The 115,265-nt window shown below is 40.7% G+C and overlaps 1 protein-coding gene across 1 annotated transcript; it reads right to left on the bottom strand.

The window, feature by feature from the left end:
* Window positions 1-38,607: 38,607 nt before the first annotated feature.
* Window positions 38,608-114,871, bottom strand: PTN (pleiotrophin). The gene is made up of 5 exons (XM_066183834.1): window positions 114,616-114,871; window positions 63,034-63,143; window positions 61,363-61,536; window positions 60,195-60,356; window positions 38,608-45,310 (listed from the first exon to the last, which is right to left on the bottom strand). The coding sequence occupies exons 2-5, from the start codon at window positions 63,140-63,142 to the stop codon at window positions 45,258-45,260; spliced, it is 498 nt and encodes a 165-aa protein (XP_066039931.1). The 5' UTR covers window position 63,143; window positions 114,616-114,871; the 3' UTR covers window positions 38,608-45,257.
* Between the last annotated feature and the right edge of the window lie 394 nt (window positions 114,872-115,265).

Below are 115,265 nucleotides of genomic sequence, written 5' to 3'. Positions count from 1 at the left end.
TTTTTTAATGACTATCCGACTTGTGCTGTTTATTTCAATACTTGTTCCAGCCTCCTAATATAGAGCAACTTTCCCAGAAAAATGTTAGGAAGCAGTGAAGTGACTATCCCAGGTAACATGGGTGTACTGAGGAATCTCTTTTGTTTGGTGTGTACTTTATGAAATTGTAACCACAATTTCCTCTCTATACAGTGCAGCTTTTCAAGAATGTGCACAAGTAGTCTTATAGGGTTACACTTAACGCATGCAAATTTGTCTGTGGAGTTCTGCTTTTCAGTGTAGAATCATACTGGCTCAGTTGGTCAAAGCATGGTGCTAACAACTCCAAGGTTGCGGGTTTGATCCCTGGATGGGCCATTCCCGGCAGAGCTGGACTTGAGGAACCTTGTGGGTCCCTTTCAATGCAGAATATTCTGTGATTCTGTTATACGGTAGAACATCTGTAATTTGTCAGCTTGGAGGACTCCTCTAAGCAGTGTCTCCTTTTCCTATTTTCCCCTGGATGCATAGAAGAATTATTCACACCATAGTTTTTTCCCGAGAAGAAAACTCCATCACTCAAGCGAGAAATCCCTGAACAATGTACTGTGCTGTTGACTCCTAAATTATCCCTCTATTTCAGAAGACAATAACTTTCAGTGTTGGGGTTTTTTGTTTGTTTTGGGGTTTTTTTTTGGGGGGGGAGGGGTTGGGGGGTTTTTTTTGTTTGTTTGTTTTTGTTTTGTTTTGTTTTTTGAATGTAGACACACAATTTTTTTTTCTTGGAAATGCAGCGTTCTGCAAAGTTCATTTTTGCCAGCTAGCAACAAGCTGTGTATTCTCCTCTGCCTTTTGCTCATCTCCCCATAGCCAATAGACTTTCAGGCCCAACAGAGCCCAGCCAGAAGAAGCAGGGTATATCCCTGCATGGAAAAGCATACTATGAGTAAACAAGACAGTGTTTTCAATATACAAGGGGTTGTGATTACAGGTTAATCCTGGAAATCCCAATCTCTACTGGTAAAACTGTTAAACTTTTCACTTAAACATATTCCTGGGTAATTTTGGAGATCAAATTTTAAAGTGCTGATGTTTGGGAGGGTTTTTTTTATAAATCCCATAATTAAAGTATTTCTATTCAAGCCTCCTCAACACACTTACCCTTTAAGTGTAATGAAAGCTCAATCTCTTGGTTTTACAAGTTTCTTAATACATGCAAATAAAATTCACAGGGAAAACAGACAGCTTTTACGAAAGCAATATTTAAGGGAGAGAGCTGACATACCCATAAAATTATATTTCCACAGGAAGATTCCCACTAAATCTAATAGTTTCTTTTAAAAGGGGTAATATGTTCTTGGTCTCACAACCCACTGCACATGCAAAAAGAAAACACAGAAAGCTGTACCTCCCCTGAGGTGGTGGTCAAAGGGAAGGACTTTGATAAAATGCCTGTAAAAGACACCTAGACAGCTTGTTTCTAAGAGGAGTGGCTCTCTACCACCCGTTTCACAACCCCAGCCCTGTACCCCCAGGCCCAGCAGCCAGGGGCCATGGGCTGAGGCTGCTGCTACACAGGCACAACATCATTTCACACTAGGAAAACAATCGGCGTCACAGCAGATTAGCATAAACCCCTTTTCTTTCCCAGAGTGCGGAATTTCTCGATTACCATAAACTGTAACCTCATTAAAATATCACAAGGAAAATAATATTTCTGACATTCACAGGGCTTTTGGTTTTTTAATTCACTCATCCTCACCAGGAGCAGTTATGGGGAGCGTGGGAGGACAACTCCTCTTAACCAGAAGCAGCCTTCAAGGGCAAACAGCTCTGATCCAGGCTCCTGAGGAAGGGGGAAGAGACAATCCCCCAAGGAAGAAAATCTTCAAAGGCTAGCATCAAAACTAATCAGGGAAAAAGCAAAGTATGTGTACCACTCAAGTTTAACATCCCTTTCCCCCTCGATTTTCAGCTCCTAAAACAGATGAAAATGTAAAATGAGAATTTTTTTCCCCTTTTTTTTTTTTACTGAGGTACTCCTTTTGGACTCCTTTACAAACAAACCCCAAAACTAGTATTGGCCATGCTGCAGAAAAGGAACAGTGTGTGAGTCAGGCTGGATACAAAACGTGGGTAAAATCCTGGCAACATTGTGAAGGGTGAGGTGGCAGCAGAGCAGTGGAAACCCTCAAATGCAGCCCCCAGCTTAGCAGTTTGCAGTGGTTATGATGTCTGTGGAGAGCAGCACTTCAGCTCAGCTGAACCAATGAACCCCTGTTTACTTCAGACAGCTTGTTCCAAGCTTTCACAGAAAACAGGTGGTGGCTCAGGGAGAAATGTGATGGATTTAAAGTAGGGACACAAGTACAGGTCTCACTCCATTTAAAGTAATGCCTGGCTGCTCTTTCTAAGCACTACATAAATTATTGGGCAGACTGAGCGAAGGAGGGGGTGGAATCCAGCCTTGAGGTAGTTCATTCCCTCCAGCAATGCTCTTCTGATCAGTAAAATATGTGGGACTAGATTAATATCAAACATTTTAGAAATACATTTTTAGAAAATACCTTGTTTTCATTCTGCATTGGATTAAAGGCCAGTACTCTGTGAGAAACTCAGTAAACTCAGACAGATTGAGCTCAAAGATGTTCAGGTCCCTGCTGCTCTGGAATTTGCTTCATCCCAGGCACAAGCACCCCACAGCAAGCCATAATGTCAGTCTCCATGGGGTTATCCATTTGGCAGTGCTGCACATTCCTTACACACGCAGTAATTAAGTTTTGAGCAAAAAAGAACATGAACCAGACAGGTTCCGTTTCTCCCACATGTTGACATTAGCTGAGAACCAAGAGAGTTCAAGTAACCCACCCCAAGCAACTGTAAGAGATAAAAAGGATTTTGATTTGAAACTGCAATGCAATGACTAAATAAGTAAATAGTATCTCATACATATCCTGTCTCACGGAGATATAAAGGGTATGCAGCCAACAATTACACTGAAAAGTGCATGTGATATGAAAGATTATACAAAGTGAATGTAAAGATTATTTCTAAAGAATTTAATTTACTAAGGCAGAAACCTTACCCAAGCAACTTAAATTCTTGAGCTAGAGCCACATAGGTATTTTTAAGGTATTAAAAGATGAGAATCTGTTCTTCTGCAGAATGAGCACAGGTCAAACAGAAGGACAGCATGGTGGTCTTTCATTTATTTTTATAATTTGCATAAACTTATATCAATACATACCTTATTTAAGGTGGTAAAAGATCAGAGTACTCTTTTATCTTAATTGAAGCAAGTTATAAAATTTTGATCCGCTGCGTTTTGAACAGACTAAACTCTTCTGACTTTTGTCCATAAAGTCTCAGTTGTCTGACTTCCTAATGTAATAAATTACTCTGGCATAAGTGGCCCCTATTGTTTTCCATTTATGCAAAACTATTATTACCATTTTTATCTTCCATCCATTATGATTTCCACATACTATTTCCTACACCATCGTGTAGAAGGTCTTACACTTGGACCTACCAAAAGGCTTAATATTGATTGATGGCTTTACTAATGAACACATTCTCTTTGGCAAATCTTCAGTATCCTGCAAGAAAAAAAAAAAAAGGGGGGGGGGGGGGCGGGGAGGGAAATTACTCTGTTCTGGAAGTTTATTTATTCCTATGTATTAACAAATCATTATTTTAATATTCTCTATTCTGCTTTAGTGGGACTTAGAATTTTTAAGTAAAATAAAACCACAGAAAGAAATAGCATAAGCTTTTTAAAACAACTTGCTAACTTAGTGAATGCTTCTAATCAACAGCTATGACATTTCACTTGGAAGTACTAAGTATCCAAACCACACCCCCTCTAGGATCCCTTGAGGCTTTTATTGTCCTAAGTTTACACAATCAAAGAACAGAACTGTGTGCCCCCAAGTTATCTAAAAACTGTTTCAGGGACAACATGTGATTTTGCTCTTCATGCAGAGTGCTTCGCTGCATTAATTGTGAATGGAAAATTAGTCATATTCAAATTCCAAATAGCCCACAGGCCTTTCTTTGGTGGCTGGCTTTTCTTTGGTCCCTTTCACTAAGCAATCATGAAACTTTTAGAAGCTCAGTTTTGCATAAGTCAGCTCTTTATTGATTAATGAACTGATAGTGAATCACCAAGGTACATATGTTACCTCCCTGGAAAAAAACATGCATTTACGCTTACATTGTCGTGGCTGAGACTCCCAGTTAATTCAGCATAAGGACAGAGAATGCTTCAACTCCCAGTTTCCTCCAGCACACTGAACAAGGACTCACATCCTGGAAAAACAGGAGTTGTTTACCTCTGTTTTAGACTGAACTTGTCCCTCAGTCTGTATTAGGTAGATGTAATTCCTGTCATGTATTAAAAAGGACTTTCTGCATCCTTTTTGAACTGCTTTAAACAAATTCTTCTTCAAGACAGAAACATTAAGCCCAAAAAAGACACATTTTACTGGCAGGGGTACATGGACTGTGGGTCTTGCCCTACACTGGGGCACCACAAAGGACTCCTGCCTGCTAACCCCTGTGGATAGCTCAGCTTCACACAGCTGCCTCCTCACACCACAAGTGGGATAGGGAAAAAATTGGAGGAGTAAAAATGAGAAAGCTTGTTGGCTGAGATAAGGACAGCTCACTTGGTAAAGCAAAAGATGCACACATAAGCAAAGCAAATTAAGGACTTCATCTGCTGCTTCCCCTGTACAGGCAGGTGTTTAGCCACGTCCAGGAAAGCAGGGCTCCTTCACACCTGAGTAGCTAGGGAAGACAAACACCATCACCCCAAACACCCAATCCCCATTTCTTCTCCCAGCTTTAATTTCTGAACACAACATCATATGGCATGGAATATTCACCCATGGTCAGCTGTCCCCAGTGTGATCCTTCCCACCTTCTTGTGCCTCCTCACTTGGGCAGTGTGAGAAGCAGAAAAGGTCTTTGCTTCTGTCCCTACATTCTCAACTCTGTTCTGATCACAAAACCCCAACAGCAATATAGAAGCTACTGTAAAAAAAAAAAAAAATTCTATATTTTTTCAAGCTTACTAGCTGAAATGGAATGTAGAGGCATTCAAACTTGGATTCAATGGTTTAATTTTATGTTGTGGATCTCAGGCATGGTGCCTGATTCTGACTTGCCTTACATTTTCTCTGAGGGAAACTGATAAATTGAGATTATAAACAGGAACTGTTTTCCATTGGGAACACAGGCATGTCATAGCACTGTGAGCAGATGGCTTTCTGAAGCCAAACACCATGTAGATGTGAGCTGCTCAGGCTGCCCTGAACAATTCCTCCATCTCAGACATCCCCATTTTCTGCCCTAGTACAAGACAGAGACTGACAAAAAGGGCTCGATGGGGCTGCTTATGCTGCAGCTCATCTACTGTGTCAACACTGAGGCTGATTTAGACAATAATTCCATCCCAGGTTTTAATGAGAAAGATTGAAACCACCACCACCTTCTTCCCTGCCTTTCTTTTTTCCTTTACTGGTGATACGAGGGAGAAATCAAATACTGTTCTTTGCATGCAGTCAGTCACTGATTAAACGCAGTCACCTCCCTCTATGTATGTCCACAGTCTTTTAATACATTTACAAAGTGTCACACAAAACAAATATTAGCCCTAGGCAACAGAGGAAAGGAAAATAAAGTTTAGCAAAATAAATGCACATATACTCATGGGTCTCAAAGACTTCTCCTAGCTTATTACAAGATCCAACAAAATCTAATGAAACTTCAAGAGGATTTTAGAAAACAATCATCATGCTGTTACTCTGTGGATAGTCTCAAAAGTATGAAGCTAACAGAGAGGGCACTCGAAAAGAAAATAAAACATCTCTTTCAAATTGAGTGTGCTAAATGTCACAAAGCCAATAGGAGTATCATATTTCCACTAAATGCAGGAAGGATGGGAAACGCGTTTTTCCTGGTAAACAACCCTGGTGCTAAAGCAAGTGAGATAATTGCAGGTACATTGTCTTGGGGATGGCACATACCACGGGAGAAATGAAAGACATTCAAACGTCCCAGCTCATTCACACCTTCCTTCTATATTCCTGGAGATTACAGGAACCTACTGGAAAAGGGTTCTCTAAGCTCTTCCTTACTTCCTCTCTCTCCTTGGGATATTGCCAAGTCCACACAATGCTATAATCCCCTTTTAAATCCTCTCTAAATGTTAGCAAGTTGCCCCTAATAACACTGACATGGTAAGTCTGGCATTTGACTAATTGCTCATCCCTGTGTGGATATTAAGTTCTGAAGGTGAGAAATTATTAAGATTTTATACATTTATGGTTACAGTGAAACAGGAAAACCTTTGCTGGCTCTTACATATTGTGGGAGCACGTCTACATGTGCCCATATATTGTGTATGTGTACCCATACATGGACAGAGGCTGATCCCTGGGTGAGGGTTTGAGTGTGGGTCTCTTTTTGGGGCTTACATTTCCAGCAGGTTGTCTGGTAGCATCTGGTAATTTATGAATCTTTATTTATTGTGCACTAAAACTTTCCTTCAAAGGCTCCCATGGCCGTGTCTGGGTTGCTGCCCATAGGAATGCTGCAAGGGAAAGGCAGAGCTTGTTTCTAGTGTCAATTTATCTGCAATATAACTGCTTTCACTGTCCCACCAGAGGAATAAATCTGGAACTTGTTGTTATTATACAGGTTATTATAAAATAGGTCAGTGACACTTTGACAAATGAACTGTATTCATTCTTGCCTTGCACTAGAGTTGTGGGGAACTTCAACTTCCTTGAGATATGCAGGAAATAACAAGGTAGAATTATTTAAATATTATCAGATAAAAACATACAGCGTGGCTGAAATCGATCTTCACCTTCAGAGTCTCCTTGCATGACATTTAAATTAACTCAATTCCCCATCAATTTAGACAAGAATTTTTCTGAATGCAGAATCTTAGGATCAGTGGGTACCACTCCATCAGGCATCTTTGTTACATTCTTTCCTCACCAGTGCTGCTGTGTAGCTGTTTCAGGAGGGGATTTCCGAAGACAGAGGGACAGCCATCATGTAGGATGTTGTGTCACATCCCTCTAACTCTGTCACGTGCACTCTCAGTGTAATGACATGCCCTGAAACTTGTAAGAGATCACAGTTGGGGAGTACAGTAATTGTGCCAAGTATAATTAAGAGAGTTTATGAAATCAGAAATTTGAAGTCATTGCAGAGATTAATTCAAATTAGAAGAGTTCTAATAAAAGCTAGACTGATTTCGATGATAGATAGCTAGATTTCTCTCTCTCTCTCTCTGACAGTTTCTTGTTTTATTTTTTGACTCCCATAGTTAAAATTTAGTCCATATAATTGCAAAAGATGTTTGTTCAACAGACTCATAAAAATACTATTTTGAATTTTTTGGTAATTCAAGTTATTCACTTTTTGGGGGAGAAAGAGTTGTAGGTGGGTGAGGAAAAAAAAGCATGTATATGTGTGGCCACTAATTTTTGAATGCAGCACTTCAAAGATAGAAACACTGACTGTGAATTTTTGTTTTGTCCACAGCATTGAAAATTTGAAAAACAAACAAAACGGAACTTCTGCGATCATTTATGGAAAAAGCAAGTTTTCTATTTCCCTAAGAAAGGCCATCTAGGGGGGCAAAAACAATGTAATGTGAATATGTCAGGCTTTCTTTCCACTAAAGGAGACAGTATATAAACCAGCATAACCATCAGTTTAGTCATTGCATTTTTTCACTTTGAGATTTCAGAACCTTGCCAGTACTTACTTTTCCACAGGGTTCATCCTCAAGCTCTTGCTGAATACGCATAAATAAATTCCTACCATATATACTCACCTTAAACCGCAACAGTTTAATTGCTCTGGTAGTAAGAGACTATAAATCAACATTAACAAAGAAGTTATGCCTTCATTGCAAACATTCCTCCAACAAAAGTACTACAAGAATGCAAGAGTAGTAGCCCAGGCAAATTTTGAGGTGTAGGAAAGAACAAAGGAATTTCGTGGACCAATTTCATCTCCAGCATTGAAAGCCAAATTTTAGACCATCCTGGGTGCACTTAGCAGTAACTTAAAAGCCAGAAACTTCTCTACAGTCTACATAAACATTCATATATCAGCAAAAGTGTGGAGTTGGGATTGCCCAGTGCAGAGCCAAGAGTTGGACTCAATGCTCCTTGTGGGTCCTTTCCAACTCACACTGATTCTATGAAAAGGGCTGTGTGCCTCTTTGCTCACAGACAGGGCAGAGAAAAGGTGATTACAGGATAATGACTGTTCTCCTCAAACTGTGGCATGTGAGGGAGGAGAATCAACAACAAGGATTTTTCACTATTTCAATTTGCTGCTGGTGTCAGAAACAGAATTTCAAGCTGCTGCACTTCCCTTCCTAGCCCTTGTTCTGCTTCCTTCAGCAGTTGCTTTATCTGGAGAACAGAGAAACAAACGCTTACCCTGAAAAGCTGGAAAGCAGCAAAAAGTATTCTCTCATGCTTTAAACGTGTGTGCTGCCGTTGTTTGTGGCTGTCACTGCCAGATGGAGCTGCCAAGGCTTCCAGCACTGTGAGCATCCTGAGGCATTAATCACACAATATCACAACTATCAGACTGGGATAGCCCTGCCTACAGATTTCTGCCTCTCTCATCCACTCCTCTAACTTGCATCTGAACATCTGCATGAAGAAATGAAGACTAACTTTGTATGCTTTTCCCCCACAAATTGGTAATTATAACTTGGGTTTGCTGCACACTGGGGGAAAAAAAGTTAAAGCCGGTCATCAATAAAAATTCTTCAACAAAAATAAACAGCTGATTCTTCTGTAAGCAGTGCCTCACAGACACCTCCATAAATAATCCCAGAGTGCCACAGTGACAGTCTTGCCTGGCCAACAGTACAACACAGATCACACAATTTTCAGGACTGAATTATGTCTGTTTGGACAAGCATGTCCTCTGTGGAAGAATGATAATTTTTAATGCCACAGTTTTCAAGACTGAAGAATCCATCACAATTCAGTAGAAATTCCTCCATGCCTAACTACATTCATGGTTTTAAATGTGCTTCACATTTTAGGAATTGTCTTTCAGAAATGCCATTTAAAATGTTCAGGTTACTAGATGGCTTCAAGTCCAGAAGAAAATCAAATATCCTCTTTGAAGAACAGAACTTATTGTTTTTTAGAAAATTCTTTATTTATTATTTTGGGTTTTTCAGTATTTCAGTAATACAACTCTCAAACTGGCAGATCTGTCTCACCGTCAATGTGTTTGATGTGTATTATGCAGGCACATAGGGCTTTTGTTTTCTTTTAGTCTTTGCACCACTTGGAACTGCAAACAACATATTGTGTGCTGGCTAGCACTCCCCTGAAGGAACCTGGGGTGATGGGAATGTTTACCTCACCAGACAGGCTTCCTGAAAAAGCTACTTCTTCTTCTTGCTGTAAGGCACCTACCCTTGTTTGACCCTGCATTTGATGTCAAGATAACATCTTGCTAAGGATGACAGAAGCTCAGTGTAATTTTTCTTCTCTAGAAGCTCAGATGCAGTCAAAGGAGGAGATGGCTTCAGAGAAGGCAAGATCCAATTTAATTCTAAATATCTATAAGATTACTGTGAGATAAATTGGTTTATGACCTATGATTTAAAAAGAGCTAAGATTTCAGTTTCTGTTGTGGCCCTTGATCCTGCTGTCTGGCACAGACACACACTTGTGGGGTCCTTATGTATATGATAAGTCAACGAAACAACACAATAGCAGACCTGTCCATCCATTTCTTAAGTATATTGCTATATCTTACGTCACATACTCTGTACAAGTATACTTAATGCAGTCAATATCAATAATTTTGACTGAAAATAGCAGTCAACAACTACTGCATACAGGTTTTTTTCAGATTTAAAAAAAGACAATTTTTGTCATGTTTTATTTTCCATACTAAGGAAAAAATCCCACTTTTTTACAATTGCAAGTTATTTTTCTTTGAATTGAATGCTTATGTCTTTCAAAGCCCTTTTAAAGGGAAGTTTTGGCATGTCAAAAAATGTGAAAAATGAAGTTTTTGTAAAAATTTAAAATAAATAAAATATAGCCCCCCCTGTGGCAACACTAAACAGCTTTGGCAAATCAATTGCACTAAAAAAGGCTTACCTCTGCCAATGTCTTTTAGTATTAAGAACCTGACCCATGACAGTGATTCCAACCCAAGGGTACTGACAATAAATTACTTCAAAAAGATAAGAGAACTAACTAATGGTTGGTGAGCTTTGGTTCAGCAAAGGATCTTTGAGAAAGTGAGAAAGTGTCTCCAGCTCAAGAGAAACTGAGTGCTGAGATTTTTTGCCTGGGGAACCCAGGAGGTTAATGTCATAGGATCCAGAGCAATTCAATTAATTTAAGCAAAATGACAACTCAGGCTTCTCTAAAATTTTGCCCTTCTCAGCACAAGGGCTGCAGACAAGATGCACTCACTGTGTTCTTCTTCACAGAAGAAAAAATATTTTTATCTCTAATACAAAGAACTAATAATTGTTTGGAAACCTTTCAGATAGGAGTTAGGAACATTTGCAAGTAGAATTCAGTGTAAATCAGACTGATGGTATTCCTCTGCCACCTCCCACTCTCATTGACAGGTGCTGTTAGTGACAATGAAATCATCCAGCAGATGTTGTATTGCTTTAAACCCTCAGAGCTACAATGCTATACCATGTACTTACAACATTTTAACATCACTGACATAATTTTCATAGCTCTTCATGGCACAGTGCACATCCACATGCCCACAAATAAACTTATCACAGGTTTATTTGCCCTCTGTTGTCTTTTATGTAAAGTGAGTGAAAATGGAAATGGAAGAGTGGTGGCTACAGGTGACTACAAATAGCCCCAATTAAGTCCAAAACTTGTGCACTAGAAGAATTCACCAAGGATCACATTAAAGGCATGGTTCTAACAGAAAATACTATATATTCTTGACATTATTTCCAAGTAGAATTAATAACATCTGAAGATGCTACCTGTGCTGAAACCCAGCATTGCTCAAATCATGTCTTGTTGTCTGAACCATCCTCTTAAACACTCCCATAGTCCTTAGGTATAATGTCAAAGCTCCTTGTACAGGTGGATATCGCCAGAAGATCACCCTTGGAGAAAAAACTCCTCCAAAGGATAAAATAGTCACCGTAGGACTCAAGACCCAAGTGTTATTTCACCTCTTAAGAGACTGATTCTTTTATTGTTTTCTTTTGTATTTTTCTTCCCTAAATAAGTTCTTTGCTTTTCATCATATCTCTTGCTACTATGAAATTTCCTTCCTTCCTTCCTTCCTTCCTTCCTTCCTCCCTTCCTCCCTTCCTCCCTTCCTCCCTTCCTCCCTCCCTTCCTCCCTTCCTCCCTTCCTCCCTTCCTCCCTTCCTCCCTTCCTCCCTTCCTCCCTTCCTCCCTTCCCTTCCCTTCCCTTCCCTTCCCTTCCCTTCCCTTCCCTTCCCTTCCCTTCCCTTCCCTTCCCTTCCCTTCCCTTCCCTTCCCTTCCCTTCCCTTCCCTTCCCTTCCCTTCCCTTCCCTTCCCTTCCCTTCCCTTCCCTTCCCTTCCCTTCCCTTCCCTTCCCTATCATAGCCACATTTGGTATTGATTCAGTCTGGAGGATTTTATGGTAATGTAGAACAAGGATACAATTTTGAAGGTATAAAAGGTTTATCACTGTGCTCTGTGGGCCACAAGCTGCTAAAAGGCACAAAAGCCTGAGGGTGGGGCAGCTTACATGGCACAAAAGACAATTCATAAAAAATTATATCCTGTTTCTGAGGATGAACTCATTTAGCTTGGCTGGCTGTGAGTTTAAAAATAATTATAAATAAAAAATAAACTGACATACTGTACAGCCAAAACAGAAATTAAGTAGGGAACAAAACAGCACCATATTGCCTGCAATTCCAACACTTTCTGAATTGAGATTACTTTTTTCAAACAAACACCTTTTTTATTTCCCGTTTTGGAAGTGAAATCAGTTCTCTTTGTCTGAATTTTCTTGTCTTCCCTCATTACTTTTTGCTACTATTGCACAGCATGGAAATGCATTGCTATCAGATAGCCAGCACAAAACTGGCCTGAAGAGCCTGAGCCAAGAGGCAGACGAGGCATTTCCCTGTCCTGGGAGTGCTGTGCTGGAGACAGGTATGCAGACAGGAGGAACCAGAACTGCTGACTGATCAGGGGAATGGGTACAGCTGGGACACCCAGGCAGAGCTGCTGACAGCAAGGGAGTATGGCTAGAAGGTCTTTCTGACTGGCAAAAAAAGTGAACCAGTCTATGGGCCTGCATCAGCTCTTGGTCCAACTCTGTTTTTTTCCCATGTCAGTCTCTTTTTCATTGCAAAGGATTTATCTTCCTTTCTAAATAGACTAAATCAAAACCTGAAAGAGAGGTTATGATCTTAAAGTAACCTCTCCTGTATTTCCTGTAAACAAGATTTAGTAAAACCAAAAATAGTTATGAAAGCAAATCAAGCCGCTACTAAAAATCTGTATGTATGGTTGCATGAATAAATATTATTTATATTGATTTGGCCAAAGTCCATATTAGTGCTTCTAAATTGTCAAAAGCCACTTCATAAATTCTCTGTTGAACTTCCCTCAAGCTCCCAGAAGAAGGGCTCCTTCAATAATACCATGTTCACAGTATTCCTGCTACATTCATTCCTCCTTTTTTTTTCTGTAAATATCCTGTAAAAGCTAACATCAACAAGGTAAAACTGGGAAAGAGGATCCATACCTATAAATTTAATTAGGAGTGGTTAGTTTCACAGGCATGATCATACCCTAACACCGAGTTCTTACATTTAACCTCAAGTTCAATTAACTGGCCTTTCTTCTTCTGGTACACACAGAAAATGTATTCTGACATATTTACTGTACAAGTAACTCCATCACTGAGACTGGCTCCTCTTAGACCACACCTGTTAGTGTTAGTAGGAGTACCACAGCTGTAATTTATTGCTAGTACAAATGAGTGAGCCCACAGATTTACTCCCTGGAGGAGTATTTGTTTCCCTACTGTTGCCTTTGGAGATGGCAAAGGGTTGGTGTGGGATATTTCCTTGAACCTTCCAATCTGACCCTGCAAAGTCATATTTGAAGTGGGGATTACTTTCCTATTCCAGCTGGATAAGACACCACAGTTGTCAGACCAGCAATTTAGACATTTCAGGTCACCATGAAGAAGAACATACAACAAACCTCATTAAAGCCTTAGTGCCTCCTTCTGAAATGCTGATACCTCAGAGATCAAAGACCCTACCAGGGTATGGTCTCATGGTTTCAAAGCAGTAGGATTTCCAGTTTGGAAAGCTCCTATTTTTCCACAATCAATTGCTGCATGCATTTATTTTGTCCCTGCAGTGATGTAAGCCCTTCTGTATTTGCCAGACTCTATTTGTCAACTCTGGCTTCTATTAGCTATGGAAAGGTTGCTATCACTGATCCTACTAATAACAGCAACTTGCCAGGCCTCGCTTGCTTAATGGACTTGCAAAATGCACACAGTTACTGATTTCCTTCATTTGCTGTCAAAACTGAGGTCAAAAATAACCTCAAGAGACCCCAAACTTGACCTTTTCAAACTTCTATGCTTGTCAAATTTTACTGCAGAAGATGAATTATCAATGCAAGCAGTGGGAGAGCAATAGCTCGATGTGTTGAAGGCCTCGCACTGATTTAGATAAAGGGATGTTTGCATGCCAGCACAAATCAGAATCAGAAAAGACGTTGATCTCTCAGTGGTGATCACAACAGACCTGCCAGCTTCTGTCCAAAATGGACCTTTTACTATTAGCATTTCCCTGAATTCATCCTTCACTTTCCTTGTGTAAGAGCAATGAGGCACACAATAAAGTAATGCTATCTGTATTGCCTCCCACTCTTCTACTATAAGTTTTGCTCTTAAAAGACTCTTACAGGCTCTATTCATTGTGGGAAAGAATTGAGAATTGTGCAGGAAACCTATTTCCCCTCAGGGAAGGAGTGGGACATAATTTCATTCCTTAACATTATAAATTACGGGGGTTTTTTTCCTGGGTTGTTTGTTTGTTTGTTTGAAAGGTTAGAAAATGCTGTGGAGATTAATAACATCACTGTTATTAATTATAACCCACCAAAATACATATTTCTACAATAAGTATCCTCAGTGGGAGATTATTCTGCTGGAGAAGAGAAATTACTTCGGAAATAGCCATGCCTGGGTCAACAGGCAGAAAGCAATTAGAGCTTTTCCCCAGCATGTAAGAAACAGGCAATAGTATAATCAACTCATTGTACTTTTTGAAATAAACCAGTAAGATAATGCACAGAAAACATAATTGTGATTATTTGTGTTAAACTAGAGTCAGATCCTGGGAAACAAAATGATAGCAAAGAAATACAGCAAGTCTGAGGTAGGTACAAAGAACGTGACATCAGCAGCAGATTAGACAGCTAGACTGACAGACCACTTGTAAATAATGATGTAAATGTCCTTACCATAGCATTTGAAAATATCTCATCTTTTGATCCCACCCTCAGGTGTTACATATTCTTTTTACTCTTGGCATGTACATGCATGAGGGAAGTGACACAGATATTTTATAAACAGTCTACCCACATGGTCCATTTGATACAAGCACACTTGCAGTAGAAATAGGATATAATTTCCAAAAAGAGTTACATTTTGGACCTAAAAAAAAGTTCATAGATACCCATAAGGAGAGGCTGTAGGGTGATGGGAATCTTTTCAGAGTTCACAGACAGTCTGAAATCCATAATGCATCTTTTCATTGTATATTCATTGATCTAGAAAAATAGTGTATGTAAATCAAGGTATTATTCCACCAGTTTTTGCTGGCAGGCCAGCGTTACCTGCCCTGGAAAGACAGAATGTGAGTACATGCTTTAATCCAGAAAACGTGTCAGTCAAAGCAGAATTCCTTTCCTTACCACAACCATTTTATCCCCATGCTCAAGCAGAAAGGAAAAAAATAAGGGAAAAAATAAAGGAAGTAAACACAATATGACTCCGTTTGCAGCCACTGCAGTTTCATCTCGGGGTATCCTTCATATGTTTTGACATTTAATTATGTTTCGAGGGTTTTCATGGTAATTTTTAAAATAATAGTACAATTAAATTAAAGTGTATAGTTGTACCGACTGATCTATGCTTTTTCTGTACTTTATATTTCCTGCAAAGTTTTCAGGCCACAACAAAAATGCATTTTTTTGTCACTAGTGGAAATAAGTGACGTTAAATATTGTATGGAACAGGAGACCAGTGATTTTCAATTAACATTAAATAGGAAACTGTTTAATACCAATTGTTATTAAATGGGCAAATTAGCATTAAATTAAGGCTAATAGCACAGGCAAAGTTTTCCATTAAGCAAGTCAATATTAAGTGCATTTAATCTTTTACAGTATCCAGTATTCCATTTCCTCAGATGAGAGATGTTTCTTGATAAATAGGCATTTATCCAGTTTATGCCCCTTCAACTACCAACTTCATCTGATCTCTATCATGAAAATTCAGTGGATAAGGCATTCTTGCAAATTTTGCTGTGCATTAATTCTATGACTCCTGCCAACTAATTGTTCTGCTTTTGAACTTCTTTGAGCTTCATCTCACCCATACCATTAACAATTTTTTGCTGTACCAAAGGATGAAATCATCATGTTTGCTGCTTCTCCAGTTTAGATGAGGGCAAACTGCTGATATTAAAGAAACAGTACAGCACATGGAAGACACAAATGCAGAAAAATGATTGAGATTTTTAAAAAAATTCCCAGAACATACTCTTCATTATACGAGCTGGTAGCTTCTAAGATTCAGGAATCATTTTTTAAAGTGAGCAGTGTGTGAATCAAAAAGATGGCCATGTCAGGATATTTATTTACTTTCTACTGGCTGAATATTAAATAGATGTTGAGTTGCCCAGTGGGAAGGTACATACCGTGAGTTTTACTCAAACAGAAAACCTAGGAGAAATATATGTGTTGGACCATATCTGAAACCTACATGTTTAGAAAGAGATGAGAGACTACCAGACAAGTCTGACCTCTGAGATTCTGAAGCTCCTCTGAAAACTTCTTTGCTGGGTATGTTAGGATACAGCTTGAAATCTGAATTATTCATAACCAAAGAAGCCATGAATTTTTTTTTTAATTATTTTTTATTTTTTTGGTCACTAGATGGGCCTGAAATCATAGAGTGAAGAAGACCTCTTGGAAATCTGACTCCCATCTCCTGTTGTCACAGAGTTCATATTCTTAAACTCCTTTAACAACTTTATCAAACTAACTTGAAAGTTAGCATGGTAGTCTCACAAAAGAAGCAGCTGTGTCTGGCTTCTTGAGTTAGAAATTCAAATATCTTCCCAGAAGGTGACCAGAGACATAGGTAGTGTATTAATGAAATCAAAGTATGAATATACTTACATTTTAAAAGAAAGTTTTCCTCTTTCTCACCTAAAGATGGGGTGTTCCATAGCCTAAAATGTATTTTTCAGTGAATTTTTGAAAGCCTCAGCCTGAATGTTCTCACATGGATGAGCTGGTTTACCTGCAATAAGAAGCAAGTCATGCCATTTAAATGTATAAATATTTAGTCTTGCTGAATTGTCTCTGGAGAGAAAACAGAACAGCATTATAGAGGAATTTTGTGCAAAACAATTTGCCGTGTGTGAAGTGGCAGCATGTTAGAAAACTGGTGCGACAGTTCGATGGGTTTCCATGGAAACTGCCAGACTTGAATGCATGGGTGCACACCCAAGCTTGCCAGGTGCCCGCTATTGGTTCAGAGGAAGGAAAAATTACATTTCCATGATAGTCATAGATTAGCTGAGCAAGTCTCTTTCCAAAGTGATGTACTTGCAAAAATAGATAAGCGCACACCAAACTAAAATTTGTTTGTGCTTTATGCAGCAAACTGTGTAATTTGATCTCCCTTTGAAAATGGCCAGATTTCAGTTTCTGTCCATTGAGTATTTCACCCAAGAGGCTGTGGTCTTCTGCTGCTAGGTAATTTTATGGAAAAAAAAATAAAATAATAACCCAGCAGGTAGGATGAAGAAACTAAAATTGAAGTGGAAGAATTATTCCCTCAAAGAGAACCACACAAGCATTTTTGACACCAGTGAGATATGTAATAGAATAAACCAAAAGTAGGGCTTATTTGATAATCCTTTACATTCACTGCACTTGTCTGCTGGGCTATTTGTAAAAATGTGAACATAACTAGGCCGTCAGCTACTGCAAATCACTATTGCTTTGATGAAATGAGTGTAATACTGAAAGCTTCTTTAAATTGGAGATACAAATGAGTATTCTTCAATGGGCAGATCTGGATAAGGACCAGGGAAAAGGCTGAATTCTACCTGGTGCCTCCTCTGCGCTTTCTCATTTTAAGTCCTTCTGGCTTTTTCATTTACTCTCCGAGCACAACTTTTGACTTTGCAATGCAAATACCAGAATGTCACTGTCACACCAAGCGAGAAAGGTGATGAACAGTTCAGAACATAATGGCAAGGGGGCTTAGACCTCTGAAAAATTTTGTGGGAACATACTTTGGAATCTAACAGGTATAAAGCCTTTCAGATGCTTCTTAAAAAAGATTAATGGTATCTGAACAAAATCTCACAGAAGTCAATTCGTCAGTTTCAGTTGACAAGAAATTTACTTTTATGTACTCAGGGGGTATATAAAGGCAATAGTCAGGGAGGGAAAAAATGGGCTGTATAGAAGACGTGTAAGAGGAATTATAGAGATCTTGAAGTATCTGGCCTAAGTCCAAAGAACACAGTGCAAGGGTAAAAACTCAGCTGTTTTGCTGTTTTGCCTAGATCCATGAGTTCCTTGCACAGTTGGAAGTGAAAACCTTGCCAGTACAAAAGATTCTTCTAGTACTCAGAGTTTCTGAGAAAACGAACTTTTCAACAGACTGCATTCAGGTATTGTGCTCTGGGAAACAGCTCTTATGTGTCTATGCACATGGAGGATGTAATTACATCCCTGGAGCTTGCTTCTCTGGAGTCTACACCCAGGGCACTTACAAAAGGCAACAAAGACAACTCTGTAACTTACTGAGGGCAAAGAAACCTAACAACTCCTTGGGCTTATTCCTACACAAGCCAGAACAGCCTAGTAAGTCACCAAGATGTCCATCAAGGCATCACTGAACAAAAGCTAAGGACTTTTATGAATGGTCCCTCTGAACTCTGTCATTGCCCAGAAGCGTTACTCTTACACAGCTCTTAGATAATGAGATCAGATTTTGGATCACTGTAACTATCAATTAAAGCCTCACCTATAACAAGTCCAACAATTTGGAACAATTTTTTAATGGATGATTAGGCATATACATAAAATGGCTTTGTACTGTCCTCAGCTACAGTGAAGACTATTCTTCAGTCACTTAGATTATTCATTACACTCAAATTCAGATGTCTGAAGTACTACCTGTATGGATTTACCTGTGGTTCAGATGCCTGTAGTCCCAACATGGTCACTGGAGGTCTATGGCGTGTCCATTTGTCCACACACTGCTGTTTCAGTTATCCTGTGGTATCTTTCCCAACTTTTATTTATATGCTGAAGAGCACCGGGTTCCTTTGTGTCTTGTGTCATACCTGCCAGCGCAAAGAAAATACTTCAGGTGCCTTAAAAGAATTTCTGCTGGTTAGATATTTGTAAAAAAACTAAATAAAACACCAATTTTCCTCTGGTTAGGATGGGTACTCATGCGCCCAACTCACACAAAGATCTCTATTTCATATTCCTAGTGCAGGTGTCTACAATCTAGAGCTGAATATCATCCTCACTTCAAGCCTATTTTTCTAAACCATTCTTAATCCTTATGGGTCTTTATCCTTGGCCACACCCCAAATGGTATCTCCAGCATCAAGTATTCATGTCAATAGTAAGCAATTGTTTAAAGAAAAAATGTATTCCACACCATAGTCTCCTAATTTTATATGCATATGACTTTATGCTAATTCAATGATTCCTGTGTAAAATGACAAGGACCATCAAGATTAACTGCAATACTCAATGGAAGCCTCTGCCCAAACATTTTTTTTTTAATCCTTATTTGCTGCTTAAAGCACAATTTCTTTTCAGAACCCATGGGTCTTTCATAAAGAAGTGGGTTACCGTAAAGAAGTGGGTAGCTGCATCTGCTTTAAATGTTGATCTCAGCCTCTCTGAAAGGTCCAGCTAGGAGTCCTTCAGAGGGGTTGCCGCTGAGACACACAGCTCCTGCTGCTGACGGGCCACTTTATGTTTTGGGAGTAGAGGAGACACAAATGAGTGTTATCACCACCCAGAGAACAGCTGGCAGAGGTACAGAGCAGCCTGTGAGCCTCAAATGTTGTCCAGTGGGCTGAAAACAGGACAATGTAACAGCTTCAGAAAAGGCACGACCAAGTGTTCAGTACACAAGTCCACTATAGCACGTTGTACTTTTCCATTCTTTCATTTGACTAAATCACAGCTTCAGGATAAAATGATGTGACAAAAAGAACCTTGTAGAAATGTATTTAGTATAATGGCTGAATGAGCTGACTCTAGGAGAATCTTGCATGTTCAAGAAATTTTTTTCTGGCTTTTCTTGACACTAATTCTGTCTCTGGCTTCCTATAATACATAAATGATATGGAAATTAAAGCATGAGTGAAGATCAAACAAAAAAGTCACAGTACTTGAATGCTGCTATTCCTACTTTCCTGGATGAAGTAATTGGTATTAAATAATGCCAACTCACTTACCCTAAACAAATGTCAATGTTGAAAACTAAAGACACTATGCTGGACAACAAGATGTTGGCTAAAGGATTTGCAGGACATTTTTCCATTAATAAGACATATAAATTTTCCATATTTAGAAGACAAAGTTCAAATCAGGAAGCCTCAAAGTAAGATATTTCTGAAAGGAAGCAAATATACAAGCTGTCAGTGGCACCCATAAATTCCCTTTTGATTACATGCTTGTAATGTTTACATTGTTCTTATCTCTCAACTGCTAAGAAGACTTTGACAAGTAGAAGACTCATTAACTTACCTGCTCTTAGCTGCAAATGACATCCTGCAACCCTTTAAAACTTATCAGAAAGCAGTGGTCACATAGCCTCAGCTTGAGTATAGCAAGGGCTTGTTCTGCACTGGGTATAATCATTCTCACTGTGAAACAAGAGTATCATAAAAGTACATGAAAATAAAAATTATAGAAGCAAGTAGAGAAACATGAAACAATTCTGGGAGAGTACATTGAACTGGGCAGTGGGCATCTGAGTTTCAAGATGTTTAAACTCATATAGCAAGCATTCTTACAAATGCACATATCCAAATACTGCAGTCAAATGAGAATGTCATTCCCTCAAGTTTTGCACAGGGTTACTCAGAAAAGATCCTTAGAAAAGCTTTCCACAGGTCTGGAACACGCTTTGAATTTAGGTTCTACACTTTTCACTCATACTGAAACAAGATACTGTGAAAAAATAACTTTGGCCGTGTGACAGCAAATTAATGAGTCCTATGAATAATGCATCAACCAAAGTGGTAACATCCTTGGCTTTAGTGGAACAAGACAGGAATCTGGTGAAAAGCTAAAGCACGTCATGGACTACTTGCAAGCTGTCTTTACTTTTTAAAATGGTCCTCAGCTGTTTTGGGTATATTTCACAAGGAACAGCAAACACTCCCAGCTGAAATAGTTATCACTTCTGCAGATGTTGGGGTATTTTCCTTCTGGGAAGAACTGGACTCCTAAGGTAGGAGCAGCTTGCTTTTCGTGGAAGTATCACTTAGAATGCAGATATGCTATTTTGTGAACCAGTAACCTGAATTAGGGACACAGATGTGCTCAACATAAAATGTACATTCAGTTTGACCTAATTCTTCAGAGTCAGCCACAGCTGAGGTACCTCAGGAGAAGAACAACCACCGCACCAGGAGCCAGCTAAGGACTTGCAAATCCTCTGATCCATTATAGAATTATGCACATAGTTTTGGAGTTTAACCAAGCAACACAAAGACGCAATGGTTTAAAACAATGTTTATACTTACATGTTGTCATATCCTACAAGTCTTCCAGAACTGGAGCAAAACCCAGTAAAAAAAGTTGCCCCATCAGGGACTCATTTGCTCTGGTGCAGCTTTGTAACACGGATAATATGAGCTGCGAAAATAGATTTCCCATTGCACATGAAGACACAGCTGACTTCTCAGTAACACTTCATAACTGTAGGGTGTTCAATTAAAGCTCAACTGCAACAGAATTCTTTTAGATTGGCTCGCTGTATCCCTCAAATTCGTACAAGCATTGGAGTGCTGGCTGGAAGAGGTCTCTGGATGCCTCTGGTCCTGTCCCACATAGGAGGCAGGGCTGTTGCCAGCACTAGATCAGATCAGCTGTTGCTTTGCCTGGCTGAGTCCCAGGAACTGCCAAGGGCAGAGAGTCCCTGACCACTCTGGGTAACCTGTCCCAGTGCTGCACCAGCCCCACAGTGAAGAAGTTTTTCCTAATGTTCAACCTGAACCTGCCAAGCTGCAATATGTGACTTTTGTCCCTATTTATACCACTTGCTACTGTTGAGAAGACTTTGTCTCAGGCAAATTTCTTTGCCTTGGAACTTTGCTGTTCAGCATGTTAAGCGTTCCCTCAGTTTAGCATCATCTGCGAATTTGCTAAGGGTATGTTCTGTCCCCAGAGTTGAGAAATTAATGTTAATATGAGCTACAGGAATTAGTACTGATTGGATGTTATTCTGTGGTTCTCCCATAGCTCGTGTGAGAAAAATGAAACATCCCAGTCAGGACTTCTAGTCCTCAAGGAACATCCAAGTATGGAATGCCAGAGTCCCCAAAGCAGAAACATCTGCTGAAGAGTTCTTGCTTGTTGCAGCGCATGTACTCAAGATGAGTACAAAATGAAGACAGAAAAAGACATGCTCAAAAAAAAATTAGTGACAGCAGAACACTAAACTGGCTAATAAAGTGTGGATGAGAACCAGCAGAGTGGACAGTATTTGCCATTTTCATTTGTCTGTATCAATTTTATTTATCCTTCCCAATGCACAACATACCTTTCGGCGCCTCAGAAGTAGAAACTGAAAGCAAAAGTTTGCAGCATCTACTATTCTAGCCATAGGTTTCTACATGCATTTAAGGAATCAGTTTTTCACTACCAGGAAAATGCCAGTGAGTGACAGCTGATGATATCCTATTAGAGAAAGTGTAGATTTCTAGGGACCAAGCTCAGTCTGCACTCAGATGAAAACCTGATTCATTCTTCTTTCCTCCTCTAGTAAAGGTATCAGGCAGGCTAATTTCACTTAGGTCAGAGGATTTTATTTGATTAGATTAGAAGATATCTCCATTGTGCTTGACCCTACCTTTCACATAATTTTCCTGATGACGAGAAAGCTTCAGCATGCAGTATCACATCATATCTTTGTTGCAGTTTGGTCATGGCAAGGGAAAGAAATATTTGAGCTCCACAAGAGGGCAGTTCCTTTCGATAAAACTGCAAACTTACATGTCTCCAGAAACAAACTCATGCATTTTTTCTCCTGAAAGAGGGTATTCAAATTTAAAAAGCAGATCCTTCCAACCTGAATGAAAACTTGGTAAGTGACCAGGACTTTTTTCAGGGAACATGTTGGTCCTAACAGAGTAAGCCTCTCCTGTGCCAAAGTCCATCAGAAGACACACTTGCATGGCTTTACCAAGTGGCTACCATGCATCCTTAAACAACCCCTGTAACTTGAAAATCAGTTTTCCTCACACTACATGTTAGCCTCTGACACTGCAGGACCACTGAGGAAGGACTGACTGTCTGTTCCTCTGGTGACACATGTCTCCCTGGGTCCATCAACATCCACTCTGCACTTGCATGCTCAGAGCAGTGGCATAATCAGCCCTCATAATCACACTAATAAACAGTTAGTCCACATAAGTGGAATAGCTACAGCCCTTGAGATTGTTTTTCTATTCAAAGAATCTGATGCATGCAGAAAAAACAGTTCACTCTGCTGTTAATCAAGATTATTTAGGCTCACACATACTATTTTATAAATCACCTGACTGGAGACAAACCTGAAATACCTTTTGTGAAACATCTCCTCTCTAGCTATATTAAAAGCCTCAGTGAGCACCTGAAGAGAGAAGAAGCATTAAGTGATCCAGTAATTTAGCCTCTTATGCTAAAATTTGGCCTTCATTATAAAGCCTTGACTACCCTTTAGCCCTACACATCCTCCATCGCACAGAGAACTACAAAAGCATTTTACCACAAAGAGCAAACCCAACAAGAAGGATCTCGCCTCAGGATGATGTTTCTCCTTGAAATTGAGTCAAGGAGAACCTGAGAAATTCTCCTTTGGCACCAGGAATGCACTGATATTTACTTTCCCTGCATATGGTATTTTCACTCATTTTTCCCCTCTCATCCCACCGTGTGGTGCTAAGCTGTGCAATCCTTCCTTGCAGTGAAGAGCATTTACTCAGGTGGGAATTACACACACAAGTGAGAACTCACTACCAAAAGTAGCTGTGGCAAAGGATTGGTTTAAATTTGTTGTCACTCTAGGCTCAGATGGAAGAGCGGGGCACCTTGTGGACTCCAGCTGAAGTGCAGAGGGAAGTCACCTACCTCCTCTAGGCCTGTGCCTCACCAGCTGCTGTCAGAGCAGGCTTTCTGTGTTTGATTTGGCCTTTGCCATCAATTTGTACAAATTATTCCTGAGCTAATATATTAACTCACAGGTCCATTTCCTTGCAGGTGTGTGCTCAGCAGAGATTGGTCTATAAAAGCTGCCATCAGTTATTGCCAAATCAGAAATGAGAAATTTTATTAGTGAGAATTGTGGTTCTTTTTTTCAACCAGCTATGAATCAATGCTCTACTGCTTGTTTATTGAGTTAGAGAATATTGGCAAAATGATACCATTATGCCCAAGGAATATTCTTCTTTTTTTTTTTTTTTTATAATGACACTGCATGTACTGTCATTTTGTAACCTCACTTCCTCTGGATTAAGACAACCTGCACTGTGGGGCATTTCACAATTTAAGAACTAAAGTGATGAGAGTGTCTCCATACAGTGGCCAGGCAGAAGGGAGAAATGCCCCTTGCTCTGAGAAGCTGCTGCAAGAACTGTTTCTTCCACAATTTCTGCCCTGCCACCAGCAGCACCAGGAGCCCTGAGCTCCTGGCAAAAGCAAACCAGAGCTCAGGAGCTGAGAGCAAGCTTAAAGGATGTAGGAGAAAGGGAAGGTAGTGCTCATCCAGACACTAACTGGGGGAGAAGGAACTGTAGCTGATGAAGAGCCATAACAAATTCTCCTGGTGGCTGCTCGTCTAGTGACATGAAGGCTGGATAAATGTTTGCCAGCAAACTGCAAAAAAATCTCAGGAGCAAGATGTCTCCTGAATGATTTCCTGATCCTGAGTAGGAAATCTGGTATAACTTAGGAGAAAGAGGAGTTCCTACAGCAGCTTCTGTTTAAGAAATAGAGCTTGACAGCTACTGAAAAGGAGCTTGGCTCCTATCTGCCATCTAGAAAGGTACTAACTGAGAAAAAAGATAAAAGAAGTGAAATTTTTCCAGCTGTAAACTCAATTGCTGATCCAGATAGTGGCAGAAGAAAGTCCCAGTATAATCACAGTGCATTTGTATCCCTGGGTGTTCTGATGATTAAATGCTACTCATTACTTGCTTCCTATGGCAAAATAAAAGATGTCACAACCAAAGAGGCAAATAAGCTGAAAATTTGCTGTTACAAAAGCAGATTGCTTTCTGCAGATCTCTCATCTTGTCTCTGCTCCCCACCTTGGTTGCATAACCCATAAAACACTATCTTTCATCCTAAATATGCCAACAGTTGTAATTGCACCTGGCAGGGAGCTGGAGACCTGCACAAGAAAGTAACAAATCTGGAATGCCTCTACAAATCTCTTCAGTTGAGAATTACCTAAGTTATATGAAAAACTACAAGTAAGAAGCCACTGTCCTGATCCAGTGCTTTCCTGATGCAATGAATGTCTGAATAACATCCCTGGTGTAAAGAGGTCCAGTTCTGCTGCTGAGCACTGACCAACAAAACTTTCCTGCTATCAGGGGTTTGAAACTTGCATGGCAAAAGAGAGAAGCTCCCTTTCCTTCGCACACCCTGCAATGGGAGTTTTTAGACTCAGTAAAATATTTTTAGCTTAGGAATAGAGCAGTCTCTTGTAGCGCCTGTTTACCAGGCAGACGATGCAGAGGAGCAGGCCAACTGGAGCCATGGTATTAATAGTGGTGAAGAAAAGAACATTATCATGTCTAATACAGTTATGGACAGATGGCCTGCTTGTAGCACAGTAATCCTTCAATCCAGTTTCAGTCAGTAAAATAAGCCCACTGCCTCAAAATAAAACACTCCAAATAACGACTCAAGGACCTCCTGCTTCCTTTCCAGGGGCAAGTCTCATTACAAAAATAAGTTTTCACTTTTTTGACTCTTTAAATCAGCAGCTTTTTTTACATCGAAGTATGCAACTTACCATCATATTTTTCTATGCCTACACTGCTTTCCTGTCGAATGTGACTCCCTCTGCTCCATTTTAGCAGCTTACCCTGCCTCAGTTGCAAGGTGTCTGTGAGAGTCCCTGCAGAATGCAGCAGCTTTCAGCAAAACTCTTACAGGAACAATTCCCCTGCTCCCTCCCACCATCCTTCCCCCCAGTGTCTGGGAAATCTCAGCAGTTAGGAGTTGTCAGGCTGCACTACAGTTTTGCATAGCTCAGTTTGAAAGAAGCCAGACCGGCATAAAAAAGGAAAAATTTTACCAGGTACTCTCTTTTTTGACAAGTTGATGGTTTCATATGGGAATGATAAGAACACAATGATTTTTTTTTTTTTTAAGAAAGGAAGCAATAATTAGAGAGAATGTATGGGGGGAGGTAATCACATGGCAGCTGAGAAGCAGTGAATCACTGCTGGCATGTGTCATGACAGCATCTTTGGACTGTGCTAAAATGCCTTGCATTAAAAAGCTCCATGTATCCCCGAATTGCGTGGTGATGGGTTAGGCACACTGGACATTCTGAGACAGGGTTGAAGGCAGCTTGAATGTTTTTGGCCCACTTTTAAATTTCATTGGCTTCCTAGCAAGTGCATTCACACTGCACAGTTTTAAATATGACCTTGGGAGGGCAAAATGTAAGGCACACTGTGGCAGGGTGCCCTCCCAAACTGTCACAGCTCCAACTTCCTCCATGCATTCAAATCCAAAAAACCAGACCCTGAATTCCCTGCCTTCCCTGCTCCATCTCTACAATGATTAATAATAGCAGAAATTTCTGTGCTGTCTTCTTTTTTATCACTCACAGACTTTTATTTAGATTGTTGCTAATAGCTGTGACTGCTGTTTCTCCAACATCTTAGAAATCTTTGCAGCATCAAAAAAAATTCACATTGTTTTTTCTATGCCGACTGCCAAATCCCTTTATTACTGCTTTTTTTGGCTGCTACTGCACTGTAATTCAGTGACCTACTGTTCAGTGCATGCTCACACCTGCATGGACTATAACATCTCTCAGGTAGCCTCTAAGCCGTGTAGTTCAGGTATCAGCAGCAGCCTCACTATTATAAACAGAGTAAATTAATCCATGCAATACTGTAGCTGAAGAACTGCATGATTCCTTGGCCAGTCTATGAGATACTATGATTAAAATTGTCTCAGCTATCCATATGATATTTTCAAAGTACAAAACAAATATAATCCTGGCTTACTGGGGAGAACCACACATATGTACTCCCTCCTTCCCATGTACCTTGTTTAGAAATAAAACAAAAATTCAGTCCGATGTTAGAGCTGAAAAGCTAAAAACCACTAAATTAGAAACAGAAGACACTCATCCCTCAGCAAACTGTGTCCATCTATAAGGAAAAATAAAGATTTCATGTAATGAAAACTCTATGAGACTGAACTCTGCACAAGAGTAGTTCATTTTCCTCCTTGCACCATTTCCTGGCGTGCTTGGTATTCATGGCTGGTGTTAGGATTATAATTCCAGCCTCTTCATTTTGTGACTACCATTTCTTTAAATCCTCATCTGTGAGGCTGCACACAACTTCACCTCAGCAAGCTCCTCTGCTTAAAAGCACGACCCTTGCCCGCTGCCACTCACAGCAGCAGAGTGACGGCAGCGGGGATGAAAAGCAACGGCCACACAAGAGGGATCAGCCCAGCCCTGTCAGGCTGCCATGCTCAGCCAGGATGCTGCTAACAGGGCTCTGACAGAGCTGGCTGCAGCTGGGGCTAGAAGGCCGTTCTGTCACCTGATAAAGCAAGTGGATGTGCTGCATGTCCTTGTAATCTGTGGTGCTGGATTCCCCATCTTTCATGACTCAATCAATTTTTGTTGCAGAGAATGGGGAATGGAGAACAGGAGGGAAAAGCCTGGATAAAAAGCTCTTTCATTCTTCTCTATGGACAGTCTGGTTTGGTTTATTTTATCTTGACTGTAGGAAAGGATAAATTAGCCTGATTTAGGACTTGTGTAAATGTTAGGAGAAAAGGCTTTGTTTGCTCTTCCCTTCATGATTGAAATCTACAAGCCATTAAAATCAGCTGTCAATTTTAGAAATGCTCTTGACTGTGCATTTTAGATCCAGCTGCACCTAACAGTTGTCACTGTTCAAAAAGCCAGGCATCAACAATAGACTGGCCAAAGAAGGGTATAAGACTAACACTAAGCAGCAAATAAAATACTGCTGATGTAACAGCACCCACACCACCCCTTTTCTTCCCTCTTCTCTTTTTTTGTTCCACCTGGACTCAGGCTCACTCCTGTTCCCTTCCTGGTAGCACTGAGCATCCCCTCCTTCCTAAGAGATTCCCAGTTCCTCTCCCTGTTGAAAACTCTGAGCCTCACTTTTAGTTGTCACTGTGTGCTCTTTCCCAGCAAGTGGGACACAGACCTGCTTCATGCACAGCATGTTTGCTTGATTATGGATGCTGCAACCTCTATTTCTGCCCCTGTATAAAAATTACAGGAACAAAGCATTGGATAAAGAAATTAGAATAATTCCACTGATAGAATGTTTCTGGAGCATCACTTTGATCCCAGAACATTTGGTATTTAACTAAGGCAGGTTTTTCTGGAGTCAGTTTGTGCAGATGTAAACCATTCCTCTATCCTCGAGCAGTTATTGCACAAATACTTTTTCTCAGTAACAGTTCTTTCAGTCACCCCACACTACCATGAAATAGAAAAAAAAGAAGAAAATTCACCACATGAGGGAACTATGGTCAGACCATTCCTCAAGGAAGTTGGATTAATGAAGAGGCCCTGCTCCAGCTTCTTTTTGATTTGCTGCCCTTTGGAGAGAACTTCCAAATCAGAAAGTGTTTTCTGGATGGCTTTCACTGCCTTGCTGCCAGGCTAGTAAGTGATTCTACCACCTCATTACCTAATCCGTTCCCAAATTAAATATGGACTGGATTCAACAGGCACATATACAGGAAGGGGTAAAGTAGACAAGTGTAATGGAAGTGTAATTGGTTTTAATGTGATGTAATGTCACTAAATGTTCTGCATTAATTAGTGTCCCAGGGCAATCTGTCTGGTCTCCAACCTAACTGCTCGTAGACGATGGAGCTGAGGGAGAAATACATACAGAAAAGCTTTTTTGTTATTCCCCTGGTATAAATGACAAATCAAATTACATTGGGATGGAAAAAGGACACTAAATAAAGAAACATGCCTAGGATGATAGTGTGGGGCTTTTTTGCATAGTCCATAAGATAGATTTGCCCTCATTTGCCTTGGTTTTATTGGCTCAATACAATGACTTGCAGCCCTGTTGTTCCCCTAATACACTCTCTCAATCTTCACTTGATTTTCCAGTAAAGATGGGAAAGGATTTTACTGTAACGGTTGCAAAAATGGGATGTAAGTCACCACTTTACCTGATGGCAAGTACAGCAGGAAATTCCTGAGGGTGGCCAAGCAGAAGAACTCAGCCACAAGTGCTGCCAGATTAGGGAAGGACCAGAAAGGGTAAAAGCAACTATGAAGTTGTCCCAGCTAAAAGTTGCCCTGAGCAGTGACCCTGCAAAGCACTGCACCATGTGGCAGGGACCCTTTGGAAAATCAGTATAAAGGTCTGGTGCCTGCACAACAGGCACAGTCTGTCTGGCACCAAAACATCTTCTCTAGTCCACCGAGTAAATGATCTTTTCTAGCCTTTTTCTTCTGTGGAGGAGAAGATGGCTGTGCTAGGAGGGCTGGTCAGCCCTTGGGCTTCCTGCTGGATGCCTGGGAAATCACAGCAGACTGTCTTGTTGTCACTGTGTTTGCAAAAGGAGGCCATCTCAAGCAGCAGAGACTGGAAATGTGTTTTCATTTAATTTCATTTCAAACATTTTCACATTTGGTTTGCTACAGCACTAAGAGGGGATGAATTCAGAGTTCACTCTGTCTTGAAAATCGCATGACAATGTAAAGAATGGGAGTAATGAAAAGAAAATCGGTAATGATGTATTTAAGATGGAAATAAGTGAAGACCAGATTATTTCATGAGTTCACTTGTGTCATAGGCCAACTGTATAATTTTTAGCTATAACTGAAGAGAAAAGCTCCAAGATATTGCTAGCCCCCTGAATTGCCTGGATTTTCTCTTTTTCCTGGAAAGCTTATGTTCTCTTCAGCAATGTATGGACACAGTAGTACAATTTTATTGTCTGCTCATGGGGTCACAGGACATACCAACCTGTCAGCAATGGCTGGTTTGTATTCAGAGTACACGCCAGCACCTTATAAACAGGTTCAAATTGCAACTACCCTACAGGAAAATAAAAATAGATAAGCACATTCCCTTGGCAGAAAGACAACCTTCCCATTTATGTTTCAGAGTATGAAAAATAATTACCTGTGCAGGGTTGTTCACCTCTTACTGAAATTTCTCAGCTTCAAATAAGGAATTTTGTAACTGTTGAAAATGAGGGCATGATGGTTCAATTCCTCTGATTGTCAGGCTTCCATGTAGTTCAGCAGGAATTTCGCCAAAAGCAAAAAGACATGGAGTCTCAGATAAAACCAAAAACTCTCATTAAATCAAGTGTAAAATGTCTTCCACTAATAGTAATTCAGATTATAAGTGGGTTCCCTCTGAATGCACAGATGCCCTTTTTCTGTTAGCTCTCTGGAAAGAACCCAGCAGTGCGGTTTGCTGACAAAAAAAAAAAAAAAAAAAAAAAAAAAAGTCAGAATAAATAGCTCATCTATGTCAATTTTTGAATCTGAAAATGTTAATTTCTGCCAGCAAGGCAATTCTAACAGTTTCACTGACTCACTTAGGGACAGAGGCTTAGTTCATGCCACACTGCAAGTGCATAGCTGAAAAGCCACCAAGAAGTCACACAACAAATCCCTGCAGGAAAATATTTGCAATTAATTTCCAGTAATGAAAGCACCAATGTAGAACTTCATGTAGGAGCTGTTCAGGAACAACAGACTTACAGAAGAGTGGGACCAAAATAAAAATGCGTGAGCATGTTTTAAATGGGCAAAGAATTATTTTCTCGTTCAAAAAATATTAGTGAATATAGGATAAATATGACAGCTTAAAAGCACTAATATAGGACTGATACATGACATTTCAGGCTTTCCTCAATTCTGTGACGAGGCTCCAGAGTAGAGGAGGGCAGAAGACACGAAAGGATGGCAGTAACCCCCACCTTCACGGTATGCAGCTGCAGGACACACTGCCAGGGCCCCTGGGAATGCCTCTGAGTTCTGGTCCCTTGGGGCTCTCTGTTCTCTTTGCTCTCCTTGAGCTCTGTTTCACTGTGCTCACTGACACTAGATTGCTGTAGCAGAGAAACAGAAGGAAATGTTTTTTCATAAATGTTGCAGTATGAGACTCAATGTCTTCCAGTTAAAAATTGGAGACTACAAAAAACACGAGGGCAAACAACTAGGTGGGTTGTGAAGTCCAGCAAGCTCTGTGTGCTGCCTCTACACAGCCAAAAGGTTTTGTGGTCTCATCCCTTTCTCTTTTCTCGGTTATCGTCCCATGACACTTTTGGTTTATCTGCTATTTTTTGCCTTGTTTTGCCTGTGGGGCTGATACTGTGAGGCAGTTTTAGAGGTCAAATATCATCCCAGCCTTAGGAGTTGTCAATACAGACAGTGACCAGTGGCATCAGGGGAAAGAACAAATTCAGAGCGAGGAAGGCAACCTCTTAACTCCTAATTAATGTGTACCGCCAACTTAACAGTCAGCTCTTGGAGATTTCTTAAATTACAGACAGCAACTTTGTGTTTATCAGTCCAGAAAGTTTTGGGCTATTTTTCCTATTAATTTGTCCAATCACTATTTCAACCTGTTTAGATTTTTAATTATGATAGCAACCCGAATAGAAACAGTTCCACAACTAAAGTGTACTGAGTTTTTAACAGACAACCCACAAAATGCACTTATAAACCATGTAAAAATATAGTTAGATATAGGCTATATATTGAAATCTATATATGTGTATTAAAAAAGTATGACTGGAATAAACATTTTGTAAAACAGTCATCTCCAATACATTCTTTACCTGGGACAGACAGAAAATGAACCGTGCAGGGCATCGTTAACACAAACAGTGGATAAAGAAATAAAGCAGGCTGAAAACATCAACTGTGTTTCTCTTCACCATCCCACCTCATTTCTTTACAGCCCACTCTTGGCGAAAAATGGAGACAAAAGCTGTTCCAAATGCTGCTTGTAAACATAATGCCTCTTGGAGAGCATCCTGCCCCTGGGATGGTGTGGTTGGGTAAAGAATATTCAGGATTAGGTCAAACCCAGGCATTTCCAGAGGACCAAGAGGGAAGATATCTGAAGCAGGGCTCAGGGCTCTTCCAGGCCAGCTTTTTTGAAGAGCAGCTACTGATTGCTCTTCATTCACTATGTTTTCTTTCAGTTGCAGAGGAAAAAAAAAAAAAAAAAAAAAGGTCAAGATTTCCTCCTAAATATATTCAACATTCAAGCAATTAAAAAAGGAGTATGGAAGGTTCTAATTAAAATAATTCACACATAGAAAACTGACGAGTGGAGAAAAGCCTGTAGCTCCATCTCATCACTGTTAAATATGTTTTTTGGAGCCAGCTCTTCTGATGAGGTGAAGATTAGAAAGCAAATAGCTTGAAGAGGCATAATGTGGTTTGAGAGAGCAGAGAGCCTAAGCAGAGGCCTCTCACCAGAGAGGTGGGCTGAACTCCCTTAGCTCTTGGCAAGATATGAGCATGGCATATTCACATCTTGCTGGGTGTTTGCAGCCTTGAACAATACTAAGCAAGTGAGTTTATTTCAGCTTCTCATTCCAAGCCAAAATGGTACCTGCAATCCATTCTCCTGCCCTTTGAAATCTCTCAATGTTGAGGTGTTGGCTGTTTTGAGCCATAGTCTGCCTGATTTCATGAGGGATGTTTTGCAAGCCTACCTGGCAGACTCTGAAAACGAACTTCTCTTTCCCTGGCAAGAGGCCAGGGTGTGCACTGCAAGCACTAGATACATGTAGGAAGAAAACTTACTCTGTCATCTCTCCAACCTGCCAGGCAAAACCTCCTCCAAACCATAAACAAAGCTTAAAAGTTCAGTTTACTTGTGGCTCATATTCTTTGCACACTTCACTGTGAACCTGTTACCTTTCTTATCCTGTGTTAATTCATCATGTCCCATTTTGTCCTTTCCTCACATAGTTCAAACTGACTTTCTGGTGTAGATAGTGGCTGTCTCCTTTTTGTCACTGGGGTAGAATGACTGAAAATGACCCATCACATCCATGGATTGTTCAGCTCTGTTCCTACAGCATGGCTGAGGTTCAGTGTCAAAGACTGGGTTTTTTTGGTTTTTGGGGGTTTTGTTGTTGGTGGTATTTTTGTTTGTTTTGGTTTGGTTTTTTGTGAATAGAAAGTTGTGACTTGTAGGAATGTCAGCTTAGTACTTCCTAAATTACATGCTGGTTGGCAATACAAAAATTCAGATTCTTATACACACAGTTGTTTATTTTTCCATGGATATGTACAGTGTCTCCAAATGTCCAAAGGCAGCTTCTTTTATTTTAAAATCATTCCAACTTGACCTATCACTATCTGCCTGTGTAAAAAGTCACCCCCTCTCTTTTTTATAAACCTACTATAAGCATTAAAAGCATAAGGCAAATTCAGCACCCCAACCCTTCTTCCCTAACTCATGGATGTGACATTTCTAGATTAAATGGTTGGATTTGACGATATAAAAGGTCTTTTCTAACCCCAGTGATTCTCTGGTTCTCTGTGCTTAATTCTGTTTTTCCAAAGCTCTCTGACACTGGCTGACCCCCTGGATCAATAGCACGGCCAGCCAGCTGCAGCCCCAGGCCTGCTCTCTTTGGCGTTCACACCTCCCAGCTGGCACTGGCACAGAGAGCTAAATATGCGATTTTGTCCTGGCTGGGGCTCCCACACGCCAGGCATTTGGCTGAGAGCCCCTCTCGGTGCAGCTGCTGATATGGGAGCAGGGGGAAGAGCATCGGGCTGGTGACAGCTCACCCACCTCAAACTGAGAGCAAGTGAGGAACTGAGGTGTGTGCAAAAGAGGACCCTGTGGGTGCTAGGATAATTTGGTTTAATTTTATGTAGCCCCTTTCAACTGAAGAGTTTAAAACGTGTCCAGATGAGTTTTTCACAGAGAAAAGCAGTTAAGGTACCAGTTTGAGGTCTCTCAGGAGATGGTGATTGCCTTGTGGGATGAAGCCCTAAATCTGTCAGCGGGAAAAGTGAGATGAGGAGTGGTCCTGCCGAGCTATTCCCAAACCATCCCCATTCTCACTCCACGGCCCCTTCCTGTGCTCGCTTGTTTCCAGGAATTACTGGCCTGCTGTTGAGAAATGCGGCTTCGCCCTGGTTCCCAGCAGGGCCATGAAAGGAGCGGGGGCATCCGCGTCCAGCCGGCATTCACCCGGGGACAGGAGCTTCCCCTCACACCTGCTGCGTGCCACAAAGGGGCGAGCTCGGCGGGGGGCACAGGCACGGCCTCCCTCCCGTCCCTCAGCTGGGGCAAAGTGAACAAAAGCGTGGACTTTGTCTCCCTTCTCCTCAATACCAACGTCAGGGCCGAGAAGGCAGTGAGCTCTCCACTGTCACCTCTCTCCCACTCTCCGGTTCCTCTCAGCTGTGCTGTGTGGGCAGTCCTCCCATCTGGCAGGGCAGCTTCGCACTGGGACTTCAGATAAATCCACTCACTGCCAAAATGCATGGCTGTAGTCCGCTTGCCTTTTACATATTTGAGTCCCTGTATTCAGAGCTGTTGAGACACTTCAGTTTTTAAATTCCTAAACAATTTTGAAGCATGGTCCTCCAGTTTAACAGCTTGCAACCTTATTGGAAGGGCAAACTACCAAGCAAAACTCCAGTCAGCCTCATGCGCTTCATTTCCCTAAGCTCCCTCAGCATCTAGCAAGGAAAGAGGCCCTTTCTGACATCTTTCAGATTTGCTAAATTAGCCCTCTAGTCTGAATCACCTTCTGAATGGACTTGTCATGCTCCATTGACTACAGAGGGAGCTTAAGGACAGCCTCTGAGATTAACCTCCGACCCCACACATGGGGGTGGTGGATGCCTAGCACTGACAAACTGCATGAAAGCCTCTGAATCAAAGGTGTTAACTGAGAGTGTATCACCAAACTACAGCATAAATCACAATAATGGCTGTTACATCGTTGTTGTAATTCCTGCTAACAACAGCAAGTAAAGTATATTTCTGGACTTAAGATTACACTGTTTTTCATCTCACTTGATGAAGTCTCTAGAGACCTGTAGCATAAATGCTACAAAGTGGCTGCCTTTCCAATTGCCTCTTTCTTACTCTGTTGTACCAGTTTATTGCGACCCTTATGTGAAAAGGTTGCAGGGGTACCATGCGCTGAAAGAAAATTGACTGGCCTTTTTTCTTTGCATGTGAGCAGAGAGCAGTAGCCTATTTAGGGAGCTTTCCTGATAAGACAGCAAGTAGCAGTTGTGATAACCCAGGCCCAGTTCAAATTCAGCTACTTACAAAACAGTCGTTATCTGAGGGAGTGAATGTTTTGTCTCTGAGACACTCAGTTATACAGGCAGGGGTGTGATGGACCCCGTCACAAAGGAGGACAGCGGCAAAGAGAACAAACAAGGCACTTCATTCCCAGCTAAGGATAAATGGAGACCTGGTCTTGACACCCCTTTTGGCACTGGAAAGTGTCCCGTTGAGTCAGTAGGATTACATGCACAGCATTCATATAAATTGTTACAGGACTGAGATATTACATATTTTAGGATCTATGTGCATTATATCATGAGTCTCAACATATTTTTCCATGCTGAAAATGGGCCAGTTAGAATTTGGAATATACCCAAAATCAGGTCCTGAATTCAACATAAATCTTTTTTAGTATATCCTGTCAGATAAACTAAATATATGTGTGTGTATATATATATGTATGACCTACATATTTTTATATGTCAGATATACTTGGCTTACCTTGCGGCCAGTTTCAGCAACCACTCAGGCAAACCTATATTTGGGGCAGGATTCTTCAGTGCTGCAGTCTGTGTCCTTTTTGTGTCTTTTTCCAAGGCGTGTACCCAGTTTTTGTTGACCTTTACGTCAAGGGATTCTATTCCCACTTTCAAAATCACTTCTCCCCAGAATTTCTACCCATATCTTCTAGCCCCACAGAAGTTTTAAGACTATTTACAACAGTGACTCCATGTAATTGCAGACATCATGGACATGTTTCTTATCTGGTTATCTCTTAAACCCCAAATTTCAGGTCAGCAGTGTGAGTGCTAAGCCCAAGGAGAAAGTGGAAGCAAGAAAGAAATTAAAAGAAAGGAAGGGGAAAATGACAATAGGGATAATATTTCCTTGTGTTACGTACATCTCTTTGGCTACTACCTCCGCCATAAATGCTTTGAGGAGAAATTGGAAGCTGGTTCACCCTTCCAGCTGGAGATTCCTGTTGCATCAAGCACATCCCCAGGCAGCCATTTTATCCTACTGAGCCCCACTGCACACCCTGGAGCAGCACTTGACCAAGGTTGAACACCTAGATCCCATGAGCATCTCTAGTGAAATGCTATGAGCAATAAAAATTTAAAAAATCAATGTAATAAAAAAAAGCTTTCAGCCAGAAAGCCCCCACATAATTATGTAGGTGCAGAATACTTTTATTAGGAACAGTAAGGTTTTTAAATTGTATATTGGGGGGGAGGGGGGGGGGAACCCCTGTATCTCAAAATGCAAGAGTATGCAAGTTAATTATCATTATGGAAAGATCTTTGCTTTTCCCCCATTGCCAAGATAAAACACTTTTTTCTTACTCTGCCTCCAGAAATTTCAGGAATAAACACCAGGAATAAAAACTCCTAAACAGCTGTTAATTAATTGAACACAATCTTTTAAAGACAGATTTTTATGGTGTGTTTTGGTCTTGCAAGTCTTTATGTACTGAACAGAACAGAAAAATTATTACTCACCTTTTCAGATACAAGATTTCATCTTTTGCTCCTGCAGTAGAAATGGTGTAAAGCAGCAAATGAAAAGTATTAACTAACAAAGCAGAGACTGAATAAACACAAACAAAAAAAACCATTCTTTGCCAATGGAGACAATAATTGCAATGATGATTGTGTAGCAACACAGCCTTCTGTAACTCAGGGCACCGAGTAAGTATGGAGATGTTTTTCTGTAAAAGATACTCTCTGTGTGTATGTATATTTATATTTAACGGCAAATCTCATTTGACCACAAATTTAAAAACCTTTCTTCAGAAATGCTCCCTGTGAAGATTTTATAACAGAATTTAATACAAGATTACGGGGTTTTTTCTTCCATTTGGGTTTTGCTGGAGACAATTAGTACCGGCTAACTAAGGAAAACAGTGAGAATCTCATGTAGGTCACTTTCAATATCACCATAAAAGATAATAATGAACAAAAGCCTGGATTCCTACTTGGTGAGAAGGTTTCATCCTGAACATGAAGAGTTAATTTTGCAAATTATCTGTTCTCAGTGAAAATCAGGTGTTGCTGCATCATCTACAAGGCAAGGGATGAAGTGAGTGTGTCTCTGTGTCTGTGCAAGGGCGACTATCACACATTTGCGTATTAATTACAAGTCTGCCCTGTGCAAGGCCAGAAGGATGATGAAGTGCAAAAAGGCTTTGCCTTCAGCTGTAGTAGTGCACCAGATGAGCTCTGAGGTCTTAAAGTTCTTAATGTGGCTTTGTACTGCTAATAGATACTTGCCTACAGACACCTAATCCCACTCACCTCTGGTGGTTCTTCTTCCATCCAGACCCACCTAAATAAACCATCATTCCCAAAAGTTTGGAGCACAAAGTGGTAGCAGAACTTGGGTGTCTTCTGCATGAAGTCCTCTCCATTCTTCTATTCCATATGTAACAAACAAAAAAGAGGCCATGTAATGACAGAGATGGCCTTCTAAGACCCTGTTCCAGGAAAGCAACTCAGCCAAAAGGAATGGGTGTAAAAGCTCTGTTCCATGTTTATAGCTCTTGTCAGCATCTGAGGACAGAGGTGGGAAGGACATGAGAAATCCAGAAACGTGTCTCTTGCATGTTGGCTTAGGGAAGCTAACCATGACTTGACACACTACCCAAGCGGCTCACATTTACTGACAGGATCAGAAATCTCACATGGAAGTACCAGAGCATCTTAAAACACTCTCACTACTCCATAAGCTAAAAATGCTTTAATATGCTAAGCAGCATATTAAAAAGGAATTAACATTTTTCTTTTGTAATTAAACAATAGTGAGTACTTGGTCTCCTTTCCAAGGATAGGATTTAGGTTTCTGAGTCCATTAGTGATTTGAAGAATGTACTGTCAGTTTTCAAACATTTCAACACTTAATTTTCTTCCAAACAATTTTAGAAGCCTGTATCAATCTCTTTGTCTTGTAAAAAATGTGAAGCATCTCCCTCTTTTGTCAGTGACTGATGGAATGGCTTTCATGGAGTAATTAATTAATTATTCTAAGATTTTAACTAATAACTGGAAACAGAAGGGAAAAAAAACCCAGATAAATTGGAATGTTTTTCTTCTTTGTTCTACTCTTGAGTCTTAATCACCTCTCACCAAACACACACACATTAAAGTCACTGTTAAACAGCTGAGCATGACAGCGCTGGGAATAAGGCTCTACTACTGCTTACCTGATACCGTAATTTTTTTAAAAAATCAAACTCTTCATCTCTAATCCATCATTGTGTCAATATTACACAGGTTGAAATAACTGCATACTGAAACAAGCTGCTTAAAAGAACTGTAAAGTGCCAGGAAATTGTGACAGACAGGCTTTAGTGTACACAAACCAAAGAAATGTTTTCTGCTAGAATCACTTTCTGGCAGACTTCTTCCTATAGACTAAAACTTTTTCTGGATTTACAAATCTGTTTGTGTGACAAGCAACACCTACAGCCCATGAATATTAGTACAATGAGGAGCTACCATTAAGTACTGAGAATTAATATAAAACTCCAGAAACAGTTCCCACAACCAAATGAGGACACCAGATGTCTGTGTATTAGTTTATTTAATTCTTTATCGCGACTAAGAGCAGGTAAATTATGCTGATACAATTGGTAAACATATACATTCACTAGAGCCCCCCACAATCCCACAGAGCTAAGGGAAACATTAAGGGATGTTACAGGATTAATGCTTTTGTTCTACAATATGGATATATGGCTTTCATACAAGTTTTAAAAAATTGAAAAGGTAACACACTGCTAGCTTACAAAATCAATATACAAACTGGAAAACAAAAAAAGAAAAGGAACAGGAACAGAAAGTTACCCATAGGAAGATATCATATAGCACTGGTTTAATAGATATATACAGAATTAGAAATCCACTGAACATGATACTCAGGCTTTGTAATTTTGACTTTCATTCCTCCTTTCAGTCCAGTTCAACTCAACTCAAACTACAAGAATTGATATGGTTTCTCTCTTATTTTTCCATCTTATCTTACCCATTTTCCTCACTTTTTATTGGCAGAGAAAAGACTTTTCCTGACTGTGTTTCTATGTTCACACCTAACTGAAGCAGTTCATCCACTTTGAAGCTTTGAAGAAAGCCCTTGTGTGTAGTTGGTGTGACAGAAGAGAACATCACTGTGATAGCAAGTCCTTTTGCCATTTCATTGGCATGTGTTTTGCATTTCCCTTGGACACAGCTATCCTTAAACTGAAGTGCTGGCAAGTGGGAAGAAATCTAGCTCTTCATCCTACTAGTGTATCCTCACTTAAATAACAGCACAGTACAAAAAGCTCTTTAATTTCAAGCACAGCCTGAAAACGTGGCAGCACTGGGCGTGATTCACAATTAGAGTTAGGCATGCACCTTTCTAGAGTTTTGCTCCCCCAAGTATGAATGTGTATATATACATATATTTATGCAGTATGCATGTGTGTGTATTTAGAGAGCTTCTGTATCTGATGCTGACATCTGCATGAGGTGGATTCTAGCTCCAAGCTGCAGCCTGTCTCTGCTTCAGGCCACCTCAGCAACCACAACACACTCTGGACTAGCACAGCCATTTCCTTCAGCTGTAAAAGTCTAGATGAACTACATAATTGTAATATGGGGAGTGCAATGAATGATCTAATGAGAAAAGTTAAATAATGTCTTGTTGCCAGGTAGATTAGAGTGAGAGAGTTCAATCAGTGAAATTAATTGAATTTTGCTGTGGATGAGACAGCCCTGAAGGGACTACCCATTTTCCTAGCTTTCCATCGCTGGATTCAGGGTTAAAGGTTTTGTACAGTCTTTAACTTTCAATGACCTCTGAAATGGGAATACTTGTGAGCCTCTGTTTTTATCTCATCAATAAATCCACTCATTAGACACATTTTCAGTTTTGTTCCAGGTTTTGTTTCTTATCATGTTTTTGGTTTTTTTTAAGAAAGGAGTCAAATCTGTAGGTACAAGTTTTTTCATACACAGCTCACTCACAGCCAAGTGATTTAAAGGCTAGGAGATACTTACAGAGTTCTTAAGCCATCTGGGACTCCAAGACATTCCATATTTAAAAGGCAAACTACAGAAAGGACAAAAGGATTGTACAACCTCAGCAATGAGATAATAATAGTTGATATAGTTGAATTCTCATGTTTTCCTGGATTTTTCCTCAGTTCAGAGTGATGAGGCCACAAGACAGACAGCCATTTGTGAAGAGTAGCAGAAGGGGGCCATTAAGAAAATTATTAGATTTCAGCATTGCTTAGTTTTGGTCCAAAAGCAAAGTTTGATGCTGCTATGAACAAGACTACCTATATCTTCTCCAAATGCAAACATGCATGGGGGGAAGAAGATCTCTCCATGCTCTACACCTGCTCAAGCAAGTCTTTCACTATCCCTGAAGCTCCATGTACCATGACAATTTGATGGTAAAAGAGGACAGTGATAAAGGATCCAGCTTCTGGCCACTATTTATCTAGTTAAGGTTTTTTTCTGTTTTCTTGACTTTTTTTTTTTGTTTGAATGCAGATGCTCCTGCATCAATGTCTCTAATTTTTGAGATGATCATTTGATCTTTTCTGTCCCCTGGGAAGCTTTGACAAGGTCCAGTTATGAGGAAAGTTTTACCAGGAATCCACCGTCCCAGCGAATCCAGGGACTTCCCTTGCTCGTTATACTTTCTTGTTCACTGTCATACAATAATTAACAAGTTGCTACTGTGTCTTTTAATTTCAGAAGGACCCAGCTGGAGGAAATTGATGGTACAGGCTTCCTGGGGCTGTGTTGCAACAGTCCAGGAAGAAATGGAGAATATAAACTCAAGGATGAGGAAAGATCAGCAACATCCACAGCAGTTTAACTGAGAAGTAGAGTGCCTTAGCAGAATTGACAGAAAACTTACAAATGCTATCAAAATTATGGATAAGTGTGGCAGGGCAGGCAAGAGGTATAATCTGTCTCTGCAAAGGAGGGAACTCAGTCTCAACTTCAGAGAAGTGCTGTCCTAGAGAATTAAAATGGATTGAATACAAGATACCTTACCCCCAACTGACATACTGCTTCCTCTTCTTAGTAGGATTTGGGAGACATGAGAGTCTGCTGCGTCAACATCAAAATGGTGTACAGCTCACCAATATATTGCTTTTGAAAAGTGGCGAGTTTACATTGTTAATGTACTGCAGTTCCTAGACAGAAGGAAAACCAGGTTGTTGTCCCACCCTTAACATTGACATTAGCCTATATACTATTGTCTCCTTTTGACTTTCCCTCCACTTGAACATTTTCTTTTGAGACTGGACTGGGACTTTGCTTCTCTGTAATACTTTACATTTGATTAGTTTTCATTAAGGCACAAATCAGGGAAAGCATGAAAACAAATGTGCCAAGCAGTAGTTCTGCCTTCCACACATAAGGAGCATTCAATAGAAATTTGTATTACATGCTCCTGATTTCCTATCTGTCTCTTCTTGACCAACTCTCCAAAGCTGCCTGTTTAAACATTTTATAGTTGTTATTTTTCATTTCTTCTCACTTTTCTCCTTTGAAAAATAGTTCAGCCCAAAATGTCATTATGGAATTAGAAGATTAAAATCAGTAAATTACAATTTAGTATCTACCTGCATGTACAACAAACATTTTCCCTTCCTGGAGCCTTGCCCAGAAGTTTTGCTGCATGTAAGAGACTGTTAAATAGGCCAGGCTGACAAGCAATGACTCTCATTCACTATGGGCATTTCTGTCAGAAGTCATGTCAGAAAATGTCCCAATCCTCAAATACTTTTTAAAATCAAGATATAGACAGGCCTAACTGAAAGAAGCATTGCCTCAGCTAAGTTAGAGATAGGGAAGGGACATATGCCCAAATATATTCAGGTTTGAACTCACTGGAATCCAGAGTCTGGATACAGGTTCATCCTCAGCTGATGTTCAGAAATTCACCCGTCTCTTTTCTAAGAGATTTGAGTGCTCAGAAAAAAGGCTGTCATTTCAGGGATTTTTATCACCACCCCTTACTCCATTGCAGCTGTAGCAAATGAAGATGTAAACCACTCCTCGAGAGGGACATTCATGAAACAAATTCTGTCCGTTATACTAAGTAAGCAACACATCTATGCTAAGTCATTTTTCATTGTAATAGGATAGCACCAAGAGGGTAAACACGTTTTTCATCTGAAGTAGCTGCTCCCACAGCCCTGTCAGACAAGCTTGCCCTCCCAAAGCAGGGAGGGTAGAAGATAAGAAAGCAAATAAGGAGAAGTTTCAGAATGACTGAAGTAGAAACCGATCAAGATGGGTGGGAAGACGTTTTGTTCAGAATCTTGCCTTTTGTTTTCTTAATAATGTCACTAGTGAGACAAGGGCTCCTTTTAGGTACCAGGAGCCTTCTTTTAGGGCTGACCCGACTGACCTATTCAATCTTCCTCTGCATTCTGACATAAATTACTTTATCACCTCCTGCGTAGCTAGACTTTCCATTGAATGTTTTCTTCCAGCTTATTGGAAATTTTCTTCATTTTAAGTTTATAAACTATTACTCCAATTGCTGTCGACAATGAGATGCCAGTATAGATTCGAACATAAGTGGCTGAGTCATACATAAAAAAGGTCCCCCAATTTCACACCCTTTGCTGAATTTTGTTCTGGTCCTAACACGATATTTTTTGTTTTGTTTCCTTATTTTCTGTAAACTCTCTCCATGAAGGCCCTATGCCACCACAGGAACTTGACTGGCTTCCTTCAAAAATTATTAAGAATGTTCCTTTAAGAAGCCAGATGGGCAGTTAAATGAAATGACCATAAGGTGTCAGAGGAAACACAGGGGACTTTATTGTCTTTATACTCGCGGAGGTGAAAATAAGAAGTCACATCTAAGGCTTGCTAAAGTACAATCAAACTGTTGGTCTCAACATCATTCCCAATTCCTGACAGCTCCCTATGAAACATGGACTAGATTAACCAGTGTGAGACAATGGTGCAACAGTGTTTATACTCAAAGCTGAGCCACTTTAAGCGAACTGATGCAGCATTTAGACAGACAAACCTTTGGTGAGTGAAAAAAAGTTTCCTTCTCCCTTTGCTTTCAACCAGACCTACCAAACCATTAGTTTAAGTCTGAGGCACAAGCACAGGTAGACCTGATTAGACCATGAAAAACCAAATAGCACCCAGAACCACCTAAATATGAGCCTTTATGATTTTAGATTTGGTCATTGCACATCCACCATGTGTGGGGGACATTTTTAACTATACCACGGACTCAGGTATGTCTAACAGCATAGTCAAAATAACAAGGACATCAACACAGACTGCAAAACACACCCAAGGGGTCTGGGAAATAATTGTGAGGCTAGTCTACCTTAAGCTATGTGCAGCCTTGGCTAGCAGGCTTCAGGAGTGTTTGGGAACAGAAGGACTTGCCTCACTGTGAGTCCAGATCAGCCATACCCTCCACGTGAGAAAAAAGAGGGCATGCTCGACAAGTGTTAGAATTTGTTTTGCATAGAAAAAGGGATTGATGAAAAAAGAGACTCTCTGCTTGTCTACAAGCTAATCCCAAGAGAGAAATGTGATTTACTCAGCTGAACACAGCCTGCTGAAGATTCACTGAAGTCAGTGCGTACCATGCAGGAGTATGAGAGAGACTATTCCTCTTGATCAGCAGGCAAGCCTGCAGCCTACACAATTGGCAAAGCTTATTTCTTGTTGTTGAATTTTAAGATTTAGAATTCTAAAGCAATGATTTTTAACGTAATTTGGGCACTGAAATCCCTTATGTTTCCTCTAAAAATTTTGGCCTGCTTGTTGTCAGCTTGTTAAACAGCCCTTTACCTTGAGACAGACCAACCATTTGTCAGATCATTTTTCTACTTTGTGACTTCTCTCAGGATTCAGAATCATTTAAATTAGGTAAAACTGAGGAAACTGAAAAACAGCTGGTCATAATTTTTCTTTTTTTTCCCCCGCAGATTATATTAAAAAAAATCACAACTCATTTTATGTTGACTGAGCTTTTTCCAAGATCTTTTTGCTTATATAAAAATGGAAGAAAGCAAAAGATACTAGTTTTATATTTCCCTTCTGTTTTACTAAAAGATAAACCAAAAATAATTTCATTCCTATTTGTTTCAGGTCCCACAAATTGTCTCTTTTTTGGTCAAAGATATGAACTACTTCTGGTGGGTTCCAAACAGATGTCTCCTTTTATTTTCCACCAGAAATACTTTTTTTTAACCAGCTATAAATAAGATCAACAGGAATATTGCTACTGATACAAAGGGGAGTTGGGTGAGGCAGAATCACAACAATGTTAACTAGATCTTTCCTAGGGGAGGAATTCCTTCCAGGGAAGGATTTTCCCCCTTCTGTCAAAATGAACAAATAAAATAAAGCGTTTTTCAGCTTTTATAGGTGAAATGGAGGACACTACCATCTACCAACACTGATATTCTGAAAAGTGGAAGGTTTTGTCATCATTCCACTTTGAAAAATCATTCTTAGAAAATCATGAAAAATTAGGACTCTCTTATGTCCAATTGTTGAAAGATTTTAGATTTACTGCCAGCATTCAAAATATGGTTGAGGAAAGGAGTGTTGCTGGCTCTTACCTGTAGATGGTGACATTTTGGAATGAACATTAAGCACACATCCAAGAAAATCCCATATTTGTAAATACCCAACAAAATGCCCCCATCCTTATCTTAAACAAACAGTTTCACACAGTTATGCAGATGTAATCAAATATTAAGAAACAGGCCTCAATTTTTCAGATATAAGGTCCCAATCTTAAATATAAATGCATCCAGCCAGAGTGCTATGTTCACACAGGGTACCACTGGCTTCAGCAGAGCTCCACACAGGCTCAGATTCTGCTTGCATGGACTAATTACTAGCTTGAGGCCTATGGCAAGACTTAAGAAATAAAAAATTTAAAACCTCTACATTGTTCAATATACAACAGGCATAATTTTCTAAATGAGTTTGGAGTCCTTTATTACAGGCCTCTAAAAATTGTTGTTAGGGTTATACATTAAAAATACTAAAGTAATAAAAAAAAAAAAGGATTTTTTTTTTGTGTTTGTTTTTTTCCTTCTATGGTACCATTAAGCTATAAATAATTTTAGGATAAAATGCCTAGGTATAAATGAAACTGTTAACTGATCATGTTTGCTGATGTCCCTTTCTCACGTTGCCCAAGTTGACTCCATTAATCCAGCATCTTCTCTTGTTTCTTGCCTTCCTTTTTCTTCTTCTTGGATTCTGTCAAGATAACAATAAAAAATTAGTGTCTAGCAGGCACTGCAATAAATTTCATTTAACACCCATGGAAGTTCCCCCCTTTTTTTCTTTCCTCTCCATGCACATACAAATTGTTTCCTCATTTTAAACACAGAAAAGGAAAAGAGGAGGAAAAGGAGAAAAACAACAGGAAAGGCCGAGGCAGTAGAGAAGATGGAGAGGGAGTTGCATGTTCAGTTCAGAACCCTCCCTATCTGAGGGGCTGACCCTGTTTGGCATGCAAAGCATTGTCTCAGGAACTTGCTTGGAAAATAAGAAAACAGCAGGCATCTCCTGGAGAAACCGGGTCACAACTCAGTGGAGAGCTGGAAGAAAGCATAGCACACACTACCCACACATATACCCTTCCCCTGCTTCCTTTCTGTCTCATTGTTAGTCTTCTTTGGCTTTCTCTGAATGTTAGCAGCTCCAAAACATGGGGAGAAAGCTCTCTTGTTTCTGCAGCTCCTGCACTGCCAACCCTCCCCTGTTCCCCTGGGACAGACACCTATGTGCACTCGGGAAGCAATAGGAGCTTGGCCTGGGGTCATGGGAGCACGGCCTGTCCAGCCAGCTGAGACTGATGGAATGAGCAAAGGACTAAGGAGCACCTGCTTCTCTAATTAATTTGGGGTAGAAAAGGGAATGATGGGAAGGCACAAGTGAAAATTCATGTACTGTACTACCTCCTGCAGCAACTTTCGCTGTACTATAGGGCAGTGTGGTATTCAACAGGTAAAGGAAACTCTCAGAGGGACTTCCGAAATTAAAACAAATTAAGAGGATTAGGTACTCTTGTGTCACGTGTCACCTTGTAATGGGGAAAATATCAGCTCTCACGGGAAACATGAATAAATCCTTATTGATACCAGCACAAAACAGCACAACAGGTACCACAGAGAGGTGGAAACAGCTTCTGCAGAACATCTTTCCTGGAACCAAAACAGCAAGCAAGCAGACCCAGGTTTGCTTTAACCCGGATTTCATTAACGAAACCAAGCAAAACTGTCATAGAATCATAGAATACGCGGAGTTAGAAAAATCCAGAACGATCACTGAGTTAAACTCCTGACCCTGCAGAGAACCACCCAAAAAAATCACACCATGTTGCCTGAGAGGGCTGTCCAAGCACTTCTTGAACTCTGCCAATCTAGTTGCCATGAATACCACCTCTGGTTAAACAACTATCACCTTGAATGAGAAGACAAGAACTCAAGGTGGGACTGTTATTTGTTCCTCTGACTCATTTATATAACACAGCCAGTCACAGAATCACCAGCTGTGGCAAAACCAGCTTATTTCTATTAAAGCCAAGGCAACTACACCAACATCTTCCAGGTATGGATAGGGCCAGGTACCTCCAGCAGAAGGCAAACTTAAGGCTATCATATTTCTCTGATTTTTTTTTCCTCTTTCCTAGTGTTTCAAACCAACATTTTTTCTTCACCTGTTATAACAAGACAAAAATTGTTTCCAATAGTCCTTTAATCAAAGCAAAATAAAATACTTGTTTAGTTATATAATCTCCTGTAAAATCTCCTTCCCTTAAAAACTTTGCTTAACTTTCAAAGGGATAATAATTTAAAAGAAGAAGTAATTTTGTTCATTTGAAAAATAATTTTCCCCCCTGCCTTTGCACGTGTCTGTGTGTGTGCTTGCATGCGTGTCTGAATGTCTCTAGTCTGGAGCTATTCACGAAATCTGACACTATTTCATAACCTGTCATATGAAAAAGTAATCTTCCATTGAGTTTCTATCTAATTTGTTTTCAGTTACAGCTTTTTCAGCCCCTGCACATTTCCTGTATCCTCCTCCACCTCTTTCACCCACATCCTCCACTTCCTGTAATTTTGCCCCTCTGTAAGACTGACCCTCCTGGATTCTGTATTGATTGCACTCTCCTTCTTACTTTTTATTCCCCACACAACACCACTTTCTCTGAACAAAACAGTGGCATTTTATCAATCAGACCAGCACCGGAATCTGCAAAATTTATTTAGACCTAGCACAATCAACAGGGCACTATGCAGACTTGAACCAGATTTACTAAGAGCAAAGGAGACATAAAAATGCGGGCAGACTGCTAACAGGACTCTGCTGAAGAGTTTGTGCAGCTTATGGTAGGAATGAGGTCAGCACCAGGAGAAGACTTTGGTCTGGAATCATGTGAATGTACCAGGTCCCCATCCTCACTTGACTTGAGGTACCAGACAATCCACTGCTTATCCATTTGCACTTAATGTCTGTGGGTCCACATCTCTTCCTTTCTCAATTCTTCCCCTTTGTCTACCTTGTGGCAATTTGCACATCATCCAAACTGCCAAACCCATCTACCTACAAAGACAAGTGACTCTGCTTTTGGTCTCAGCAGAGTAAAACTGTCATGTGCCTCCCTCATCAAAAGTTCTCACACCACCACAGCTTCATCTTTCAGACAGGTAACCTGGATTGATGCACAGCATATTTGTTCTATAAAATTACATGCATACACACAATTGTGGGAGCATTAAAAAAAAGGGAAAATAAAAAGGAAACTGCCCAAATATTTCCCAGCCCTTAGGCTCTTTTGAAATTCCTACCACAGACACAAATACCCACGGGTTGACACATGAAAATGTTCATATGCTTATGGACAAGTCTGTTCACAGCTACACTCCACCTGTTTTGATTATGCTCAGGATACAGACTATGATATGTCCATGGCTAACAATGTATAAAGTTGCTTTAAGATGCAATTTGCTTATATTTTTTTTTTCATTTATCAGCCTGCTCTTTGCATTTGTGTCATTCGGGCTTTTATTGGCCTCACCACTGTTCACCCTATGCTACGATTTCCACTTTTCCACTTCCACATGCTATTGGGTCAGCTCACAAAGCCACCCTGGGAACCACATCACCCTGATCACCCTGCCAGTACTACCCTCCCCAGAGTAACCAAGCATGACTGGAAGGGTCACCACGGTCAAAAGGCTGATGAGTTCAGAGTACAATGCCAACTGTCTGCCAGCTCATCAGTCCCATACTCCAGCATCAGCAGTAGCCATTTGCCAGTTAAGTGAGGGAAAGGTCCCCTAGGTACACTACGTCCAACAGTCCCCTTAATTTTCCTGTTCCATACATGAAAATGATCAAAATTCAATTCAGGTTAGCACAGATTGGATGCTAACACCTTTAGTTCAGCCATTTCCTACCAGGCATCTTAATGTGGTCCCATCAGAAATTATAGTGACCCACTAAGCAGAGCCCACTGAGACAGCCTTTATGCTGGGGAAGCCACTAAGCTGATTCCATGTCTCACTGAGGCAGAGGGAAGCAGAAAAAGCTTCCCAGTGAGCAGGGACTACCCTGAGCAGAACCCTGCTGTTTGCAGGAGCTTTGGGCCTACAGCAGCCTCCTTTACCCCACCCACCCCGCTGAGCACAGCATTTACATAGGCAGAGCCACAGAGCTGTGCACCAGCTGTCCTTTGCCTCCAGGGAATGTATTTGCTACAGACAAGTGCTACCAAAAATATAGAGACACTCTATGGTAAAACCACTTAATCAGATGAAACTCAGGTTCATACCAGCCCACACAGAATTTGAATCTGAATCTACTCACTGCCCTATTTGCTTTCAAGTTAGGCGGCCCAGTTGTGCCAGACACCAGTTGGAGGTATCTTTACGAGCTATCTGTGGTAGAATTCAGGGTCCAGAGAGGCAGGAGCAAAGCAAAAGGCAGAATGATAATCCTGGATTTCAGAAGAGCAGACTTTGGTCAATTCAGGGACCTGCTCAGCCAGGCTAAGTATCCTGGACCAGGGCACACACAAAGAGCAAATTCCAAATGCCTGGCAGTCCCTGCAGTGTACAACAACCAAGCATCACACAGCCACTTTTCTCCCCCCTGGAACCAATGCACTTCCAGCAAGATAAAAAACAAACGGCCCTGCAGGAGCAAACTGTGTCAATGCACTGGATTATCTAATCCATCATCAGCAGAATAACCCTATGAATTGTCGCAAGATTTAGAATTATTCACAGGATTAAAAACTGGTCATGGATTAGCACTGGACCCACTTTGACAGGCCCAAGATGACCAGTAACAAAAATTCCAGTTGGGGTCTTAGTGAGTAAACAAGTTAATTTGATTAGCAAAACTTTTTCTATGCAATTTGGAATTGCAGCCATCCTCTTTAAACAGTCATCTTTATTCCAGAATCTCATTCTTACTATGCAAGCAGCAAATGAAAGTAATTCAGTTGAACAGAAGCCACACACCATTTGAAGCCACTCTTAATGTATAAGGCACAAAAGGAGGTAATTACATTTTAATGGAAATCAAGCTTTGTAAGCCAAGGTTTGCAGGCCTCTATTTTCATTTGTTGAAAAGAAGGTAACAATTCACACATGGTGCTGCCGAACTCCTGTGTATAAAAGTCAAGCAGTGTCCCCAAAAGCAATATAAATAATTCAAAATAGCAAAAGCTGTGCTGATGGAAGGTTAAGAGTAAAAAAATCCACATCAGATGTTCAGGATACTATTTTCCCAGGGTCTACCACTCAGTCTTACAGAGGCGTGTTTTAGAAAGGCCTCTCAATCAGAGCAAATTTTCTGAAGCACCAGGCTGCTATGGTGGAAAAGGGCAATGGTAAAATGGGGTGCAGGGAGCTTCTGAATTTTGGGAATGAAATCCCAGTCCCTTTGGAATGGAGAAGTCTTAACTTTGGTATAATCAAGGATTTTATAATTTGGCAAAAAAACCCCAAAAAACCTCACCTTAAAGAGATTCACACTCCTGTCCAGGAACAGAAACTGTACTATTTTGTGATTTCCATGACTGTAAAAAAAAATACCTGGATTTCTGAAAACTCTTTAAACATTATATTTCTTTTTCCTGTAGAGGAAGAGAACTTTTCATGGCTATCTAAATCCTTTTCTTCCTTTTTTCCTATACTATATACAGCATTTATGTATTCCAAATGGTTTAAGAAGGAAAAACTATACTATGATAGCAACTTTGCTCCTAATAAATTCTTCTGAAAAGCCTCTTGAGAAACACAGTTCTGGATGGGGGGAAAAAAGGCAATAATCCACCAGCTGAACAGCAGCAGAAGGCACCTCCCCAACCAATCAATGACCCTGATGTAACTTTTACTTCATTAATAGATTACACTTGATTACATCCCTTATATTTTAGCCTATGCTCCTTACCAGCTTTCTCTAGTCATCTGTGTTCCTCAATTTCTTCACACTTGTGCTCACTCCTCTCCATCAGGTTTTGTTCTGCTTCTTACTTTGCTAAAGTTTTGCTTTGGATGGACTTTAATTTGTTCCCAGTTGAACACAAGACTGACTTGATTTAGACCTACAGGCTGCAACTGCCTCATTTAGGTCAGAAAGTCATGCTGCAAAGTTAGGAATGGGGAATAGCCATATTCATGCTTGTAACAAACATTTAACATATCTGACAAAGGAATGGAACCAAGTCACCACTTACAGAAAATGCGTCAATAATTTTTCTTTCTCATTGAAATTGCAGGAAGAAATAAATGTAGAGGAAAAATAATCCAATTTGTTCTAAAATGAGCCACAAAACTCTGAAATTATCTTAAACAGTCAGAAGCCATTTCTTGAACCTGACATACTGATGTAAGACCTTTAAACCCTTCCCTTTAACATCTCAACTTAAACTAGTCAGGAATTACAGGAAGCTTTTATGTAAGAGGTAATTTGCTGAAACCAAGGATTTTCATCAGAAAGGTTTCCCTGTGATGATTTTCTTCCTTCCAATATTTGGGAGAAAAAGTTTCAAAAGTGCCTATGCACACAGGCACTCAAAAGACCACAAAGACATATGCAATTTCTGACTTTGCTAGATGGCCTAATAGCCCAAAGGCAAATAACATGAAAGTTCCACCTCATTTTCTTTACATCTATGTGAGCCCTTAAGATGTTAGATCTTATAAGAAAGTATTCAGAAGATTGCAGTGGAAAAACTTTTCAAGCCAAGGCCATTCTGTAACTGGATTCTGCTAAAGGAGTCTGGCTGACACTCTCAGAAGTAATTCACTTTGCTCCTCCAGTTGGCTTCTCATCTGCCTCGGGTACATTTGCACTGCTGCTTCTCTAGGGTAGGGACTTTCTCACCGTTCTTCTTCATGTTCTGTGCTCAGCACAAGAGGAACACAGTCCCAGCTGGCTCCTCAGCCCCCTCTCTGTCTATGCTGTACACAAGGTCCCTCTTAATGCCAGCAAGACAGGTGCAGGCACAGACTGATACATTCAGGGTTTACTTGCTGTATTCACATGCCTGCAGGAGACTGCTGGAAACAGAAAGCTTTAATAATCCATTGAGAATTTAGTATATACCTATACAGCAAAAGGTTCACACAAGTCAAATTGATATCTGTATTATATGTAAGTTTGCATATATATACATATACATATATATACATATACATATATATACATATATATATATATACACATATATAGATAATGTTATTTAGCAGAAAGTTATTTGTGGTATAATGTGAATAGAGAACCTATTTTATTCAGTTAGCTCTTGAAAACCAGGCACATGCCCTTCTCAGCTGTGCTTTCTGCATCTGTCCCAGAGGAGCTCTACCCTTAGGGCACAGGACATGGGGTTGGCTTTGATTAGGGCTCCCCACTCTGCAGAGACACCTGCAAAAGGTTTGCAGTAAGCACAGATAGAAGGAAAGGTAGAGATATGGCAATGTGGAAAATGAGATGGAGGGATAAAGAAGGGGGGAAAAAAAAGAAAGCTTGAAAAGAAAGGAAGTGAAGAAATAGAAAAGGAAAAGGACAGAACAGAAGGAACAGGGCTTTCTCTCTGTATCACTGTTGGGAACAGTTATGAGGGTAAGCATTTGATGATGGCATACCTTTTATCACAGCAAATCCCATAGCTTAAGGCATTTTCATGGCTCAAGGGCACTAACTAATGCCAAGGAGGCTGGGCTGCTCTTACAAGCCAGGAAAGTGAGGCAATGAGCACATAACAGAATTGACACACACAAGGCTATTTAAGCTTTCACCCACAAAGGTCTGCATTAAACCCTAAAAAAAAAAACTCCTGCAGGTACAATAGTGTTAAATGAGAATTTGTCAAATCCAGTTCTTCATCTTTTGGGGCAGCACAGAAAAAGAAAAAATAATCTTAAATACAAACCAGGGGTTCAGAAAGACATGGAAGCTTAGGTTTCCATGTTTACGTTTCCAAAACACATCCCAGTGTTTTTCTTTTCAAAAACACCCATAAAAGCTGCAGAACAACTAAAAATTGAAAAATATTTAGTTGAAAAAGTATTCCTTCTCTCCCTCTCCTACACGAATTTCCTTCTCCCTGGAATTAGGGTTGTGTCAATCAGATTGATATTATGCTATGATCTGGCAAGGCATTCAAATTCTTCATCCAAACAGTTAAACTTTTCAAAGGTACAAAAGCAGTCTCAGGGGAAACTACAGTGCAGAGCCTCCAAGAAACATAAGGAAATAGAAGGAGAAAAGCAACCATTAAAAGACATCCAAACTTTATTAGTTATGGGCTGAACTGGCAGCTTATAAGCAGCTTGAGGCGGATCCGCACTGTAAAGCACCATTGTGTTTTGTTTTTCTTATATAGCTTATTCTCATTCCCATTGAAATTGAGAAACATCATATTTCCTCCTACCATGGCAGCAATGAGCCAAATGACAGTCATGTCTCAGAGCCTGAAGTTTCCAGTGAGTTTTATTTCACCTTGAAACACAAGCCTTGTCCTCAGACTAGCACTGGGCACTGGGAAACACAACCAAGCATTTAGTGCCCAGTCTCACCCCTCTGGACCACTGTTTCTTCTTTTGGTTTTCACATTTCCCAGGGCCATAAGGCATAAATTATTCATGGCAAAACTGCTTCTCACAATGTTTATGCAGTGCTTAGTACAATGGCACCCTTTTTCAGCTGGGGCCGCTGGGCACTCATGCAATACAAATAATCATGATGATAGCAACAATAATAACAGCCAGCTATGCTTTTCCCACTGGGCACACACTTCCAGTGTCCTGTCCCACAGAGCTCAGATCACTGCATTTCACGACAGGTTCCCAGCTAGTGCCAGGGCCCATTCTTCAATAAACCTACCTCATCCTTTAGAACAAGAGAAAAACCTCCCAATTTTGCCTTTCAGATTTTTCTTTAACTATCACAGCTTTTTCCTAATATGAGAAAATCCGTCATTTTTATAACTAATTAGTTTGAGCAGATTCTATTATTCTGCCTCCTGTAACACTAATTATTACACAAGCTGCATGCCTGCACAACTAATGAGTTACATTAAAGCTGGGGAATTCTAAAACCTACAGAGGGAGATACAGATGACTGCAAAGCCAAAAGAGGAGACACCAGCATCTTTCAAACAAAAGAAAATCACAGCACTAACAAGTCATTTCCTCTCACTCCATGTCCCCTCCAGCTGCTTTGTGCTGTTGCACAAAGGCAAATTTGAGGGAGGGCACCCCAGAAAAAGCAACTTGTCCAACATGCAAAATGAAGTGGTCCAATTTCATCGGTACAGCACCCAGTTTGTCTGAGGAAATAACATCTCAGGAGAGCAAGTCACTCATACACCACTGTCAGCTCCTTGGAACAACCAGCAGTTTGCCAAAGCTGGTCAGTCTGTTCTGGCAGAACACTGCAAGTAAGACGTTCTCCCTACGGGAAGGAATCTGCCACTGGAGTGCTCAAAAACCACAGGTTGCCTTCTGTTCCTGCCACCACAGTAAAGACAGGGATACAGCTGCTCTTCAACACAAGTCCATCTCTATGATTTGACAAGAAGCTTCCTAAGGAGATCGAAGATAAAACTGTGTTTAACACTGATAGGAGTCCACTGAGATTACCACGTAAAACCAAAAACCCTGATTAAAGACTGCAGTTCAGACACTCACCTTGAAGTCAATTGTCACGTTCTGATAATTTTATTTGCGTGATAAAAGAGAGCAGCAGCTCCTGATAATTTTATTTGCATGATAAAAGGGAGCAGCAGCTACTAGCTATATGCCTGGACCTGCCACTGATACTTAGTCAATCTGGGATATCATTTAGCCCTTCTGACTTTCAGTTACTACTTTTCTTTTAATTAGACTTCTTGAGCTCCAAGGAGTGATAGCAGGATTAGCTAATTTCTGTCTGTAAAGATATACAGATAAAAGAAACAAGGAAGGGCAGATTATTTATACTTCACTCAGCTCTGAAGTAAAACTCTTCAAATTAAATGAAATGATTAAAAATACAGAGTGCAGTCATTTTCTCCATGCAGTAGTATGCACACCTTGCCAAACACAGGGAACTGTACCGACACCTTGCTATGCTCTCAAATGCTAAACCTGGATCTAAATTATACAGAAGAGATTATGGCCATTAGTAACTCAGTTAGGTCTTGTCTTTACATGGGAAATCTTTCCAAACACTTCATGTTGGAGGATGTGATCTTTGGTTGGCACCCCAATTACTAAAGACAACAGTGGTGTGAGCAGTGTTTATGTTTGCCAACCTCAGCACATATTTTTCTTGTGTGGCAAGGACTGAGCTGAGCCATGACAAAGTAACTCTTAGATGTGATATACTGTAAATTGATAAAGAGTTGGGATGGGAGATTTATTAAAAAGAACTAAATGCAGCCAGGTGAAAAAGTTATCAGAAAGGAGCATAATTCAAAAAAATGAAGGGTACATCGCAAAAAAGGCAGGGAAACTGCTCATTCTATTTAATTCTATCTTAATCAGAAGAATAAATATCTGAAAGTACAACAGTTATGGAGAGAGAAAGAATGAGAGCGATGGAAAGAGTGTGAGAGGAAATAAAGACCATCAGGCAAGCCAGCTCAATGAAAATAAATTCCTCCTCTCTTAGCAGTTAAAGCAAAATGTTTCCTGAATCCTGACAATACTCCATTCTTCTGCTTTCTGGCTGGCTGGAACCTGAACAAGCATCAATCAAGTTTGGGTGGGTGTGAAACAGGCCAGATGGAGGATGTCAGAAGCGTTTTGTGCTCCTCAGCGCAAGTCGGCCATTAGAGAAGCCACTCAACAAGTGCCCGAGCCTGTCACATCTGTCAGGACAGTTTAGGGAGACCTTCAACATCACCAGCCTTGCAGACACTGATTAGAATATGCAATTGTGTGTGCTAGAGGAGAGGTGCCTGCCTTTACTGGAATTTTGTGATAAAAATTATCCTTTCATCCTTTCCAGACTTCGTGACAGCCTTTCTCATGACCTCATTTGTGTACTAAATACACCACAAACCATGGTGCCTGGGACATCACTGTCACATTGCTGAAAATCTCTCTGTCTAAATGCACAGTATTCAAGAAGGACATTTTTCATCCTGTGTTACCTACACTTTAAACCAGCAGCCCAGGATCAAGCTACTGTCTTCCAGTTTGAGAACATGTGAGCAAGGTTATAGAGAAAAGAGCTTGTCAGGAAGCCAGGTAAAAATTAAAATTCCTGGTTCATCCTCTGCTCTCATCCTTAAATATACTTGTAATCCATAAGACAGCTGCCCAGAAGCAAAAAGTACTGACAAAGATCAGTTGCTAAGAAGAAAATATTTAAATTTTTAGTTTTCAAAATAATGGAGAGTGATTTAAAAAGGTTTTAGGCTTTTCTATGAATGCTAACTAACTATAAAAAAAATTCATAAGAACACTTAGGTTACCAGTTTATGAAGAAGGCATTGATTCCCAAAGTTTATGTGTATCTCCTGCTATAACTTAGCATAAGTTTTGTCAGAGATCATAGAAGTCCTGGAAAACCAAACTATATTTTATCAACAAATCTGTAAAGTTATAAACCCTGTGATTTTTTTGCAGATGTGATTTTCCTTTCTGTTAAGAACAGATCCAACTCCTATGAATAGCAGTCATTTTTGAAATCATTAAGTGAAAGGAGGGAGACTCATCCTATCAGCGAAGCTGCCGTATGCTGATGGGCTGGAAAGGTGGATAACCAACAGTAGAGCAGCATCTACACTTAAGATCCAACAATTGGCATTTTTCTCAAAGAACAGAGAAGGTGAGGAGGAACTTCAGACATCATATCCCATGAAGAAAATGTGTCAGGTGAAATTTGATGCACAGTGATCAGGCCTAGAAAAGATAACCTGTCTTATCCGCACAATTTCTGGGGTTCTTAAATAATCACAATAATTTTTTTTTTAATTAGGGAGAATTTTGAAGGTCTCAGATACTCCCCATGCAAGCAAAGATCAAAATTAAAATTATATTTAGCTAGTTTAGTGGGTCTAATGAACAATAAAGTAGTATTACAATGATACTTTCTTCTTTCAACACAGATCTGTAGAGAACATGCTTGGAATACTGTTTACAATCCAGTCTCTACATAATAAGAACTCTTTTGCAATAATAAAAGTAATTTAGGTAAGTACAGTAGTGAGTCATCTTATTGTGGATAAATTCTTAGACAAAGAAATACTTAAGTCAAAAGCATTAAAAGATGGCAAGTGACAAAAAATAAAAGAAGATATGGAGAAGCTAAATAGGGGTATTTACTGACTTCATTTACAGTATGAAATCAAAAGGAAAACTGATATAATGGAAAGGTTACAAATACAATCTAATAGAATAAAAATTTCACCTCACTGGAAGGGGATTAGTCAGGAAAATTATGAAAACAACACTTTTTTTCTGTATATACCAGTATTTTTCAGCGCGATATTCTCAGTCAGTTCACGTCTGCCTTTGGTACTCTCAGCTTGTTGCTGTCAGACATGTTCATCGGTACACCTCTTGAAGCAAAGACCAGTCAGAAAGGCAACCATTCACAGTAAAACAGATTCCTGAATTGCTATGCCCCTGACTGACTGCTCTGCTGCCAAGCACCCAAATGCCAGAAAGCCCCTGCCCTGCCCGGACAGCAACGCTACTAGGAATGGACGGCCCTTGATCAGCATGCACAGAATGAGTTGGATATCAGTACAGACCTTTCACACTTCAGAAAATAACCCGCTGCTTTCAAATACTCTATCATGGGGTTTTTCTGTTACAGTCTTGAGGCACTGATGCAAAGTTAGGGATGAAAAAGGACCTAACATATAACTGTAGACCATTTGAAGTGCTCAGGCCATAATCCAGTTCTTCGTGTTTCCAAAGAAGGAAATTCATTAAGATTCTAGCTACAGATTGAATGCAGTTTAAATCTTTTCCTTTATCTTAGTTGTGGGTCTGGACTTATCTCCAACCTGCAATTTCCTTCACCTCAGGGAGAAAACAAATACTCTCATTCCAGCCAATGTGCCAGCACTCCGATTTTTAAGTCAGAAATAAAGTTCAGTGGGGCAAAACTTTTCATACAGTACTAATCTGCTCAACCTAATTTCTTCCTCTACTTCCTCCTCCTGGTGCCAACACACTGCCCAGTGTAGCCCCCGTGTAGTTATACCCACAGATCTGCAATATGGACTTAGCTCTGAGCCCAGGCAGGCTGTGTGTGCGTGACTCCCATGCCTGCTGCTCCTACTAATGCCAACAGCAGATGAGTGAGCAGGTGGCATGCAGGAAGATGCCATGAGATTTCCAACGCAGATCAGGAGAGCAGAACTGCCCACAGTAATTATGATTAAAAACCTACATTTGTACCTATTTCTCTTTTTGCATTCCTTCAAATCAAATAAAGTCAGGTCTCGTAATTAAGTCAAACCCCATAACTGGTTGCTGCAGTCAGTCCCAATCCAATTTTCAGTCTCAGCTATAACTCACTCCTAGCCTCTAGAATCAGTTAAAGTTGACTCCAATCCAGCAATTTCTCAAGCTCTGCCTTTAAAACTATAACTTGAAAATGAGCCTGTACCATTCAAGAGCACTGCTCTCACAAAACAATGCTGCATCAATGCTCTGCTTTGTCCCCCTCTCCCCCTGTTCTGACAGCCACTGACAGACTGTAGATCTATGAATAAGTGGAAGCAGGACAAGGCAGAGGCTCCAGGGGCACAGGCCTTCTGGCAGCACAATAGGAAGCCTCATTCAGTAAACTCCCAAAGGCTACTTAGGCATGGAAACTTAGTGGAAAGAAAAAGAACACAACAAAAACCCACACCCAAAGAAACCCCATCAAAGCAACCCAAACCCCAAAAACATGAAAAAAAAGTCCTGCCCCCCAAACTGCTAAACAATAAAATCACACGTCTCAAAGCCCTTTCTGCATTCCCATCTCATCACTTCAATCCCTAAATGATGTTTATTGTCACCAGCTCAACCAACTCAGGTGGTCTCTGAACATCGAGTTTGTGAGAGTTGGCCAAGCTGAAGCAACTATATACCTAAGGCCATGGGAAACCCCTTTCTAGCTGTGGTGAGTAGTAAAGATTCATGGGAGTACGCATGTTAATGAAGTTGTTCCATATAAGGTTATGCTTTTATGATTGGTCAGTTATGTTGTACAAATATGGTTATGTTCCCAGTTCGAGTTTCTGATTAGACCCTTACCCTCAGACCTACCCTATCTATTGTCATGTTCCAGGTCCTCAGTTGGTTACCCGCCACAGAGTTCTCCTGGATACTATGCACGGTTTTGGGGCACCATCCCTATTTTCTTTCATCTGTTTAATTAAAGTGTTCTTTTTCTAGTGCCATCCATCATTCCCACTCCTAAATATTTTCTCGCCACCCTCTGCCCTGAAGTCAGGGGACCTAAAGGTTCGACACAGTTACCCTCACTGCGACACTAGCTTTAACTTCACTGCTCCACCGCCTGTCACTGTCTGCACAGGTTCTAGACTCATCTGATAACTGCGTGGATAGTGTGCAAGGAAAACCAGTACATGGATGGATGGATGGATGCATACACACAAAGTGCCTGCAACTTCTCTGGTTGCTCAAGCAGAGCAGGCTACCTGCAGGTACTCCTCTGATCAATGGTGCACCTCAGCCCACAATTTGAATACTGCTTGTCCCACGTGCACTTGTCACACCTAATAACATTTATTTGTATTGTTATCCAAGTATTCAGAGCCTGGAATGTGTCAAACCCTGCTGTTTTTAAGTAAACAAATGTCAGGGTAGCATAGCTTTTATAATCTACTTAAAACACATTATTTTTGTATCTCAAACAAGATCTCACAGTTTTAGCTCCCACTATAAATCATTCTATACACATAACACCTGCTCCTCCAACAAAAGAGTAGATTAAAAGGCTTAAATGATTAAAAAGAAAATAAGTTTTTCTAAGGGCCACCTTATGCAGGGTATATGTCTTTCTGTGTACCAGGAATTATACTGTCAGTCACACTTAAATAAGACATACACATTCTGTACTGTTCTTCCTGATATGTTTGAATAAAGAATAAACAGCCCCAAGGGTGCACAATATTTTCATATTTCAGTGTGCAGTGAGAAGAATATCCTTTCAATGTTACTTGTCCAGAAGGAAAGCAGTCCTTTTTTCAACTAGCCATTATTCAACACCAAACAAAACCTATATAAAAAATCCCTTTATGAAGAGACGTTTTTTCATGTTGTTATTATTATTATTATTTTGTTCCCATCAACAAATGAGTTATGAAAAGTATCCTTAATCTGGAAGTCTAGTTCTGTAAGCAAACTAGTAACAGTACAGGTGGTCTAAAGTTAAAATTGGAGCTCTGATCTCCAGTTTACTTTTCAAGTGTGAGACAGCCTTGACTATCCAGCTCAGGAATATTCCCTGCCTGAGCACTGACAGACAGGAGCAGTGCAGAGCTGAGTAAAGGCCATGAAAGTGCAATATTCTGTACAGATGAGCTCCCACTGAAGTATGCAGGACATCACAAACCCAGTGATTTAAATGAACTAACATGCAGCTTTCAGCAAATGGAATTTACCTTGAGGTTTGGGTTTGGTAAGCTTCCCACAGGGCTTTGAGATTGTGACAGTCTTCTGGCAGTCAGCGTTATGAAGGGCTCTCTTTAGGTTCCCAGTCCGAGTCTTCAAGGCCGTGTTCAGGTCACATTCTCCCCAGGCCTGGAACTGGTATTTGCACTCCGCTGCAGAAAGGAAGAAAAAAATGAAAAGGGCAAAATTTAAAACACAATGACTGAGTGCGAAAACAAAAATGTTGTGAGTCTAATAGGATATCACAGGCAGTTGGTGCTTACAGACAACAAGGTGTGCAACTAAAGAAAAGAATCCCAAGAAAACTTCAAAGATAATTTTCAGTGGTAATTGCAATCCCCCCCGCCCACTCCCCAAATGCTTTAAAATTTAATCCTCTTGCTTTTTCATGGATATTGCATCTTTTGGCACATCAAGAGAAATACATTCAGCTATGAATATGAACAGAAAAAACAAAACAAAACAAAACAAAACAAAACAAAACACCACCAGTTTGAAATGGCATTTACATTCTATATTGTTGTTTCTCCATTTGTGTGATGCCAGAGGTTACCAAATAAAGCTTGAATGGCTTCTAGAAGGTTTGTGGACCCATAAACTTCTCAAATCTGAAACTGCTGCACTGATTGTGCTGGTAAGGTCACAATAACTTCAAAATCATGCAAACTGTTTACCAGAAAAAAAGCCAGTTTTGCAAGAGTGATCAAATTTGAGTTTTGGACAGACTGTTACACATGAACCTTCTGAACTAAATGATAAAAATGAAATACACTGGTCTTCACTCACTCCTTTCACTGCACACACAGGTATCCTGCCCCCTATGCTCCACATCACACAGTGTAAGGCCTGTGATAGCCATCACAGAGGTTCACAGCTGTGACCTTTCACTACTGCCCTAAACAGGGCTGAACAACACTGAGAGCAGATTTCAGCATGCAAGAAGGCAGAGTTTATAATAACTAGGTTATAGGGACTCTCTGCAGGGGAGCTCTGAGGAAGCTGTCGTCTGACTCCCTGCATGTTCTACCACTGATGAACCTGAAATACAGGACTAAAGCCTTCACCAAGACAACTGCACAACTAAGCAGAAAATACAGGCTTCCTGCTCCACACTCAAATTAAAAACCAAAGTAAATCCCTTGAGAGAGTGATGCTGACCTCCAAATTGTTTCTTCCAGTTGCAGGGAATCTTACACTTCTGCGTCTTGGTGGTTTGTTTGCACTCAGCTCCAGTGCGAGTGCCCTCACGGGTCCCCAGGCCACAGTCACCACTGGTGGGCACGCAGACACTCCACTGCCATTCTCCACAGTCAGACTTCTTTGCCTTTTTCTCTGGATGAAGACAAGGAAGACAGCAAGAGATGTGGTCAGTACCCAGAGCCTACGGAGAAGTTGCCTAAACCTAACCAAAGTCACAGCACCTGGAAGGGTGAGTAAGGAAGACATTTGTAACACAATTGCCTAAAAGCAAAAGGTCTGACATCCTCTTCACAATTCTGCAGAGACAGGTCAGCCCCTTTGAGTCCAAAGCAGGATAATCATTCAAGTCCAGTCCCACTGCCATGTTCACTAGTCCATTTAGATATTCTCAAGTAGATTCTCATCTTCAGAAATCCAAAAACCCACAGGGTACACTGACCAAAACATGCAGGAGGGCTCTCACTCAGAAAGGACACTCCTCTGTCTCCAGTAGCTGGTGGCATGCGAATATCCTCAGTTCCAGCTGAAGCACTATACACTAAACAATGAGGACTGCATGTGCTGACATTGCGTATCAGAGGACTTGAGCACCTCCAGGAAGCAGCTGTGGGATGGAAACTTTTGACTTGCTTTACCATGTCACATTTTACATCAGAATATGAATAAAATTTCAAACGCAAAGGAGCTACAGGAAGAAGTGTATTCTAAGTGCTGTTAATTCAGGTGGGTTTGTTGCTCAGGGAAAATGCAAGGATCATGATTTTATTTAGATCCTTAAACCCAAGACTTATGAGAAAAGACAGCAATGTTATCAAACCCAAGGATTCACAAAAATAATTACTTAGGCCCCTAAAACATCACAAGTAAATACAAGTAAAATACAAGTAAATATACTGATAAAAAATTATTTTTCTTCTAGGTCTTGCATGTTTATGCTAGCATTGTCTCATATTTCCACAAAGCCAAAATGGTTAAAAAGTTTCTTTTTTTTTACTGGGAGCAACAATTCTGACAGACTCACAGTTCATACTATCAGGTGTATAGAAAATAATAAGACCTTAAGAAAAACACCAAAAAATACATTCCTTAAAAAATGTCAAAACTGAGTTTGACCGATATGAATTTTCCACCCCAGGCCAGTTTTTCCTATAAATGAGGTCTGAGTTCATCACTGACAGAAAGCAAGTACTGCTGGATGTCTGGCTGTCTGTGCACCAGTGAGTTAGTACAATTCTTTGTCAGAGAATTTTCACATCACACAGCATCAGTGTAGACCTGTCATATATAACACTGAACAAGGGACATAACTGCTCTTTCATCACTCCTGTTTGGTTCCCCCTAAGTCAAGCATGAAACTCTTCACAGAGCACATTTTAAGCTGCTTTGCAATATCCACTGTGTGATAAACCAAGGACTCCAGTCTCTGGGGCTGTCAAGCTGCCACTTGACATGGAAACCCCTTTTTCTTTCCCTATTTAACACAGAACAACACGTCACAGCCAAAAATCCTACCCTGATGTCAAAAGGTTAACAAATGACCTGATTTGATAACAAAACCAGAAGCATTTGACATTCTCGCATACATGCAATCTATCTTGGGGATTACCTCTGGATCAGACCAGACCTTACCTGGTTTCTCTTTCTTGCCAGCCTCAGTAGTACTCACGGCTGCCAGAAGGAAAACAAGGGCCAGGAGGGCAGCCGTGAACATTCGACGTTGCTGCTGTTGCAGTTGCATTCTGCAGATCAGTGACAGAGAGGAAAAAAAATGGTTAGTGAGACTGTAAAAAGTGGGACTCCAACTAAAGCATTTTTGGGAAGCTCTGCTTTAGGACCACAAGACACAAGCAGGTCAAACGTAATTAGCTATTGCCAGAATGGGCAATTATCTCCACTCCAGAGAGAATAGTGAGATTTTTAACTCTTTCCCAGCCTGTGTACCAAATCCCTGATCTACATCACTGATGTTATTGGAGGAGTTTTGCCATGGGAAGTTCTGTAACTATGGTTTGTCTTCTAGAAAGCTACTAGAAAATCAAGGATCCTGACAGTTTTGGAACTCCCCTCTTCTTTTCTGACCTCTGGCTGTGTAAAAATAAGCAAAACATACACTTCATATTTCAGTTTACCAATTTATATGAAGCAGGGAATACTCTACTGTCTACCTTGCAAGGGTTGAAGTTCTTATTGAGTTTAATTGACATCTGAAAAGAGCTTCTTTCACAAAAACTCATATAGGTGATATGTGATGCATTATCTTAATTGTCATTGGCATGTTGCTACGTACTTCTTCCTTCCCCTCCAACTAGTGTCTCTTCATAATATAAATTAAGCTAATTGTTTGAAATGCAAAGTAGGCACACAGATAGGACTTGCACACACTGCTACCACAGCATGCTAACAAACCCAAAATCTGGATTTGGGAAGCAAATATTCAAATACAAAAAGGTATTAAATACATTTGCTTGGAATTGAAGCATCAGTTGCCAATTAGTCACCAAAAGTCATTCTGAGCTTTCCCTTTCCTATAATTTGCATTGTCTCATTTTGGCAGTGTTTATCAGAACACAGGGCCTTCAATACATATGTTTAAAAAAAACAACCTCCCCCTTTCCTAGAGACACCTCTCCAGTAGGCAGCCAGGTACCAAGATAGTAGACTAGAGATTGCTTGGATGAAAGGAAGGTTTCTCCAATTTTTTGTTTTGTTTTTCTTCAAACCAGGACCCACGATGTTCATGTTACACCAGCTTTCAGAGAAGATGTAATAGTGCCACTGAGACAGTCTTTAAAACTCAGCCAGACTGATATTTATAGAGAGTTTAATGGCAGCCTGATCTCATTTGCTGAGCACAGCAACTGTGGAGGAGAAATATTTCTCAACATGAACAAAGAACAAAATGTATTTGAAATTTAATTTGGCACTCCTCAGTATTCTCTGCTGGCAACCTCCTGCTCAAATGCAACATAATTATAACTGACATGGAAAACAGGAGAGGAATCCCAAATGTGGAGACTTAAGTATCTGGCTTTAATATCATTCTAGAAGTCAGATGAGACAACTTAATAGGTGTGTTGAAATAAAGTTCCTTTTAAGACTGCAAGAGGCCTGGCATTCAAATGTCTGAACGCGCTGTCATTAGCACCAGTTTCATTTACTTCAAAAGAAAGTATTGTTTCCCATGAAGAAGAAAGGACCACCATTGTTTCCAGCAAACTCAAACAGAGCCCAGAGTTGAGCACCTGAGTTGCCAGAGAGCTTGGGTTTGTTTTTCCCTTTGTTCTGCTACATGTTTCCACTCAGAGCCTCTCATGTTTCACAGAAAATTAATAAAATATAAAAATAGATATATACATTAAATAAGCAATTAAAAACTAAATATTCAACCTGCCTTTTATCTCAGCTTACTTCAATTTGCTTTTCCATAATCAAATGAGCACCTCTTTTATGAGGAAAGACTGAGGGAATTGTGTTTGTGCAGCCTGAAAAAGAGAAGGCTTGGGGTGACCTGATTGCAGGTTTCCAGTACCTATAGGAGCTCCCGAGAAAGATGAAGAAAGACTTTTAACAACAGCATGTAGTGACAGAACAAAGAGGAATGAATTTAAATTGAGAATAGGGTTAGATTAGATATTAGAAAAAAAATCTTTACTGTGGGCCATGGTGAGGCACTGGAACAGGTTACCCAAGGAAGCTGTGGAAGCCTCATCCCTGGAAGTGTTCAAGGCTAGGTTGGTGAAGTGCTGAGCAACTGGTCTAGTAAAAAGGCACCCCTACCCATGGCAGAGGGTTGGAATTAAATGATCCTCAAGGTCCCTTCCAGTACAAACCATTCTAATACAAACAGTTGCCATACTGTTTAAAAATCAAACTCCACTCTCAGTCCCTTGTCCCTTTCCTTTGGGGGAGCTTCACCATCAGTAACACTGCACACCCCCTAACATTCCATTTTCACTATAATTGTCTTCTCACTTCATCTCTTCCAATGAACTTTCCAGAATCCTTTGTTGAAGGAGAGAGTTAACTGATTTCATGAAAGCACACGTAGCAGGAGATACAAACACTTTCATATCTCAAGTGACTGTCTGTGGAGAGTCAGAAGCTGAAGCAAAGGCAGCACTAGTGGTTTTACTCTACAAGATGCCACCAAATACAAGAGATGGTCACAGTTTTGGGGCTTCCCCCTACGTCCTCACTGCCCACGCCAGGAACATGGGATGTGGTCACACATACCCCAGAGGCTCCCCAGTCACTGGGAGTCATGGATCACTGTTACTAGGGAATCTGCCTCATATTAAGTTGAAGGGGACTCAAATTTAAATCTGACTGACATTCTTTTCAGCAAAACAGATGGGGAAAAAGTTAGGTTCTGGAGTCTGAAAGATTCCAGAAGCCCTATAAACAAAACCCCACAGAGCCTTAATATAGCATGTTTTCCTAAGACTCAAGACTCCCCTACCACCAAAACACTTGCCAAATGTCTAATGCAAACTCTAAACCTGCAGAGATATAGATATTTTGTCTCTCTGCAGAGACCCAGGATGATTCCTGAAGTGCCTTTCCTATACCTACAAGTGAAAAGCCATGTTGCACAAATGGAGACCTTGCCTCACACCACACTAACATCTCAAATATGGTGTAATCAGTACAACCACAGAAAAACATTTAACTGTTTTGCACATGATAAACAGCAAAGGTGGGTGCTCTCACAAAATTACAAACAGCCCATATGTAGTACTCACAAAATAGTAGGTATTTTTTTCAAAAGGCCAGGAAATACCATCTACTAGCAAGTATGAGTCCAATCTTCAGTTTTTCTTGCAAAGATAGATTAAGATAAAAACTCAGCAGACAAGACTTGTTTTTGCAAACAATATATTCTACTGAAAATAACTGTGTCTTTTTTGGTTCACTTTTTTCTCAATTCAAAGGTGACAGTTCTCCCTTTTTATCAGATCCTTTGATAACATTTTCCGTTCAACCTTTGATTCAAAGAACTGCTAGAACTAATAACAATGAAATAAAAAGTGTTACACTGTATACAAAATTGACTCCTCCTGGATATTTTGATTTTTGTAATGAGCCTTCTGGCTACACCAACCTTAACAAGTAAATCATGTGCCATGAGAGGAAAGCATCTCTAAAATCCTGTATGACAGCCCCTAAACCCAACAAGGTGGCAGCATTTAAACAAATGGCAGAGGCATTTACAACCATGGAAAGACAAAGACAAAAGTGAAAGAAAAGAAATTTTTGAGGTGTGGGCTGCTGCAGGAAACTTGAGAGAAAAGGTAAAGACAGAAGAAGAGAATTTAGAACAGTTTAAATTCGAAGTTGGAACAGCATGAGGAAAAGAGAGTGAGTAATCACATAAAGAGCACCAAAACAGGAAAGAGAGAACTGGTTAATGATAGATAAACACTAAACCAGAGAGTGTTAAAAAAGCATGAAGGGAGAATTGAAGACCAGTTGAGATACACCATAGCAAGCAGCTTCTTGCAGCAAAAATAGGGCATAGGAATTACTTCTGTCTTACAGTTGATTTCACAGTCAATCTCTGCTTGGGAGTAAAAATGAAAGGAAAATTAAAAAATGGCAGGCAATCAGAGAATTAATGACTTCATCAACCATCCATCCATCATTTCAATTACATGTTGAGCCTCAGAAAGAGAATCAGGCAGAAATTACTCCATGCCTGCAGTTTAAGGGACCTTTTGAGCAGAGCCTGAGCCTCCCACTCTAAATCCCACACGACCCCCAACCTGATTTCACAATCCCACTTAAGTGGGCAGCCCAAGGCAGCACAAGCATTTCCGTGCTGTTCTTCATAGATCTCTGGATCTGTGTTAGTGCAAGTCAAACTTGCCAGAATGACTCTCTCTGCACTCACACAATTAACTCGCACTCAGGTACTCCTGAAGCTGAACGAGTCTTTCCCAAACACAAGCATTCAGAACAAAGCAGACAATTTTGGATGAAGGTCTATTGGTGAGCAAGTGTTTATTTTTCCTAGCCTGACTGAAGCTGGCATATGCAACACATTCCAGGATCACATATGCCTTTTACAGGTGGCTTTTCTTGCTGTTAATAACTTTTATGCACAAGCCCTTCCCTTCATCTGTTCTTTCCAAAGCAACTGGCAAGGTCCCAGATTATAGAAGCAAGTATTTTATTATTAGTCCATATGAGTGCAATCTACCACTGTGAAAAATCAGATCTTCTCACATTATTATAACAACCTGCCCATATTCTCCAGCTCTTCCAGTATAATGTGCCAAACCCCAGCTGTGTTGATGACACTGTAAAGCTGCACATAAAGCAATACTGAAGGTATTGCCATTGCTAATGAGGGGCCATGGGCTTTGTAGTGAGTTTGCCAGGGCTCTGGACTGAGACTTGTCAAGATTTGCCCTTTCTGAGCATTCCCTGGACTGTCCACAGCTTTATCGTATTTGCTTTAGCTGCAACAGCATTTTTTCTAATTGACCAACTAGCCGTGGCTGATTCGATTTACTTTTCTTTGTCATTGTATGGATCCGGCCAGGTTTTACAATTCTATCATGATAATATCTTGCAAAGTAATGCAGGGTTGGTATGTTAGCAAAGGCCTTGAGAAGGGGAGACACAGGATACAGTGCAGAGGAGTACAGACATGGAAGATATGAGATGGGGCACCAGCTTGACAACAGAGACACAAACACTTGCTATAAACAACTGTCCCAAGGTCAGATAAAGAAACTCAGACATGGACCTGGACAAAACTGGATAGAGGGGTAAGAAAGAGAAAGCAGAAATAGTTTCCAATATACCTACCAGGTATCATCGTTAGGAAATTTGGTTATAACAAGACTGCAGACCAATGAGAAGAGAAAAAGGCATCAAAGCATGCTAGCAAACATTAAAAAAAACACAACTCCAGTTTCATCCTAGAGCAAGGAAAAAAGAAACCAGAAACATGAACATCCTTCTGGACAGGGACCCCAGATGATGACAGGTCACCATAACCCTCCCCACCACCCACACAATGAAACCACCAACCTCAGCCTCACCAACCTGAGGGCTAAGAAGTGCTGGGGGAAGGGTCAGCACAACATCAGGAAAAGCAGTTTGATCTAAGTGTATGCATAACAATTTTAACTGTGGTGGTGGTGTTGGCATTGTTGTTAATGTTATTATAACACCTGCATAGATATAATCTTTTTCTGCAATAATTACATCCACACTAATAGCAATCCTTGGAATAGACCATTAAGATTTAAATTACACTAACAATAAATCTTTGGCTTAATATAACCATATAAAAAAGGTATGGTTCCTCTTTTGCAGTAAATAATATTTTGAGTTATGACTCCCAGCTTCACACGCTATTATTTTCATCCCATGACCACGAATAAAAATACATCCCAGGTGCAGACTTAAGAAGTTCCTGCAACCCATTATTTTTCTTCACAACAGTGCTCATTTTGAGGTTTTTTTTAAGTCCCTGTCCACATTAGAACTAACTTTTTCATTAATCCTTCTTTTTTCCTTCTTGAATGAATAATTTCTCATCAAGTCCCACAACAGATACTTTAATAAATTACAGTTTGCTTAGTACCAGATTAGTCACATCTAAAAAATCAGTTTTTAAATTAGCTAGTTTAGGACATCAGCCTCCTTTCAGTAAACACATGCTGTGTTTAATGAAACTTAACATTTAACTCCTGTTCTTAAATTATTCTCTTATTCAAAATGTGCTCTACTTTGCAGTCCATAGAGGACAGATGAATATGTCTGCAGTAACCTGGATCTGCTCTGTTCCCTCTTCTTTAATGCAAATATTTTTTTTGCTAAACTCCACTTGTACAACAACAGAAAATAAAATTTGATCCACGGTTTAATGGTCTTAATGAATCTGAAATGTTTTATGCCATTTTTACAGTAGTCAGAGATGGAAACCCAAGTTTTCACTGTAAAAGAGAAATTAAGAGCAGTTGGCTCTTGGAAGTTTTACCTCAGAAACTCCTGAAAAATCTTTTGCTTCTCCAGGTCTTTATCTCATTCACCACCCAGTGATCTCCCATAAAGAAAACTGAGGCAAAAGCTAACATGCTTCTGGAGCCAGACCTTTATGAACCATAATCTTCCATCTGTAAAGTGTTCCCTCTTCCTTTGCATACATACAAATTTCCTTTTATGTCTTTACTTGCACTGCTAGGGAAATAAAATTTAAAAGCTAGATTTGCTCTTCATTTCCCTTGCAAGATTTAAGCCAGCTTAGTTTTTGGTGAGTCTCAGCAATCTTCCATGTCTGGACTTTCAAGAGACTACTTTATAGGATGATTATTACCATCTTTTTAAATTCCTGCAAGCTTATAATAGCACTTCAGTGGGTTAATCTGCAGTTGGACATGGAATTCTGCACTACAGATTTTTCCCGCACTCCTTTTCTTGAGGGAAATAAATTCAATTTTTTTTCTTGTTTGATAGAAATAATTTTAATCAGTCCTTTATTTAAAATCTTGCATCAGTTCAACACACATCACCAGTTACTTAATTTCACAAAAGTCAACTTTTAAAATTTAAAACTTGAATCAGATCTATGTTCATGCTCCTATGCAACATAAAGCAAATCAGCTTGCTAAGACTTCATATAAATGGCTATTTTTAGGGATAAACCTTAAGATGAGATATAAGGTCATACTGAATCAAATTCTAAAATATCTCAACTTTTTACAGTTCTATATTAGGTAGCGAAGAAATCACATCAGGAAGTATTTAGCCGCTATTACTATTAGCACCTTTTATCTTCTATTTTAAGTTGTGAAAGATAAACTCTTTCATAACAGAAGAGTTTATCTCTTTATCTAGAGTTATCCTTCTATTTTACCCATGCATAATTACACAAGGGTTTCTAACTAAAGTTATCCACATCCAACTTTGGGATGACGCAAAGCTAGTAGATGTTCTTTGATACTCTTCCAAGATAAGATTCATATGACTCAAAACTGTCTTATGTATCACAGGATTATAGAATATGCTGAGTTGGAAAAGACTCATCAGGATTGCCAAGTCCAAATCCTGGCCCTGCATAGGACACCCCAGGAACCCTCATGTGCCCAAGAACGTTGTCCAAACACTTCTGGAGCTCTGTCAGGCTTGGTGCTGACACCACTCTCCTGGGGAGCTTGTGCCCAGCCATCCTCTGGGTGAAAAACTTCCTGATTATCCAGCCTAAACCTCTTCCAAACAACTTCAGGCTGTTTTGTTGAGTCCTGTCCCTGACCACGAGAGTGAGAAGAAGCAGTACCTGCCTCTCCTCATTGAATACCACATTAAAGTCTCCCCTCAGTTTCTTCTCTGGGCTGAACAAAACAAGTACACCAATAGCTTGCCTCTATTCATTTATACATTTATTTAGTGCATATCATTCATTTCCAGATATATTTTCTTTGCTGTGGTTTCTATATTTTCTGAACATTTTCTGGATCTTCAAGTTCTGTTAATGAGTCATGACTCCCACTACAGAGTGTGTGGGGGCTAACCCCATAATTTTCGTTTGCAAGTTCTACACCTCTTTCCAGTTTCTCCAATTAATTTCCCAGGCCACCTACACCTGGTATTTCTCTCTGTTCTCACCCAAATGTGTTTTGTGTTCTAACTTCTCCTTAACTGCTTTCCATCCTGGCTACTACGGTTTACAACCTAATTTAGTTCTTTGTCTTGTCCACTCCGCCACTGTAGCATCGTCATTCCTTTATCCAATGCAAAAATCTTTATTCACCTTACTTTTCCTTTCCTGAGTATGAAAAGTAGGCACAGACATCACATACATTTCTCTGTATACTTTCTCAAGGGTAAAGCTCACCAAACTCTTCTCAGAGCACAAAATCATGAGTCTCCATCATTTTATCACACCTTCATGGACCAAAGAAATGCTGTGTTCATTTAAAACTATTACTATAGCCTTAGTGGTCTAAGCCCAAGACTGAGCCAAGATTTAAAGAAAGAACCTTTAATTATAATAACTGACTGTTCAGCCAAATGGTCTCTCTCTGGCTGAAAAACCATGTCTTAATCTCATTTATAACAATAGTGATATTTCAGAATGATTTTGTTAAAGAAAACCTACTAGGATAGTGATGAAACACTGAGTTTTCTTCTTTGGACAAATTAACTAATGAAATTATATTTTATGGTTGGGTGGTTAGGAGTGTGTGGGTTGGTCAATGTATCAAAAACTCCCCCATAAAAATTCAGAGACCTGCAGCCACTGCGTTTCTGCCCAAAGCAAAACCCATGTGCTCATTTTCCATACTTCTGTGACTTTTCTGAGACGGCTTGGTTTCCTCTTGGCCCCTAGTAATGAAATTTTGGCAGCTCCGTTGCTAAAACCAAACACTGGATGCCAGTACTCTGAGCCTGTGTACTAACAAGACAGTTCAAAGCCATGCAAGAAACTGAAAATAAGCTCCCTGCATTTCAGCCCAGGAACAGAGCCAGCATCCCAACAACAGCCTTCAGGTCCCCATTTTGAAACAGACAACCCAGTGCTGCCGACTGGTCATCCTGTCTGGCAAAATGATAAGAGCATTGGGGGTTCCAGCCATCAGCCATGTTTCAGCTTTTTTTTTTTTTTCCCTTCCTCTACCTTGCTTCCATTTGGGGGCAGAGAGAGGAGCCACCACACATGGAAGCAGCTCCAGCAATGCCCTCCCTCCATGCAGGAGGGGAGACGCTGGCAAGCAGCAGCTGGCAGGGAAGAGGCAATCACTTTAAGGTGAGCCAGTGCTGGAAGGAGTTGGGTAAGCAACAGTTTATTCTGCAGTATAGTGGCAAACTTGAAAAACATAAAATTGAGCGTAACTATCGGTTTGTGGCTACAGACCAACCAGGGAGAAGTGAAAAAACTCTAGAAGGCTGATATTCCATTTGGCAAACTTTCTGTATTTTTTAAACTAGCACTTATGCCCAGCTACAGCACAGGGCACCATAAGAACAAGCAAGAATTAAACACTTAGCTAAAAAGGAAAAAAAAAAATCATAGCATGACCCTTCTGAAAAAGCCCAAGTCAAATGCTTCATTTCAAAAAATTACAGTGTGCAGCTCAGGACAACATTTTTCAATAGGTAACCAATTCTATATTCTCTTTTCAACATGAACACTATTAAGGGCCAGAAAAATGAGCAGTGAGGTCAGAGAACTATGCCAATGCCATAAAAAGAAGTAGAGAACCAAGAGTTACATGACTGAAGGAAATTTTTAACACACAAACAAATTAAAAAAAAAAAAAAAAGTAAAAGACAAGAATCTATTAACACATACCATCTTTTGTTCAAGTAAACGAACTAATTAGTTCAGTTGTGGATAACAGTTCCCCTAACTTTGATATTTGCTTAGCTGATTGCATATTTGTCTCTCACATCAGGCTAAGGCAAATACAGATACCGTGGAAATTTTATCTCCTAGTTCCCCAAACACAAATGAATAGTTCAAGTCGATAACAGGTACCCCTAGGTACATGAATTCTGCCTTTAAACGCTGAGCATAATTTAAACTGGTGTAAGAGTCAAGAAAATGAACGGTACAAGCAAATAGAGATGGAACAAGTCTTTCATTTTTTCCCAAATGTTTCATAAGAAACATCAGTTTCCACAGGACTTCCAGCAAGTCTTTGAAAGCATTCCTATGAATTAAAACAAATTCATGCATGTTTTTATAAGCTCACCACTATACAACTGGATTCCCTTCCACTAAAAAAAAAATTTTACTCAAGCTATACAGAGGATCCTACTGCTTCTCACAGGCAGACTCTACATATACTACTGCAACATAAATTCCAAACTAGAAATCTGAACTTCTGTTTGGACTTATCAAGTGCCAGCTCTCTCTCAGGGAGCACCAAGAGCTGTGCAATTCCTTTATCGCAAGTTTTAGGCAAAATTTTGCCAAATCAGGCAAACTACAGTCACTATAATCTTTTATCTGATCAAAGAATGGGTCAGTTATAAAAGGTGTCATTTTCAGGGGTCAAAATTTAACATTCATGCAGTATGGCTGTGAACAAGACATAATGGTAGCAAATAGGTTCTTCCCCAAAGAAAAAGTGTACAAAGTGGAAACACAGTGCTAAACAAACATAACAGGCAGGACTGATGGTTGAAAGGCCAAAGAATTAAAAATCTGGAAGGGAAATGCTCAAAATTTTCAGGGGGATTAAAAATGTTATGCTTCTCTCTTTCCAGACCTCCAACATGAGATTTTTAAAAAGTGATTTTATTTTTCAGAAAACCTAGGGAACACATCTAATATTTCTAAACAGTAATAACTGAGAAGGGGAAAAGACCCAACTAACAACCTAGCAACAAAGCAAAAAAAAAAATCAGTATCATAAACTGATGTTGAGAAACCAGCCATGTCTATAAGGGATGAAAAAACATGCTGTGCTATCCAAAAATGCATTACATTCCTTTAATGTAAAAGGGCGATTGCTATATTTTCTGTTGGTCCCCAGTGAGTGTACAGAGATCATTCTCTCAGCCCTGGACTTCAAAAATTGTCTTAGAAATGAGATTTTTCAAATGAACATTGCTGTTGAAATCAGTTTCCTCTCATTCCCCACACTCTTATTTCTTTCCTCATCTACAACACACACACTTTCTTCCTCTCTTTTGCTCTTTGTGGGTCTGACCAAGTCTGGGCTCTGAACTGATAACTAATACAGTTCTGCAGCTGCCTCTTCTATTGACCTTCCACTCCCACTGCTCCAGCTGAGAGGCTGGAAAAACCAAACAAAAACCCAAACCAAACTCACATTTCAGTTCATTCTACTATATTTCCAGATCTTAACTGAAAAAGACATTTTAAGCCACTTGTTACTGCAATTTTTTCCCCTCCTTGCTCTTCCCAAAACCATCACAGCTGCTGCCTCGGTGTCAACAAAATCACAGTGGATTTCTTAGACTTCCATTTCTCCAGGACTAAAGTTTAGACACTCCTGGATCTGATCACCAGGAAGACCACAGGAGACTGACTTCCATTCCCTCCAAAGGTTTTCGTTTCAGTGACAGTGAGGCCAAATTTCTGACCGAACTCTCCTGTGCATTCTCTGCATCACTGCTTCTCTCCTTGGATTGTGGTCACGAGTACCACAACACTGGTAAATCCTCTCTCTCTATTCCCTTTCAACTCAGCTCCCTCAAGGTGTAAAAGATATAACTACTTGATGATAGCAGAGGGAAGACAAGCTCTTAGTAGTTATTCTTTCTGCCTCTTTTCACACCTCAGCCTACCAGTGGTTTTGCTTTATGTAATGATCTTCTGGTTGTCTGAGACTGTTAAAAAACAAAGAATTATTTCATGGTTTTTCAAAGTCTCTAATAAGTGACCAGATCCCAACTACTCCACTACCATAACACAACAAGACCAGAAAAGAGCAAATAAGTACTATTACAGAGAGCCTTCTGATATAAAGAAGAAAGTTCTGACACCTCCTTGGCTACCTAATGTAATTCCATCTACCAGAGATTAATTTGGGTACCTTCTGAAAGATGTTAGAGTAAGGAGTGGCTTATTCCCACCCACTTGCTGAACAGAATGCAGAAAAGAGTTTCTCACTGTCCCTGTCTATCCAAGAGAAAGTTTTCTTTACTCATATAAATTCATTTCTTGAAACAGAGCAAGCTTATGAAGCCCCATTTTCCTGTCCATTGCAGTAGTTACAATGTCCTATGGGTATCACAGGAAGAAAGGAAGAAAAAAAAAAAAAAAGGAGCAATCAAAGAGCAATTTTTGTAACTGGGTCCAGAGCCAAAGATTATTACTAATACTGTGAGAACACAAACAGTGTGCAGATATACTTTGATGTCACCACAGTCCCAGTGGTCACAGCACCATTGTGAATGACTCACGGTTTGAGAGCTGTTTAAGCTGTGACATGATTTGCATAATGAACAGCTGTACTGTACAAGCCAAACAGATGCCTCCACTGTATTTTCATTTTCATTTTCCCCCTCTGTCCCAATGAAGACATTTTCAGCTCAATGGCAGCAGGCAAATCACAGCATCTGTCACTATCCTCACTTCTGCATCTATGGAACATGGATAATAGCACTTGCCTCCCTTAAAAGAACACTGAGAAACCCATAATAAAAATGATTATGTGAAGAGGGGATAATTTTATTAGCCAGCATCAGCTGCAGCTTGCTCTACTTTTCTGCATCTCATGCCTCCATGGTTCCAGGTTTTGAGCAGGGTAGCCAGACTCCCTCAAGCAGAGGAGAGCAGCAGGAACACTGTGAAACTCCCCATGGCTCAGCATGTTGCTAAAGGAAAGCTGCCAGACTCAGCAGAACCCCCTTATCTTTGATAACTATCTTTCCTCAAAAGTAAACAAATTTTGGCAAATATTTGAGTTCTGATTTGCCTGAGATGACTGTCAGGTTGGAGAATCTTTACTGTTTTGTTTTTTGGTTTTTTAACTTCAAATCAGGCTCTGGGAAATCATCCATACTCATAAAGAAAATAACCCGTTTTATTTCTTCTTTCATTATGACTCTGTCTCCTTTGATGTTTGCCCCTTCAGATGACATTCCAAAATATGCAGTACAGCCAGAAAACTATCTAACCTGAAAGCACAGAGCCTTGCACCAATGCCCTCTATTAATCTTTCCAAGGGACTCCATTTATAGATTTTTTTCAGAGAAATTTCTCTTTGCTTCAAGTGACAAACATCAGGGCATTGGGACAGCTATGCAAAAATGAATTAGGAAAAAATTTAAATAAACTAGAACAAAGGCTATCTGAAATGAAATCTCTGTTTCAACCTTGTTGTGACATAGGGCTAGAATGTGTTTTTAAATCCTTCTCTTTCAAAAACAGTGAGCAGAGGGCAGCAGTTGTATGGCACGTTATCTCATCTTTGCCAGTCAGCAAATAGCATCTCCAAGGCATACATGCCCTCCAGTGTGACACCAGTCAGAAAATAAAGCCAAAAGCCCAGACCTCATGTTCTGCAATTGATTCACAGAAATATAAAATATTTTAGGCAAGAAAATACCTTTAAGATCAAGTCCAACCATCAACCTAGACTGCCAAGACCACAACTAATCCTCTCTCCTCTCCCAGTGTCATCCATGTCTCTCGGTGTCACATCTTCACATTGCAAGGACAATGACTCAACCACTTCCCTGGGCAGCCTGTTCCAGTGCTTGACATCTCAGTGAAGAAATATTTCATAACGTTCAATCAAAACCTGCCCTGGTGCAACTTGAGGCCATTCCTGCCCATCCTATTACCTGTTACTTGGGAAAAGGGACTGACTCTGACCTCACCACAACCTCCTGCCAGGTACTTCACTGCCCTTCCCACTTAGCTAGAACTTTAGGAACTGCCTCACTTGTTCCAGTGCAATTTTAGCAACTAGCCCATTCCTCTTTAGCAAGTTGGACCCTTCCTTGAATTTGTGAAAGAACATTCATCATATAATTTAACAGTAGCAAAAGTGTGTTGGGATGCACTGCATTTCCCTTTCAGTTATTGGAGACAGGCCAATGCTCACCTCGACCTTTTCAGTGCTAGAAAGGAACAACCTTTTGCCAACTGCAGGGAAGCTGCTTTAGGCTGTTCACTGATGGTGTCAGCACCACAAGGTAGTGCCTCCATCCATTGGAGATTTCTTCTGTCCTAGAAACAAGCAAGCCAGTGGAAGAAAGGAAAGTACAAATCAACACCACTTGGCAGAACAGAAACTGAGATTTATAGACACAAATCAACTTGCTTGCAATTATCCAAAATATGTGTGTGACAGAGAGAACTTTTTTCAGAGAAAATAGTCATTCACCTTAAAGAGGAAAACATCCTAGACAGAAAATCCCACTTTCAAACATGCCCAGGAAGACAGAGTTGCCCCTGTCCAGTCTCTTACCTTCTTGGAATAAAGTTCATTTTTCTATCCAAGGTAAAAAATGTCAAACTATGCTGTAGCTATATCACTTCAGATGATAGAAGATGAAGTTGAACAGCATGCAATACATCTGAGGTGAGACTTCAGTGCAGCCTTTTTTTGGCTTTTGGACAGTTGAGCTTTTTTGTTACTTGTTACTTTCCATAAAAACCTTTCCATTTTGGAAGTCAATACAGAAGTGCATACTTCCATTACATATAAATGTCTCATACTACAGATATTTCTGATGGCCTCCAAGGCATTTTCCTGGAAAGTGATATTATTATGCCCTAGGGAATATTGAAGTATTTTATACCACATATTTATCTTGCATAGGAGATATGGGAAACTACCACTATAAAGTGCCTGATAGGACAATATTTATGGCATACAGATATGCCAGTTTTGGGCTGAAAAGAAAAGTCTTTCCCAGCACAACAGAGAGGTAATGTGAATCAGGACTCCCTCACTAAATATCGTATTGAAAAGACTGCTAGAAAAGGGCAAGGCAGTAAGATATAGAGCAGCCTTTCTTCTTCCTTGTATGACCAGCAGTCATCCCATAAACTTTTAAACTTAACCTGCAGTCATGTGCAGCTACACTGTGTAACTGCATTTCTCAGTGAAAAAAATATTTGCCAAGTGTTATTCAATAGAATTTTCTCGAGAATGCATCTCCCAGCAGAGCTGCAAAACAGTCCTGTTTGTCATGAGTGAAAGAAACTGCTTGCAAGCACTTCAACAATCATGGAGGCAGGATTTTTAGAAAAAAAATTCAAATTTTTCTGCTCTCTGCAGGATGCATGCAGTGATACTTAAGAGATTCAAGTGATAAAATTCCATAGCCAAATCCATGTTTTTCAGACCACGTTCCTAAAGTTGAAACCCAGGTGGTCTCTTTAGAGCCTGCTGCCAAGTGGGGCTCCAGGGATCACAGTGTTTACAACATTTCTTTGGGATGTACATTTTTCCCCCCTTCCTCGTGCAAACTGCCATTTCTCCTGTTCCCTGCACTGCTAATATGTGCAGAAGTCCAGTACTGTATTTCCCCATATGAAGGACTTGGCAAGGAAAAACCGTGTGCTCTTGGCAGAAGTTTATCCTGGGACTATGCCAATAAACAATCATTTTCTGGTTGCCACAAGCATCCCATTATTTCGGTTTAGCCATTCAGTCCACTTCAGTTCAGCTCTGTTGGTGCTTCCTTAATAAACCCTTATTATCTGGGGCTTAGGCCTCAGTCATTTGAATTCATGCTCAGCCAGGACTTGGTATTCAGAGACCCAGTCCGAATGTCCTTAAAAATATATATAATTAAAACCCTAACTTGGCCACAGAGCAGAGACAATGAAATTTCTTTGGCTGCAAGCTATATTTGCACCCTTAAAGACTTGAGAAAAGCTGGATATTGAGACTTGTTTTATAAACAACACTTGGAGGCTTTAGTTCTCACTGAAGAGAAATGCCATGGCAGTCTTTTTGCCTTCATCCTTCTTTGCATCTATAGCCTGCTGTTTACTACACAAATAAATCTCTTTTTCTCATCAATTTTTAACACCTGTTCTTGGGGCTAGATTTGCTGGGGACAGACAGGACCCAAAACCCAAAAGCACCTTGAAGCTCTCACTGGGGTAGGTACAGACTGGGGAGAGCACCTGAGAAGGGTAATCCTTTTGGGACACAATTTGGCTGCTCCACTGGTTTGGTCCCCACAGAAGAGGTAGCTCAAGACACCTATCTGTACAGCATGGGATTTCCAGCTCTGATCCAGGAACCCCAGTTCTCCTAGAAAGCAGCAGGCTGTCTCTATCACTCAGGGCACCACACACACACTGAATTTGTGAGGGGACTGGCTCCAGACTTTGAACTTTAGGTCATCTTCATTTCTGCACAAATCAATTAAGAAAAACACTTAGTCTGGAGTTTCATTGTAACTCCCAGATTGTAGGGTTTGTCACTGAAAAACTCACAACGACCTCCTTCATGTAATCCACTGTTCTAAACCCCTTAAAACTTAATTTTTTCTTGATTTTCTGTTTTTCATAATAATGGTGTATAAACCATCAATCCCAATGTTTTGCTGGTTCCAGGCTGGATGTCTCTGTGTGGTGCCTTTCCAGGACAGGAGTAGCAGCAAGAATCCCTCAGACAAACAAGAGTGGCATCTGTCTGCTCTTCTCCAGCAAGTTTCCTTTGTACAAGTTGGATCCTCAAAGACAAAATATTTAAATGCAAAAAGGTGTATCACCCATGGTTCAAATCAGTAAGGCTTTAAACTGTTTCTTCTTCTTCCCTTCCAACACATCCTACCTCAGTATCATACCATCCTTACCACCCTAGAGATAAGCACCAGTGAAACAAATACTCATCCCCTCCACCCTCTCCTCTCCTTTGCTCTCTGCAATTATAATCAAATATGCAAACCACAGAAAATGGATTCTCTGCCCTGCATCCTAATTAGCATAGCTAGTCCCCTAGAACAAACTGACTTGCAAGATGTGGAATTCACTGATGACTTGTTTCGGAGTTAGGAAGAAGAAAAAAAAATACAAAATGTGATAAAAAACATATACACATTTTGGATATCTAAAGTGAAATCCTTCTCCATTTGGTGCTTCGAGCCTCTCTGCAGGTTACTCCAGAGAATTGTCTAACCTGGGAGGATAGGAAAAGTACACAAGGTTTCTCAAAGAGATGCTTTACTCAAGACAGCATCCCTTGTGAACACTTTTTGTTTCTGTTCCCATAAACTTAACTGAAACTCTTTACTGCTACTGCTGACTGAGGAATTTGGAGACTAGCATGGCAAAAGCAGCTCTCCAGGGACTACACTACTTCTGTGAGCTGCCATAGAGGTAATAAAGACGAGTTAGTGTGTGACTGAAAGACCAATTTCATGGGCTCCTCTCTGGGCCCAGGGACCCTTGTCAGAGCAAAGAGCTCCCAAAGGCTCTGGGTTCTTCAGTTAGAGCAGAATTACACACACAAGAATCCTGGGACAACAGGAGTGCCATCCACCTCAAACGAAATCAGTGTCATATAAACCTCTGAAACTGAACCTGCCTAGAAATGCACCAGACCTTGTAAGGCTTTCCACTGCTCTTTATATTCTTCATGATGGATTAGAGAGCTGAATGTATTTGTAACTCTAAATGATACTTCCCACTGATCCTTTGTTTCTAATTTCTTCCCAGAGGTTTAATAAGCAGAAAAGTGTTGTGGTATGCATGGTTTTTACAATTTCTCTAAAAAAGGAATTCAGTTTCAGTGAGTCTCTCAAGAACAGTCTATTTTAACTACTGAGTTTTGTCATTTTTCATTTTTGTGAATTTGCAAGAAATACCAATGGAGGCAAAAGGCCTTAATAAAACTGCAACAGCTGAAGTTAACAGGCAGGTACTGAGGAGGGGGGAGGGAAGGAAAGAAGAAAAGGTGAGGGATGGTAACTATTGACTGTTTTAGTGAAGGCTTATGACAAGTCTTTGCTGGTTATTTCTGCACAGCTCAAACCTGCAAGGTAACCAGTCCATTCTTACACTGGCAACACACCTACCTCCAATGGGAATGATTTTTCCAGAGACACCTCAGGACTTTATTGCGAAATCCCAACCACAAGGTTGTTATAATCTGTCATGAATTAAATGCATGATTTCTCATTAGGGAAGATAACTCAAGGGTCCTCGAGGTAGATTCATTTGCAGTATCTGTATAGGTGCAATACCGCATTGCCCTCTGCTGGATTTTAAGCTGTCTACTCATGCAAAAGTTGCCTCTGGCTGAGCTAGAGAGGATGATTTTTAAACAAACACTGTACTAATTACCGTGAGGGAATATCCTGCCACCAAATAAGGAATGAAATAGTGAATGAATGCTTATTCCTAAGCCTTTATATATATTTTTTCCACATGGCTAGCACAGCTTCAGACAAGGGGCGGTGTTGACTTATTCAGGCCTTCCCCAGTGCAGCAACAGTCGCAGACTATTATGCATCCCCCAGAGCCCAAATACTGCAGAGTGACTTGCACACAGATAACCAAAATCTAAACAAGCCAAAACTGAATTGTAGGCGAACTCTGGCTGAATTCTGGTACCTACAAGAGTGGTCAGTCACACCTGACTGTCACATCCAACAGGGCGTTACCCAACACACTGCATTCCTGCTATATACAACCTCTACCAACTTTGTGGGCATCTCCTGATGAAAACTCAAGGGCTATTTCCAGCCTCTTCATAGCTATGAATACAGTCTGTGGACTGATGTAGGATGACTGCGACAAGAATGAGGGAGGATCTCCTGCTTTTGACTAGGATAATTTTCTTCCTAGAAAATAATTTTTCTTCCTTCTTTCTGGTACAGTGCTATGTTTTGGGTTTAGTATGCAAATAATGTTGATAACACACTGATGTTTTACTTGTTGCTAAGTAGTGTTTTTACTAAGTCAAGGACTTCTCAGCTTCTCATTCCCGGCCAGCCAGCAGGCTGGAGGTGCACAGGAAGTGGTGAGGGGACACAAACAGGACCCCAGCTGACTGAAGAGCTACTGCATACCACAGAATATCATGCTCAGTACATAAAACTGTGAGAAATTGGCCAGGAGGAGCCTATCCCTGCTCAGGGATGGTCTGGGCATCAGGTGATGAACTACTGCTTTGTGCAGTAGTGGGGGGTTTTATTTTTGTGTGGGGTTTTATTTCTTTGTTTTATTTCTCTCTTTTGTGCTGTCTCCCTTCTCATTGCAATTATTATTACTGTTATAAGTATTATATTCTGTTTCAGTTGTTAAACTGTTTTTATCTCAACTCATGAGTCTTACCTTCTTTCTAATTATCCTCCCCTTCCAACTAGAGAAAAAGGTGAACTACTGGCTGCATGGTACTTAATTGTCAGCTGGAGTTAAACCATGACAAAGAGAAAACTGGATGCAGCACTACGATATAAAGCAAATCCTTTTGTCTGTTGTTGCTTTCCACCATCTATAATTTGCTGACTATTCTCTGTCTTATTGACTTTTGGTATAACCAACCAAATGCACACACATATACAGGCATATAGGCACACCTATATATGTAAATACTTATTTGAACACAGCTGCCTGCAACAGGTTAATTATACTCATATGACCTAGATAAAGACAACAAATCCCATTTCTGTATCTCTTCAGCTATTATTCTTGCTGATCATGTAAAAGACACAGCAGGGCCTTTTGCATCCTGTAGCTTAATGCTGTACAAAATGGGACCCCATCCAGAGAATCAGGACATCTGCTAATTCAGACTAATATACCGGAAGCTGAGAGTTAGCAAAATACTGCTTCAGATAAAAAGGAAGTGCAAAAAAGAAAGCTCTTTTCCATTTATACTAATTTCCAGAGTCTACCCTTGCACTTCTTAAGTGGTCCTTTATTTGGCTTCTTCTAACTTTGCTTTTCCTACCATTCCTTCCCCTTTTCACTCTACCTTATTCTCTCACTTCAATCTCAATTTACCATTTTACTTCTTTTTCCTCTTCCACCAAAAAAACATGCAGTATATTCTCTTTGGAATACCTAGCCTGCAAAAGCAACTGCTTATATCCCATTTCCTCAGGATTCCAACTCTGTTATATCACTGGTGGCTGGGGGAGAAACCCACTTTTCTTCATGGGTGGTACTGCTAATAGTGACAACATCAACACTAAAAACTTCAGTTTCTAAAGATACTTTCTTGCTTTGTTGCTTAATGAGAATATCTGTACTCTAAACAGCCCCCTTTAGCCTGCTTCTGCCTGCAAGGTATTCAGAGCTCTCTGTGGGAGGCTTCTTCCTAAAAATAAATGCCATGTTTTGTCATCTCTTATGTTACAGCTAATTAACTTTTGCCACCATAACATTTCACCTCTTCATTGTGCTGCATTTCCAAAGTATCAGACTGCACTTTACCCTTTTCCCGCTTCTTTTTTTTTTTTTCTCCCTCTACTGGCAAACCAAGAGCAATGGCTGGGGTTTAACTAAAAAATTTTCAGCCCCAGCCACATGAAATGAAAACAAAAAACAAAGCCTACATTGTTTGATCTCTAGACAGAAGTCAGCACCACAGGTCAAGGTTTGATAATCTAGTGATTTCAGCTTACAAACTGTGCAGAGTAGAAAACTTAACACTAATTAAAGGTCTGCATTATTAGATATGAAAGCATTCAGACATGAAATTGCTAAGAATGTACTGAAAGAGTGACAGGTGGAAGATAAGAATTATATTCATAGTAAAAAAGAAAGGTGATAACATTCACATTACCTAGAAATCAATTCTTAAATACAAAGTCTACCTAGATGCCAAAACAGACTTTTATGGGTCAGGAACACATTGAAGAACACAATTCACAGCATCAGCCAAATTTTTCACTGCTTAGTGTTTTGTTTTTTAATTGTCTATCCTTCTTCAAATGTGTAGGCAATAAGATCCATTCATGTTTTATCGTCACCTTGAACCAACGACTGGCCAACATGCCAAACCATAAAATCTTTCTTGTAATGATGGGAGACGCCTAAACATGCAGCAATTCCAAAACAGTACCAGTTATCAATTGTTTTGGAACTACCAGTGATGCAGATGATCGCTCCAGTTTAAGACTGAGGGAAGTAATCACAATGCAAATATTTCAGCAAAGTGATCCAAGGTGCAAGGCAATGTATATAAAATTCTCAATGTGTCACACTCAGGTTCATGTCCGACTTTATTTTCTAAAGCACAACCATTCAAATGAAGGAAAAAAAAAAAAACACAAAAAAAACCCCAAACTCAAACACATTGCTGCTTAAAATACAAATTACAAAGATAAATTTTACTTAAGACTGTTCTTGATCTTTGGGCACACTGTGATTCGTGACTGATTGTATTTTTGATTAAATTGACCTTTTTTCACAACTGTAGCTATTCATGTTTTATATTAGAAAATCCTTGGTGATGATGATATATCAGAATGCGAAAAATCTCCATGTGACCACTGCCCTGCCCTGAACAACCACGGGGAAAAAAATGATTTTGCAAGGCTTTAGATGGCCACAAATATAATAGTGACAGTATATCCCTGATACTTTTCGTACAATTGTCAGAAAATCAATGCAGGAAAACTAAGAAATGGCTGATCTTCTCTCCCAGGGTGTGGGTGTCCCAAAAGGTCTTGGCACATTCCAGAGCAATATGCAGAGTCCCTGGAGGACAGGACTGGAGTGGGAGGACTCTGGCAACATACAACCTCTTTTCTGAGTTAAATGTTGCCAATAGGGAAAGGGGGGAAATAATTTGTTCTCTTTATAATTATACCATATAATTGCATTTGGAAATTATTGCCAAAAAGAAGGTAGAAAAAGTCCAGTGTAGTTTTCAAAATATCTTGCCTGAAAGCAACAGTGTATTTAAGCTTTCCTGAGACTGACTTGTAGTCCCTATCAGAGAAAATACCCATGAGGACTGAGTTCAAGTTACAGCTGCAATAAGGCATAAGGAAGGTAGCACAGTCCAAGCAGAAACAGGAAGACTTTTCAACTCTGACTTTGTGGCACCATGACTCCTGATGAAATTCAGAAAATGAAAGAGGAATGCTGACAGAAGGGCAAGGAACAACCTTCCTCTGTCAAAACTTTCTGAAAATTATGCTATTTGTTATTGTTCATCATATGCCAAGAGAAAGCAGAGCCAAAAACTGTTTCATTTACAAACAAAGCCTAAAGTACTGGAAATTTTCATGCATTCATTGTCCCTTCCCACCTCAGTTTCTACAAAAATCAAAAATAATAATAAACTTTTAAAAGAAAAAATCAAGCTAAAACAAAACAAAGCCCAAAACATTCAATGGACCCAGCATTGGATCTTTTCTCACATATAAAACTGCAAGACCACATGTTCATGTCTGCAAGGTTGCATGCTTTAGAAAGTAAAAACCACATTAAGTGAACTTGCTGCCTTTAATGAATGTGTGGATCTCACAAACACAATTGTTTTTTTCTGGCAACTTACTATGATGATAGGGTTAATCAGGCAAGTGCTTGCATATTCAGTCCAAAGGAACTTGGGACTTTACTGGTGTGTGAGATACCTAGATGCACAAAATGTGTATCTTTTATACCTCTGCTCAGGGCCCAGCAAGTGCTGATAATTTCTCAGATGGCAGTGAAGTTCAAATACAGCTAAATATCAGTGCAGTTCAGCTCCATCCTGAGTAGCCAGAATATTGGAAATCTCTGGCTTCACAGGGCTCATTAGAAGCTAACTTACCTCATTACCTTTTTGCATTACTGTAGCCACACTATCTCCAGCACCCAAGCTACCACTCAGTCAGCTGGCCTTTATGGATCTCAGCCATACACTCTTCATTCTCCCTGTACATCATCAATCTTAACGGTTCCCAATCCCACTCCTGAGCAATCAGCTCAATAAGGCTGAATGCACCTTCAGTGATGTGTACCAGCACAGGAGGCAAGGGTCCAAACACCAAAATCCAGCCTTGCCATGTTAGTTTTTCCCTTCTGGATAGTTTGTGATACAGAGGGTATACTGAGAGACATGTTGGCTCTTTTCTACTTTTACATTTTGCTATGAGAACTTGTATCTGTTTGCATAATGGATGTATGCATACAAGATTGCTTCTGAGAAGATTACAGTCATTCTTTCTTCTAGAAATAGGAGAAACAAAACGACACAGAACACAGAAAGAAGAAAAGTTGAGGAAAGAGGATGAAGCATTACCCTGTCTTAAATTCATTAATATTTATCTCTTCATCTATGACAGAAAGGAGGAAGAACAGCTTATACTGCCAAGGATCATAACACCAGCTTTCTCATGTATGGATTCAGGGAGGCAAGAGGGAGCATTCCTGCAGGTAATTAGCCTTGACTGCTAATCACATCAGCCCAAAGTGATGAGAAAATTAGCCTGATGCTCTTCCTAGATTCCCAGAGCAGCACTGCTGGTTACTGTGACGCTGTGATGCACAACAACCTGCAATGCATCCTGACTACTACATGCACCAGGACTGGCCATAACCGCAGTCTGCCCTTGGAACGGATGGAATAAAGACAGTGCCTCCTCTATCACTGCCCTGCTCTGCTCCTAGGACCGTGTTTCCTTGTGGGAAAGGGCAGATAGCCAGCTTCTGATTCACTCCATTGATCTGCCCTCCTACTACAACAGCACAAACCAGAGAAGAGCAGAAATTATTTGCTTGATCTTTTCAGAGTCAACATTTGCCCAGTTTGCAGTTTTCCAGAAAAAGAGAAAAGTCATGATTCAGTCACAACAGATGCAGTGAGAAGTGGACAAGGACTTGGATTTACATTTGTCTGTATCCCTTGTCTACTAATTCTTTGTATATATATTTAAAAGGCAAATATACTATATCACTGCATTTTCACATGACCTGTCACCTGAGGTCCTATTCATTCCTGAAGGTAGAGAGTGAAGTCCTAGCATAGTCATATTGCGCATACACCTTATGAGAAAGAGTTTCCAGAAGCTGACAGGGATGCCACAAAAGTATATGTTAGATACACTGAGCACAGAAACTTTCAGTCCCAACTCTGTCACTCAAGGAAAAGACTCTGAACCCTTTAAGAGTAGAGGACTGTGTCACAGATGGCAAAGGCCTAAAACAGATGGTACAAGAAAGGACTTGGAAGAAAATGACAACCAGAAATGGGATGGGCCTGGAGACACAGGGACAAGCAGGCTGTGAATTGAGGAGTAAGGGTGACATAGAAAGTCTTTGAATATGAAGCTCAGCCCAGCCAGTTGGGATGAGGACACTGGAACTGAGCTAGCAGCTCACCTGAGAGCAGGCACCTAGTTTGTGTGCCTTGGAAATCAGCAAAGAAAATGGAGAAGAATAAATCCTTCCAAAGATTGTCTTCTCAAGCCAAGACAATGACAACTCAATTATACTGGAACTTACTATGGGTTAGAATTTTAAAAAAGCACCCTGTAAGATGTCAAAGGATGGAAACATAGAATTTAATAACTGTCACTATTAAACCTTATAGAATTAAAGTGAAAAACAATTAACATAGATGTCAGACTTCCAACTGCTAGAAGATTGGAGTAATTTGATTCTCCCCTCATATAAACATTTACATAAGCCAGAAGCTGTCAGGGGATTTAACGATGGGAGTTCTACGTCAGAAGAGTGGGATTTCCAGCATCTATTTCCAGATCTGTGATCCAGGCCACCCTATTTCCTCTCACTCCACCTCTCTCCCTGCCAAAGCATAGGCTTGTTGTAAGCAGCTTTCTCCCAGAAGAAGGTTGGATGATTAAGGTAACTACCTCACAAGGCTCAAGGATTATATCTTCATCTTCACTGACCCAGAAACAACCTTAGAAATAAAAAACCAGGGCTCTTAGTGAAAAAGTCTGGAGACTGGGGGCAGGAAGAAACAAAACCATCCCAGGATTCAAGCCATTTCAGGGGCCAGTTGACAGCAGACCGTTCCAAGGCACTCCTACCAGTTTTGTAGCAGCAATTCAACCTCACAGATTTCAGGAAAGCTGTATTTAAACACTTTATGTGATCAGGACGTCTTCACACCACCCAGACTCCACAAATCATCGAGCCATTCCTCTGTCTATACTGGAGGTTTGGACTTTCCTCCAAAGCAAAGACAATTCTGGTTTAGATGGCTTCCTACCAAATCTAGCCCCTGGCTACTTTGGCTTCCTGGCTCCATGACCAAAGATGACACACAGGATGCCTAGAAAGTGTTGCAAGTCTGAAGTGTTACTTTGGTATAAACCACAGCAGAGGACCAATTTCCCTGCAGTTCCAGGCTGTCTTCCACAGAAATTATGTCTCTTTGAAGGAGCAAGAACACTGCTCCTTCAGACACAAAACTTCATCAGGATGAAGTTGGTGTCTGCACATGACTGAGACAGCAGTTGAAGTGGCAATGTTGCTACTCTTAGTTCCTACAAACAAAAATCTAGTTTAGTACCACTTGTCCCCTTCTCTTTTAAGATAACACACACAATGCATGCCCTTCTCTTTACCTCATCCATGCTAACAAGTGTTACAGTCAACATCCAGCCAGCTAGGGAGGCAAAAGTCCTGTGATTCAATGTTTTGCCATGTCTGGTCTTCAGCAAGACACACCTCTAAATCGAAGGCACAATTATTACAGCTTGCAAAATGTTGAACTCCTGAATTTTGATTCTCAAACCAGCTTGACATGACAAAAAAAAAACTGCTTGTGCTTTGCCCAATCAGTCCCACTACAGCTTCTGCAAGGCAGTGAACTCTCTCTCCTCAGATAATACACAACTAAGTCAGCTTTCTCTTAGCACTAGCTTCTCAAGGCAGAGCCAACATTAACAAGTGGGTTTGCTACAGAGAGAGGAAGAATGTATTCCAAGCAGATATGAAAATACAAAGAAATTTAATAAGACTGAGCAAGGCAAGACCCTTGAGGGTGAAACTATGAGACTGACACATGAAGGAAAATGTACCTGGAAAAGGAGTACCAAAGATACCAGAAGCGATAAATCCAGTCTCTGCTGCAAATCAAATTTCTATGCTTTCTGTCAATTGTCTTAGTTTTTTGTTTGTTACAGGTGAGTGGGATAGAGGAATAGCAGAATTGAAAATCCTGCTGGAGCAGCTTTATTCCAAACAAGCATCTCACCAACAAAAGCAGATTAAAAGAGGAGACAAATCTCTTAAGAGGAAAAAGAGAATAGCCCTGGTTCACTGGCCAGTACATTGGTACAAGTGCTGCTCCTGAGGCAGCTCACAGCACCCTTTCTCTGAGCTAATGCTGCATCAAACTCACCATCCTGCAGATACAGGGAGAACTCCCATCAGATGTCACAATTACAAGCATGATAGCGGCTCTCCTCCTATTCATGTGCTGCCAAACAGAGTCTGAGTGTGCTAAAGTAGGCCAATATCTTCCTTATTAACAAAGAAACTCTACAGTCTCAGTCCCTGCACTGCCTCCTTCTACCTCTCATGTAAAAAGACCTCCTATGCCTTTATTCTTCATTCACTTTGTCTCTGGCCTATTTCTGGGGTCCCCTCAGCCTGAGTTTGCATACCTCTGTGGTTGCTGTTGCAGTTTTGATCCTTTCTTTCCCTGCCTGGTTTAGCTGCCTTTATCAGCTGCAGCATTTCTCCAAAGTTAAGGCTCTTTCACTCAGCAGTCTCCCCTTTTGCATGGAATAATAAATATTACAACTGCTTCTCTTCCTCATTAGAGGAATTTTAACATCTCTGGAGTTACCTTTGACTGATAGGACTCACATTCATTCATACAGTAATGTAAGCCTCCATTCTGCTTTTGATTGTCAGTTTAGAGTATTTCTGGCAAATCAAGCTATTCCTTCCCTATCTTCCCTAGCCCCCAAAGACAAAACAAACAGACAATGCAAATGAATGTCACACTTTTCTAATAACTTTCCTCATTTTTACGTCCTGTAGTTACTACATACAGCCTCAATTCTTACTTTTACTCCATTGCAAAGACACAGGGTTTGTGCCAATTAGTCTGAAAAACCCAGTGTTCTGTTTGCCACAATCCTTCATTATTGCTTTTTAAACAAGTGATGAAATGCCTAAGGTTAAAAAATAATATGTTACATCACTAGACCAATTACTGGCTACTGCTGTCTTATATACCACACGTCAGTAAAAAAACTCCATGAAAATACAGACTCGGAAAATAAAAAAAGAACCATTAAGATTATTATTTTACAAGATTCCAGAATTCATTATTATATATGAAGAAATGCATAATAATAAAAAAATGCAGCAGCAAGAGTCTGTCACCGTCAGCTTTTAGCAAAGAACTCTAACAGCCTCCAGCAATAAAAGCCACGCTTTTCTAGCAAAATAAAAACCTCAGAATCCTCCTCTACCTTTAACAGGCTAAGCTGTTCATTACAGGGTCACAGGGAAGCACAGGATGCCAGTGAGTGGCAAAACAAGCAGAGAAACCATAATTACAAGAAAAGCCTTTCTAAGAAGTGTCAAGTACCCTGAACAAGAAGGAACTGAGTCCAGACATCCCAACTTGACCTGGATGTTGAAGGCTTCACACTAGGTATGACTCAGAATGCAGAGAGACTTTTATAAACTTTGGTTGCTGATCACACAGCACAGTTTCTGACAGCAGCATAATCAGGACTAGCAAGAACAATATTGCTCAGTCTGGGATATAGATAGATTTAGCAAGCTGAGAAAGATAATGCTGGGGCAAGGTTTTCAAGCAGGTTCCTCAAGGAGTTTAGCACCAAACATTTGCATATTCATTTATTACAGAAAACTCAAGAAATAAAGCATGACAAATATTTTTGACTCCACAATTAGCAGGCTTTCCTGCTAGCTCAGATTAGGCTCAGGTCATCATACAAGAAGAAATGGAAACTTTGGAGATGGAGGGATAACAAGTTCTGAAACTCAGTAGTATCAGAAGCAAGATCCCACACTCGGGAACTGACAGAAAATTCTGCTTTGAACCACTGCCTCATCAGGTCCCAGAAGTGAAAAAAGGGGAATCTTAGCACAGACTTGATTACCACTATGACGAGACCATTCAAAGAGAGGATGTGAATTCAGAATGTAACACACATGGCACAAGGTCCTGGCACCTCCTTCCAATTCCTCCTCTGTATAATCACCCTTCAGAGAAAAAACATTTGCAAATGTCAAAATTCAGCAGGTTTTATTTGGGTTTTGGTTTTTTGTCGTTTCATGTTGGCTCTTTTTTAATAGAGGGATTGGCGAGTTTCCTAAATTAATGTGTTTAAAACACCCAGATTTTGGATGTTTGGAATCAGCTTGATACACTTTGCTGTCTTCTGGGACACAGACATTCTTCACTCAAGGACTGCTTGTATGATGCCAAGAAAACATCCCTCATCTTTGTGGGCCAAGTCCTCCTGGTACCTCTTTGAAAGAAATGAAAAAAATAACCTAGTGAAATGCCAAAGTAGCTGGGATTCTTATCTGTACTCAATTTCCCCCTCCCATTCCTCAGAAGAGAAGGGCTGTTTACTTAATCAGAAGATTACATTTGTTGATCAAAGGGTGAGGGAATCCTCCCTAGCTCACACATCCCATCCACATGCAGATTTTAGAGCGTGGCCTCACTGAAGCACAGTGTATGGCAACACAAATGAACTACCCCTATATTAAGTCACCAGATGTAATCCTGACAGAAGCTCCAAGCTCTTGGTTTCCTCCTCCTCCTCTGATCTCTCTCTTTCTCCTGCCTCTCCCTCTCTCTTTGCTTTGATGACTTTGACAGCCAAGTTCTTGGAGAGTTACTCCAGGTTACAACGTGTCACCTTTAATGGAATTCAAAGCTTTAATTCAGAAAGTGGCCACTCTTGACCTCTGGCCCCACTGCCACCCACTCTGCCACCCCCCTCCTTTCTCCATTGCCATGGAAATGAATAGCTGAGCGAAAAAATGGGAGCAGGCAAAGTCTAAAGCTTTTCACAGAGCCCCCAAAAGAAAGATGAATGAAACTCATTCATCACTGAGCAAGGGACCCAGAGAGCAAGCCAGAGGCAGAGCAAGCAAGGGAGAGAGACAGCCTGAGATAGAAAAGGTTACCTCATGCAGGAAGTTATGTGATTTGAAAAAGAAAAGCACAGGAGGTGTGAGGGAACATAGTTCACTTGCAAAAACTACAGCTTCCACCAAGAAAGATGCTAGTTTGCGGAGCAGGGGTGGTTTCCTCAGCCCCTTCCCAAGACAGAATTTCTTAGGAAAGAAATACCAGGAAAAGGATAGAAATTCGAAGGGAGAAGGGAGAAATGCCTGAAAAGAAATGTCAGCAAAAGTCTTAAGGATGGACCACTCATGGAAATGAAAAAATATAATTAGAAACAAAGCTGGTTTTTTAGTGTTTAAATTTCATTCAGCAAATTTCCTGCTTTAGAGAGAAGTATTTTTCTCCCAGTGCATACACCTGCCTTTCCTCCCCATCACCTCCGCATCACATAGCTTGATTTGTCTTCATGTGTGATATCAATCAAATACCAAAGCAATTTTTAGCACTAGGCAATAAAGCACTTCAGAGGCAATAGCTTAATTCACTCAGACATAGCACCAGTTTTCTGGTGCATTCCTTCAATTTCCCTATTCCTTGCAACCTCACTACAACTGCAAAGAGCTTCTTCTTCTCAGAGCATCTGAAACAGATGCACAGTAAAACAATAATAATTAAAAACACAGTCAAATGACACCACATATCCAAGGTCAGACGAAGGAAAACGTGCTACTGCATGCTGTCTTATAGAATTGAGGGAGCTGGCTGGTGCCAGTGACAGAAAGAAAGGGAGAAGGACAGAAAGGAAAGTTTGAAATGCAGCAGCTCCAAAGAGCTTAATTTGCCTGCACCACTTGATAAAGAGATAAGCAGGACAGAAGGAAGGCAACAAGCTGTGACAAGCGATTCCCTAAACCCAGAATCTTTTGCAAAGGTATTAGATAAGAGTGTCATAGATTATACTAGGATATTTATATAATTGATGACTTCCCAGAGTAACCAGTCAAAATTCATCCCAAGCATACCAAAAATTAGGCAGAAGCCAGCAGGGCCCTTGGGGATGGTTATGGGAGAAAAGCTGTAAAGGCCAGATCTCAGTAAGAGGCAAATTCTTACCTAAGACTGCCTTCCAGCCTTATCCCAACAGAGAAATAATAATGCAGTTCTCCTTTTCAGTGAAGGCCAGTCCAAAGCTTACCCATTAAGTACGACTCAGAAGAGAGCCTACCTAGAGATTAAGTGATAACTCCAGGAGATAGCTGCCCCTTGCAGAGCCATTACCATTCTGAACCGTGAGATTCTTTTTCCTCCTCCCTAAAGCTAATCAGGCATGATTCTCTTTCATTCCTCCAATCCTTTTGCCACAATTTAATTCCTTTTTTTTAGCATTCGAGTGAAAAGGTATCACCCGAGAGGCAGGAATCATTAAACTTTATTCAGTGCTAATTCAGTGAACTGGATGCCAAGCCAAGCTTCCTGGGAATGACGTTAGCACCTCTGCTGGCCAGCCAGCTCAGACCCAGAGCTCATACTTAAGCTTCAGCTTTTGGTTAATCTGTATTACCCTCCATGGTGGCTCACACCCTGCCCCAGCCTGAGCTACCCTGAGGATTCCTCAGGGTGGGAACACAAGCAGAAACACTCACTTCAGTACGTATACAATATACAGCCTAGGAATCACACAAAGAGGTAGGCAGTATATTCTTTTTGAACAAAGAACAACAAAATTGGCAGCTTTTACGCAAATTAACTGAAATGAAAACTGGCATTCCATTGTTTTCAAATTTCTCTTCCACAGCTATCAAAACACATCTATCAAAAATGGATGAAGGCGCAGGTACTACTCCTTTTTACCTACACAATGCCTACTGTTGGGGTGGTGTTTTCACCTTCATCCCCTGTTATTGGGGAGTCAATCCCTCCAAACACAAAAAGGCTTGCTAAGACCACAGGTATTGCCTATTGAAGCTAGTGAGGCACATCTCACTACAGAGGGATGCCAGCACTGAAGGCACAATGCAGAATTGCTGCTATCTCTCTGTGCCTTGTCCTTCATGAGAAGCAGCTCTGACAACATGGAAAAGATACAAGTAATGCTACAGATTCATAGGCTGAGGACAGAAGGGAGAGCACTGCAACACAGCTGAGGGGGAAAGGACCAAGAAACCCAACAGTGATGCTCCTCATGTCCTCACATCTAGCTTCATCTTCCCCAGGCCTCTGACCCACAGACTTCTTCCTCTCTCCCTGCCTCCATGTAGCTTTGCCTGTTCAAAGCTGGCTTGCAAATGGAAAGACATTGCTTAGGAAAGATTTTACTAGTTCTTAAAAAATCACTGTTTATTCAAAGCATGACAAAAGTTAACTGGATGATGCTATTCCACAGAGACAGAGCAAACACACAGCTCTGGCATAACTTGCGTTACTGTTAAGAACAGATATCAGCAATATTTTAGTGAAGAGCTACCCTCTAAATGGTTCTTCTCTCTGGTGGCCTCAGGCTAAGGCTTTGAATTGTCTTGAATGAAGATATCTCTGGTTGATCCATGTTTAATTCCTGCTGTAGGGCAGATTAGGTCAGCTCTATGCTGCACATCTGTTTATGTTAAACAGACAGATTTTGGAAGCAGCAAATTGTGCCACAAATGGCTCCACAGAGGTGGGAAGCCTCATTCGGTCTTCAAAGAAACTTCCTACAGTAAATTTTAAAACTTCAGTGCTCCAAACCTGAAGGACACCTGCATGTCATTAAGTACTTACTGCTGAGCAGACAGCTTTCTGGGTCACCATCTGTTCATCAAGAGCACCAGCTCCTGGCTGCCTTTCCCCAATTCAGTGTGCTCCAGGCTTTGAACTCCCAGCCTTGGCAGCTCACAATTACTCAAAAGGTAGCACGGATGGTTCTTCTGTGTCAGCAACACAAATCAAAATACAGTGTCCCACGAGAGAACAATTCAACCAGGCACAGTTCAGTAAAGTCTGTTTAAGGATTAGAGGAGTTAATCAGAATAGCTCATAATGTATATGCCTCTGTTTGCGGTATCTATTGCTGCCCTTCTAATGTCATCAAGCTGCCTGCCTATCTGTAGTTATCTGGCTCTGGTAACACTTATTTTGTGTGTTGTTTAAACAGAAGTCCTGTCTTGTGCTAGAAAGTTTGCTACCTAGGCAACTGCTCAAAAAAAAAAGTTCAAAATTAAGATCCCTTGGCCTAAACAACACAACTTGTTGAAAACATTTTTGTAGCAACAGGGGGAGTTACCTGCATACAGCTTGAGAATAAATATCTCATCAGCTCTAGAAATCCAGAATCACTTTCTTGCCACTCCACAGAACCCAGGCTGGCCCAATCCTGGCACTTCTATCCAAAGTTTTCAGTCTAAAGTTTTGAAGTTGAACCACCAGATGGTTCCATTAGGTCAACACAATCATCAGAATTGGCAAAATTAATCACAGAGACAAAACAAAAGGTAATGGGTCCTAATGCTCACTGGGGAGAATGATCCTTGCGTTAAACAAAGCAGGACAGCGAGAACAAAGGCTGCTCTGTGGAACTGATGTAGCCTATAACCACCTTCCACATCACAGGCTTACAGCTTCTGCTTTCTTGCCCCCTGTACTCCCCACCCAAGTTGCATTACCCAATTTAAAACTGGCACATTTCCACATTCTCAGAGAGAGGAACAAACAAATTTTCCCATTTGGGAAAAATCCTGCTTGGTATTTGATGTTTCAGAATCTTCTTAAATAAAGCCAGCAATTTATTACAGCTATAGCCAGTGCTCAAATTGAACTAGAGTTCAAAGCTTCTAAGCTTCTTCGTTCTTCTCAATGAGAGGAAAATCGGCATTTACTTGATTCTGGAAACAGAAATGGCTTATCCACACGACCAGAAAAGCATGTGGTGCTTCCAGGAGCAAAGGAAGCCTATAAAGCTAACACCTCCTCCACCCCACCTAAACACAATCCACCTATCTCAAAAATGCATGTTTTCCCTTCATTCAGACTCACCTTTCTAAGAGGCTTCATATAGGTAAGACTTGAAGAGAGGAAGATAATGCTTGGATGGAGACTTTTTGTGCCTAAGGACCTGGATTTCAGGAATAAGGGCGTGACCTGCCTGTCTTCTGTCAAGAAAATATCTCTTGATCAGAAAGGAAAGCATGCACTTAGCTAGCATTCCAAAAAGACAAGGTAAGCAAGAGAGAAAAACATAAAGATGACAGAAAAAAAACCCACCACCAACAAAAATATGCTTAGAAAGGAAAGAGTAAGCAACTCTATACTTTGCTGGTTAATGACCTTCCATTAACACAGCCCTCTTAGTTTCTATGATGCATGTTTCTTTGTTCCCTCTGCTTTCCTCATGATGTTTGACTATTTCTCTAGGTTTACAGAAGCCAAGTTACAAATTGATTTGATAAAGGGCAACACAAGAGGTGTGACTGGCAACATGTCACAGCCTTTGTAGGAAGCAAATTGGCACCTAAATTACAGTATTTGCATATTACAGTTAAAAAGGGAACTCAATTACTTGCTAAAGCAGGACACATTTGCTATCTTTTAAAATACAAGTTCTGCTTCCCTGGCCTGCCCACATTTCACCTCTGAGAAGCTGAGAAAAACTCTTCTATCAAGACAAGAAGGATGTCCTTATGCAAAAGCCCCAAGTTAGTTACTTGTACCAATCTTCTGGTATCCACAACTCCACATTTGCCACTTACAGTTTGTAAGATGAGGGATCCACTGCCTTCTAAGGAAAGCTTTTATGAAATTATCATCCTGCCTCCCACCATCAACACTGTAATATAGTAAATTAGTTTGTAATTGAATTTTTCTTACCATGGCTTTCCCCAGCAAGTTAGAGAGGCCTTCAGTACTTGTAATTTTTCTTCCCTAGGAGATATTTATAATGTGGTTATCTGTTCTTCTTGAGTTTGTCAGGCGGACTAAGCTCTTTAAGCCGCAGAGCAAAGTTTCTCCGGGCACTAGTTTGCTGAACAGTTCTTCTTTTCCTTTCTTTTTCCTCCTTTGCATCTTTTGAAAATGTTGATACCAACACAGGATACCTTATCCTAGTATCCCTGTCATCACCATCATCACCCTGGTTTGGCCCTCTCAGGCATATACCTAAAATTTGGTTTTAAACTTTTCTCCACAGCACTACATTCAGAGCTCATCTGCCAATTCCTGCTTCCTGTGACCCCCCTAAAATCCTTTTTAATCACTTCTTTCCCGATATTTCCACTGCATAGGTTTCATTCGTACATATGGAGATAGAAAGGACTAAAATATTCTATGCTAAGCCACTTGCATCATTATTTTCAGCATTGAAACACGACAGGGAAAATGTCACCCAACCCTAAGACACTGACATAGACACCAAAAGGAACAGGTGGAGAAAGGCTCCCTGCCTTTTCCTGACGTCTTTCCCTCTTTCCAGAAAGGCAGAAAGAGGTCCCCAGCAGCCTCAGACTGTTAATAATTACTCCAGTGCTCAGTTAGTAATGACTTTTGCAATATTTAACATTTTCCTTATAGACTAAAGCCTAATTCTTCATTAATTTTTAAAAGAAAAAAAAAATTAAAGCGTGTTTTCAGTCTTCAGCTTTAAAGAAAATACTTGAAAGTATGACCATCGGGTTACATTAAAATAATAAAAACTAATGCAGAAGGCCAAAACAAAGAATCCCATCATTGTTTTGGATTTTCTTCATCTAGCGATTTTTAGGCAAATATCCTGACAGGAAAGGGGGGAGGGAGTGGGCCTGTCAGTACCGTATTCAATGAGTATAATTACACTGAATTAGTGCTAAGGGGTTTAGAGAGAGGGAAAAATACTATTCCACAGAGTTAATATAAAGTGGGCTTTCATGTACACACAAACCCACAAGGAGCAAGCAACTGCCTGCTGAGACCTATTTGAGAGCCAAGGGATTGATCGGGCTCGGCCAGCCCTCGCTCGAGAGAAAAGCTGCAGTGGTGAATTACTGTAAAGCAGCATTCACATGATTGATGGGTTTACCCCCACCACCACATTTGTTTCAAAGATCCATTTTGTCTTCTGTGGCGACGGTGTGAATTAACCACACTCACAATGGCTGGCTGGATTTTGCAAGAGCGATCCAAGGTCCTGGAGTTTACTGAAGCTTTTATCTTACGCAGCCGTGCCACTGGGAAATGGGGAAGGGATGCTATTTAACACCCAGGCTTCTGAGGAGCACCATAACATCAAACTCCTCAAAGAGTCTGCAAACTTTCTGCCATCAGGCCAGCCAGCTCGTGCCTGGAGAAGGAACTCTTTGAAGGAGCTCTGCCTTTGATCTCCCCTGCAGTCTGATATTACACCCATTTGTCCTTACATCCAAGGGACCATAAGGTGTATTTATTTCATCTCTTGTCTTTTTAACCCAATATGTATTCAGCAACAGATTTTTTTTTTCTCTCCTTTTTCCCAATGAAGAGCAAGAGAAAGCCTGAACTCTGTATCCGGTAAAAGATCCAGAGACTCCACACAATGTGTGATGGAATTTCTCCTCAAGGCTCAAGCACTGCAAATTAAAAGTAGTGAGGATAGCAAAGAGAATGGGAGAGAACTATCATACAAGATCGCAGATCATGACCAGCTTTTAAAAATGTCCTGAAATCTTTTGAATGGAGAGTATGACACAAGAAGCTGGAATTTTATGAAAGCCCAACCACATGCCTGCTTGGGGATTGTCCCACAGCATCCCAGGAACAGATTTTTCATCCAGGAATAAATAAATCTGTGTCAACTGCAAACTGCTCTGGACTCCTCCCAGCTCCCTGGAAGGTACTACCTACATGAATAACATTTTGTTTTCCTTTATGTGGTAAATACATTGCATAAAAGAGAGGAAAAGAAAACCTCAAAAAAACAAATAGTAACAAATAATAGCATTAAATACTATTAACTACACCAAGTTTACTGCAGACAAGTGCAATGTCATCTTCCAACACACGACTGTGCCAAAGCATTTTACACTTCATCATTTCATTTCTCTTGCCCTGGTCTTCCATAAAACCATTTCTTACCCTACAGCACTTCCTCTGTATTCACAGTCCTGTTCTAGCCACAAGGATGAAAAAAAAAGAAGGATGCATTTCTGCTGCAGTCCTTGGTGTCCCTGTACTCACACCATTCCGTAATCAGTACCTGCAGCATCCACTGCTCCTCACAGTGTGCGAGCCACACCATCTCAACAGCTGTCCCAAGCCTGACCCTGGAAAAAGGGTCTAAGAGCACGACAATGCAGCTTGTTTTCCAATCAGTGTTAGGCCTGGAAGCTTCCCAGCATGACCTGTCTAGGCTTCCCATAGCACATCAAAGTCCTCTCCTCAGGTTAAGAGCATCCTGCAATCAATCCCTTTGGTCCTGTCTTGGACACCATCTTCATCTGTCTTTACAGCTATGGTAGATGTTCCAGGAATCACAAAGTCAAAAGTTTTGAGAGGTTTCTGCCTCTTCAGGAGCCTCCCCAGCCAACCCAGCCTCTGAAGAGGCAGATGCTGAAGTTGCACCAAATGGGGTCAAGCGTATTTTAGCCACTACACCCAATTTTCACTTGGAAATTCTCACACCAAAATGTGTCATAACTGAAAGCACACAGTAACTAGGTTAGTCCCAGAGCACCAAACAACACACACAGACCACAGTTAGAGCTCAGCTGTCCTGGAATGACTGGGTTAAAAGATGAATATTCAGTATTCTTGGCAGCAAACAGGAACTGCTCTCAGACTACCTCCTGCTACTATACACTTCCAAATTTTGTATGTGCGCATTTTATTAACCCCAAAGGACAGTGTGCTCCATTTCACTATGAAAAGCTCTCAATTGCAGAGAAATTGATTTATCCAGACCATTTTGACTTCTCCCAACCTTGGCTGCTGTGTTTTGTCTGTCATACACACATGCTGTGTGCTCCACCATGCACACTGAGAGGCAGGAGAATGGGATCAGTGGTGGGTTTCACTGAGACCTCACAGAGCTGCTGGAAGCCTGCAGACCACACACATGGAAAAGCACACCATAAGACAATGTCATGGATGCTGTGTGAGCTGCGGTGAACACCAGAGCAGCAGAGAACACACTACTGCTGTTTTAACAGGGACACAAAATCCCATAGACCAATCCCACCAGACCAAGCTGAAGGCTCACTCCAGTCTCAGGAGGCTAACAGTCCCTGTTTCTACCTGTCATATGACAAAAACATTTCCACTGAACTCTGATCAGCACACTTAAATTCCTCTCTTCCCCACAAATCCTCTACCCATGCAGCTCAGTGCAGTGGCATTAGCAGCTGGATGTCAAACACAGGTGTGCTATTAAGAAATGTCAGGCTATTTCATTTCCAAAGCTTTTGTACAGTGGACCACCATTCAAACCAGGCATGTTTTCTCTCAAGTTCCACCAAGTTCCAATGATTGACCTTAAATAAAAGCCACTTGTTGTCACCCCTTCATTTGCCACACTCAGAGGCATGGTAGGCAAATATTCTAAAAGTTCCACCTTTAGAAGCAGGAGGTTATCTGCAACCTCAGTTGGCTTCTGTCACTCCTGGTGCTGTGTGTGTCACAGCAAAACCTGTAACACATTTAGTGACTCACATGATGACAAGGAACACTAAGCCCTTGTGCCCATGCACAGCACCCTCCATAAAAGCCACTTGAGCTCATCAAGATTAGGAATGAGCTCTTTCTTAAGCCCAGCCCAATCCAGTTAACAGGCTTATATGGAAATGCTGAGGCAGGGCTGACAAGTGGCAGTGCACCTAACTTGCACACACCAGTTTGCTAAAAAGAAAGAACATGTCGGTGCTGCCTAGCTCAGGCTCACAATTTCCTCTTTCCCCATCACATTTTCCTTTACAGATGCTTTTCTCTAAAGATAGGAATGTAAAATGGTTTTGGTGACCTTTGTGCTTACTAATCACTGTTATAAATCTTGTTCCAGTAGCACAAAGAAAGAAAACCAACTGTTTAAGACAAGACCATTTCATACTTCCTGATCAAATAGTCTTCCCTTCCTGCTCTTGGCATATGTTTGCATAAGTTGATTTTCTTCTACTAAAAAGATGCTGGCATGCATCAAAATAGAAAAAAAAATTGCATAGAGATGTTTCGAGACTGCTTGTTGTGACATCAGCTAGTGATAAGACACTACTGTCCCATCTCTCTCACTCCATCTGTGCACAGGAATGCAACCTGGGGAAAGGGTTGCACATGACTTTCTGCTGAGGAACAAGCACAGGGTAGATGTCCAAGCCCTGCCCTCCCCACCACTGCTGCGCATGTAGGATAGCTCCAAAATGAAGACTGAAACAAAAGCTTCCTCTCTTTCAAAAAAGACTTGCTTTGGGATTCCACTCTTAAAAGGTAGTAACATTAAAGTACCCACAACCTCAATTTACTAAGACTTGATTTTCAATAATAGGAATCAGAAAGGGAAAAAAGCGGGGGGACTCAATTTTGCAAAAAAATATAAATGTTTCTAGGAGTTAAATGAAAGACATTTTAGAAGTGCGTTACTATGAGAAGTTAATAATAAATTAATTTTCTGTGAGATGCATGGAGACTAAGTCAGCATCAGATAAACTGAACACCATCAGACTTAGGGGAAAATGGGTAGCTTGCACAGGATATTTCACTTCTGACAGCATATTTATTTTCAAACAATTATCCATTTACCACAGGTGAAAAGCAATAGGGCAACAAATTAGATGCACATGGGTGTAACTAGCTCGCATTTCTAATAACACAAACAGCTTCCTGGAGCATAGTTTGCCCAAGTGTTAATTAAAAAACCCCAAACAAATAAACAAACAACCTCCCCAACATGGCAGGGGCACAAAAATCGTTATACAGCCAATCTAAATCACAATGAGCCTATATACATATATACATTTACTTTTACATATATATTTAGCTACTTTGGTGGACCTTCAGATACTTCGGACCAGGCTTTTAACTAAAATGCTTAGAGGGAATTCTTCTAAAAGGCAAAAACATACAATATTGCACTCAAACCACCTAAGGAGGAAGAAGTCAGAAGGACAAATAAGACTTTTCAAGCTTTCCTTGCAGGGAGGGGCAGTAGGTGAGAGTTTCCAATTAGAAATTTTGAGCTACAGTTTTGAGGATGACAATATCCAAGCCTCTAATTCAGACCAGGGCTAATCAATGTGAAATAGTTGGTGAACAAATGACATCATTACCATTTTCTATAAAGGTCAAAGTATGATAATTTTTATAAATTATTTCTTGTCAGTGTAATCACATGGTGGCAGTTAGTTTGAAGATTGTAGAAGGAAAATCCACAATGAGTAAGTCCCAAACAATGAAAAAGAATTGATTAAGGAATTAGGGCTGCTTCTAGACTTATTTCTAAAGTGAGGACTGTGACAGTTCAGATACATTTCCACAGGATGCAAACATAGAATTCTCTCACAGTCATTTGAAACTTTCATACCACAGTTACCACCTGATTATGGTGTATGACTGGGAGGTCATTATCAGTGCTAAGAGAACCAGACTTTAAAAATCACAGAAACTGGGAGTTGCTTCTTTCTGTTCCCTGAGAGCTGTCCTTTCAAAAAGCATGCCAAATATGAGCACAGATATTCTGAAATGATGCCAAAGTGCAATCAATGATGATACTTCTGGTCAGTCAGAAATAAAAGAAAACAAAATTACTTCGCAAATGCAGTTTAAGAATTTATTCACTCAAAGGATATCTTTAAGAGAAAGAAAATGGAAATGCAGTCCAAGTGAAACTAATAGGAGAGAACAACTTTGGCAGGTGAAATGTAAAATGGAGATTAGGAGGTCCAAGAGCAAGGCTGAAGAACAAGCAAGCAAATGCATAGTGACAAGTAATAAGGCATTCCTGAAGCACACGGGAGACTGGAACTCCAGAGGAGCCACTGGGTCCTGCAGACTCCCCTGATCAGAGTCAGTGAGGGCAGAAGGAGATTGCACAGAAGTTAAATGGCCCCCCTGCTTCAGTTTTCACTTCAGAGCAGGGGAGGGAGATGCATGCCCCAGGGTTATACAAGTAAAGAACTTGAGGTAGAACTGCCAGACAGAGTTAGGGGAAATAAAATACAGCAAATGAAAAAAAAAAGGAACTACTTGAGAAATTTGATTGCACTGAACTGGATTTCCATAGCTGAGAAAAGTCAGTTAAAGGCAAGTGTAAACCAGCTGAAATAGGAGCCCCACAAACTAGAGAAGTCTAAAAAAGCACATTTTTCACAATGATAAATCACCCCTCGCGAACCTACAAAGAGGTTTTAAAAACATATCCTGGCTATTTTTCACTAGATGTAAATTGTTCAGATTTTCAAAAACTTTGAAATTGTTGGGAGAGCTTTGTCATCTTGGGACAAGAGGAAAGGTCCTGTCCTTCTTTCAGTATTAGCCAAGGAACAGAGACTCCCAGGATAAGAACAATATTTTTTTGTGTGTCAAAGGGAGATTTTTAGCACCTGAAGTCCTGCCTAGGACCAGTGTTGCAGAAGGCGTTAGTGAAGCATCTGAAAAAAAGAATGGAAAGCAAGGCCACAAAACACTCTGCCCATATAATGTGACCTTAATCACCAGTATGGGGGTCCTTGTTCTATCCAGGCAACTGGACAACACAAATACCAGATAAAATTCACATTCACAGACATGTTGAGGTCTAATGGGAAAAAAATGACAACAACTACACAAATTTATATTTATCTGCTTCCATACCAGTATACACTAGTGACTAACACTGCAGTGACTAGTGACTACACTGACCTAACTTCTAGACATCAAAAAAAAAAATTCTAGAGACCAATGATGTCACATCCCTGTGCTTAGCAAAAGAATCATTTTAGAGTAGACAAAAACTTTGGAACAGCACTCTAAAATTGTGAACTGTAATATGAAAAAAAGTTTGACTGTGAAAATTAAAATTACAGAATTCCAGGTTAAATTTCAACTAAATGTGATTGCTAGAATAAGGGCATGAATCGTGAGCACACGTAGAAATAAAGAAACTGAAATATTCTGTTGATTTAGAATTAGGCATGGGGCTGTAAAAGGCTACTGAAAATGAGAAACATGAGAGAATGTGTAATATTTATAAAAGGTGACCTACTGCACCATTTAAATAGAAGACAGGTTAAAGCAAAGACAAGTTGAGGTTGTTAAAATAAGGACATTATAGACACATGAATTCAAAATTAAGATTCAGGAAACCTCAGCTACTCAGAGTAATGAAAGGACATCTTCAAAATCAAAACAGATTGCTTGTGGCTTATCTGCCTAGGGGGGAAACCCCTTCCAGATCTGTCGACATTTAAAGCTAAGGAAGATGAACACTATTCGCAAAGAGTTTTAAGAAACCCACATTCGCCTGGTTTTACAGAACTCAAGCCATACTCTTCCATCCACCTTCACATCTTTTACAATTGGACTGAAGAGAGTGGTCCATGCCTTGGGAAAAGCTAGGCCCAATTCACAGACTGACCCAGCTGCTGCTACAGAAACACTTTCTGCCTTCACTGGTTTAGCTCTGCAATGCAACAAAGCTGGGACCATACAGGAATATGAGCAAGGAAACCAGAGTTCACCTGGGATCAGCAGTTGCAGCTTGGAAGTTCTCCTAGTCCATAAAGTTTTTAGGCCTAGACTATATTTTTAAAACCTGAAGGAATAGAAGACAGATATAAATGAGATTTAAAAAATATCCTTTCCATTTCATATCAATCACACTTCGCATCAGGCAGTGAAAACCAAGCTTATTCTCTAGTGCTAAGGGCACTGATCAAACGCTAAAACCCTTTTTGCAACAGAAGTTATGATTATACAGGGATAAAAAAAAGAAAAAGAAAAAAAGATTCAAAACACCATATTCTGTGAAGCAATTGAAAAGGACATGCACAAGTTTTTGGGGGAAAATGAAATAAATTTTCTATTTTTTGTTCAATGCTACAATAATAGTAATAATTGTAAATAACAATTACAAATTAATTCAACTGTTTGCAATTATTTTGTAAATAGACAATTTTATAATAATTTATAATTATCACAACTCTTTAAAATGTTTACCAATACGACACTTAGATTTTAATTCTTAAAGGTATGCTTTGAAGAAAATTTTAAATGGATCAGAAGGGGATAAACTTGAGAAAATGCTCCTCATTGCCCACTGCTGTATCCTACAGCACTTATTTCTGAGACATCATGATCATAAAAATGCCCTAATGAAGAGCATGAGCTGGACATCACAGGGTATCACAAAGAGTTTACTGTAGCCAATGTGCCTATCTCATATGTAGGCTAAGTTCTTGTTTCCATTCTCTCAATGCCCATTAGGTGTTGGAGGTGTTCAGATTCAAACTAGAATTCCACTGACCTGGAACAGAAATCACGGATTCAGTAACTCAAAAATTTCCATTTCAATAAGCCTTAGACGAAATATTTCAACCTCAATTTTTCTTGACTTAAGACAGTTTACACTTCACAGACTACTTCTGCTTTGACTTTTTTTGTTTGTTGCAGTTTAAATAAGACAAGAAATTCCCACCCACAATTACTTGAGAAATCTCAGTTGGTAAAATCCCAACTGGAATCAGAGCCTTATTGCACATGCTGAAAGTGTCAATGCATAAAGATGTGAACTTGTCATTTACAGTACATGTTGTACAATTGCTAAGTCTAAAGTTATCTAACACATTTTCGCTATGCATCCCTACATTTTTTAAAGTTTCTCCAAGCAGAGACTTGCTTTTGGTGTGTGTGTAAAGCATGATGTCAGGGCAAAGTCTCTACACCTCTCTCTCTTTTCCTCTATAAAAACACATGCCTGCCATACCCACTCATCCTATGGTTGTGGTTAGCACAGGAAAGAGGGGCACTTATTTAAAGGACTTTTAGACATAGTCATAAATAATTCAAACTAAAATATAGTACATAGCAATTAAATGAAAAAAGTAGATGCTTTAAGATGCTACCTCTATTTTTTAAGTCTTTTTCTTCTGAGGCATTATTCAACCTACCATTATTCTCAAAAGTTCTCACCCTTTGGGAAAATCAGTACAGAGGTGCTGCCAAAGAAAGGCCAGGACCATGCAGGACACTGTACTACCAAGTAAGAAGAGGTCCTTGTAAATGTTAACTCAGTTGCAAAATACTTTAAGTGCCTATAAATATTTTTGAAAGCAGCTTCAAAATAACTTTTTTTGGATCCATACTATGATCAAGAACAGGATGTTCACACACTTCTCCTCCCATTCTCATCCCTTTTTGAAATTCGTATTTTTTTTTCCATCATGAAAACATAGGAAATTTTGCAGGTAGTTACAAACAGAGAGAGAAAATGTTCCCCTCTGTCCTATATTTCTGATTTCAGCCAACTTTCCAAAATATTTCAGACGTTAAGCCCAGCAGATTTCTCCCTTCAGAGACAATACCAAGAGTTGATCCCAGCAGGAAGATGGCAGCCTCCACCTCCCCCCAGGATAAACTCAGAACCTTCACAGCACCACCTTGTCATTCAGGGGTGGGTTTGGCCAGGGGTTATGCACAGCCCAGACTCTGCCTTGGAAAGGTGTGGAAATTAACATGGACTAATGGAAGACGTTTACATTGGAAAGTGTGGGAGAAACCCAGCTCATCATTAGTTTGACTTTACAAAAAGTATTAATACAAGAGCAGTTCATGCTTAAACAGGTGTCCAGAAAAATGCCACGTGAAACTGTCAAAGGCCCCATGGTGAATGTATTGCTATAAAACTTTTCACAAGAGCTTTCATACCACCCTCTCACAAAGGGCATGGACCTGAACACATACCCTGTCATCAGAGAGTTTTACTTCCATTTCATTTAATTATGTTAAACTTATAAATGAAGTTTGCACGACCAAGCAAAGATTTTACACACACTTGTACATTTACTTTGTCTAAGTAAATCCCACTGTTCCCAGTGAGGTAACTCAGAGCCCATAAAGATGTTCCAACAATGGAAGACATGCAAAAATTACAGCTCAAATTAGAAGAGGTGGAAAGAAGAGAACGACACCTCTTAAAACACATATACACCTATAATCCCAAAGACCACTCAGTGAGTCCAAAGTACAAACTAAAACCCATGTCCCATTTAATGACAGCCTCTTGAGCTAACAAACATGAAGGGAGAGGAGCTTGCCTGTTCTTCATTACCACCCCATAGTTTCCCATGGTATCTGCAAGCACAGCGAAGACCAGATTCAATGCAGATATTCCTACTTAGGCAGCTCATAATCGCTGCAGCTCTTTACAAATCCTCTGCTGCTGGACAGTCTATTTGGGATTAGTACTAGAAGGAAAATGAGAGCAACCTTGTGGCTCCTCTGAACTCTGCAGATCTCTGGTCAAACTGGCCAGAGGATCATAATACCGTAACCAGCTCCCATATGGGTTTCTGATTTGGTTTGTGGGGGTCTTGGGTTTGGTTTGTGGGTTTTGGGGGGTTTTTTTGTCCTTCTGCTGCATAAATAAGCCCAGAAGAGGAGGAGGCCCAGAGCATGGAACAAGTATGCTAATGCCATATCATACCAACTGCCATGCCAGCAGCAATCACACACACACGCCTGCTCACACACTCCTGCCAAATAATCACTTAAGCAAACATCAACTACAGAGATTAGCAAAAGCGTCTGACAACGCGCAAATCGGACAAGAAACATGGGCTGAAGGGACAGCTTAGCAAAGTGAGGATTTAGTAAGTGAAATGACACAAAGTTCCTGAATCAAAGCTTGCAGCATTTTTGGAAGACTGCTGAAAATCCTATCTGTTGGCTAGTAGATTTTTTCCATCCACCCGTCCTTACTGCATATCAGCTGCCGCCAGACAGGCTTCTAATAAAAGCAAGTGACTCTTACACAAAGGAAAACATCTTTCTGGCCTCTGGGAAGGCAGCAATCCAAGCAAACAACCAGGCACTCAGGTGGCACAAGCTGTTGGGAAGCAACCACGGCATCTCAGGGGCTTTTCAGCACCAAAAAGCAAGCTAAATCCCTACAGTAAAAGACTGGTTTTCCAGGTGAAACACCCTCAATTTGTGTTTAATGTGAAAGGGTGAGGAGGCTACTTTTAAATATGTAATTTTTATTGTTCAAACTAAAGGAACAAAGTGGTTTTCTATCAGATTTAAGGCAGAATATCAGAACAATCTATTTTCTTTAATTTACTAAAAGATGCTTCACTCCAAAGGCACTTTCAATGAAAGTAATGAGAGTTTGCTGCAGGAAGCACAAGAAGAGTCACAACCATTTAGCAGCATTATAGTGCATTTGTGTCTTATTTTGAAGAATTTGTTGCCAAAACAAGGGAGGGGATACTCTTTCTACATCTCGGACTGAATTATATATTCCTTATTCTGATGAAGCTCTTGCTGCAGCATCAACTTTGCCTGAATAATGTTTGGAGGATGTGTGCCTGGTTAAATATTAATCTCTGCTAGACAGAAAGAATATGATTTCCAGTGAGCTAAAAAAGAACTAAATATTGAAATGGAAGAAGCTTGGTTGTCTGAAGGCATGCTGTGACTTTGCACCGTTGCACAGACACCACTACATCAGAACTGCCATCTTTCTACCAAGGCTCTTTCTAAATCGCTTCCTATCTTACTTTCAAAGACAATAGATTTTTCATAAGAGATTCATCTCTTACCACCTGACAAAGTGCCTAAATGAGCATTACTGAAATGTTAAAATGGGCATTTTGAGACAATGTCACTCCTCCCACTGTTGCTCACATGCCATAAACCTGCTAAAAAAAAAAAAAAAAAGGTAAAAAGAGATTACAGAACATCTAAAATAGTTATCTTTAAAAACAAAGTTTTTTGATACAACAAATACTCTTACACTATGTATTGAGCACATTTTGGATGCTCCTATCACAGAGGAAAAGATGCTACAGACTGTGAGCCTTCTGTTGTTGGCTACAGATGGATGCATACATTTGCATTGCACTACTAAGGCTCCTTTGCACTTCGAGATATATGATGTGTGAGGAGTAGAGCTAAAAAATAAATACATACATAAATGAATCTGTTGTTCTAGTGATCCAGCAGAAACAAGGAAGCCTTAAATGCAAGAGCCATATCATCTTTAGTTGGTTATGAAACTAATGCCAACACTTGCATGGCTCTGAGGAGAGGGAGAGAGGGGAAAAAAAAAAAAAAAACCAAACCAAAAAACCAACAGGTTTTGTGCCTGATACCCACTGGAACTGAATCTGAGAAGTCAGTTCAGTTATTTCTGTGCAGGGATGCTCTGGCTTCCACAGATACACATATATTTACTGTTCGTGTCAATGCACAAGGAAATCCTATGTATCCATGGAGTCAAATTATCTGGGTTTTTTACCTTGCTAATCGCTAGGGAAAGAAAAAGCAACAGGTAGATGCAATTAGCAAAGTCAGATGATGAAGTCAACAGTAAAGTTGTCTCTGTGCCTTAATGAGCTCAGATGAGAAAGACAAACTTTGCACTCCAGCCTAAGAAACACTACTTCCACCTCATAGTCCTGTGCCTGTCTCCACTCAGCTGGACCAGCCTCCCTCAAACACCTGAGCATCAGCCCAGATGTGTAGATGAGGCTTTGTAGATGAGACAAGCCCATCCTGTCTTGTCTTCCCTCCCAATTGTTCTATCTGGTTTTACCCTTGAGAGGAGAGTTTTTGTACAGATAGGGAATTACTCCAAAAATACTGTTTGAAGATGGCAAAAATTCTGTTTCATATATGTGGTTAGCTACCTGTAGGCCAGTGTCAAAATAAGGATTTAGACTGGGGTATTAGAGAATTTCTCCTCTTTCTTATCCCTCCCCACAGTCATTTGATGATGGTTTCATCCACAACTAAATAGGGGATGTTTACAAGGTCCAAGCTATGCTGAAACTGTGTAGAAACTAATGAGGAAGGAAGATTTTTATAATGCTCTCGTGAAACATTTAATGAGCTCTAAAACAGTGTTGGCAGGCCTCAGATCAGAAAGGCCCAGTTTAAAACTGAACTTTGCAGTTTACTAAATGGCAATGTGCAGGAGCCTGAAGCACTGTTTCTTTTCAAAGACTTTTTTTATCAGAAAACACCAGCTCCTGTAATGCTCTTCTGCTCTTTACCCCTCTGTTGCAGTAGCCATGCAATCAGTGGCACTTGCCAAGCAACGTGCTCCTAAGGCCCAAAATAACACATTAATACATTTTTCTTGATTAATGGAACTGGATTTTCCTCAGATATAGTTAGGTCAACTCCTCACCTCCAGAGGTCACCCCCATTAAAACCAGAATGTGCCATTCTGGGGAGGCAAGGAAGGGCTCTTTGGAGTGGAGGGATGGTGAGGGTGAAAATCCCCTGGCTTTATCAGTAATACAGTTCACTCTTTATTACATTCCCATTCCCCCTTCTCATCTCCCATCAAACTGCCTACAGCTGTGTTCTCTCAATCTTCCTTCTGAAAGACACGAAAAAGCAGTCTGCAAGACGACTACAGTTTTCCAGAAGTCACTCCCACACATATAGACAAGGAAGGAAATAAAAAAGTTAAGAAATAAGAAAATTATCACGATGCCGCTGCAGAAGGTAGAGCCAGATATTTTAAATGGCACAGTGATTCTGTTCCTTGGAATAAAAGAAGGTGAGACATACTGGCCAAGAAGGTGTCTAGTTAGGTGAAGTCCTTTCTACCATGGTAAGGTGAAACACTGCTGAAACAAACAGAACTACTTTAATACCACCACCTGCAACAGGTCCTTTTAAGTCTTCAAGGTTCAACTTTTCACCAGGGAAAAAAAACTGTAGGAGCCTGAAGAGAGTCTGAAAAGTATTGACAAACTTGGCATCACAAGACCAGTTCTTCTGGCAACTCAGAACAAGAGAAATATTAAGAAGCAAATTCCATACTGACTGCCAGCTCTTGTTTCATGGGCTGGATCGAGTTCATGTTAAAGGTAGTGGGATTAAAGAGCTCTTCAGCTGATGACTGCTTCTGTTAAACCTAAAATCAACAGTTTGCAAAGCATATTTAAATTTTTAAAAAATTGATATGATCTTTATTTAGTGCCTAATACTGCTTACAGAAGTAACAAGTAGTCAGTGCCCCGAAATTTAGTGATACACAGAAGATGTGCCTTTTCTCATCTAGTTTCACTGCTGCTGTGTCAGTCCACAGAGACGCCGCCATACCATTTCTTACACAACCACTCTGCTCTGTGGGTTATTGTAGTAAAACAAAAACATCCACATTACAGAAGACATTGCTGGCTCCCCTAATTCCATTTTTCCACAGTGCTTCTGCAGGAGAAATTGATGTCAGACAACTGACTCAAATTTCCCTGAACTGCCCTCAAATACACATTGAGCACTTGACAATGCCCACTTTTCTATTTTCCCCTCCACGGCTCCATTGGAGAGGACCCTCTGTGCATTCAGAGCAGCACAATGAAGAATGATTTCCAAAGCATTAACTTGGAGCCATTGAGACTTGGGTGTTTTCAAAATGACTCTATTGTGCTCAAAGGATTCTAGACTACCCCCAGCTACTCTAGAAGAGGGTCTTTTTCCCCATTCTCAAAACATCCATCCCTTGAGCCATCCCTGGAGTGCATTGTTGGGGCCGATTCCTTAGTGCAGCAAGTTCCATCAGTCAAAGCTCAACAGATACAAATAATATCAGGATATGGATATAAATTAGTGCGACAGACCCTAAATAGTTTTGACAGGTCTAGTAAGTATATATAGCGACACAGAATGCTATTCCTGCTGTCAGACATCAATATGTAGACAGAAGATTGGGGGCACCATGGAAACTCAGCGACATAAGAGTGGTATTGATTGGATAGAAAATGAGGCTGCAATTTAAGCTTAAGGCTGCCAGAGATGCCAAGAATGGAGAATGACCTCCAGCAGCGAATTTTCAGCATAAGCTCCCTGTGAACAAGCCAGTCCAAGAAGGATAAATCAGGGACAAGCTCACCAGGGATATGGCTCAAGCGAGTGTCGGCTACCCTAAGCAGATGAGAATCACTCTATGTGTGCACGCGTTACAGTGACCTAGTTCGTTCAAAGACAGCATTTTGTGTGGTTTATTATGGAGCCTTGGGACAAAGAGATTTCCTCAATTAAAGTCCTGAAATGCATCCTCTAAATGAAAATGCTTTTGATACACTGATCAGCAAGAGGTTGTAAATATCGAAGCAAAGCATACATTGTTAAAGACCAATTCCCACAGAAAACACCACAGTTGGGAATGTAGGTAATGAGGGGGCCTGAACAGAGCAGAAGCAATGAGCCATGCCAGCTCCATCCCTAATGCCCTAGTCTTACACTAAAACACTTGTTATACCATAACACTAGATAAATTGTATTTTCCTTGACAAAAAAAAAAAAAAAAAACCAACACACACAAACACACACACAGAAAAAAAAAAACAGTATGAGTTAAATGAGTGCATTTCAGAGCTCTTGTAAAGAATTATTTTTAATTGTTATCTAAGGACTCGGGAACAACCACTCCCAGAATGATCAAGAAGAAACAGAGGACATGTCAAGGAAGTACCTTGCCAAAGCCACAACTGCTGGAAGTTCACTAAGTAATAATATTCACATTCGTGGCAGAAAGATTAATCTACACAAAACATCCATCAGTACAGCTGTGTCAGGAGTAAGATAAGCCTCCAAAGTGTCCCCAGTGTCAGGCATATGGTACTGGGATAGCAGCACTATGTTTTGTAATCCTATAGTAAGACAAACCTTCTGCTGGCAAGGATGCATCAGCCACAGAGTGCATCTCAAATAACTGGGGATAGACATCTGGATAATTGCAAAAAAACTGTTTTTTTTTTTTTCCTTAGGCCACTTCTACACTATAAATTAATATTTACCATTTGTAAAGGAAAGATTTGTTGCTGGCTCCTCTTTTTCCCCACCCAAGAGCTGGCTCGGGAATAAAGTCTGTGAGTTTCTGTCCTTCATTTTCACCCAAAGCTTCGTACATTAAAAAAAAAAAAATCACTGAAGAGTGTATCTTAGCCTGGAGACAGGAGTATATTAAATCTCCACTTTCCCTCTCTTTAGCAAAAGTCGCTAAATTTTGCAGTAGAAATTGGTTTTGCTGCTTTTCGGAGTCAGTTAGGGGAATTGGGGATTTTTTTTAGTCAATGAAGTACCCTCTCCGTGCACTTCCAAATTTTCTTTCCTACAGCAAATTAACAAATTTTGTCACAAACAAAATAGTTTGCCTTCAAACTATTTCTCATGATCAAAAGTTCAGTTTGTTTGTTTGTTTTTTAATTCTTATTCCTTCGCAGGGAGGAAACCGAAACAAATGAAACAAAACAAACACACAGAAACATTAAATCTGTTTTGTAATCAGCTCAAGAACACTGCTCAGAACACAAAAAGCTCCACGTATTTCTTTGTAACAACTTTTACTTTCTTTCTCTCTCCATCCCTTCCCTCCTTCTCCCTAATACAGTCAGTTGCACACACTCTATTTCTTGTTCAAAAAGTTGAGCTTCACTAAAAGCTAAAGAAAATCAGTGCCCAAAGGGAAAACAAGGAAAGGACATCAACTCAAGAACTGATGAGCCACAGATAAAATGCTCCTCTACCATAATACAGTTGCAAACAGGATCGAGTTAAAACACCACTATCCATGGCTGCATTTTCACACAGAGAAAGATTTAACTCCTGCCACAAAGACTTCCCCAGTGCTCCCAAGACCCAACCAGTCTCTCAGGTGTACATCCTAGAAGCCAGCTCCCGACGGTACCACTAAGTTAAAGCGCAGGTAACACCAAGGCAAAGCCACTGGCAGCGTGGAAGAGAGGTGCGACAGCCAAGTGGAAGATGCAAAAGAGCAGAGAAGCCCCCACAGAATGAAGACTACCTCTCCCCTACGAAAAGCTGTACTTTTAAAAAGGAGAGAAGAAAGGAGGGTAAGGAGCTAGAAGCACCGAGGTTGGAGACCAGGAAACACTTGCAGAACAACATGTAAGTTCAACAAAGAGGAAACTGTGTTTTCACCATTGTTAACTCAGATTTTCCCCCAGTCCATTCCTCCCGAGGAAGAAGACACAAACTAACGACGGCAGTTTTAGATAGATCTATCAGCACTTGCTAGATATAGTTGTTTCACCAAAAGCAAACTAGGGATAAGAAGGCAAAGTCCCAAGAAAAATATCAGCCGAAGCGCTCGGTCTGAAGGTCCAGTTTAAACTCCCGAGTCTCAGCCGGGACATTCCCGGCTCAGGGTAACTGGGACCCGCAGGGGGTTTGCCGCTCCGCTGCCCTTTTGTCCTCCCGGAACGGACCTGCCCGCACGCTGCTGCCACCCTTCCCCGCCGGGTCACGTCACCCACCACCACCCCTGTCCCTGTCACCCTGCAGTGGCATTTAAACGCTCCCAGGGACCGAAGCACCGCGGCAGCGCTCCCCGCCCGGCAAAGCGCGGTCGCGTTCCTGCTCCTGGGCACTCCCAGACCTCAGCCCCCGCCTGCGCCTCGGCCAGGTGTCTCCGGGGGCTCAGGTGTCCCCCTCAGGTACAGCTCTGCTCCCACCCAGACCCACGGCCCCTCTGGCCGGCCACCCTCTGCGGAGTCCTGCCGAGACAAGTGTCCCGGAGCCGCGGCAGGGACGAAGGGAAGCGCTTCCCATTCTGCCCCGGGGAAACAAGAGCTGAAGACACCTTCCCACGGGCAGACCCCGGGAGTCCCCGCCGCTGCCTCGGACTTACTTCGAGCGGCAAAAAGCTCTTCTCCCGCAGCCAAAAGGGGCGAGCCGCGACCGTCCCCGGTGAGCAGCGGCTGGTTCTGCCGCCGCGCGTCCCTGCGCTTCCCCACGGACGGGCTCGCCGGCCGACGCCTCACGCCCGACTCTGTCTCCCGCCGGAGCTCTCTCGCCGAGATTTTTATACTGGAGGCAGGGAACCTGATCCGCGCTTTGACTCGGCGGAGCCCGGGCTGCGGCGAGGCGGCGAGAGGAGGGAAGGCAGGCGGGCGCCGGGGCAGAGCGAGCGGCCGCGCTGCCCCCTCGTGTGATGCGGAGGGGCCGCGCCCGCCGGGCGGGTCAGCCGCGGGGCAGCCTCGCCCCCGCCGCGGGGCTGGGCTGGGCCGGGCTGGGCGGGCGCGGGGGCGGGACGGCTCCGCTCCGCTCCGCTCCGCCGGGAGGAGCGCACCGGGGAGAGCACGCTGAGCGGCTGTTGCAGCCGGGCTGCCCGAGAGTCCCTGCCGGGTTTGTTAGCCCAGGCGACTCGCCCTCCCCTTCATCTGCCAGGCAGAGGGAGAGGCACCTCGCCCTACAGCCCGGCCGGTGCGGGGCTTCAGCTGCCTTTGCAGGTACAAACGGCCACCGCTGCTTTTGCCCTTGGCTGTCAGAGTTTAGAGA

The sequence above is a fragment of the Chamaea fasciata genome, unplaced genomic scaffold (assembly GCF_029207755.1).
Source record: "Chamaea fasciata isolate MVZ Bird 193981 ecotype frontalis unplaced genomic scaffold, bChaFas1.0.hap1 SCAF_5, whole genome shotgun sequence".
Classification (NCBI taxonomy): Eukaryota; Metazoa; Chordata; class Aves; order Passeriformes; family Sylviidae; genus Chamaea; species Chamaea fasciata.
Note: the sequence above shows the minus strand (reverse complement) of the source record. Positions and strands in the feature narration are given on the sequence as shown.

What these genes read in the sequence shown, in the direction of transcription:
- PTN (XM_066183834.1), bottom strand. Translation starts at nt 63,142, where the DNA reads ATGCAACTGCAACAGCAGCAACGTCGAATGTTCACGGCTGCCCTCCTG. An exon ending in TGGCAAGAAAGAGAAACCAG is followed by an intron (nt 61,537 to 63,033) that starts GTAAGGTCTGGT and finishes GTCTTCATCCAG; the next exon opens with AGAAAAAGGCAAAGAAGTCT. An exon ending in TACCAAACCCAAACCTCAAG is followed by an intron (nt 45,311 to 60,194) that starts GTAAATTCCATT and finishes TTATCTTGACAG; the next exon opens with AATCCAAGAAGAAGAAAAAG.